Here is a 113,221-nt window from a genome sequence, read left to right as displayed (position 1 = left end):
TAACTACCATACCATATCCTTTTTAGGGTTCCGTAGCCAAATGGCAAAAAACGGAACTCTTATGGATTCGTCATGTCTGTCTGTCTATCTGTCCGTCTGTCTGTCCGTTCGTATGTCACAGCCACTTTATTCCGAAACTATAAGAACTATACTGTTGAAACTTGGTAAGTAGATGTATTCTGTGAACCCCATTAAGATTTTTACACAAAAATAGAAAAAAAAACAATACATTTTTGGGGTTCCCCATACTTAGAACTGAAACTCAAAAAAAAATTTTCATCAAACACTGCATCAAACCCATACGTGTGGGGTATCTATGGATAGGTCTTCAAAAATGATATTGAGGTTTCTATAATATCATTTTTTCTAAACTGAATAGTTTGCGCGAGAGACACTTCCAAAGTGGTAAAATGTGTCCCCCCCTGTAACTTCTAAAATAAGAGAATGATGAAAAAAAATATATGATGTACATTACCATGCAAACTTCCACCGAAAATTGGTTTGAACGAGATCTAGTAAGTAGTTTTTTTTAATACGTCATAAATCCCCTAAATACGGAACCCTTCATGGGCGAGTCCGACTCGCACTTGGCCGCTTTTTGTATAATTTCTTTTTACGTCCTGTGCCGTTTATCAAAAGCTTATAGTCCCTTTCTAACAAAAGCTGTCAAAAAGGGACTTCCACTTGTATTACAAGTTACAAGCTTTTGATATACAGGGCACTGGTATGACTGGTACCTACCTATATTATACATCAACATGTGTAGTTGTGTACTGTGTTTGTAGTGTGATATGGGTCTTTTTCTTATAGATTTTTATCATTTCCAAAAATATCTAGACTGCCATTCAAATCGGATTTTGGCATCAAGTAAATTTTACGTTCCAAATATAATACAACAACTACATTTGAGACATATCAATAATATAGGTAGGTAGTTAGGTACATTATTGACGGATATTTACTACGCAATTTTAATCCACTAATAATTGGCATTAAAATAAGGAAAATGAGAACAGCACATTGCATAGATTTGATATTTTTATTTTATAAAAACTCTAAGGCACACATTACATTTGTCTTATGATACAAAAAATATAAAATATAAATTTCATTACAATGGACGGACGACAAGTTACGCATAAGTCACATTTTCGTCTTAAAAAACATTTGAGACTATGTAAAATAATATGTATAAAAATTGTTAATAAAACAATGAATTTAGGTCAAATAATAAAATACCAATATAATGTAAAATAAATATATTTTTCTTGTTGCATGTAAATGAAATGTTATACTGCATGTAAAAAAAATGAGAAAAATAAAAGGCTTATTTATTTATTTATTTATTTATAATAAAATACCACCATTCTGTTCATATTTAGTTAAAGTAGAAATAATCAAAAATATATATTTACTTTCACTGTAATTGATACAATTTTAATGTTATAAAAAAAATATACAAAACAGTATTAAGCAAAAATATAATAAGGACAAACAGTACTGATATAAGTAGTTATTTTCGATAAGTGCGAAAAAGAGGAAATTCGAAACGAGTGGCGATAAATTAAAACACGACCGAAGGGAGTGTTTTAAATCGACACGAGTTGCGAATTACCTATTCGCACGTGTATCGAACAACGTTTTACAGTACATCGCACGAAAAGTGCTATTTTACGCACTAGTGCGGAAAAGTAGCCCCATATGTACTGTAAAAATATATTTTAAGAAAAAAAATCCTATGAAGATGAGTTACATGAATTCGACTATTTACTAAGATACTAAAAATGTTAATGGATAATTTTGGTCTACTTTCATTATTAAGGTAATAAAAGCTCGAGAATAAAATATACAAAAAATATAAGTCGTTTGTAAACTAAATTCAAAAAGTGGTAAGTGAAGGCAGATTAAAAATAAGAATTGTAAAATTCTTGTTGTCAGTCTTTCATGTACAATATTCTACGGCTATTTTATAGATAATTAATATACAAAATTAAAAAAATGCAAGTTTACACATTAAGAATACATCGCACAAATAAACATAAACCTTTAAAACTAAAAACAGATCTTTAGTTTAGTCTCGACATAAAAAAGCTTATTATTTACTCACAAGAACATATTTTAGACCCATTTCATGAAAGTTCTAGAGCTAATAGCGGTACACTAACGTTTACTTGCAAAATAACTGTTAAGGCACAATGTTTCATCGTTTAAATAAATCCTTCTTTTAATATTAGCATAGAAAACGAAATGAAAACACTGGCACATGTATAATTGTAAACATAAAACATATTCATGTTGTAAGCAGTTTCTTTTTATAAGTGCGTTATTAAAGCGCGGCGCGCTCATTCTTTCTTTCGTGGTTATTAATTAGGAAAACATCGTATATTAAATAAACGTTGGTATACTAGATTTATTAAAATATCAAAAGAAAGCTAGTTCTAGGGATTGCAGAACCGGTACTGTTTAAAAGAACCGGGATTTTCGGTACCAGGCAAAACTGAAACCGGGATTTCCCGGTATTTTCGGTACTTTCGGGACAGCCTTCAAAAAAGTTTTTGCCTCAATTTTCAGTAAAAAAAGCGTAAAACGACCATGAATCTTTCTCTAAACATTAATATAATATAAAAAGTACCATAGTCAGACCGGATCTAGGGTAGACCGAGTGGAGCGGCCGCTCTAGGCGCCGGATGGCAAGGGAGGCGCCAAAATGGCGTTTTAAAAGTTTTAAAGTAAAAGTAAAAAGTTTTAAAAGACGCGAGTGTGGCGAGGGGGGGGGGGGGGGGATTATGTAAAATACGCTTGAAAACTTCAACGAAGGGCGCCAAAACCAGATTTCGCTCTGCCCTGATCGGCCGGCACTGACCATAGTGACGGTACACACACTTCTTTTTTACGATAATTTGTGTCTTTAAGACATACAATCATTACCTACATTACCTGTACGGTTACCATCAGTTTGTCACTGACATAAACGCCGTCGAGAACGTAATTTACTTTCTATACATCTCGCTCGCACTCGCATATTCGTGTAAACGGAATGTATAGAAAGTAAATTACGTTCTCGACGGCGTTTATGTCAGTGACAAACTGATGGTAACCGTACTGTGATATGGACTGCCTCTGCGTACATACTACTAAATAATATAATTTGGTTTAATTTTAAATTACATTTTTACTATCTTTGTTAAAACACATCGGCAAAAACAGAATTGTGGCTCAGTAGTTTCATCATTTATTTTAAATATGTAAGGCTATAAGCTACTTAAAATTGTTAAAGATTCGCATCGAAATCTCACAGAAATCAAAATTCCAAAAGGTATTAGTATGGGACATTCAATACCGTTACATTTTATTTCACGATACTGTTTGGTATCTATGATGATGTGAAATTAAATAAAAGCTTGTAAAAATACCACAATTAATTATGTCCCGTTGTCTGTCTGTCGGTTTGTAATCAAATCTTGCAAGTTAAATTTGATCCACTTCCCGATTTCCGATTGAGCTGAAATTTTGCATATTTAAGTGTAAGTCGGGTGACAATGCAATATTATGGTTACTTGAGAAAATTCGCTAAATTACGCATTTTGGGACTGATGGTCGGAAGGTATAGGCCAATCCGCGTAACACCCGAAACAGCTACTTTTTAGTGATTATCTCGTTATTGCTCCTATATTTTAATTATGTGAGTTCAGGAAAAGAAAATACTATCAAAGTAGTAGATGAATCAATAGTTATAACCTCCTACTTCCTTTACAATATCGAATAAAACCTTATTTTACGAGTTCAACTGTAACACCCGAAACGGTGGAATGACCCATTAACAAAGACCAAAAAAAGATACAAATTACAAATTAAATTACAGCTTAAATAACATATTAAATATAAACATATATAATATTTTAGTCAATTACAAAAATAAATAATCTTATTAAAATGAACTAAAACTACAAATTAAAAATAATACTTAAATAAAAGAAACTTACCTATAAAATAAAAACCTAATCATAAAAAGCATACCCCATCCAGCAGGTCCGCCTGTGGCATGGTGCCCATTACGCTGGCGGCGTTTCCTCGCTGAACCGCCAGGGCGATTCGTTGCGAGAAATACGCGCCAGCCCTGGGGTCTCCCGTGGCGTCAATCAGCCGTGCCGACAGAGCCCTCACAAAGGCCTGCATGTCGGCTGACCAAGGGCCCAGTGTTTCTACTGCGAGCGCCGCAAACTCGTAGTCCTTAAGTAAGGACGAGTATTTGCGGCGCTTGAGAACCTGGGCCTGGTCAGCCGCACCGCCGGCCTGGTTGCGGGTCGCCTGGATATGGGACTGTGCGAAGGTATCTACGCACGTTGCGTCCCACACCTAGTTTCGTCCTACCTAGTTTCCACGGCACCAATGTGGCCCCGTCGGGGCGCTTGCCATCGTCTCTCGCCATGCCCGCGGGTTCGAGAATCGCAGGCACAGAGGCGGTGGCAAGCGAGCGACGGACCAAATCATTAATGGTCCCGTGGCGAAATAGGCGGCCGGCGCTTTTGGGGCATGAAAGGCCATGTCGGCCATTGTAAGTTAATTTATGAATTTAATTTAAATGTTGATTGTTGTGTAATATGTAATTATAAACGAGTATAAGTATGATACCTTTATTTGGAATGCCAAACCTATCGCACAAAGACTGCGCACTGTGTTTTTTAGCAGGTTTCCTCGCCCTGCTCCTCAAACTGATAACCGTCCTTCGTCATATTTTTGAGCTTCCTCCCAGACTTTCGTACCTTTTGCTTTTTGCAAAACTAAAAAATCTGAGAGGAAGTTCAACAGGTGTTCGTCCTCCTCGAACGAAAATATTTCTCCATGTTTAGCTGCAGCGGTCAGCGATTCGGTCGAGGAGGACGAAGGTCCTGGTACAGCCATGAAGGATGGATGCAGTATGGATGGGGATACAGGGCGATTCGCTATATATTTGCTAGAGATGCAACGGATAGTTGTTTGGCCGGATACCGGATATCCGGCCTGGACACTGGCCGAATATCCGGTATCCGGCCGCCGGATATTCGGCCGGCGGAACTATACCTATATTTTGAGTTTTGCAGGTGCGCTTCGTGCAGGTTTCGACCTCTTTCGTAGTGAACGTTCGCGCGGACACATTTCTAGGATCGTAACGAGTTTTATCATTTCATTACGTAGTAAGTTCGTTTATAGTTACAAGTGCGCGCGCGTATTTTTGTGTAAACAAATAAGTGTACTGTGTGACATTGGTTACGTATTCATTTCTATCTACTGTGTCGTTAGCATAGTTATGAAAAATGGCTACAAAAAGATCTCCGCTTTGGAATTATTATGAAGTGGACAAAGAAGATGCTAAATACGCGATTTGTTTACTCTGCAAACTAAACTGTTTTTTAGATTCCATTTTTTACCCCAAAATGTGTTAATTTTACTATCCGGTATCCGGCAGGATAGTAGGTCACTATCCGGTATCCGTCCGGATACTAAAATAACGGCCGGATAGGCCGGATGCCGGATAGTAACCGGATATCCGGTGCATATCTAATATTTGCCTATGCCGCTTTGCACGATACGTTTGGGCAACGGTTCAGGCGTATGCGTTGGCTATTTTGCTGCCAATGCTGAATGGAATCGGCGTTGGCGCACTCGCCGGCTTTAAAAATATATTTTTCGACAGTCGTATTGCCGACGAGTGCGCGATTTCTGCTGCGGGTAATGCATCCGCCGAAGGTGCAATTGCTGCAGTTTCTGCAACTTCTGCGGCTTCTGCAGCTGCTACAGCTTCGGCTTCTGCAGCAAGTTCTTGATATTTCATTACGACCGGATCCAATGGCTCCTCTTTTATCGCCTTTGGGATAACAGACGAATGACTGCGTACTGTGTATGTTTGTTTTGTGAGAGTGCTTGTTGTTTTGTGTTTTTCTGAAATTGTTTTAAATTTAGGGTTTTCGCAATTTCATGCGAAATGCATTGACGTATAATATCTAAGGACGGGCTAATGGGACACTAAACATCGTACTAGTTCAGCGGTGCTACCCACGAATTCCAGCCAATCGTGCAGTCTAACGCGACTAGTTGCGACCAATAGCGCGCGTAATGCGAACTCGTCAACCAATCGCGCGCGTGATGCGAACTCATCAACCAATCGCGTTGTAGCGATTTCACACCGCTGTACTGGCCCCTGTTATGCCTCATTATTATTGCCCGTACAGCCAGTCCCTAGATATCTATGTCAATGGCGAAATGATTTTATTACTGTCCAGTGCTTTTAAATCTTTCACTACTGTCACAAACTCAACCAGGCGAGTTTGTGACAGTAGTGAAAGATTTAGACAGATTTAGAAGAAGACAGACAGAAAGATTTAGAAGTGACAGTTGACAATTCTTCTCGACGAAGGATCGGGGAAAAATGTAGACGTTTTCCCCGATGTACTTCCTAATGTCCTCCTGTGTGCACGTATGAAACTGCACACACAGTTTTGCATTTCTAACTGCCAAACAACTCGGCTGCACAATGGCGTCAAGGACCTCTGACGTTGACACCTGGGATTTGATTGCTGCATTTTTATTTGGGAGCGTTCAAGTATTACGTAACGAATTTGGGGGGGGGGTCTTGTAAAACGTTACGATGCGTTACAGGGGCAGGAGGGGGGGTTTGAACTACGCGTTACGTAACAGGTATTTTAGCGACTTTCCGGTACTTTACGCCACATAATTGTGGCCTTTAGGTAAAAAAATGGTTACTTGGTGGTTACGTAACGTTTTACTAGGGGGAGGGGGGTACAGAAAAACGTTACGGCGCGTTACATGGGGGGGAGGGGGGGTCAAAAATGTTCAAAAATTGCGTTTTTGGAAGTTAAAAAAAACTTAAATTTTGAAACTTTCAGGTCCTGTAATTTTGTAATTTTTCAATATTTTATTTTAATGTCCACATTATTGTGATAAATTGCTCGTTTGTTATCTATTTTACTAGATTTTGTTATAAAATTCAACATGTGTCATCATCCCTATTGGGCCATCCATGTTTTGTTGTCTATGGCTAGTGTTTCGTCCACGTCCTGATAATGACGAAACAGCACGTCAGCGAAGATTGAATTGTTGTGTGTGTGACAAGGTATGATGGGCCGCGGTCTCATACGCCTGTAAATATTGCACTTTCGGAAACGCCGACGGCTTTTTGACCCCACTAAAAGTACCGTGTTCGGTCAAAAATTATTTTTTGTAAAACTTCACGGTCGAACCCGTCAACAGTTTTTTCGTTTCTGGTATATTTAATAGAACGATGTTTTGGGGAAGGACCGGGTCGACCGTGAGTCCAACATGCAATTGGAAAAACTCAAGGCCCCCCGCGTCAAAATCAATAGCGTTTTCTAAACGGCTAATTACTGTTTGCGGACGAGCCTTGAGTCCATGTTCACAAGAATAGAAATATACGTCCTGTATTTCTTGACTTGTGTACAGCAATAACGCGATTTTGTGTTTAATGTTTTGGCAGAAGGTGGCAATATCTGCCGCCATTATGGAATACCTTACATCCCGCAACTTACTTGGATTTATTATTAATTTGCCACAATTTTTCTGAGTCTGTGACCTCGGCGGCAGTTCTAAACCGCCGGGGTCACAACGTTCTCGAAAAAACTTTTCGAACGTTTATGGTCGATTCTTTGTCCACCATCACGAGGACCCGGACAAGCTCGGTGTCCATTTGAAAAAGCCTAAACTCCAAATACTTTCAAAGTTCACATTTTTATTTGCTAAAATGCACGTACATAATGGATGTTACACAAGATGCAGGTATCAGCGCATTTAGCCCGAAGGCATGCAAAGCAGAAGATAATTATATTAAGTATAAGACATATTTACATAATCATATTTATAAGACATATTTACAGTTTACAGATATAAAAATTACTTAGAATTGAAATTAAAATGAATACATGTCAAACTAAAACAAAAATACGAAAATGAAATTGTTAACAATAAGTAAATAAAAATAAAAATCTTTAATAAAAAACTTTGTTTCGCGAGTGTCGCATACATTCAGATTTCTCTCTGCAATAGCATCGAGTATCTTTATGTTACGACATTCGCTAAAAAAAGTATCGTTGGAAAATACTTGCCAACGGACACCGGGCTTAAACGGGTCAAGGGTCCTCGTGATAATAAATAATAACCACAAAAAAAACCATTAAACAATTTAAACTTTTAGCATTTACTCGTCTCAGATGCCGCACGTGTGTACCATACACGTGGTGCGTCCACATTAATGTACAAGTCACATGAATTATCTTCTGAGGTTGGCTGTCAGCAGGTGACCCTCTCGGGCCATAAATTTTTAGTTTGGCTATAAATCCAATTATTAAAAATTTAAAATCAAAATTCAATGTCTGGTACTTAGATGACGGAACCCTAGGAGGCGACGTGAATACTGTGCTCTCTGATTTGTCTTTTATTAAGAGTAGTTTCGAAAATATTGGTTTAGTACTGAATTTCAGAAAATGCGAACTCTTTATTCAAAAAAATTCTTGACTGATATATTCGGTTTGGAGGTTTAGGAATTCGCAAAATTTCCAGTGTGGCTTCCCCAGCCTTTTTGGCGTCCACTCATAGCACGTCTGGTCTAACAGGAAATATCTTAAGGGCTTTGCCCACAAACTGTGAGATTGCGGGCTTTGAGGACGAAAAAATGCTTTTAAAATTGCATGCCCAGGCAAACAATTTCCAGACAACCCAAATTCACAAAGGAGTTGGGATAATGTTTACTGTGATTTAGCTTACAATACTCTGCTAAACAACTGTACAGGTCCAGGTCGCGCGAGGCTTTTGCGGTCGGAACCCGGGAAGCCGGTTACTGGCTACATGCCCATCCTTCGCCCAATACTGGTACTTTCTTGGATCCGGCCTCCCTTAGACTGGCGACTGGTCTGCGACTTGGGGTTTCGGTGTGTACGCCACACATATGCTCTTGTGGCACGGGCGTGGACCGACTGGGACACCATGGATTATCTTGTCAAAAAAGTGCAGGCCGTTTTTCGAGACATGCCTCGCTTAATGACATAATCCGTCGGTCTCTTGCCACCATCAATGTGCCTGCTCTTCTTGAGCCGACTGGCATTTTCAGAGACGATGGCAAGAGGCCCGATGGGGTGTCCTTGGTTCCTTGGAGCTTGGGACGGATGTTAGTGTGGGATGCTACCTGCGTAGACACACTGGCACCGTCCCACCTCCAACGGACTAATGTAAAAGCGGGCGGGGCGGCGGAAAGCGCCGAAATTTTAAAACGTAACAAATATAAGAGCCTCGGTAGAGAGTACCATTTTGTACCGTTTGGAGTTGAAACTCTAGGTCCGTCCCAGCGCGCATAAGTTGTTCGCAGAAATCGCGAAGCGTCTGGTTGACGTAACTGGTGACCGAAGAGCTGGCGGCTACCTCGCACAACGTATCAGCATTGCGATACAGCGAGGAAATGTCGCCAGCATCCTTGGTACAATGCCTCAAGGGCCTATTTTACATTTAAGCTAGTTTTTAATTTCTCTTAGTAATACACTGTATATATCTTGTTAGTAAAGAAATGATTATATACTTTAAAATTATTTGTGTCAGAAACACTTATGCCCTTAAAGTTTCAAATTACGCAATTTTATACTGTCGGCATTGTCAAACCCATTGACTATTTTTGTTTTGATTTTAATATGTGCTCAGCCGTAAAAATCTTAGCATCAGCCTTATATTGATAAAATATATTTCTTTAAAAACATCATATTTCATGCTAAGTAACAGAAAATAGTCAAATATTGTACCGGAAATGCTAGTCCCGAAAATCCCGAAAGAACTGGGATTTTGATTTTTAAATTCCGGTTCTTTGCTTGGCTCTAAATCCCGGGAATTCCCGGTACTTTCGGTTCCGGTATTTCCCGGGAGCAAACCCTAGCTAGTTCAATATAAAAATCTAGAAAGGCAAAGATGTGGTCATTTCTTTAGGTTATTTTCTACGGTCGGTGGGTCTACTGCTATTACATACATACAATAAAAACAAATTGGCGTTTGTTATAAAATACACAATTCAAATTAAAATGGACGATAGTTCACAGGCACTTCAGCTTAAATAACATCATATAATATCAAAACATCATGGACGGAGTCGTAATAAGTGTATAAAAATATGTCTTAATGCTTATTTAGATTAAAATGCTTATTATTGCTATGGAAATGTATGTATATAAATGCTAGCTGATATATGAGGAGATTCATTAATTATTTATAAGCCATTTTTGTGTCGGTCTACTGAAAAGACCATTAGGTCTACTGAGTACTTTTCCTTTTAAAAGTTGATGTTTACATATAGTTTACAAGATTTCCAAGTACTATGGAATGGATAATCTATGGTCTTTTCAGTAGACCGGATGAGAAGACTTAAAATGACGTTTTAATTCATTTTAGGCATTTAATTTGAAGTATTTTTATAGGTCTTCTAAAAGCAAACTTGGTCTTTTGAGAATACCGTGTCAGTATCGTGATTTCCCTAAATCTAGAAGTCAAATTGATTTGCTATTTTCTTACTTGTACTAGTAGCTGGTATTGTCTACTCGATCATAATTTCAAAATGGACGATCCCCTGTCTTTCTTTCCTGTTATAGACAATGTTCTTCGCCCACGCTCGGCACTCGACGTTGATTACTATACCAGCTGAAAACATAATTAAAATGTAAAAGTTTACCAAACCTTGTTTTATGTTATGCCAAATACTAAAATGAGCAAATGACAGTTTGACGCCACCTTGTACAAAAGGATCTGTTATTTTATTAAAAATATTAGTTATTACGGGATATCGGATATAATCATACAAGGCACGATACTTATATTAATAAACATTACATAAGTTACACGATAAGGCGAGTATGCGTGAATAATTTCTAATTCAATGTCAAATAATACATACTTCTATTAGGTATTTTAGTCTCGGTTTCCAGATAATGTTTTTAGTAATAGGGTATTGTACTAACCGCTACTACTCGTTTGCTCATCTGCTACTCATGTTAGCTAAAGCTCTGATATTTTTTTGAGCATTGAAATCGTCAAAAATAGATGACGTAATTTATGAACAGCCCCTTTGTACTTCTTACAAGTTTTATGTTATTTTTTAATGTCTTTTTGTACAATAAAGAGTACTACAACTACTTTCACAATTTCCCCATACTATAATGCCGTAACGCAGAACTCACTCGACACAACCCTGATACGCATTCAAATTCAAACTAAGATTCTGTCAATCTGTAGTCAATCTACCGCCCCGGGGTGAGGTTATTTCTTTCTAGGCGGGATGCGTGGCCTATCTACATCAAATAAGTTATTATAATGTTTGTACTTACTTCGGTATCATCTTGGGTCGTCCCATTCGTTTTTCGTCAAGTTCTTAAATTAGTCCTATTCTGCTTTCGTCACTCGTCATTCTACATTGAAAGCCACCGACGATTGTGACGAATGTAGAATGAGTGACGAAAGCAGAATAGGACTAATTTAAGAGCCAACAGGAGCTGAGATTTAAATATTTTAGGTAAATATACCCGTCTCGCTAACGGAAGCGGCTCCTAAAACTAGTGCGATAAGGACAAGGCGAAAAATCCTGCGTAAAAATCTCAAATATCGAGGTTTCGTACTCGACTGTTTCCTCCTCCAAAACTTAACCAATCGTAACCAAATTTGGAAATCTAAATGATTATGAAATTATGTGTCGGACCGTTTTGCTTTTTTGGCTAATTGATATCAGTTTTGAATACCACGCCTCTCATTGCGGCATAGTCAATTAGGCCATTTTGGCCATTTTTGAAGGGCTCCAGCGCCTTAAAAAACAAAAATATAAAGCAAAACGGTCCGACACAGATATTGACAATATTAATCTGTGTTAAAAAAATCATTGCTCTAGCTTCAAAACCCACGGAGGAAACAGTCGAGTACGTTTGTATGGAGAAATGACTACTCCTGTTGGCTCTTAAGAACTTGACGAAAAACGAATGGGACGACCCAAGATGATGCCCTCCTTACTTCTAGGTCTCTTTAGATAGAGTGCGACCAGTGGACTGAGATAGCCCTCGGCGTTTTCGAACGGGTAGTAGTATCCGGGGAACCCGCGGTGCGGGAGGTACTGCACGGGCCCGATGTTTTCGCGGTCGGCGGGCGTCTCGCCCTGGCACGATATCCAAATCATGTTCGTCTAGAAATAACCGACGTTTTGTTAAATATGGTTTATAATAAATAAAATAAAAATAAAAATCATTTAATTCAGAAAACAGGTTCCATAATTTGGTTAGTAACTATTAACTATTAACTTAAGACCTATGTTAGAGATATAAAAATAATAAATAAAAAATACACACAAATCACAAAATTTTACAAATTAAAAAATTAAAACAAAAGATGCGACTCTCCCCCCCCCCCCCCCCTCTGCCGCCTCATGCATCCCATCCCATTTATGGTTTAAGATGTTTATTTCTCAAAAGATTACAAGAATAATCACTTCCTGAGAAATACATGTTTACACTAACATAATACTAAGGAGAGGATAATTAATCATTATACAAAAATTACACAATTCTAAACAACTAAGTATACAACTATCTAAAACTATGATATTACTTATTAAATATAAAGCGGGTAGATATAAGCAACGAGACATGCATGCGCTGCTACTAAGTAGCATTATAACAGGATCGGTTAAACAAGACTGGTATCTAGTGGTTAACCGTCGGTTACGATCGGTGGGTTAATTACATTAACATTATAGTTTACACAAACATAATATTTTTGTATATATTTATCATTGTTTTTATATGTTTTTTTAAATGTTATAGAGTTTTAGCGTTACCTATAATTATATTATATTTTATTTGAGTTTTACAAAGCTATAAATTAAAAATCAAGGTAAATGTTAAAAATATACTGTTTAAGCGCCTTTTTGAACATTTTCATGGATTTTGCGTCTTTAATATATCTGAGTTCAAACTGTGAAGAAGTAACATACAAACCCAAACCACAGAATAAATGAGGGGTACACGGAAAGAACATATCTAGTCACATTTTAAGTGATCGCGATTTTAAAATTTGGAACAATTTCAAAATGTATGTTAATTTCGTAACCAGGTTTTTTCAACTAAAAAAAGTTGTGATTATAGATATTGTACAGTGATAGCAAAAAATATAACTACAGTAGAAACCGCTTATTATGACATCGAAGTGAAGAGACAAACACGTCATACTAAGCGGATGTCATATAAAGCATAGTTGTACGACTTCTTATTTTTGTTAAGTTTTCCGAATTAATCTCAAAATTCTTTGTGAGAAATGAGATTTATTAAACTTGTAACAAATATCAACTTGTTACTGAGGATCAAAACTAAAATACCTTACACACCACGAACGCACCAATCGTCCTCGCAGGGAAAGCCGTGGTGACGGCCACGAAAACCAGCCAATGTGTCATTATAACCGGACATTATATCATGGAAATAGGATTTTTAGGTCATAGTAAGCGATTTGTCACTATAAGCGAAGTCATCTTATCCGAATTTGTCACAAAGAATTTTCTATGAAAACCAAACTTCGCACAGTAATTACGTCATAGTAAGCGGTTGGTCAGTATATTAGCGGTGTCATAATAAACGGATTCTACTGTACCATAAAATGCAAGTTTGGTTCATTTAAATACGAAAAACCTAGAAATTTAAGAGTGACTCAGGAGACCGTAACCATAGCAACGTGTAACAAGAAAAAGTTGATTAACCCACATATACATATGTATGTGAATACATACATGGTTGTTAGCACTGGATAGGCCCCTGATATGTTGCTGCAGATCCTCGGGCATGTCCGGAGGCAATTCGTGTGGCTCATAGAACACCGGCCTCCATCCGTATATTCTGGAATAATAAGCTCGGTAAGCTCATGAAGGCTTGTAAGGCATTTCTGGCATAAAATGTTTTTTTAGGGTTCCGTACCTCAAAAGGAAAAAAGCGGCCAAGTGCGAGTCGGACTCGCCCATGAAGGGTTCCGTATTTAGGCGATTTAAGACGTATAAAAAAAAAACTACTTACTAGATCTCGTTCAAACCAATTTTCGGTGGAAGTTTACATGGTAATGTACATCATATATTTTTTTTTGTTTTATCATTCTCTTATTTTAGAAGTTACAGGGGGAGGACACACATTTTACCACTTTGGAAGTGTCTCTCGCGCAAACTATTCAGTTTAGAAAAAAATGATATTAGAAACCTCAATATCATTTTTGAAGACCTATCCATAGATACCCCACACGTATGGGCTTGATGAAAAAAAAATTTTTGAGTTTCAGTTCGAAGTATGGGGAACCCCAAAAATTTATTGTTTTTTTTTTCTATTTTTGTGTGAAAATCTTAATGCGGTTCACAGAATACATCTACTTACCAAGTTTCAACAGTATAGTTCTTATAGTTTCGGAGAAAAGTGGCTGTGACATACGGACGGACAGACAGACGGACAGACAGACAGACAGACAGACATGACGAATCTATAAAGGTTCCGTTTTTTGCCATTTGGCTACGGAACCCTAAAAACGGAACCCTTATAGGAACACTTGTGCGTCTGTATGTCTGTCCGATCATTCCCTCCCCCCCTTTATCACCGAAACTACCGATTCTAACATTTTGAAAAATACACAAAATAGTTCTTTACCTATAGATGACAGGAAAACCTATCAGCGGTATCAGAAATGTGCAGTCCAGCGTGAGTCGGACTTAATACCATGCACCCAATACTGCCACTACTGCATGGACTCTTCCTTGTTTGCAATAAAGAATTTGAGTATTGAGTATTGAGTATTGAATGCACCCTTGGAACGCGAGTCCGACTCGCACTTGGCCGGTTTTTTTTGCTTTTAGCGTAGGGTATTTTTTTTTTAATTTAATAGTTATGGACTTACTTGTTAAGCTTCAAGAAGATGCAAGGCGAACTCTTGTGGAACGAGAAGTGGTTTTCCTCGGTGCAGGGCTCGTATCCACTGCGTATGTCTACGTCGCAGAACTTGCCGGGCGGAGGCGATCTATTCCAGTCACAGTCGAAGATGTTCTGACCGGCGCCGGCCGTTTGACCCTTGCGCTTGTAATCTGCAAAAAAATAAATGAGGTGAAATAATGGGTTTGGAGAAGTTTCAACCCACTTCAGGAGGTTCTCAATAAGTCATTAGGTCATTACCATTAGGATTTGTTCATTATTTATTTTAACTAGTGATGTACCGACTATTGATTTGGCCGACTAGCCGACTAGCCGACTAATCGGCGCTCGGATGGCCGATTAGTCGGCCGACTAGTCGGCTAGTCGGCCAGATCATTAGTTTGGTCTAAGTTCGGTCCAAATGCACTAAAAAACAATCGTTTTACCACTTTCGTCGCGCTATTTATCATAGGTTATAGGTTATAGGTATTCGCGGGCTTGGTTTCCGCAACTCGACGTCATATTATTGCGATTTATCATATAGTAACGCTAAAAATTAAATAAAAAAACCCTAAGGTTATATTTCATACGGCGACCGCACAATCGGACATAAAAAAGCGACCCAATTCGTAAGCACCCTAAATAAAAAAATGGGTAAAATCATAGAAGTATATGTAAAAATCTTATGAAAATATGTGCTGTTTATTTCTTTTTGCCCTGTTTTTCTGTCACTTATAAAGTGCCGACTAATCGGCCATTTTTACCGACTAGTCGCAGACTAATCGCCGACTAGGCGACTATAAATGAGGCCGGATAGTCGGCTTTCCCGACTAGTCGGCGACTAGTCGGTACATCCCTAATTTTAACCCTTTGAAGGCCACGCCATTAATTAATACCCGCCATCGTAAACCTTATTGGAATCTAATGGATTAGGGCGTCCGCTAGCTGGCGCGGGTGCGCGGAGCAAGTGAGCGGCTTGATGAAAAATAGATAAGATAAGATAAGATAAAGATAAAAGATAGTTTATTCAAGTAGGCATAATTACAATGCGCTTATGAACGTCAAATAAAGCTAGGTAGACCGGCTCCAACCCTACACCTCTGCCCCGAGAAGATTTAAATCCCCCCTCAATTGGAGGAGGGTATCCCAATATGGGACCGGCAACAAACTCGGCGGGACACATCTTTTCAAAAAAAAATTTACATCTTATAATTAACATGCATTACGAGAAAATAAGGAAAAAGAAATAGTATGAGCGTTGCTAACTGACGCGGCCGCATGCGGTGGATTTTACCTACAATGGCACCCGTGCGCCCGCTCCGTGCACCCGCACACGCTAGCGGACGCCCCATGTCTTTTATATTATCCTCATAAGACCCAGAGTCAGATTTGCAGTTTTGAATTTGGAACCTTCTTTTATTCCATTATAGTTCAAAATGTGATTTCAAATTGTCCTTTTAAAAGGAACTCGGGACTTAGGAGGATATGTTCCCCAATGTTACTAAGACGGTTGGACCGATTTTGAAAAGGGTGAAGGTTCACCAAAGATGTTCAGTCGTCAAATAAGCGTCAATATCTGTGATAGATGATATTCGATACATTGCTAACTATAGAGTATGTACCGCATCCGTACTAATGTATTTAACGAAAATTGCATGCAAATATTGAACCGTCTCAATGGGGCTTATTAAGAGCGTCAAATTTCTCCTCATTACCCTATTTTAATTTCTCACCGTATACACAGTGAGCAGCAAAAGTTGATAAGCGGGCGAGGTGTCAAAAATTACCTTGACGCACTCTTATTCTCTTAACAATAAAGTCGCGTGAAGATAATTTTGAACACCTCGGCCACTTAAATAGCAACTAATAATAATAAGCTGCTTGCTCACCTTTAAAAAACAATGCAAAATATTACTATTTAACAAACAGGCTGAAGCGGCGAACCTAAGATAAATAAAATAAGTATCTGGCTAAATCACCTGGTTAAAGTACTATATTTTCCACTCTTTCGTTCACTTTAATTTAGTTTAAGACATGTTGATGTTAAAACGCGGTTTACATATAATTGATTTGTGGAGGTGCGAAGGGAATTTGGTTCTGGCTGAAAAACAGCGCTGAAGTGTCACCCATGTGGGTGGGCATTTTCAGCATCATGCTGACGCCAAAACCGTTTGCCACATCATTTAGAAATAATTATAACTTATACTTAATATTATTAGAATAGTTAGTTTAAGTTAGTTAGTTTATATTTTGTACTTTTTTTGTGGCAATAAAGCATTTTCATTTCATTTCAACTATTGCTGCTAACTGTATTGTATTACCTGATAGGAATTTCTTGAGCGCGTCCTCCCAGTACTTGTAGCTATCGTAGCCGGTGCCCTTATACCAGATGAGGGTGCTCCGAACGTCCGGGGGCAGGGGCCGGAAGCCGAGCCCGGGGCTGGTGCCGATCACGCTGTACTCTTGCTGAAATTAAATTATTAAATCATTTCAGTTTGGTTATATCGGGCACAGACCACCTAACTACTAGAATGAGCACAAAAAAGTTGAGTGGAAATAACATAAAAAAATCAAAATTAAAAAGTGCGTTAGCATGGTCCCATTTTTATCGTCTTTCGTGTCATGAGTCACTTTCACACTCGCATACTTATCAGAACGTGACAGCCATGGTGACAAACGATAGAGGCAACCAACGCCGTATATGTGCATAAACCCAATAATATAGAGCTTTAAAGTTGTCTAGAAATCACTTGCAGTTTAATTTATTTTTGAGTAATCTATGAGAATACATTAAGAACCGGAGTTTGCTAGACTAAACTAGACCTTATACCTTCGCAATAAAGTTAATACAGGTGTAATTGCTGTCTATCCCTTTAGCGGGCATAAGGGTGTCAGACTTTATGCAAAATAGCAGGATTCGAAAGGATAATTATCAATGATATTTATCTTGATAATTATTGTGATTTTTATGCCTAATAATTATCGATTTGATAATAACCTCAGATTTAAAACCTAAAATATAAAAAAAGCCCCAAAATATTATTTTTATACTATCAAAGTATAATATCCGATATTTATCGGATAGTTATCAAAGACTATAATTATCAGGATAATTTCGAACCCTGTAAAATAGAGCCCTATCACTTTGCAATAAAGGTCAATACCAAAATGGGAAATATGTTCCGTCTGGCCACAGACAAGACATCCTCTAGACTGAGCATAGTAACGCTACCCCCCTCTGCCACTTATACGGTAGTTTTACTCCATCTTCGAGTCAATCCCGTGCCGTGATTGGTCCGTGTCTTTGAACGGACCAATCACGGCACGGGATTCGCTCACCTCGTCCCCCCCGCACCCCCGTATTTTTGGCAGCATCGGTTTCATGAAATAATTGCTCTAAACTCCGACTAGAGGATTCCTAGTCTATGTGTCTGGCTCATGAAGGGTTATGGTACCTGCAACCGCGGCACTCGGGGGTTGATGAACTGCTGCAGGAAGGTGGTCATGCAGATCGCGAACAACAGCACCAGAGACGAGTAGAAGACAAGGTAGAACAGCAGGAGTTTACCTGTGGACAAGTTCGTGTTTAGGAAAATAAATATACGCAATTAAAATTGTATTAAGCTCCCTCCACACTCGTGCGCGAATCGCAGCGCGAAGCCACGAACGCGAGTGTGGAGTCGAGTTCGCAGATCTGTGAAATCGATTCCACACTCGGGTTCGCGGCTTCGCGCCGCGATTCGCGCACGAGTGTGGAGGGGCTTTGTGGCTGCAAACTTCTAGCTTTGATAGGTATATGAAAAGTTCAATATTAAAACTATTTTGTATGTCCAGTCTGGTCTGCTTCATCAACAAAATATTTGTAAACTAAATGGCCAAGAGTTGATTATAAACTGAAATATGCTAAAGAAATATGACCAATCAAGAGTGAAGTATGTAGTGGAAAACACAAATCAAAATATTAGATAAAATAATTTGATTTTTTCCCTAAATTGTCAAGACTTCATGACCGTCATGTTTGTTGACAGATTCTGTAATAGCTGAAATTGTGTAAAAGTATATTTATCACAAGTAGAATCCATGTCTAGTACAATGTTTACATAAGCCCCCCTCCATTTGACCCCCTGTCTGGCCTCTGATTAATCAGCTTAAGAGGCTTCTTCTAATTGGATTCTTACACAAGTAAATCTTATTAATCCTATTTATTTATCATGGTTCATGTAACCCCAAGCGTTGAGAGCCTAGTGGTAAGGACCTCCAACCCCAAGGGGTCAACCACTTTCAACAATTAAGATTATGCATTTTTCCTGTGAACATGATAAAAGAAATGGACTTTATTATGGTGGAAATATTCACTATGTTGGGTATGGTCTTGGTAGCTCAGATGGCAGAGCACTGTACTAGTGCTCCAGTGGTCATGAGTTCAAGTGTTTCTAAGCTTAATGGCATTGTTCGCAGACTTTTCTACAAAATTAATTTATCCTTATATCCTCTACTTCTTAAAATTTGTATTAAAACCTAATATAATAAATGTATATTAAAACCTAATATACATTTTAAAGTAGGTACATATTGTTTTTTTTATCATAATAAGTACAAAAAAAAACCGAATTAATTAACAATGAAAGGAAACCTTCAACAAAACCATAGAACAGTTATGAACTAATTGAGAATAAAAGACGACCCATCTGGGTCATCAGCTAAATTGTTTACGAACGGTGTAACCTGACACAAAGTTTTTGTAAAGGTAAGCCACACCCTCATTGTTTTTTAACTAATTGACCATTAAACAACACATAAAGTATACTCCCCTGTTAAAACTAACTTAAGTACACGGTAGTAGTTGTATGTTAAAGTACTAAAATCAAAACTTACCCCAACCCTTCAGCGATCTTCCCTTGGATGCATTTTTATCGAGAAAATGTGAATGCTTTCGTGAAAAGAAATCGCTGCCACTACGCACCCCCTGGAATCTGGAGGGTTTTCTTTCAATTTCAAATTCTTCTAGCTTTGGATTTCGAGACATTGTTATGTTATTAACTTAATACACTATTTCATAAAAGGCCGGAATAAACAATAAAAATAATACGCCCAGCAGCGGCGTTGTCCCAACCGCTTTTCGTGGACGTGACAGAACCAAAGAGTATTAAAGCCCTTGCTACACGGTCACCGACAAGCCCCCAGACCGCGTGGCCTTGGTCCGTCCCGGACCGTGTAGACAGTTGTTTACAACAAAATTTGACCAAAACTGACCAAGGACAGACCAAGGTCAGACGGTTAGAAGGCTTGTCGGCGACCGTGTAGCAAGGGCTTAAATCACTACGTATTAAGAGTCGGCACTCTCGAACAAGCCTTAAACCGAATTAAGAACGTACATTGTGCCAACACACCAAATACATGTCAATACTGCCAACACAAAAAAAACAACGCTAGGGCTCGACACTTCCTACCTACCTACCTACCTACCCACCTACTACCTACCTACCTACCTACCTACCTACTGTTTATCGATATCGATAAATGTGCGATACGTGCTGTTGTACTGTACTACTGTAAAAGTAAATTTTGAAAATCAGGCGGATTAATAAAATAAATGCAAAATATAAAAATAATTTTATTTTACATAATAAAGATAAGATACAAATAGTTTTATATTTACGTAGGCATATTACAATACGCTTATGAACGTAACTAAAGCTACAATCTACTTTTAGAGCACTCCTGCAAACACTGAGTCTTGCCTGTGAAGGCTGTGAACTCCAACTTCCCACAAAGGGAAAAAGCTGTCAGGCTCATTCACTTGTAGATATTCAGAGGTTGGAGTTTCATTCAGCCTTTGTATAGGTAAATATTCCAAATCCTCATTACCTGTTACCTTTACCCATAGTCGATATCTGAAATAAAGGGATTATCGATAAGTTGTTCGCACACTATTCGTGTCTTAGGTTACCTAGTTTTTTACAAGAAGAATCTATTCACAGAATGTTTTCGTTTTAATCAAGGATTATAAACGATAAAAACTACTCCAAACTAATTAAATTAGTATCTGGTAATGACTCAAAATGAAAATATCGCACAAAAACATCAGTTTACCGACCTGTTCGAATCAAGGGGAAATCTTGCTAAAAATATATCAGAAGTAAGTTTCCTTACACGCCTGACCCCACAAACTTCACATTTTCTTAAAGATTTGTCCCCCATTTAAATAAAAGCTAAAGTTATTTGGTCTAAACACAAAAATAAACACGTAACATAACCGCTTTCACCACAATTTAGAATGACGGTAGACGTTTTACCGATCATACCAACCTAAAGAAAAGTAGGTATAATACGTCTATGTTTGAAAGCAAGTATGGTATGTGTTACCAAAATGCAACAGCAGTCATTTTAATACGATAAGATTATTTACTATGCCTCAACGTTGGTAACAAGTACGTTCCTAAGTTATCATAGTATGGGGTGTCGATGGGCTGGACAGAACTAGTGATGGACCAATGACCAATGCGGAATAAGTGTTACCGTTTTTTGACTAATTTAATTTAAATAATCCTGTCTGAAAAACGCACGGAAGAAAGAAAGAGCGCGCCGCGCTCGAAAAACGAGTCCCATATCATATTTATTAAATAATGAAATGCAAATTTAAACAGACATTTAAACCTAGGAAAACTCGTGATTGAAAGGATCATTATTATATAGTGCGTCAAGCAAATCTTGTCAGTAGCAATGTACTGCAAATTAAAGTAGGGTAACACCATGTAACACTCAAAGAGCAGAATTGCGCTAAGAAAAGCAGCAATGTACATCGACCCAAAACGTGTTTATTTTCCGCGCTTCGTACGTCAGTTCGAGTGAATTATCGTAACCTCAAATTTTAATAATGTTTACCGTCAACGAGCATGATTGTACATTGTTTGTAGGCACCTTAGCTTTGCTTGAGGTCATGCATAATCTTGGTATTTAATGGTGACAGCAGAAATTTCTCTTGAAATAGAAACGATTCAGAATGTAAACAACAAGATGATGGCTGTCATTCACGATCCACATTCCACAGATAACACACAGATGACACGCGATTTTGGAATTATTCGAACACAGTGTTGCTAACCCGCTTTTTTTCAAATTTGCCGCCTTTTACTACTGACAGGATTTGGTTGATCCAGTATATTTTCATTGATAGAATAAAAATCCAATGAAAGCAGACTAACTAAAAAAACAACTGTCAAACCATATTGTCTATTAAATTATTAAACTTCAACTCTGTCAATAAATTGAAGGAAATCGATGAAGTGATTATTATTTACTTATTTATCACGAATTCTTACTAGATTCAATCAAAAAATCATTCACAAAAATGTCATCGTCCTTCAATAAGATGATTATCATCGTTGGATTCATATCTCTATTCCATTCAGCGTTTTCTGCCGCACAACGTAAGATACCTATCACACTCAAGTTATTTTCATATTATATCCCTAAAAACCGCATACTCATTACTTGGATGTTTCAGATCGTTCATACCTAAGAATCACTGCACAAGAGTTCACCGGGCTACCTTTGGACGTAAGTATTTCAGAATTTAAAATTGTGTACCTTATCCACTAGTTAACTACCCAAAGAATGTCTTAAAATATCACTTCTTAGCTATAAGACCTCCTAAAGAACACAATAAAGACTTAAACTCTGACCACGCTAACTTTGCAGAAACTTGACAGTAAGAAGCCATAGATATCTTTATACTAACCTATATACCACATAAGTGCTTTGGTGTTATACTGTTAACTTATGTGTACAGTTTAATAAATAAAATAAGCTCGATACTTGACGTAGCCCTTGGCATGAAAACTTAGCATGGTCTACCATTATTAATTTTTTTTTAAAGTAAAAACAATGGTCTAAAGCAGCGGTCGGCAACCTTTTAGCAGCCAAGGGCCACATAGTAGTTAATGAAGTTGACGCGGGCCGCACTTTGTTAATATTTATGACTTTATCAGACATTGTTGTTTGTCAATATTACATACAAAATAGCCAGGGAGGTTCACGGGCCGTGGGTTGCCGACCGCTGGTCTAAAGAGTCCACAAAATGTTGTATTCTATTAAAATAAAAATAAAAATTTTTTTTTTACAGATTGTTGTACAAGCAGTAACCAGCCTGTTTGCAGTAATGTGGGGAGTCCTAAATGTGGCCGGAAATCTTCGTGAGATCCACGCTGCAGCGGAGCTCAATGCAATCAAATGGGACACCCAGCGCAACCTGCCCTCATTCTACATCTTTAACCACCGGGGCAAGGCCCTGTCTGCCGAGTATCTGCCTCCTAGTAGCAAGGCAGGATTAGAACATTTAGAATAATGTAGGTTTATTATTTATTGTAAGGGTAAATAAATTGGTTAATTTATAACATCCTGTGTTGTATCTCCCGCCTCACTATTGTTTATTTATTTTGTAGTCTGACCACTTGATAGTAACTACTGTTCACTGTGGTACAGTGTTAAGAGCCCATCAAGGTGCACACTAGCGCCACTGCTAAATAATCGTGATTATTTAAATTTAACGAAATATATTTAAAAAAAGGGGGCCGCTACGTACTGTATCTTGTATTAAAGTACCTTTTGAATACATCAAACTAGTTTCTATGTTGCTGCAAGGATTAGTCAATGTATAAACTCAAAACAAAAACGGCCGTTTTAACTTTGGACGCACAGATTGACGAATCCAGCAACATAGAAACTAGTTTGATGTATTCAAAAGGTACTTTAATTAATACAAGATACAGTACGTAGCAGCCCCCTTTTTTTAAATATCTTTCGTTAAATTTAAATAATCACGATTATTTGGCAGTGGCGCTAGTGTGCACGTTGATGGGCTCTTAATTGAATCCCATAGAAATATGGTTAAGTTATGATATGATTATTGCCACATCAAAAATGAACAGATAATATAATAAAAATACTTGTAATTGTTCAGACATTGATGCAATATTTATTATAACTCAAGAAAGGTTATTTGCATTGCAAAATTGAAGCGCTTGTGATAAATTGTACAAGTTGCCTTTAGTCATACCTGGGACCTGGGCAAGTAAGAAAAGAGACAAGCTCAGGGTAGTTCACTTATATTTTAGTTTTTTTTTTTCTAGTTTAACCCTTAAATGCATGATTTTTTCTGTTTGCCCGAAATTAATATATGTGTTACGTAATTGTTTGCTGATTATGGGAAAAATGGTAAAAAAAATATAACATCGATTTTCACTGCGAAATCAGTGTTAGAAGTTGCATAGGCTAAATCATATTTATGTAAATATATAATTTTCAGTAAGAGATATATGATAAATACTACTATCATCAGAAAGGTACACTATTTGTGATACACCTATGATAGAGTTTTTAAATATAAAATAATTACTAAACCCAAAAAAACATACAATATCACATACTAAAAATCATCAAATTATGAATTTTTTCAAATTTTCTGACATATCGTCTTAAAACGAATGTAATTTTTATAAATTAAAATATTGCGTAAATTTATATAAAAAATCGGAAACTGGATTAGTTTTTCTTATGATATCACTCATTGTCATTTATTTTGGATAGCTGCATATTGAGCCACGGACCATCAAATATACGATGCATATATACATCATTATGCATTTAAGGGTTAAAAATGGTTTAGGTTGTGTTAGGTATTGTAGTTAGTTGTAGTTTTTAATTTTTTAGATATATTACTTGTTTACTTATTTAATAAAAATTAAACGATATTTTAGTTCTCTTTGAGTATCTCTTTTCTTGTGGATCTCTATTTGATGAACATTACAGAAAATTACTGTTTCTACATCCATAATTAAATAAGGGGAAGGATTTTTTCACTAAAACTAAGACAAAAATGCAAGAATAATAACTTTATTCTTAACAGTATTGGTACTTAAAATTAAGACAATAATTGGCCCTCGCCACAAAGACAGTCTACATACACTTCTCAAAATTATACTTAACCTAAAAAGTAACTACCTAAAGCTTCAACTAGGTACAACATAAATCCACAATCACTGTATTAATACACATACACAATGTACAGTATTAAAGTTGACAAGTAGTAAAATATAATATTGTGAAGTCAAATTATATCTGACTACTTCGCCCTAAACATAGAATGTACAGACTTAACATTGTAAGTCCCCAATCTGAGCTTTGAACTCTAATACAAATAAAAGAAAGCACAAATTGCCCTGAATCATACGAGGTTAAGTAATCCAAATTGGAGGTTGCCTGTCCTTAAACTAAATAAGAGGCTATTACTTATACTTTTCTCATAGATATTTTTTAAAACAACTAAAAACACATAATCATAGAATGTTTTTCATTCAGCCCTTGTGGCGAGGGCCAACAGCTCACTCTCACAGTCAATATAGTCACAATACCACTAGCGCATGTAGACATACTATCTCCGGCCGCCCCTGAAGCCACCTCCGCGGCCACCGCCACCACGCCCGAAGCCTCCACCTCGTCCACCGCCTCCGAAGCCGCCGCCACCGCCTCCGAAGCCACCGCCACCACCTCGGCCGCCGAAACCGCCGCGGCCGCCGCCTCCTCGGCCGCCAAACCCGCCGCCTCGACCACCCCCTCTTGCCCCGAAACCACCCCCACCTCTTCCACCGCCGCCCCTACCCCCTCGCCCGCCACGCTTCGCACCAGGCGGCTGCGGAAGAAACCTCTTCAACGGCAACAACTTCGCCGGATCAATATAAAACTGCTGTCCATCCTTGAAACTCTTCGCTTTTATATTTTCACCTAGCTTAACTGAAACGTAGTAGTCTCGCAGATTGCCAAAGATCTCGTCAATTTTGCCGATTTGTTCCTTGTTTTCTAGAAAAATTGGCGCGTTGAAGTAAGGTACGTCCTCAATGTCGACTTTGCAGACCAGGTCGTCCTGCACTGTCCAGCCGTAGTGCCCCAGAGGCGTCACGCTTTCAGGGGGGCCCATATCTTGCTGTCTGAAACCTCCGCCGCCGCCGCGTCCTCGGCCTCCGCCGAAGCCGCCGCGGCCTCCCCGGCCTCCGCCGCCGCCACCACCGCCTCGGCCGCCGAAGCCGCGTCCGCCACCGCCACCACCTCTACCACGGAACGACATTTTCACTAATAAACACGAAACAAAATGAAGCTAACCTCAACAAAACGCCATGCGTCGGCGAATGTCATGCGAACGAGCGTGTTTACTTTGACATTGACATTTGACAGCGTCATCGAGTTACCAGTAAATAATGAACAAATCCCGTATTAACAATAAATGAAATTAAACTTAAAATATGAGTAAATAACTTTATTAGACATGTTTAGAGTCAGATCACGCTAACATAGCAGTGATTTTGACAGCACAGTCTGCGACTGTTCAAGTGTAATTATAAACGTTATAATTTCATAGAAGTTTGTAGTTTAAAATAACTCTTGCACAGTCTGTGCTATCAAAATCATGCTTGCTCTTACTTCTAATTGGGCATAAGAGATCCAGTAGACTTTTTTCTATAATAGGTAAATATAATATATTTTTTACTCATAATCAGAAGCTCTTTGTACGGCGGTTACAAAATGGAGAGTAAGTAAAATTACTGAATTTTCTTTTCTCCTAGATCTAAAGAGCTCGTTATTCTGAGTAGGAAAAATATTAGATTTACCTACCTTAGAAAAAAAAGTTGAATGGATCTCTTCTCGCGAAAATGCCCAATTCCCTTCTACAAACAAACAACGTCGTTTACACAAATTTTCTGAGAAAATCTTAAAATATCCTTATTTTAGACATGTATATTCAATACTGGCAATACTTCCATAGACAACATATTTTTGTACATTTTTACTTGATGTTACACGTTGTCGCATAGTGTAAACTTGTCTTTACAATATTTGACAATGATTTGACAGGGTTTTTGTCTACGGTTGATTCGATTATTGTCTAGTTGCTCTGTGTTTTTAATTGTCTATAGTCACAAGATAGTCACCTAATTTTCGTCGTTTTGAGTTTGATTTGTAGAAAGAACGAAAACATTTAAACATAATCAAAATAAAACACTTAATTTAGCAAGGATATTACTTTCCTTGTGTGTTGTAAATAAGTGTAACGTGTGGGTGTTTCTTTCTCGTTTAGGTAGTGTTCATGGCGGCTCAAGATGAAATTAAAAGTCTCATAGAGAAAAATAATGAATTGGTGCAAAAAGTTCAGTATTGGAAGATGACGGCAGCTCAGAGGGAAAATGAGAAATTGGAGCTAATGAAAGAGGTCAACGAGCTGAGGCTCAAAGTGATTGTAAGTGTTGCAGTGGCACAACGTCGTAGGAAACAGCTGTAGAGTTGACAGGTCAATGACCGTGAAAGTGCCCTTAATTTTTACCGTAAAAAGCTTTTATCAAACTTGCTGATTAATGAAAATTATGAATATTGTTTGGTAATATTGCGACTATATTAAACGACTGTGTAAGATGTGACTGTGTCCCTTATATTTATCTATATTTATTTTTAAAAGACAATAATTTCTTTTAAAAAAATGGCTCAACCTGACACATCATATCATTATCTTTTCCAGCGCCTTAAAAGCGGCGGTGCCGCAGACGCTCGCAAGCTAGATGCTGCACTCCAACAAGCTAGCGAGCAGGCTCTCTCCCACCTTGTGCAGGCCTCCAGTGCCGTCGCACGCACCATTGAGTTAGCCAAGACTTACATGAGAGACCGGGAAGGTAAATTTCTATGGCGTTATTCATAAACGTCTGCTAAGTTAATTAGCTGATGATCATTGTTTGTCCCTCTCTATGGTATAACAACAGATAGGGAAAAACGACGAACATAAACTGATTAAGTTAGCAGCCGTTTATGAATAACGCCACTACTCTATTAGAACAAATTAAATTGCTTTTAGAAAATATTTTAATTTGTTTTATTTCAAGTAGAAACACTACTAGTCTACTACAGTCGACTCTCGTCAATTCGAAACTCGAAAGACTTTTAAAATATTATGAATTATTGAGAGTTTGAAATATCAAATGGTTCGAATTTTTTGAGAGAAAAAATATTAATGTTGGAGTTATTGAGTAATAATCAATTATTATTTATGAACTGCAAAATTTTTAACAATATCAAAAGTACATAATGTGAATTAATTATTAGTCTTTCGGAAGAAGTCTGTAATATTAGTTTGCTAGTTTGCTTATCACTGGTTTGAATTAACGAGAGTCAACTGTATATCCATCTATATACAGGCGCAGACACAGTGTCCCCACGATGGAGCAACATCAGCAATTCTACTGAGAAGGTGCACCGGGTGCCTCCCATGATGATGGGCGGGCAGTCCATACAGCCCGTAGTTTCACTCAGCAGGGCTACTCTGAACATTAACACTAGTTCTAGTAAGTATGAGAATACATTTATAAGAATATATATTATATTATTATAACCATTTTTTCATTATTCGAGATTTAGATTTATGTATGTATACATATGTCAGTATTGTTTATGGTCAATAACAGATTTGTTAGATATAAGTCACATAAGTATTGAAGTGAATCAAACAGTAGTTTTTGGTATACGGGATAATAACATGGTTTATATTTAGTGTATAATTTAAATAAATTTATCAAAACTATTTTCTATTTTTTTCATTTTAAAGTGCTAATCGAAATATTTTATTTTCAGGACAAACAGCTAGGAGTCCGAACTCTAGTCGCAATGTTACCGTTAGAGCGTTACCAATGCACATGCTACAAGGTATGTATCTAGAGGTATGCTATTACTACTACTACTTTTTAAATCATGATGAGAGTTTTTAACTCTCGACGCAAAATAGGGGTATTATATGTTTGACGCCATTCTTTGTCCTTCTGTCTTTTTAACGTGAAAACGAGGTTACGAGTTACGGTGCGGTGGTTCTTAGTTATGTTTCATAGAACGAGTATCAGATCTTTTACAAAATGATGCTAGGAATTCTTGCATAAAATGGATTTTGTTGGCATATATGTAGTGTAATGGGTTTATATATTTTTTAATTTAATAGTTATTCTAGATTGTTGTTTTCAGATGTTTACATTCCGCTGACGAGGATAGACATGAGGGCCATTCCGAACTACAATGAGACTGAACAGGAGCCTGCCGATGACAGCGGGGACAACATCCCGTTTGACGGTGATTTTGTTACCAATTAGCTTCATGCATGACTTTTTTTATTTTTTTAAATTATTATTTATATCGTTTCAACACCGGAAAAAATAAAAATACTTTTATAAACCTTCCCATTATTTTATTAAAAAATATTTAAAATGTTGAAAATATTTGAGCGGTTGAAACGCTCATATTTTTTGGCGCGAATTCGACGCGCGTGATGACGTCACGCGGCTCTTTTGCATGCAACTGACGTATGCCGTTTGCTACTCAGATGCCATCCCTTTCACTCTTGGTTGGTCTTAACAATTTGTTGAAACGAGTGACGTCACGTGACGTTTTGACCAATGGCGTTGCGTTTCGCTCACTAGCTTCACGCGGGCAAATTTTTGTACTTTTTATTTATTATTTTAGGCATTTAAATGATAATTTAATAACGGAAATGCATTTGTAACATGACATAACGATAACAAACATCGCAATAAAAAATATTTCGTTAAAATGGGGCATTATCTATGAAAAGGGACCTTAATGTCGATGGCGCTTACGCCGCACAGCGTCGCGCGGCATTGTATTGATATCGGAGCATCGTTAATAATGGCGTAACCGCCATCGACAATAAGGTCCCTTTTCATAGATGACGTCACAAATTTAAACTTCATACATGAGGCCTATTCTTCTAACTAAAATAAATAGGCATCGGAGTATTCATCGCATGGTAGCATTATAGTGAGCTATGGAGTCGATATTGACATTAAAATTAAAGTCATACTCATCCTCATAGGTACTCATTCAGTAGTTTGCAAGTGTTGTTAAATATACTAAACTAAAAAAAAAAAAAAAAAAAAAAAAATTTATACGTCATAATTTCATAGAAGCTTGGCGTTTAAAAGACCTGCACAGTCTGCTGTCAAAATTGCTGCAGGCTTATCTTGGTCTAACAATTTTTTTTTCAGCAAGCATGGAGGAGGTGGCCGAGGAACCTCAAAACATGACTGCTGATGACGATTACGAATCATCGTAAGTGTTTTTTGCAATTACTACACTCACTACACTGATTATCCAGAATTAAAACTAAATAGCTCTAAAGTGGAGTCCAGACGAGACGATTTTTCGCCAATCTGATGACGCAAACGCCAATTTGATTGCCCGATCAAATCACCAGGTGCGGTCACAAAAATGCCAATTTTCGAAGTTAGTATCTATGGAATGCAAATTGGTGATTGTGTACGTGTGGACTCTAGATGAGATTGGCGCCAATTATTTTCACGATCAAATCGGTCGATTTGCCAGGGGGCCGATTTTTGAATTTCGAACGTTCGAATTTAAAAGCGAGTGGTCGAAAATACTCGTATACGAAAATTTGTCACGATTTTTTTCGCATGATCCTAATAATACCTATTTTTGAAAGTCACCATTCGACCGTGTAGTGATTGACTTTCGATGGTAAGCACTTCAAAAATATTTATATTTCAATCAAAAACTAGCTAATCTAATAAACACATAAAATCTAATAAATTAATTCCTTTAAGATATTTTTTTATTGGCGGCATATAATACAAATATGTGACTAAAATTGTGGATTCCTACTTTCTACTGATAGAATTGAATACGAGTGGTCAATACCACTCGATTCTCAAATTCTATCAGTAGAATTTCAAAAATAGCATTTCATCGTTTTTCACTGATTTTCGAGTGACGAAATCGAATGGTCGAGATTCAAAAATCGGCCCCCAGGTCGTCTGGACTCTACGTAAATAGCCGAGTTCATATAACCCGGCAGCCTTCAAATCAAGGGTGAACAGGCACCTTCTGGGCAGGCTCGCTCTATCGTAGGCCATGTCTTCGCCTCGGCTAGTCTGTAAGCCCATTTATAATAAAAAAAACAACGGGTTGCACTCCGGGAGTGCCGGCAGAAGTGAAAACTCAATGACATTGTAACAGTTTTTCGATCAGGTCACATGTCCGTCTTACGAATCTTACGGTCACGTGACCTGTCGCAAGTGTAACATTTTTTCCCCATCACAAAATGTGCACAGCGCCAGGCGTGTCTCACTCCGCGATTTCGTCGCTTTGCTACACGTAGCTAAAAGTACATCCGTTCGGCCCCAATTTTGGGGAAAGCCATAAGCCGCGCGTGGCGCTGTCGCCACCTAGCGGCCATATCTGTGCTGATCGTAACAGACGCGTTTTGTTAGAGAGTGAGTCTTCTGTACTTAGTACTATTATTTATTCTGTGACAGCGCCGCTAAAGAAGTTTTCACTTCAGAAAAAAAGTTAGAACAAAAGTGTCATCGTTTGAGGAGTGCAATCTATGGTGTTTGCTCTTACAGGCCCGGTATAAATTGTTATGTGTCCGCAGGCGAAGACTAGACATAGTAACGGAGGACGTTGAACCTGAGAGTGAAGAACAGACGCCACCTAGGTAATTACCAGGACCCGGAATAGGGTATTTGACTGTATTTAAAATAAAATATTTCACACCATGCATGAAAAGCACCAGATAATTATTAGAAAAACAAACTTAGCGGTTATTTTTAAACAAAAGTTTTATTTAATAAATCGGATAGATGTATATAAAGTAGGTAAGTTGACCGTGACGTTGTTGCGTAATGTTTCATATAAATTCCATATTATAATTCGTGTAAAAGTGCCCTTGTGGCCTATTTGCTGAATAAATGTTGAAGTTGAAGTAACTACGCAATATTGACGTGTCTTTTAATTGAAAAACGCTTTTTAAAAATCAGTAACTATTACTTATGAAAGCAGAAGAATGTAAATAATCGTATGTGATCCATAATTGTTACATATTTGCCGTGACTTATTTTTCAAAAGTGTTTTTCAATATAAAGACACGTCAAGATTGTTTACCTTTTTTCTAATGCTAAAAAAACCGAATTATAGCAAATTGTTTTGACCGTTCTAAAAAAGAAACTGATTTGACTAGAAGGAGAACTCCCTATTTTGGGTGCGGCTATTGACAGATTGATCTAATAATATCGATAAAAAGAGCAACGCGGAATGACTAAATGACATTATATATATATCATTTAGATGTGAAAGTGTGCGTCCGAATTGGCCTCAAAATTCACTGCCAAGCGTACGACGATGATTTAAATCTATAAATGTTCAACCAGTTTGTAATTTGTACTTTATTTCCATAGAGTTAGAGTGGACAATCCCCTGGAGGGTCCCAGCTGGTTACTGGACGCGCCGCGTGAGCCTGACTCCACTACTGAAGAGGCTCTTAACACACCTCACACTGACAGTCCTGAGGTAACATTATTTGAAGTCTATTCCTATAGTGCTAGGGTTAACAATCCCCTGGAGGGTCCCAGCTGGTTACTGGACGCGCCGCGCGAGCCTGACTCCACTACTGAAGAGGCTCTTAACACACCTCACACTGACAGTCCTGAGGTAACATTATTTGAAGTCTATTCCTATAGTGCTAGGGTTAACAATCCCCTGGAGGGTCCCAGCTGGTTACTGGACGCGCCGCGTGAGCCTGACTCCACTACTGAAGAGGCTCTTAACACACCTCACACTGACAGTCCTGAGGTAACATTATTTGAAGTCTATTCCTATAGTGCTAGGGTTAACAATCCCCTGGAGGGTCCCAGCTGGTTACTGGACGCGCCGCGTGAGCCTGACTCCACTACTGAAGAGGCTCTTAACACACCTCACACTGACAGTCCTGAGGTAACATTATTTGAAGTCTATTCCTATAGTGCTAGGGTTGACAATCCCCTGGAGGGTCCCAGCTGGTTACTGGACGCGCCGCGCGAGCCTGACTCCACTACTGAAGAGGCTCTTAATACACCTCACACTGATAGTCCTGAGGTAACATTATTTGAACTCTATTTCTATAGAACTAGAGTGGACAATCCCCTGGAGGGTCCCAGCTGGTTACTCGACCTGACTCCACTACTGAAGAGGCTCTTAACACACCTAACACAGACAGTCCTGAGGTAACGTTATTTGAACTCTATTTCTATAGAGCTAGGGTCTACATTCCCTTGGAGGGTCCCAGCTGGTGACTGGACCTGACTCCACTACTGAAGAGGCTCTTAACACACCTAACACAGACAGTCCTGAGGTAACGTTATTTGAACTCTATTTCTATAGAGCTAGGGTCTACATTCCCTTGGAGGGTCCCAGCTGGTGACTGGACCTGACTCCACTACTGAAGAGGCTCTTAACACACCTCACACTGACAGTCCTGAGGTAACATTATTTGAACTCTATTTCTATAGAGTTAGAGTAGACAATTCTCTGGAGGGAGGGTCCCAGCTGGTTACTGGTCGCTCCGCGTGAGCCTAATATACCTCACAGTGACAGTTACTAATAATGTAAAAAAAAACTCATTTGGAACAATTACTATTGTTAACTTTGAATAAATGTCATATACTAAGAATAGATACTTTTTCTTAGTATCTGACATTTATTCAAAGTTTATAATTTATAGTAGTGTGTCTACTTGAAATAAAAACAAATTAAAATATTTTCTGAAAATAATTTAATTTGTTCTAATACATTACTATATTGTTTATTACAATGATTATCTTAAAAATGTTGAAAAATGTACAGTATAATTTAGATTGTTCCTTTTGTATGATCAGCACGGCTAGCACATGATTACCCGCGGGATAGCTCGCGCCGCGAGAGACGGCAGTCGCCCGTCACAAATTTCTATCTCTATCTGTCAATTCCTCGATTTTGGCAGCACGAGTTCGCACATCGAGAAAAGAGTTCCACGAGAGAGAGCCATCCCGCGCGCGACTTAGCCAATGTGGCCATTTATACATGGAACAAACTTTTCATTCGTGGCAACACTGAATCGGTAAAATAATAATCGGATAAGTAATGAATAGTCAGCCTTAGAAACGGAGCGTCCCTAGTCACGATAACTTTGTCTCTTTCTCGCAGTATGAAGAATAAGAAATAGCAAATATTATTTTTAAGTCGAAAATGTCAGTGTCAATACTGTCAATCAAAATTTTATTCGCTTTGTCGTTACAAGTTGGGATATATTATTATAATTATCTAAAGATTACCTACCTAATCATTAAAATACAACTCCTTACGAATAATTGGCGTTTTGTTAAAAGTTTTGGCTAACAAAATACCATCTTTACGAAGAAGTCAAGTTGTAAGTACGTACACAATTCAATCTTCATAAAGCTCTTTTCCGTTGTCTTTTGCAAAAAAATTACATTCCTTTTAAATCTTATTTACAGACTAAATATCTTATGCTAATCCCCGACATATCTCCCTTATGGCTTCGAAGATAGATTGAATGATAATCATGCACAAGCCTGTCATCAAACACGGAGGTATTCTCTACACCTAAGCATGCTGCTGCTAACCGCAGCCCTCCTGCCATCACGGAGGACATAGAAGGGCTCAAGTTGGGAACCTACTCCGTGCAAGGACAGTCGAGTGTTGATAACACTTCTCAAATAATGTGACTTTTAAATAAATACTACCAAAAACTTTAAATGATTTTATTTACTTTGACCTTTTTGAGATAGGTACTCAGATTTAAGTACGATTCGTCGGAGTCGGAGCGCATTTCACATTTGTATGCCCAAAGCCGCTCGGATGGCTCCGGACGGATTCTATCGCTTCTGCCACACATTATGTAATAGGTACACTGAAAAAGCACTCCGGCGCGGCCCAACTCTAGCCGGTCGGTGGGAATCGTAACTTAAGGATTAGGCTAGTACCAACTCGTACACTACAAAGTAAGTATTACGGCTGTGGTCTTCTGTGAGGTGGAGGTTGAGTTGAGCTGCCAGATTCATTATTTGCATTCTTTGTGGAATGATGTTTCACAAAATTTCGTCTAAATCGGTTCGGCGGATTAAGCGTCAAGAGGTAGCATATAGTCAGCAGCAATAGTTGCTAAGCGGGCGAGGTGTTCAAAATTACCTTGACGCGCTCTTATTCTCTTAACAATAAAGTCGCGTCAAGATCATTTTGAACACCTCGCCCGCTTAGCAACTATTGCTGCTGACTGTACATAGGTACATATTTACTTTTGCATTTACTTATTATAAGTAAGGTTGATCGCAATATTCAGGTCGGGATTGTGTTGTTTATATCCCGCAATGAATGGAAACACCTAAGGAGCGACATAATATAGGTTGTCAACAATAATTGCATGTAAAAATACGCGTGTAAGTAAATATAACGGGTTAGCACTGATTGATAGCACGTAATTGTTTCGCGGATTAGCAATGTACTATTTTTGTATCAATTATTTATGTTTCTATTAATTATCCCCCAGTCAATTCGCCACCAAAGGTTTGCTTTGTTGATGAGGTCGTGGTCGTACAATCTTAGGCTTAGATTTTTTTCTGTCGGATTTTCGTTTAACTTAAGAGAATAAACAAGTCATTGTGAAAAAATATAATCATTTTGATATTAATGGCATGATCATGAAACTCAAGATTCAAATTATACTTAAACAAAAAAGTGTTGTAGTATGAAATAAATATAAAATATGGAAAATTATCTTTCTTTTAGAACAAAAGTCAACAAAACTTCGACCAAATGCGCTTGTCGCGACCCTCTAGCCTCGAAGACAATTTCTCTCATTTTGACGTTCAAACGCGGGACATTTTGTCTCCCATAGTACACTCGTGCTACGATTTTTGAGAGTATCCCGCGTGGAACTGTCAAACGACAAAATTATGTCGCTTTGACATTTGTCCGCGAGACAGCGGGTTGTCGCGCGGTTCTTATGCTACCGATTCGCGAGAGAGCTCTATGTCGCGGCATTTTCTCGCCTGTCGACTGTCGCGCCCATCATGTGCTAGCCGTGCTGCTGCGAATGTAACCTTTTGTTTAATCAAAGTACTTTATGTTGGTCAGGCCGGGCCGGAGCCGGAGCCGGAGCCGGAGCCGGAGCCCCCGCGCATGTTCACGCCCACCGTGCGCCGGCGCAGGCGCAGCTCCACGCCGCCACCGGCGAGGGACTCGCTCAATGGGTATGTATACCTAAATTACCAATTTATGGGTGAATCAACTTTTTCTTGTCACTCGTTGCCATGGTTACGTTCTCCTGGGTCACTCTTTAAAACCTGATTTTTAGGCATTTAAATTCACCAAAAACGCTTTTTTGTGATACTTATAAACCCTTTCCATTGAGAGTCGTCTACCAAGCGTGTCAGAAGAAGGTGGTGTACGTCTTCTAACAAACTATGCTACTATTGTCTCTTGGCTGACCGGACAGAATAACAACAAGAAATAGTTGATCCACCCATACTGAATTAATTGTTATTCGATTCGATTATACAAAGCAAGTGAAATAGGTCACATTTTAACTGTCTTCTTTTTTGATTGACAAGGAGTAATAGAAGATTGTGTCACAAGGCAGCATAATGATATAGTTACGGTGAGGGCGTATATTGAATCCTGAACGAAGCGAAGGGTTCTACGATATTAGAATCACGAGCGTAGCAAGGGATTCAAGTGTTAGCGCCCAAGGTGGAAATAATTTTGCTACCATGTGACACATACTGCTTTTCACACCACCTATTAAGAAATTATAACGCATACAAACAAAAAAAAATTACTTAAAATGCCAAAGGCGTGTATGCATAAAGGAAGGAATGGAAAGATTTGCGCGGTCCTGGTAGGCTTCCGTGGTTAAAAGCAACACACGGATTGTGGAGGATGCGGGTTCAAGTCCTGCCGGAAGCGTAACTTTTTCCATTTTTTCCTTAAATATAAAATTTAAAAAAAAAACTGTCTTAGAACAAAAAAGTACCACTTTGATCCCTCCTAGCAGGGAAGAAAAGTGTCACTTTGATCCCTCCTAGCCCCTTTCCGAATAAGTGATGTGCATAGATGATTTAATAAAAACCGGCCAAGTGCGAGTCGGACTCGCGCACGGAGGGTTCCGCACCATCAACAAAAAACAAGCAAAAAACGGTCACCCATCCAAGTACTGACCCCGCCCGACGTTGCTTAACTTCGGTCAAAAATCACGTTTGTTGTATGGGAGCCCCACTTAAATCTTTATTTTATTCCGATTTTAGTATTTGTTATAGCGGCAAGAGAAATACATCATCTGTGAAAATTTCAACTGTCTAGCTATCACGGTTCGTGAGATACAGCCTGGTGACAGACGGACGGACGGACGGACGGACAGCGGAGTCTTAGTAATAGGGTCCCGTTTTTACCCTTTGGGTACGGAACCCTAAAAAGGTGATTAACAGTATTTTAAAACGTTTGTTTCAGTTCGCTGTCCTGCTCTCGCGTCCTACAAGTGCTAGTGCCTAAACTACTAGTGGCTGACCCGGCTTCGCCCGCCCACAAGCGACCAAAGCCGCGCTTCGACGCGCCCAGCCCCAACGGAGCTACCGACTCTAGAGTCATCGTGTCGTGAGTACATTGACAATATTATACCTGCTGACGACCTATCTGGCCTTTTTAGGGTTCCGTAGCCAAAGGGTAAAAACGGGACCCTATTACTAAGACTCCGCTGTCCGTCCGTCCGTCTGTCACCAGGCTGTATCTCACGAACCGTGATAGTTAGACAGTTGAAATTTTCACAGATGATGTATTTCTGTTGCCGCTATAACAACAAATACTAAAAACAGAATAAAATAAAGATTTAAGTGGGGCTCCCATACAACAAACGTGATTTTTGACCGAAGTTAAGCAACGTCGGGCGGGGTCAGTACTTGGATGGGTGACCGTTTTTTTGCTTGTTTTGCTCTATTTTTTGTTGATGGTGCGGAACCCTCCGTGCGCGAGTCCGACTCGCACTTGGCCGGTTTTGCAGTCGCAGTCCCTAGCTGCGACCGTCCCGACCCCAAGGACCCCTTTTAGTCCCTTTTACGACAGGCAGGGGGTGCCGTAGCCGTATTCTTACGCCCGTGGGTAGTGACCCTGCCTAGGAAGCCGATGGTCCCGGGTTCGAATTCCATTAAGGGCATGATATGATATGATAAGATATTTATTTATTTCATAATATTACATTGCATTATAAATTATTATGTTATTATTATAAGAATTAATATTATGATCGTCAAGAGTACATTATCAAATACGGGATATTCTAACAAACAATACACAGTTTAAGATCTCATGAATTCGACCATACAATATAGTTGTATATCCCAGCAGTATTTGCTTTAGTTGGGACTACAGATGTGAAAGTTGGACTCGGAAATTTCATGAAACTTTCACTAGGAAATATGGGAAATTTAAATTTAAAATTGGAAAGTTTCAATTCTCATACAAAAATGTAAGAAATTTTCTGAATTTTTCCTACGTTACATTTCCGAAACATTTCGCAATTTTGGAAAGTTTCAGCACATCAGTAGTTGGGACTGAAATTCCGGCACACTGGCTATGTCTTGTATCATGTATTTGTGTGACAAGCAAAGCAACCCATACCTACGATTTGACGGTTCGTGGACTTTAGTTCGTTGGATTATTAATTCACGAACTGTCAGATCGTATGACAACACACTAATTAAAAAATAATAATAATCATTTAATTCAGCTACGACCCATATAAGTCATTATTAAATATTAGTCTAATACCATTCGAGGAATGGGACACAGGACCCATTTCTCGAACGATAGTCTAATAGTATTAGTGTGTTGTCATGACAACCCATACGATTTGACAGTGTGTGGACTTAGTCTAATATCACGTTGTCGTTGAAAGGTTTGGAATATAGTCGTTGAAAGGTTTGCGTGAGCAACAAGAGCGTATCTCCCTTCCACTACTCCGGCTTCTGTCATTTAGAGGCAGTTTTCGCTATGCTGCGTCTAAATGCCGGAACAATTTTCCGCCACCAATAGTTAACAGTAAGTCCCTGGCGGCTTTCAAACTACGTTATAAGGCTTATATTATCGCTTCTAATTATATATGTCACCGTAAAATTGTAAACACTCGTCAGTTTATAATCTCGCTAGTTAAATTATAAACTGACGGCAGGGAGATTATAAACTAACCTAACCTACGTTAGATTATAAACTAACGGGTTCACAATCTTACGGTATCATATATTTATTACAGGGAAGAATTAGAATCTCAAGCCAGGGAAATAGAGTCAGGCGAGCCTAGCCGCACGCCCACCAATATACGCAGCGACAGCAGGCGGGGGCCGCACCAACAGGACAGTTACAGGGACCAAGAGGGCCACGGGCCACAAGAGAGTTACAGGTACCTACCGATATTTAAGGTTTATTATTATTATTATTTATTATTCATATAACAATACAAGATTGTGTTCGAATATTAACATTAATGTACAATAAAATAACTAGAATTAGAATTAAATAGCAATAAAAATACATGTCAAAAAAAATAACTCATCTTAAATAATAATTATACAATACAATACACAGCATACATTAGCAATTATACAGCAGTAACATTGAATTTAAAAATATCTATTAGATAATCATAAAAAAAAAAATCGTATTATAAATAAGCTACTACATAAGTCCCTATAATCAAAATCTCTCATCCTTCATAAATTCTTCCACTGCATATGCACTGCATTCTTCCACTATATATATATTATTCCCAGTAGTTACCACCAAAATTTTGTTAGAGTTAAATACTAATAAAACAGTATAAAAAAAATATATATAGAGTGATTTAATAAATCATTATTAAGTCGATTAGTGTTTTAGTAAACTGCCTTAGAAGTGACGAAAAAATATTGAATCAGTTTAGCTGGTACTAGTACAAAAACTGTAATATATGCAAGGATTAATTTAATAATCCATTCAGATTATTTTTCAAGTGATTTTATTCGGTAATTCAAAATCACTCTATATTTATACTATACTATTTTATACTGTTTTTATTAGTATTTAACTCTAACAAAATTTTGGTGGTAACTACTGGGAATAAAAATTCCCACTAGTTACCACCAAACCGAGTTGGTGGGAAAAAAATTCCCTGTAGTTACTACTGGTAACAACTTGGTGGTAACTAGTGGGAATAACCCATATTTAATTATTGTAACTGTTTATATACATTTTATGTGTGTTTGTTTTACCCTTATAGGACCCTCTGTCTGTCTGTCCCGATCATTACCCCCCCTTACCCTTATCGAATAGGTTTTCCTGTCATCTATAGGTAAAGAACTATTTTATGTATTTTTTTTCAAAATTTTAGTCTGTAGTTTCGGAGATATAGGGGGTGGAACAGTCGAACAGACAGACAGACGCACGAGTGATTCTATAAGGGTTCCGTTTTTCCTTTTGAGGTACGGAACCCTAAAAAGCAATCAATGGAATGTTTCGCACGCTTTTGGTAAGTCTCGAGTCTCGACCAAAGCGGTGATTTTATTCATTTTTCCTTAGATACAGAAACTATAAACCGGTTATCTTGGTTATCTGCAGTATTGGTTACTTTCTGCACTTGTTGTACACATAAGTATTGTCCACAGGAGAGACAGCGGCGACAGCGATAGCGGAAGCGGAGCGGACAGAGTGAGCGAGGGCAGGACGCGGCGGAACCGGAAACCGGTCACTTATAAAGAGAAGCCTTTAAATAGGTATGTTGTTACATTTTTTATACCAAATCTTATATATGACGGGTTAAATTATATTACATATATATCACTTTGAAGTGGCGAGGGGTTATGTATAAATAAAGTCACACGAATTTCAAAAATGTTTGACCCCTCCCTCCTTTCTTGTCACACTTGGTTACATTTGGCAAACCCCTGGTGTGACGTCACATATCTGGGGGCCTACCGCGAAAAAAAAATTCACAAATTGCGGGGATCTTTCTCTTTTACTCCAATGAAGGCGTAATTAGAGTGACGGAGAAAGATGCCCGCAATTTGCGAACTTCGATTTTCGCGGTTATAGCCCCGGCAATTTTGCTTTTGACGAAATTTCGGCAATTCGAACTAGGTATTATTTTTAGAAAAAAAAATTTTTTTTACAAGCAACATTACAAAATTTATAACACGTAACCGATTAGGAATAAAAATTACATGAACAACGATTATTAAATAATTATCAAAACTACTAATAATTATCAATACGATGGATAACAATTATGCACTACATCTGTACTTACTGTACAGCGAATAAACAAAATCAAAACCATTATCGGTAACACATAGTGACGTCACAACGTTTTTGACTCCCCCCTCCCCCTTGTCACATTTCCTTAAGATCGGTTTTCCTAGGATAGCGGTGCCGTCATATAGCGGCCGTCTCCATACTAAATAATACCATAGAGAAATATAATAAGACAAGAGTGCTCACTCCATACATCATCCAAACTATTAATTTCAGTGTCTACATTTAGCATCGAGTAGCGGAACTATCAGTACTGCTACTTGACAATAGATGTAGCAGTACTGATAGTTCCGCTACTCGATGCTAGATGCTAATAGTCTTTTTGGTACTAAAACTGATCAATGGAGTGAGCAATCTATGTATTTTTTTCTCTATCATAATACGGCTAAATATGGATGTCGTAGTATTTGTATGGAGACGGCCGCTATATGACGGCACCGCTATCGGAGGAAACCAAAGCTTTAGCCCCCTTCCCCTGCGACGTAATTAATGGTTGGCCCCCGATAGCGATAGCGGAGCGGACAGAGCTCGCGAGGGCAGAACCCGACGCATCCGGAACCCGGTCACTTATAAAGAGAAGCCCTTGAATCGGTATGGTGATTATAGTATTTTATGCAACCGTTGTTTAAGAGAGGTCAAAAAAGGCGAGTGGCGTGAGTAACAATTTGAGGCGAAGCCGAAAATTGTTAATAAAGACGCCACGAGTATTTTTTGACTCGGTTAAACAACGTTGCATACAATACTGTTTCTACGACCAAGCACTTACTTTGAAATAGAATTGTAAATTTAACAATTATTTTTCATTCAAGAAGTAGCAAAGAATGGAGGGCACGGTGGGCGGGAAAAGAATGAATGAAATAAAAAAACATGTCTATGGTTCACTCATCTGTCAGAGATGACAATTAAAATTAGGTTGGGAACTATGTATTTCATTCATTTATTAAGTGGTGATTACACGAAAGTGCCAAAAAGATACTGCGTGTATGCACAAATACTTTTTTGGGGAATAAACTAAAGACTTGTCTTGATAACTATAAGATAAGGGTTTAAAGGTGTGTGCACGACCCTTTAAATGACAAATAAAAGTACGGGAGTAGAAAAAATACATTAAAAACGGGTCACTCAAGTATTTTTGCCGAGTCATAGGGCACGGAGGGTCCGCCAACGCGAGCTCCTGACGATACTCCTCGGTACGGAGTGAAACATGTCGAGCGTTTTTCGAGTTAAAATACGTGAGTGACCCGTCTGTTTCTCACGGTAGTTTTGTTATTATAACTCGGTAAAAATAAATTATTTATGTATGGTGGCTTCTGTCCATAACTTCGTCTCACAGTGTGTTGAAAACCCTCATTTTGTTTCTTTACAGTACACCTAGTACTCCATTACGACACCCTGTGCTATAATAAGCACATTACGTTACCGCGTCGAAAATTTAAAGGGCCATATGTACTGTAAAATGTATACACGTGCGAAAAATAGGAAAACCACACTCGTTGCAAATTTAGCACTTGTCTCGTAAATAAATATTATACAATCAATTAATTTTTGCTTGTACTTAACAATATCAGCATCAGCCGAATGATATTTTTATAGATGGCACAGAATAAGTAATAGCATAGAGAAAAAAATACATAGAGTGCTCACTCCATACATCAGTTTTAGTACCAAAAAGACTATTAGCATCTAGCATCGAGTAGCGGAACTATCAGTACTGCTACTTGACAATAGATGTAGCATCGACTGGAAAGTCTTATCTCAACAGCATAAGACTCCGTTACGTTCCGTACTCGATGCTAGATGTAGACACTGAAATTAATAGTCTGAACTGATGTATGCAGTGAGCACTCTTGTCTTACTATATTTCTCTATGGTAATAGTATTAGCATACAGAACGGCCACGCACCGCCCCGCCCCGACTCGGATTACCTCGCCCCGCGACATGAATCTGACGGACTTCTGGCATGCTCTCAGTAGAGCGACTTACGCACACATACACAATGACGCGTGTACAGACGTGCCGCGCACACATAAACGCAAATCATTTTTTATGTATGGCGTGTCCGCCCTGTGTATAGTTCGTTTTTTTTTTAGCATTAGAAATAAGGTAAACAATCTTGATGTGTCTTTTAATTGAAAAACACATTTTAAAAATAAGTTACGGCACTTACGGCAAATATGTAACAATTATGAATCTAATACGATCATTTATATTCTTCTGCTTTCATAAGTAATAGCATGTAATAGTTACTGATTTTTAAAAAGCGTTTTTCAATTAAAAGACATGTCAAGATCCCTTACCTTCTTTCAAGTTCTTTCTAATGCTAAAAAAACGAACTATAGATGGTCAAGCAAATCTTGTCAGTATTAGAAAAAGGCGGTAGATTTGAAAAATGTAGGCGCGAAGGGAATCGTCCCATAGAAAATTTGAATTTCGCGCCTTTTTCTACTGACAAGATTTGCTTGACCATCTACATGCATTTTTTCAGACATAATTTCCAAAATATTTTTTTTTTTCAGGAAACTCCGGAGATGATAACAGTCGTCGACTGTAGGCGAATTATTTATTGTTTTTATTACTATAGCGTCAGGTGACAAGCAAAAGTCACTAAGTACCACCACAAGTTCATAGCCATAGTGAACCATATTAGTACGAAAAAAAGCTTGATTTTTGTTTAAATATTTTATAGTAATTAGTGACTTGCTTGTCACCTGACGATAGTATCTCATGCATGAACCGTGATAGTTAGTCAGTTGACATTTTCACAGATGATGAATTTCTGTTGCCGCTATAACAACAATTAATATTCATATTTATAATAAGTATTCATATTTAGATTATTAGTGGTAACACGTTGTAAAAAATTAGTGCTAACCACCATTTGTTTGTTAATCTGTTGCTATTGGTGGGAACCTATTTGGCTTTCTGTTATTTACATATATATGACACCGTAAGATTGTGAACCCGTTAGTTTATAATCTAACGTAGGTTAGGTTAGTTTATAATCTCCCTACCGTCAGTTTATAATTTAACTAGCGAGATTATAATCTGACGAGTGTTTACAATTTTACGGTGACATATACAACTATTGTACAATTGATAGCTGTTGGTTCTCCGAATAATAAATAAATTACTAAAAAGTACGGAACTCTCGGTGTGCTAGTCCGACTCGCACTTGTCCGGTTTTTTCCATAGTAACATCTATATTTAACCATAGTTTGCAATAGACGGTAAATTATTACTGTAAGTACCTGTTTTCATTGCTTTTGAGTGCATTACGACTGTGGAAGAACCAGTATTTAGAAAACGAAGGAAATTGTTATAATCACTATTAACATTGTTTGTTTTAGTTTTATTTTTATAGTGAAAGTTAATTTGTATTGTTAGATTTGAGGCAAAAATAGTTATAATAAAAAAAAAACATTTATTCCTAACTAGACTTATGACTTCAAAATAAATAAACTAAAATTTATAGACTGACATTTATATATGTTTTAGATACATCATGTTAACCTCGTACCGCCCAATGTACATTACGATGTACACTCTGTGGCAATGGAATATTAACTTTCATAAAAACATAGTAGCATTTCTTTTCATTCTTTTGTCTCGTTAAATGTTCGAAATTTCTCTTGCTATAATTTTGAATGGTGGGCGGGACGAGGTTTAAACAAAACTTTGTTTTAACCCTTAAATGCATGATTTTTTGTATAATTAACTGATAAATTGAAATGATGGGTAATGTATAGATTGTGGGAAAAATAAAGAAATAAATCATAATATTTAAAAAATAATATATGCATATTGAGCCACGGGCCTACAAAATATACGATGTAGATCTACATCATTATGCATTTAAGGGTTAACTTTAGATATATAGCTGGTCAACCAAATCTTGTCAGTAAAAAAAGGCGCGAAATTCAAATTTTCTATGGGACGATATCACTTCGCGCCTACATTTTTCAAATTTGCCGCCTTTTTCTACTGTCAAGATCTGGTTGACCAAGTATAGTTAGGTATCTGATATTCTCAAAATCTTTATTATTTTTAATGTCGAGTGTTACAAATAAGTAGAAAACATTGTGTATGCCTCGCTTGCTTTTATCTATTTATCTAGACGTAGGCGTAAGATAAAAAGTGGAATCTTAAGCGTTGCGAGGGTTTCACAGCACGAGAGTAAACTGAAGAAACACTAGAAATATTTTTAAAATTCTGTAGCAATAAATTGACACAACATCTCTAGATTCAATAAACTATAGTGCCTTAGGATTTTACCAAAAATCATAGTTTAGATAACCTTATTTAAACATCTGTGTTAATATGTTACCGAGTGTTGTACAAATTTTGTTTACACATACAATTTATACAAACGATTACATACAATAGCCATTTTTTGTACAAAATTAATGTTATATATTCTGTCTGTCGTTTCCGTCAGAAGAAAAAAGCGGCAAAATTTAAAACAAAATAGGCGCGAAGGTTTGTCGTCCCATAGAAAATTTGTATTTCGCGCCTTTATCTACTGACAAAGTTGTTTGGCAGACTATATGAAACTTATTTATTATTTAAATAAATGATTAGTGGTATATGACATGTATTGTTGAATAATTAGAATGTAATTTATATATCAAAATTACCTTAATGTCACAAACCAGATCTCTAACATGATGTAACTTGGTATAGGTGAAAATCTTATAAATATCTAAGTTTTCTACCTGTTATTACTAGGCATGCTACTTAAATATAAAATATGTAAATGTGGCAAGCCGTATCCATATTAAAGTTATTCTTAATGTTACATATTTATATTGTCACATGTTAGTAAAACGTGGTACAGCGAAGTCGCTATCAGATGTATCGGAGCGGCCGTGGTGCTCAAAAATATCTGAACACGCATATATTTGGGTTGTTCCCACTTGAGTTCGTTTTTTTTAGCATTAGAAATAAGGTAAACAATCTTGATGTATCTTTTAATTGAAAAACACATTTTAAAAATAAGTTACTGCATATATGTAACAATTATTAATCTAATACGATCATTTATATTCTTCTGCTTTCATAAGTAATAGTTTTTTATGTTTAAAAAGCGTTTTTCAATTAAAAGACATGTCAAGATCGCTTACCTTATTGCAAGTTCTTTCTAATGCTAAAAAAAACGAACTATAGTTACCACCAAGTTGATACCAGTGGTAACTCATGGGAAAAATAAATCCCACCTTTACCAGTGGTATAACTACTGGGCAAAATACCAGTGTAAAAGGTGGGGAAAAATATTCCCAGTAGTTACCACTGGTAACAACTTGGTTTGGTGGTAATTAACTAAGTGGGAATAACCATATATTTGATGGCGACTGTCCAAGTACATACAACATTATCTTCTAACAAACTGTACCACTATTTTACTCAGAATAATGGGACATAATAATAATGATCCACCCATAAGTAAATCTTTTCTCAATCTTGTCGGTGGCAAAAATGAGCTACGGGTTTGGTGTTTTCCCATTTGTCCCCGCCCCACGTGACCGCCATTTACGAAATTATTTATATGAAAACACCTATTCCCATACCGGGCACAGGCCCAACGGGGACAAATGGGAATACACCGTGAATTTGTTTAGATATTATTGTAATTGTAGGCTTGCTAGCCCGGAAATGTTTCATGGACTGAAATATAATGTAATATTACCTATTCCTTTTGTTTCTTTTTTGCATAATGTCAAAACAGAGATTTGTGTGACTACTCACGGTTTTGCTGGGACGTCAGTTAGCTGCGACCACGACCAGTGAAATCTGTGTCGAAACGTCGGTAACTAAAGGTAACAAAGTAAATTCGCGATAGACGCGAAAGTTTTAAATGTTAGATTAGCATCTGGGCTAGGCACCCTGTGTTTGGTATAGGTACCTAATATTATAAAAGATTGGTCACAATGCAATGATGGATACTGAAGGTGAACATAGCCATTAGGTGATAGGTAAAACAAAGCAATCTCGTTGAGTTTTGCATCAAATCTTGTATCAAAATAGTGCGTTTGGTTAGGAATCGGAATATAACATTTGTAGGGCGGGAACAGTGGCTCAACCTCAACTTAATTTCAACACGAGGCTATTTTCTTCCCTGCTAAAACATAAGAAACATTCAGTAATCGAACAAATACAAATGGACAAGCAATGGTTATTCTAACCCGCGAGGGTGCTACTCTTCAGTATACAGGGTGGCCCATTTAGATCGGTCAGTATGGGAAAATCTGAAACTATAACACATACGACGATCTCTTTTTAGGAACCATGTCATCGATTTTAGTAACAAGAAAAACTGCATTCATACATTTAAATTTTTTTTATGTAAAATGTATTGAAAAAAAAATGGTGGCCATTTCGAAAACATACTAAAATAAATTAAAGGATATGAAAACAATGCATTTTATTTATTTCAGACATCATATTTCATAGTAACATTTACTGCTTAAGACCTACACAGTCGATATCTAAATAGAAATAATTTTAATTTTTTTTTTTCAAAACGTCCGGGTTCGATTCCCGAGCTGAGTACACATTTTTTTAAAATGTATGAATGCAGTTTTTCTTGTTACTAAAATCGATGACATGGTTCCTAAGAAGAGATCGTCGTATGTCTTATAGTTTCAGATTTTCCCATACTGACCGATCTAAATGGGCCACCCTGTATAGCGATATTTGGGCGACTGAGCCGCTGTTCCCCCCTTGACCCTAGTATTTTAAATAAAACCAAAACTGTATTCACATGTATTTATTACCAAGTAACTTAAATACAATGGAATATTAAGTAAACATCTCGCTTTTACAGATTAACTTAAATGTAACCTTAACAAAATTCTTAAACACCTATCGAGGAGTGCCATTGCAAAGTAGACTTCATTTTTATAGATTTAAAGTTTAGTATTTGTTTTAACAATCGGAAGTTGATAAGCGAAAATCGTCTTTAAGGCACTAATCAAATTTTAGGCAACAGACTAATATAGATAAGTTAAGAACAGATTAACAATAAAATTATGACGATATTTAGAGGTTATAACGTAAAAATATTATTGAGTTGTTTACAGTTTAGTTATACTTCAATACATGGAGATGGTATTTTGTTGAAATGCGGACAGATTTTAAACAAATTGTACATAATTAAAGATTTATTTCGACGTTCGTTAGTTAGATTTTTTTTTCTAAAAAGTTGGAACCAATGCAATCTACAGGTTTGTAATCAAATTGCGAAACAATTGTTACCAAATTAACCTTTTGGACGCCAACTAAGGATATATCCGAACCGCAGGTCCAACGCCGAAGACGGATCAATCCGTCACATAGCACAGAGTAATATAGACCTTCGCGCATATGCATAAAGTTCAATTTCAGTTTTAACACTTCGGCGACATGGCGTCCAAGTGACAGCTTTTGGGCAATTTAGGGATACAGATAGTGCATAATTGTTTTCCATCGTACCTATTTTCTCGGAAACGTACGTATTTGTCATGCTAGTTCAGTCAACCTCAGTACTTTTTGTACCGAGACCGACTGAAATAGCAAGACAAGTTCGTACGTATCCTTGAAGATACGATGGAAATTAATTATGCACTACATCTGTAAGGGCCACTTGCATCGTTCCCTAACCCGGGGTCAATAGGTTAAACATGGAGTTACCATGGTTACCAGTACAATTTGATACTGAGTTAACAGTTTGACGGGCTAACCCCGGGTTAGTGAACGGTGCAAGTGGCGCTAAAGGATGGATGGTTTAGCCTTTTCGCTAAACTACGTCCAATTTTGACAGTTCAAAACAAATTTCGCGTCAACTTTTATGTATGTACCTTATACATACAGTAAATGGTGATTTATTCGGGTTTTTCCTTGTTGTCGGGCGGCGCGGGCGCGGGGGCGGGCTGCAGCGTAATGGCGGCGGGTGCCTCTGGCGCCGCTCCGTCCTGTGTCACAACGTATAAGATATCAATTATATTTCAAAAACTTTAATGTCTAAACAACACATGTCAAAATTACAATAACATAAAAATAAAATCACAAAATATACAACTAACACTAAAATAGACACATTTCCAGAATAAAAATAGAACATAAACAACACTAAATTAAAAATATAACTAGTTCAAAATAATAATAATTAAGGACAATAAACAATCATATAAGATAATCACAAACGTCAATATTATGCAAATCATTTAACATTAAATTTACAGTAAAATTCTCTAATCGTAAAAAATGCCTTATCTAACAAATAGGCCTTCAACTTTTCAACAAACAGGTCATAAGAAGCCGCCTCTTTAATCTCACGGCTCAGGCTATTAAAGATTTTAATGCCAACAACCCCCAACGAGTTGGATGTTTTCGCAAGCCTGACAAAGACAGACTTAGTATCCCTATCAGTTTTCCTTTGTTCAGGTCGACGCATCACATATTCACTTTTGTGTTTATACATGTACTCCTTACTGAGTTTATCGGGCCTGTAAACCCTAGCGTTACGGCCTGGCCACGACATTGCGCGACTGGCTAAGGCAGATGGTGATCTGCCCTTCTAAGCCACAGAGCGCTATCTCAAAAGAAAATTCATTGCTAACTCATACCTACTTTAGTTTCTATTACCTACTGAGAATTCCATTTTTAAATTCGTTTGTTTTTGAGATTGCGCTATTCGGCTTATGAGGGCAGCATAGCGGAACGAAAGGTCCCGTCTCTGTCTCGCTCCAACCTATGGTTGTCGCCTTAGCCGAAGCTGTCGCGCAATGTCGTGGCCAGGTCATTAAACGTCGTAATATTTGAATTTTGACCTCGGTTAATCCTTTGAACGCCACGCCTGTCGCGCGCGGCGCGCCATCGTGAACCTTGTCGGAATGCCCGAAGGATATTGGTCATAGTCGCGGGCGTTAGTTAACTATTAATTATATTAATATAACAGTTAATTATGACTTAAAAGCGCTGGTGGCCTAGAGGTAAGAGCGTGCGACTTGCAATCCGGAGGTCGCGGGTTCAAACCCCGGCTCGAACCAATGAGTTTTTCGAAACTTAGTACGAAATATCAATTGATATTTACCAGTCGCTTTTCGGTGAAGGAAAACATCGTAAGGAAGCCGGACTAATCCCAATAAGCGCGTAGTTTACCCTCTGGGTTGGAAGGTCAGATGGCAGTCGCTTTCGTAAAAACTAGTGCCCACGCCAATTTCTGGGATTAGTTGCCAAGCGGACCCCAGGCTCCCATGAGCCGTGGCAAAATGCCGGGACAACGCGAGGAAGATGAGTTAATTATGACTTAAAACTTTATGGGAAACAAGGGGCCCCGTGTTACAAACCTGCTCGTCCGTCGTGACCGTGCCGCCGCCTGCTTGTTTGTGCCGTTTCTCGACGTGACCGAAGCAGTGCTCGCACTCGTCGTCACTGTCTTCCGAGTCTGACTCGCCGAACGCCTTCGGCTTCTCGTAGATACAGCAACCTGGAGCATTGGAATTGTTACATCTTGATTTGGATGCAGAGGTTTAAAGATGCGTCTAGAAATAACGAATGCGCCGTTAGCACATAACAAATAGTTATTTTCGATACAAGTGCGAAAAAGAGGAAATTCGAAACGAGTGGCGATAAATTAAAACACGACCGAAGGGAGTGTTTTAAATCGACACGAATTGCGTGTCCATTCGAGGCGCGTTGCCCGAATATGACGAACATTTTAAAAGAATTAAAGCAAATTTATTTTTGGATTCAATCAAATGCTAAATTGAAGTCACGAGCAGGCAACATTTGCCTGCGTTAGGTATTTATTTTGAGATATTTATATCTCATTATGTAACCTTTACAAAAACAACTTTTCACCTCATCTGTTGTGGTGAGAACATATTACAGAGAAAAATACACCATGAAAAAAAAGATCTAACTCTAAATAAGCACCCATATTAAAATAAAACCCACCGATAACACCCAACCCAAACCCAACCACCCATAAACGCACCCATATTAAATGAATTTATTTATATTAGGTAGGCCAAGGTGCTCAAAAATATCTGAACATGCACTCTAACGCCTTGACAATAGAGGCGTGTTCATATTTGAGTGCACCTCGGCCGCTCCGATATATCATGGTGACTATACGTCATTTTTTGGTTCAACCACTTGGGATTGGGTCACAAACACTCACACTTGGATTTCTTCTTGTTCATGTGCTCATTGTCGACGGTGTCGTCCGTCCACACCACCTTCTTCCGGGACTTGCGCGGCCGGAGAGTTATCACCGCCACCGGCTCTGCGGGCTGAGAGAACAAATTGCGAACTAAATTAGGAAATGTATACCTATATTTGCTGGGTGGACGTCGTGATAACGGACATGGAAGAGAACAATCACACACCTGAGGATGCCGAAGACCGGGCAAAGTGGAGAAAACTGAGCAGGAAAGCGGACCCTGCTAGGCTGGGAAAACGCTAATTCTTCAGAAGAGAAGATACCTATTTTTTTGTAAACTTCGGAGTTATGGGGGGGTGAGGGGGGGAGGGGTTATATATACATTTCCCACCATAAGAACTCAAGCTCTTTCATACGATATCGCCACTAATTGTACCTAATAAAGTGTTTGCCGGAAGACCCCTTTTCCCACTGGCGTAATATATGAGTTCCATACAAAATATTGATATTACCATGATTCCTTTTGATAGGTACAAAACGTAATAGCAAATACGTAACAAGCGTAATAGCGTATAGCAAAATTCATCGAAATCGTTAGAGCCGTTTCCGAGATATAAATAAACAAGAATTGCTCGTTTAAAGGTATAAGATTGAGAGAGGCCTTGATCTTTCTGAGGGACGTGTAGGTATATTATATAGACTGGTGATGATCATAATGATACTTACAGTGAACACGTTTCTGCCATAGGTAAGTAATAATACCTTAGACGACATAACTGTTAAATTAATGTATTTACTAAGCAAGGTCACGTGAGCAAGTCTGCTCACGACACCACAATGTGAAATGAATACAAATGAACTAAAGATTGTTTACATTGAAATGAATTTAGGTACCTACACTTTTATAGTTTCACAAATACACTAATTTTATTAGCATGGCCTCAATAATGAGAAATCTAGATATTTACCTATCCAAAACAAAATTCACTGAACTGTTGAATTGAATAGGTACTAACGAGAATAAATAAGGTGCATTGTTTTCTTATCAACATGTACTTAACGTAAGAAAGTCAAACGAAAACATTTACCTACAAATACGATTACATTTTATTTTTATGTGACAGTGGTTGTTTCTAATAATACGCCTTAAGTCTGTGTCCTTAAGGTTTAAATTTAAATGTATTTAAATATACGTTATCAAGACCCAAGTCTAGCTTATTTGAAAAGCTAATTCTTATTTACTTGGGTTATTTTTCACGTTTCGAGATAGTTGATCCTTGTGCCGCCCACCATACAAAATAATTGCTAGGGAAGTTTGAAGTTGTATTTTTAATTGGGTTGAATTTTATGTGACAAATGAAATGCTACTTTGTTTGTTTTTATGAAAGTTGATATTCCATTGAAACTGATTGTGCATAATCGTAATGTACAGTGACGCTGCGTGATTGTTACGCCATTTAGAGTTCTAGCTAAATTGGAAATTCCATAGCGAAAGTATGGAACACCCAATTTAGCTAGGACCCTAAATGGCGTAACAATCCCGTGTGCTGGTGACTGTACATTGGGTGGTACGAAGGATAAGTTCCAAAACATACTTTACATCAAGATATTTATTAGAACGCCAGTTTTTAAATACAAGGAAAGGCTAAGAAAATGATTAAAACACAAGTGTAATTGGAAAACGTATTTATAAAGAAATGTTTACTTTTGTAAATAATACAATTCAATCATCATCGCACAACTTTAGCGTTAAACAACCCACCTATCTTCCCATCATCATACCCAAGGAATTCCGACAATATTTCCTTAGTATGCTGTCCAAGCGTTGGTGGGGCTGTCCTCGCATAATTCCCACCTGCGCTATATACCGTCGGCGGCCCTACCACCTTCACCGCCCCTACTTCAGGGTGAGGTAGCTCTTTTACCAACCCTATAGCTATAACATGTTCATCATCGAAAACATCCTTCATCTTATTAACAGGACCGTTAGGAAACGAGGCGTTTTCGAATAATTTCGACCATTCTTTACTAGTTTTAGTTTTGATAACTTCACTTATAATCCTAATTATTTCATCTCTGTTCTTAACTCTGTCTGAATTATCTTTAAATCGCTCATCGTTAATCAATTCCTCTTTCTTAATGATTCTACAGAAATCTGCGAATTGAGCATTAGACCCTGTACCGATGACTAACTCTCCATCTTTAGTTTCAAACGCTTGGTAAGGTACTAGGTTAGCATGAGCAGTACCCCAGCGTTGGACCTCGATACCGCAGTTCAAATAAACGGTAGCTAAATTAATCATGCTTGAAATTTGTGTGGAAAGTAAATTGCAGTCGATTTTCTGTCCTTTTCCGGTTTTTTGTCTGTGGTAAAGGGCAGCCATGATGGCGCCGAAGGAGTGCAGGCCGGTGGTGAGGTCGGTGATGGCGATGCCGGGCTTGGCGGGGCGGCCGTTCCGTTCGCCGGTCGCGTTCAGTAGGCCGCCCATGGCTGCGGCTACCACGTCGTAACTGAAAGGTTATTAGTTAGCTGCGATAACATTTTAACCTTTTGAACGCCAAACGGCGCATCCATTTGCCGTGCCACTGACGCCACGGGGGTAAAATTTAGTTTTGTGAATAAATAATGCCAACCTAAAAGTGGGGTGTTTTTCAGTAGATTTTCATCAAAAAACGATCAACGGCAAATGCCGTCTTTGGCGTCGTTGTCACGATTTTGTGTTGACGTCAATTGCTGTCTGTGGCGTTCAAAAGGTTAAAAGGTTTACACAACTAGAATCGACCCAAGGTAACTCTGCATGGAAATTGCAATAACGAAGTATGGAAATGTCAGCATTAATATCAACTCTATATGAAATTATGACGTTTATAATGACACTCTTACACTTTGCTGTGTTCAATTCGGTGCAAGGTTTGCTTAGATGGACTCTAATTAACTTTTATTTGCAAGTTTTACAACAATCAAAAGTGGTGTATGCATTATTGTACACTTTTTGATTTCCATTCCACTCCTCCAAAACTACCAACAAATTTGGAGTTATGTACAAATCCAAGACTATAATTTTAGCATTTTTGAGTCCATTTGTTACAAAATAAATTAACTTCTATATCAACAATCTCTAGACAATTCACATTTCTATTCAGTTATGACGCATACACTCAATTCAACCAAAGTACCTATTTTTCATTATTTCCCTTTTAATGGGGTTGGCCGGTCGAAATATTTAGCAGATGGCGCCATCAAAGCTTGCCCTGTCAAATGTGTAAAATTTTTGTTTTTTTAATGCCCTGGAATCCCTGGATGCCTGCCATTTAAGCCAAATCTCATAGAAAAAGGAGCAAGCTATGATGGTGCCATCTATGCAAACCTTTGACAGTTGCCAACCCCATTGGGGCCTAATTCTTACCCTGGTCTGTTAGCATAAGGTCCCGTGGGTCCGAAGCCAGTGATAGCGCAGTATATCAGCTTGGGGTTGATTTGGCTGAGCCTCTCGTACCCGACCTGCATCTTATCCAACTTACCGGGCAAGAAGTTCTCCACCATCACATCACACTTCTTGGCTAAGTCATACATCACATTCTTCCCTGAAATTCAATTTACATTTCCTACAACACCAATATTTTAAATTCAAAAGTTAATGCAGATAACTTACAAATAAAACTGTAATAATAAAACTGTAACTGTAGTAATAATATAATAAAACTGTAACAGTAGTGTATAATTAATTCTATATGACTACCTAGATAGACTCCTTAACTCAAAAAATCTTTTTAATTTAAGATTAGTAGTTAAGTTTTGTAAATATGCATGCTTATTTTATGAAATAAACAGATTAATTTTTTTTTTTTACATTACAACAAAAAAGCATTGTGTCGCCGAAATAATTTTTAGCTTGTAAGATTTTTATTATTGTATGTATGTTAGTTTGTAGGGTATCTATGGGCCTTAGTTGCCTGATAATAAATGATATTTGATTTAATTTTTGATTAATGTTACTGGAATAAAAAGAGTTATATCCCACAAGTTACTAAAAAAAAACGGACTCTTATTTAAAAAAGATAAAAGTTTATTTTGAGAGTAATCATAGATGTTTTATCAAGGTTATGTAATCTTTGATAACGTTAATCATTCACTGTGTTCAATGTTTATACGATCTTTGATAAAAAAAGATGTTTACTGCACTTTTCATCATCAAATCAAACATAAAGGAAAGGAAAATAAATTGCTGGGACTCAAGTGCCTTATTGTAAAACTTTACTTTAACACTTGCGTGGTTGTCGCAAGAGTGAATGGGGCATTAAAAAGGACAACCATTTATGTGCACTGTGGCACTGGGGGAAACAGCCAAGTCTGCTGCAAACCTTTTTAACAAAACGATATGCAAATTTGGGATGTATGTATCTGACTCAGCAGGATTAATAGTTAATTTCTAGTTATTGATACAAACCTACTAATACCAGAAACAGCTTACCTTCCTGCGACTTCAAATCCAAACAAATACTCTTCTTATTCCTGTTCACTGATAAAAAGTAGAACGAATCCTTGTTGCTATCACCCTTCATGAAAGGAGGCCCCCATTTCCTACTCTCATCCCCATCCATACTCTCCACTTTTATCACGTTCGCCCCCAAGTCCCCAAGGGTCATAGTACAGAACGGACCAGCAACGATCCTGGTCAAATCCAACACGCTCACATCGCTCAAAAGTCCCGGTAACTTAGTCGAATAATCTGCCGTTGATAAGCAAAATAGCTTGGACGGAATAAGAATTCTTTTAAACATGGCCATAATAATTATCTTGTCACAATCGAATGCAAATGAGCACTTAAAAACTATACTACATATATTATACGATCTGTTATCTCGTCAGACACATGAGTAAACAATAGTAGACTAAGTAGACAAAGTACCTCTTGGATCTGAGATGGGACGGTCGCTATCGCCGTACTCGTGGTCGCCATTTCTTCAGGTCGCAGTCGCTCACCCATCAAAATAAGTTGCACGTAAACATTAAACAATTTTCTCACATTATAAGCTGGTAAATTTTAACTTGTTAGCATGTGACTGCCGTAAACCGAGATTGATTGAATTTCGGATTTTTATTCTCTTCAATCACATTGACAGTTGTGCTCTGAGCTGAGTGTGACAGTGACGGAAGCATGACGGAAGTTAAAACAGTTCACGTTCAGATACCTTTTTTTTGAGTTTATAGTATAACCATAGAAATAAAAATTTACCGAAAATTTTGCAAATTATAAAAATCCAAGCAAATTGAATTACAATTTTATCCATTTTATAAATTATATGTACAAAAGTATCGTAGTTTGGTACACTAATGTTTTTTTTTAAGATTGAATTTGTTAAATAGTTTCAGAACGTACACAAAAACGTCAGAGTGACATTTGTTTCTCGTATCGTGAATGTTTTTGTTCAATCATCACGTGTATTTATTGAGTTTGATACTCAGGCTTAATAGCAAAATTAACTAACGCCATGGAGAAGGAATTAGACAGAGTAATCGAAGAGATAATGGCCACGCCGAACGTGAACGGTTGCCTAGTCGCGGACCACCAAGGCCTCTGCTTGGCGTCGAAGGGTGCCGCGCACGTCGATTCAGCGGGCGTAGTCGTGGCGATATCGGAGCAGGCCTGCAAGATACAGCCCAACCTGAAGCCGCCGACCGTCTGCCTGGAGACCGACACTAAGCAGTGCCTCATACAGCGGCACGGGACCATCACGGGAGCCATTTTCAAGCAGAAAGCTTAGTAAGTCTACTGATCTTATTCCTTTGTAAAACTGTTTTGAAAAGAGTTAGCCATGTACTTGCTTAACGTTACCCACCATGCCACTCATTTCCTGGCTTGAAAAAACGATGATTCCCTGCCAAACAGCTGTCTATACCTTATTTTTATAATGGGAGAGTCACTTGACTAATAGGCATGATAAAATGCTAAACAAGTTTACAGTATCATAAAAGACATGAGTGACATTGGAATTCTAATATCTTGTATGTTTATTGTTGCAGGTACCCATAGACAAGACCAATTAATGTAAATTTGATTGATACTTTATTATAATCAACATCTAATTCAAGGAGCTCCATAATATGCGGCAGTTGGCTGTAAAGGAATACTGTGATTGTGAGATCAGCATTGCCAAGTTATCCATGTCTGGATTTTAACAGTATAGTCAGGCGTGGCTCACTCCGCGATTTCGTCGCTTTGCTACAGGTAGCTAAAAGTACATCCGTTCGGCCCCAATTTTGGGGAAAGCTATAAGCCGCGCGTGGCGCTGTCGCCACCTAGCGGCCATATCTGTGCTGATCGTAACAGACGCGTTTTGTTAGAGAGTGAGTCTTCTGTACTTAGTACTATTATTTATTCTGTGGTCCAGTCTGATCCAATTTTTATGTGTCCTGCGTGTGCATCTTATGTGAACATCTTGTGTTTCTTGTCTTAAAATCTAAAAAGCAGTGTCCGAGGAAACAATATATTTTATGCTCTAGTTATCTAGTTTCGGCCGAAGCTGTAGAAACATATTCCGAAACTGAACACTACCAAAAATATACCAGTTTTGGTGCAGCAGAAAAGGTCAGTTCTTTGGCAGAAACTGAACCTTTGGGCGAAACATAGTTTTTATGCTGAAACCTGCCAAAACCAAAATTCTGTTAGACACTACTAAAAAGGAAACACGGTAATTCTGATTTGTTGGTACATACCTATTCTTTTAAATGTCCCTCTTTTAACATAGGGCGTAGCAACCTTAACTAAAGTTTATTTTGACTATAAATTTTACATTTTTCAAATGTTTTAATTTATATTTCTGTAAAAAAATTATAATCATTGTTATATTTCTGTAAAAATTCCAATAGATTATTTATAAGGTTGAATATAAAAAGTAATTTTGAATTTAAGAAAATGTATAATTTAGCTTAATATTTGTAATATAATCTATTGTAAGTTTACTACAATGTTTTTTTTACCAAGCATTCTTTGAGTATATAGCCTAGCATAGAATCACTTTCTCAGTAAGAACTCTGCTATACCGTGAAAATCGAAGTTCGTAAATTTCGACCTACTATTTCTGTCACTCTAATTACGCGATCATTGGAGTAAAAGAGAAAGATGCCCGAAGTTTGCGAACTCCGGTGTTCGCGGTATGCCCTCCGGTTAGTACCTATGAAAATGGTAAGCAGTGACCTAGCATATGGATCTACTTCAGCAGTGCCATATGCATAATTCCATACTTTCAACCAGCGTGGACGATAGTAAAGTCATGAAAAAAATAATGACGGCTAAAATGACCAAATATATCGCAACACATTCTCATTCCTATGGTAACAAAAGAGTGTTTGCAGTATTAAGCCTAGAAACAAATTAAAAGTGGAAAATTCACTGTCTTGGGTGGGACTCGAACCCATGATCACCAGTGCTCTACCATCTGTGCTACCAAGACCTTGATGATTAAAACGTTATTCATAAACTTCTGCTAAGTTAATCAGCTGATCGTCATTTGTCCCTCTCTATGGCATAACGACAGATAGGGACAAACGACGATCATCAACTGATTAAGTTAGCAGCCGTTTATGAATGACGCCATAAAACTTAATTAGTTCCTAGGCTTAATAGCATCGTTCACAGATGTCCAAGATGGAAGGACGTAGTGCTAAAAGATATTATTGAGTGCAAAGTATCCGAAAGCATAGAGAAATATAGTAAGACAAGAGTGCTCACTCCATACATCAGTTAGACTATTAATTTCAGTCTACATCTAGCATCGAGTAGCGGAACTATCAGTACTGCTACTTGACAATAGATGTAGCACCGTCCGGAAAGTCTTATGCTGTTGAGATAAGATTTTCCGGTCGGTGCTACATCTATTGTCAAGTAGCAGTACTGATACTTCCGCTACTCGATGCTAGATGCTAATAGTCTTTTTGGTACTAAAACTGATGTATGGAGTGAGCAATCTATGTATTTTTTTCTCTATGCCGAAAGCGACGTCGAGGATAGGGCGAAGTGGAAGCGAAAGACACGGAAAGCTGACCCCATCACCATGTGGGACATATAGCTTGGAAGAGAGAGAGAGAGACAGACGTATCTGCTTGATCCAAAATTATTTTCGTAAGGCAATAATATTTGACCACTTCGTCTGTCACTATCTACTTCATGCCGACTACTTATTCCTAGATATTTTAAAACAATTGTGAGACTATTCCTCTGATGTAAAATTTACATTAAACATGATTCATTACCGCGGTTTGGCAAGGAGGCGGCGGAAGACGAAATATAATTTATTGCCGCAATATTATTTACGACGAGCATTTCGAAAAACTCAGATCTGTAGTGCTTACAGAATTATCGTGAATTATAAAAAATAATGCTCTGAATTGATTACATACCCACTCTTTATTATCAAATTTTGACTAGACGTACGTAGGTGTTAACGCGAAATTACGTTTATCAAAAATATATTTTTTTAGAATGTCACAGTTTCTTCACTACATAATAGTATAGGTAAAACAAAGTATATGTATGCTTAGATCTTTAAAACTACGCAACGGATTTTGATGCTGTTTTTTTAATAGATAGAGTGATTCAAGAGGAAGGTTTATGTATAATTTGTTAACCCGTGCGAAGCCGGGGCGGGTCGCTAGTACATTATAACATTATATGTATCATTATGATAATCTAACCACGTAATGACCTGACCTGATGTGTACTTGTGTCTTGTGTCCCGTTTCTTCTTCAATACCTACCTTTAAGTATAAGTACCTATGAGCAGGCGTAGCTCACTCCGCGATTTCGTCGCGTCGCTACAAGTACATGCGGCCCACACCAATTTTGGTATCTAGCCATAGTAGTTCCGCGCACCGCTACGGAACGGACGCTTGCTCGCTCTTGCGCCACCTTGCGGTCATATCTGTCGTTAGAGAGTGGATCTTCTGTACCTACTTAGTACTATTATTTATTTTGTGCGTGTTATGAGTTATGAAATTAAATTAGGGAAGCCGTTGGGAATCGAGTTATATGGACGCTCCATCCGTACCCTTGAAGGTGTAGTCAACATGTGTAAAATCTAAGAACAAAACATCATCATCTCTCGAGTATATACTTATAGGTACTTGAAGTCGCGCAAGATGTATCCAAGTCTCGCGCGAGAACGCAACTCATGATAGCAGGTCAAATGTACTGTAAATCACTACATAGTATAAAACAAAGTCGCTTCCCGCTGTCTGTCCCTATGTATGCTTAGATCTTTAAAACTACGCAACGGATTTTTATGCGGTTTTTATAATAAGAGTGATTCAAGAGGAAGGTTTATGTATAATTTGTTAACCCGTGCGAAGCCGGGGCGGGTCGCTAGTATCTTATAACTGTAAACGAGCAATTCTTGTATATTTATTTAATATGTATATATATTTCGGGGATCTCGGAAACGGCTTTAACGATTTCGATGAAATTTGCTATATGGGGGTTTTCGGGGGCGAAACATCGATCTAGCTTGGTCTTATCTCTGGGAAAACGCGCATTTTCGAGTTTTTATATGTCGTCCGAGTTTTGCTCTGTCTCCCAGATATTAATATAGAATAATACAACAAGCATAAAACGGTCCACTGATCCTGACTCCTCTGATCCGCTGCCAAATTACACAATGTCTACACTTTTAGCGAAGTGATCCTTGTTTACTTTTGCGGCATCATTAACGTCAACAGCTGTTGGTGCTTAAAAATACGTTTAATACGTGGGGCGATACCAAAACTGTAGTTGTTATAGACGTTTTAATCAAGGGCAAATGCCACGAAGAAAATTGCACGGAAATTAGATTAAAACCTTAAGGTTTTCATCGATTTTTGACAAGTTTTGAATGGTATCTCCTACTTTTGCACCACAGATAGAATTATAAGACAAACGGCTATCAGTTCTTCAATCTTTTATCTGCATTTTTGGCGTGGGCGTGGGGGATCCCCTTAAAATATTAAAGTCGGCTCGATAGAAAAAAAAAAACATGTTGATCATCAATCATTTTTCACATCACCAATTCGAAAAAGGGCTTTTTCTTGCCTGCCAGGAGGGATCAAACTGGCACTTTTCTTCCCTGCTAGGAGGGATCAAAGTAACATTTTTCGGTTCTAGTAGGTACCTGGTCTACACTATTTTTAATTTTTTTTGCACATTATTTTTATTAGCTTAAATAATATTTTTAAACATCATAATTACCTCATAGGTGATGTGAAAAGCAGTATGTGTCACATGGTAGCAAAGTTATTTCCATACTGGGCGTAAAACATTTGAATCCCTCAGTATGCTCAGGATTTTACTCTTTTATAGAATCCTTCGCTTCGTTTTATTCGCTCGCTTGGATTCAATAAGGCCGTATCAAAATGAAAACCAAGGTATTAAAATCTAAAATCAGAATCGGTTCCATGCTGAAACACTGTGTATTGAAATTAGGCGTGGCACTATTTCCAAATGGGAATTGTTTTCAGTCAATTTACAAATATGAGAATACCTTGTGAGTCTAGCAAACACAACTTGTCAGTCAGTAAGATCCAAAAAACTACTCATCCCTTTCTTTTGGGTGATGCTAGAACTAGCGTAAGACAAAGTCAGTATGATTCTCTCTATCTGATCTATGTTTGAAATCAGACAGTCCAGTAGGGATTCCAGGGGTCGGTTTCTCAAAAGCTTGTAACTTGTAATACAAGTAGAAGTCCCTTTGTTTTTGTCAAAAAGTGACATCCGCTTGTATTACAAGTTACAAGTTTTTGAGAAACGGGCCCCAGGGCCAAACTATAAATGAGATTTTGGACTAAATATTTCTCTACTAGTCTAGGTATTCTTCTGTCCATTACTGACATACAAACCTAAGAATAACCCCCTCAATAACACGAGTTTCATTCAGTCCTCCATCAATGTAATCAGTTGGCTGCCGGCCAACTGGGCTATTTCCGATGTTCCAGCAGATCAGCGGATTTCACTTTAAATTAAACAGATGTACCATTACCAGTTATGATTAAGTCCATCTACCTACCTATTATCTTGGTAGGGACAAACAGCAACACTGCCCGTCGGCAGGCGCGGACAAGTACATGCGGCCCACACCAATTTTGGTGTCTAGCCATAGTAGTTTCCGCGCACCACTATGTAACGGACGCCTGCTCGCGCTTGCGCCACCTAGCGGTCATATCTGTCGTAACTCGTAATAGGTAGACGCGTTTTGTTAGAGAGTGAATCTTCTGTACCTAGTACTATTATTTATCCCGTGCCATCAGTGGACCTATATTATGCCATTTGTAATAAGGCCAAGGTTTACTACCTGTCAGTTAATAGCGTGGGCGATGGTGCAACTGTGCTACCTACCGTCTCCTTTGAGGCAGTGCCGTGCCAGTCAGTGGCGTCGCTAAAAGCTAAGATGAAAAAGCTATGGCTCTCAAACGAACGATTAATGGGTTGGCAACTGTCGAAGGTTTTTACAGATGGCGCCAGCATAGGTTTTACCTACCTGTGTCTAGTTTTGGGCTATGAGGTTTGACTTAAAGGGCTATCCAGGCCATACAATTTCATAAACAAGCACTACTCTTAGGATTGACAGGTAAAACCTAGTGTCAGGCCCGAGTGGACGCTCGGAGCGGAGCGTTCGGCGGGGCGTGCAGTTTGGCGTCGGGCTCACAAGTGATTTGAGCAGCGTGCACTAAGGCCGCTCCTATACGTTTGCATTTGTTTGACATGCACGCCGCACGCCCCGCCCCGCTGCACGCCCAACATGAGAGTCCACTCAGGCCTTACACCTATGCTGGCGCCATCTGTAAAATACTTCGAGCGGCCTAGCTACCCCATTTCTTCTTTTGTTCTAGGTGCCATCGATCATCGTTCGGGCTTGCTGCTTGCATCTCCTGTCCAAATCAGTTAGAAATTCTAAATGGTGCTGCCATCTACTTTATGCAACTAAGTACCAATTAAATCAAACTAGAGAAAATCTTTACTGGGGGCCTACCAAGTCAAGATGACAACTGCTGATAGAAAATGTCACTCGAAGATACTATAATGTAATAATGTAAGGTCAATCTAGCTAATTCCGTCATAGGGACTATTCCGTCCATTAGTGTTTTTCTCGAACAACGAACAAAATTGATATATTCATCGACAAAGCAGCGATTGCTTTTAGTTTCAGCAATTAAAAGCAAATTGATTTTTTTCCTACGATTGAAAATCAAAGAAATATATACTCGCGGACGGAATAGTCCCTATGACGGAATTAGCCACATGACATTTCGAAACATTAGTCATTTCGATACATTTTTTTTTACTTTTTGTTTGGATTGTGAGTGGTCATCTTGGCTACTTAGGCAAACATGAAAAAAACAAACAAAATTCACATTTGTTAAAAAAAAACTTTATTACAAATCTCTTGCCTAACAAAATCGGAGTTTTCTTTCTCTAGAGTTGTGATGTCTTTCTCTCTTCACGTATTATTTGGAATGCCCTGCACTTCTCTCCTGTTGGTGCCATCCCTCTGTTCTTCCTTCTTAATTGTTCTTTCTAAATGCTTACATTGCTTAACTTAACTTATTAAGATTACGGTTTCTTAAAGTTAGCCGCCCCTCGTCTTGCTTGTGAGCCGAACATCTGTAAAGATGGAAAAGTAATGTTAAGTAAAATATTCTGAAGTAGGTACCTATGATAAGAGAAATGAGAATCATACTATATTTGTCTTACATTAGAGGTACAAGACCCCAAAAGAAAAGGATGAGTATAGTTTTTTTTTTGTTCTTATTTACTGACAAATTTTCAAACTGTGCTTTTCTTAGAAACCGGCGGTCATCATCATGTCAGCGCGTGAACACGCACGATTTGACGCACTTATAAATACTTGCGTATTTCCGTCTGAAATGTGTATTATATGAACAACCCTCACGTTTTAGACAAATCACCACCTGTCGGTCTGTCATTTGGTCTGTCATTCTCATAACTCATTGGAGTTCTAGATCGTTCACTTTTGACTCTTTCCATTAACCTTTTCGACACCGTGTCAAACACAAAAGCTGTCACTCAGACGCCATGTCACCGAAGTGTCAAAACTGAAATTGAACTTTATGCATATGCACCTAGGTCTATGTTGCTCTGTGGTCTATGACCGATTAATACGTCTTTGGCGTTGGACCTGCGGTGCGTATATCGGTCATTGGCGTCCCGAGTCCCGCGTCCAAAATGTTAAGTACGTATCTAACAAGTGAGTAAATTTATATCTATTTTTTCCCCGAAATTGTCTATGTACCGGAATTTTGGGACTTTCTTGTTTCTTTTTATAATACTAGGTATGTATATCTTCAAAATCTGCAAATTATTTTTTCTGACCACTTATTGTCGGTATCCGATTGAATCGATGCACTTGGTAAATATGTTTGTGGCATTTTGAGTTGATTTCACCTTTTAGAGGTTACCAGATAAAATTAACGCTGTATATTTCAGGCACATAAAGTAGTTAGGTAATTAGTTACATTACATTATAATTTCCCTGCTAATTACCGCCATTTAGAATCCCATTAGTCATCCGTATTAATTATACAGCGGCATCCGAATTGCGAAAGATCAGACAAAGTGCCAAGTTTCCTGCGATGCTCATTTGTCTCTCCGCGGCGCTAGAGGCAGATATAGTTTGTCAAAGGACTGTCTCATTTCAAGACAGAGAGAATCATACTATCTTTGTCTTACACTAGTACTAGCACCCAAAAGAAAAGGATGAGTATAGTTTTCCTGGTTCTTACTGACTGACAAATTGGTTTGACCAACTTTATGTTCTGAATGGACATCGCATCGCGACTTGCATAACCTAATGTGACCGTTACAGCCTGATATATCCCTTCAAACAAAAACATCACTTTTGACACTGACAGATCCAATCAATATCGTATCGAGATAATTTTTTTGACGTTTATTAAAATTAGAATCAGGCCGTTACTCTTGATAAATGTGATAGAGAGAAGACTGACAACCCTCTTAAGGCTTCGTCACACAGGCGCGTTTACCAGGCGGGGCGTGAGCGGGGCGCGCCGCTTTTACATATAAAACGCTCACGCCCCGCTCGGAAAACACGCGCCTGTGTGACGGAACCTTTACAGTCGAGTTCAAAAATATGTACCTATATATTTCTTCATCTTAATCCATTGCAATAAGGTGAAAAACTGTATAGGTCATAGGTACCTACATATAGTTCATATAACTGCATAGGAACTAGATATATTGTACAGTCGAATGTAAAAATATGGGTGCATTGTAAAATTTGTAAATTACTCAAAAATGTGTCCCATAGTTCTTAATTCGCTGACATAAGAGGTATGGGACATATTTTTTAGTATGATCTGGACCAGGGATGTTGCGAACAGCCGCATCCGCATCCGCAATCGCGGAACTTCCGCATTATTTTCAACATCTGCATCCGCATCCGCATAAAATCGATGCGGAGCTTATGCGGATGCGGATGTCTAACAAGTCGATACAGGAACGTCTTAGCGGCGGCGTAAATGCTAGGTAATTTCATCATTAGGTACCTATAACGAAATCGTCTAGATCTAGAAAAGTCGGCGAAGTTACTGTTTATTAAATATAACGCACCTATATTCCTGCTCAAATACTAAAGGTTTCGTTAGGATCTTAGGAAACGTGTTCAACAAAGCAGCCATTATCGTATTTGTTCAAATATATGGCTTATATACGAGTAGGTATACGTTTTGGGTGATTAACTAAAAAAAGTCGGCCAGTATGCGACTTATTAGTAAACCAACGTGACAACGATGATTTTTAATCGGTGATCAGGAACATTTTTTTGTAACTCAGTAATTGATATAGATCACGTTGAAGTCGTAATTACATGGAAACAAACTTGTTTTTTTTATCATAATTTTAATTTTGAGATTAATTTTATCCTATGCATAGATCCGTCAAATTTCCCTCCATATCGATGGCACTTGACGTATCGTAGTTACTTCATGTAGGATAACCATGTATTTAGTGGTTATTACTTATTAGTTTTAATTATGTTTTAACCTTTAATTAATTAAACAATGAGATAATTGCGTGAGACCTAGCCTAATAAGTTTAATTTGGGCTAGATTTTAATATTTTTACACTCCTGATCACCGATTAAAAATCATGTCGCTCCTGAAAGTTAAAATACACATACAAGAACTTTTAATACAGACATATTATGATATCACGTTAGAGTCTGGGTAATGAAAGTTGAGCCTGAGATTTATTTAAAACTTTTTATATGGCAACTTTTTTTCGTATCAAATAAGCTGTCAGTTTGAAGCTGTCATTTAATTTCATAGTAATTTTATTGCCAGGTGCGGTTTTTATTGAAATTCCCGCGTTATCTCAGGCTCAACTTTCATTAGCCAGACTCTATTAACGCATCAAAAATAACGGGAACACGTAAATAACGTATATCGTGACATTTAAATTGAAGTATAAAAATGTTTGAAGCGTTCTCTGCGTCAAAGTGTAGGCAGCAAAAATAGTTTTCTATGTTATTATAGTTATTTTTGTGACATTTTAGTGCGTCTAGTCTTCACTCTTCAATAGCATTACATTTCTAGTTTATTTTATAATTCGTTTGCTTGCACGTTTTTTTGCTACCAATTTTACTAAAGAGTTATTGCAATAAAATTCTATTATTTATTATTAGTAGAATCATACACAATGTACAAAAAAATGTATATGCACCATAGCAGAAGTGAAAAAAAAAATTGACACCTAATTGTTTCGCATTTCGGATTAACGTCTCCATATTGCGAAAACTCGAGATCTCGTCGCGGCTATCATCTGAATGTCTACGCAGAGTCCTTGAATACTTCGGACATATAGCATTGGAAAGACGGTGGCATTCGAAAAGCTTTTTGTGACCGGCTAAGTGGATGGGAAAAGGCCTGGACGTGGACGCAGTCCAATACGTTGGTCTGACCAGATAGGCACCGCTCTTGACTCCACAGTTCACATTGCTCTCCACACCGCCAAAGACAGAAACAGATGGAGAAAGATCGTAAGAGAGAAAGTGATGCAAAAGTGAGGTCACGACCCTCAATATTGAGGAATACGACGCAAGGAGGAGGAATTGTTTCGAAGTACGTAACATCGAAAGTCGATATTTCGTTATCAGCCCTTTTATAGCCTGAATATGTAAGTGTAAAACGCGTTAGAGAGCTCCCTAAAACAACAAAATTAAGTTTATGAGCAAAAAAAAATTATCACCCCTCTTAAGAACTAATAGAGTCTGTGCGAAAAGAGAAGAGTCGTGTAATGTATGGAGCACAATACATTCCACGACTCTTCTCTTTCCGCACAGCCTCTACCTATAATACCTACATAACTCAATGGAAAGTCAAGAGTGAAAGCCAATGACAGTCGGACTGACAGGCAGTGATTAGTCAAAAGTGTCAAAACGTAAAGGTGTGCATGTGGATACTTGAATTTCGGACGGAAATACCCGGTGTATTTATACATGCGTGAAATCGTGCGTGAACTCACGCATTCCTGAACTGTGCGCAATTCAAAACAAAATGGGACAGTAAAAAAAAATTGAGATCACAGATAGATATTCCATAAGTTAATGTGACGATGTCTGTCGCTTTCGTAAAAGTCCGTCTGCCAATTCTTACGATTAGGGTGCGAAAAGGACTCCACAGACGAATAAAATCAAAGCGATGGTAAAATTGTAGTAGAGTCAAAATAGTTATTTGTTTTACAAGGGGAAAAGTTGTTTTTTCTACTCGTCGACTGCAATGCTTGAATTAAGACTTCGTATACCAAAGTGAAATAGCATACTTTTTTCACTATGGGACCCCAACTCAACTATAATATTCATTTCGATACAGTTTAGTCAACTATAATGATATTAACCAAAAAAAAGCACAGAGCAAGTACCAGGGCCTCATGAGTTACGAGAAGGTGTCGTTGACCAACCGGCCGGGGGCGCGGGGCGCGGGAGCCGGGCCGCGTACGAGTATGAAGGTATCGCGGCTGCTCGCACATCTTAGCTGTATACTTTTGGTTTTTTACCTACATATATGATTCTTCTACTAGTTTTAAGTATTTTTTTTGTTGACTCGTAGAAAAAGTATTGTCTACAATAGTGATAAAAATCAAGCTTTTCAATCTCGTACCTTACTTAGGCAACTCAGCAAGCTTCGTTGTCTAAACACGGTACTCGACTGAAAAGCTCTCCATTATATCACGATTGTATAAAATACTAGTTTAACTGATCGTGCTAATATTGATACCCGTGCAAGCGAAAGATTCCAAAATTGAACGTAAGAAAACAACTCAAAATTTGCATTTGATTATTTTGCCTAACATGTGAATAAAATGCAACTTTGCTATCAGTGTTTAAACAATCAAGAGAGCCTTTACCAGTTGGTGTGGTGAAAAATAATTTAATTTAATTTATTTATTCAAAAGACAACCACATGTGACCCATAATGGTAAGTAACATTTACGATGAATGTTTTTTTTTTGTAATTTAAAACTAAACGTTAGTAGAACAAAAACGTTTTACAACAAAAACAAAGATAAAATAAACAGTGATTATTTTTCATACTCTTCAAATGGTTGCAATAAAACATGAAACATTTTTCACTAGTTATTATTGGATCTCTGTCAGATGTAGCACAGTCGAGTGCGAATTGCATAACAATAACAAATGCATCCCATTATATCGTAATTCGTGAAAACACTCCTGCCAACACGTTTCATAATACCCGTCATAGTGTATGATAACTTCATTTGCATGATGAAATTGTTTTGAAAGGTTTTTTATATATTTCGCAGGTTTCGAAATCTACGTTATTATTTTACGAAACCTGCCGTCAACATTTTCCCAGTCAGTTAAACATGTGATGTGTAGAGGTGTACCAAAAGCAAAGAAGTGCATGCACTTCTCTGAGGTGCGGAAACATTTTGTTCGAGATGTCGTCTCTTGTTATATACCTCAATGTACTATACTAACTAAATCGTTTTTTCCACAAACGAATCGTCGTTCGTCTCGTTCAATCCCGTTTAACAGGTTTTTGATCTTTTCAACAATAAAAAAAAAACACATTGTACCCAGTTCAAAGCGGCCCATACACCTAGTCAATAATCACTAGCAATTTTCCATTTTGAACTGTCATTTTAGCTTTATTGTTTGAATGAGTGATACCTAGATTGGCATGTTTACCGAACTGAAGTTTGGCACGGGCGCAACAATTCGCTAAAAAAAACATTGTTAATTGGTCTCGGTTTTTAATATTTTATTAGGCGTTCGGTGAAAAGCGTGTGTTTGTAGACCTTGTAGTGGCTTGTGGTGTAGAAGATCAACTATATATTGTATGTAGAGTCAAAAACTAGATGGCGCACCTATCTTTAAGATTGCGAGTTTCTAAACGATGCCTACCCATAGCATGCTGATTAAACATTGCCTGATTATTGTTAATCTAATCTATCTAATCTAATACCTTTAAACAAGCAATTCTTGTTTATTTATTTATTTATATATATATATATATATATATATATATATATACATATATATATATATATATATCGGGGATCTCGGAAACGGCTCCAACGATTTCGATGAAATTTGCTATACGGGGGTTTTCGGGGGCGAAAAATCGATCTAGCTAGGTCTTATCTCTGGGAAAACGCGCATTTTCGAGTTTTTATATTTTTTCCGAGCGAAGCTCGGTCACCCAGATATTCTAGCATATTATACTAGATAAACCTCAGATCATAGAAGTAAGGAGATTTATAACGAAGCATAATTTCAACGAGACTCGGTGTCTCCAACTGTGCCCCACCACATCATTGAGGGCGTGGCCAGACAACCAACTCACGCGCTGTGATTGGCCGAACCGCGCGGGGTAAAGGACAAGAGCGGCGACGCTAGAGAGTAGGACAAGTCGATAAATTTACAACAGCTATCGATATTTTGTATTATGTTCTAAACATGACTTTATTGTTTTGGCATTAAAATGTTTTACGTAATAATTGCCATTGACTTAATTTATATACCTTTAAACATTTGACCTTAGGGGTCATCCATTAATTACGTCACACGAATTTCTAGGTTTTTTGACCCCTCCCCCCCTCGTCACACTTGGTCACATTTGGCAAACCCGTCCCCCCTAGTGTGACGTCACATTTTTTCTACGAAATCGCCAAATCGAATTAAGTAAGTACCTAAGTATGTATTATTCATATTTTATCAAAATATTTTTGACGATATAAATATTAGTAATTTTATAACCCAAAACTGCTTAGGAAAGAAAATTAAACGAATAAAAACGATTATCGTTTTAAAAACTTGTTATTTAAATGTACAGCGAATAAAATAATTTAAATAAATTTTCAGTTACTGATGAAGTTAAAGTGACGTCACAAAGTTTGTGTCTCCCCCCTCCCCCATGTCACAATATGTCACATTTTCTTGACCCCCTCCCTCCCCCTAAACGTGTGATGTAATTAATGGATGACCCCTTATTTGCGAGCTAAGATTTTTAATGTACGATTAAGGTAAGTACCTATATTATTTGATCCATAAAGTTCTGTCACAAAGGTTTCTACTGATAGAATGTAAGCTTTTAATAAAAAAATAGCAATGATCCGAAAGCTTGTTATATGTTTATCGAAACGTACCTAACATAATTGGTATAACATTTAGTAACGATTTTATTTACTGTTTGTTTATATTGTTTACTTTGGGATTGTCGTTAGACGCGATATTTTATCGATAACGCTTAAACCTCAATTATGCACGAGCGCCACTCTAGTTCCTTGCGGAAAGAAGGGAACCGGTTAGCGTACCAAGAAACAATAATGCCGTTGTGGATATCGTTAGCGGCTTAACCCATTCAGGGCCAGCGACTCAGCGTATGGGTCATGCTCAAACAGTTCCGCAGGGCCAGTGACTCACATGTGAGTCCTGAATAAATTCTGATTTAAACTTAAACGAAACGTAATTTGATGTAATAACGTAAGTAACATATAAGGTAACAATCATTTCTATAAGGCATATTAGGATAAAAATTATAAACACGTTTTTTTTAATGAAAACAGGGTCTCGAATATTCAAGTTTGGTTTACTATCAGTGCAATATAGTAAATATACTGAAATTCTAGATACATAATGCGATGCAAGCAAACAGAAAAATCTATATTGAAAAAATACAAAAAATATATATATTTCAGAAGTTATTGACAGGGCTCAAGGTATGGGTCACCGTGGCCTGGCGCTACTTGTAAAAACTGCTAATGTTTCCGTAGCAGGCTAAAATAAACTTTATTGGCTGGTTTTAAAGCTTATTTCATGTTGAAGCTGTTTGATATTGTACCATTTTACAACTGATTACTGTTTGGATGATGGTAAGCAACAATTTGTAGGAACCAAGCCGTAGTATAATAATATTTTGTTTTGTATGAGGGGTAAGGCAACGAGGATTTTTTCCCACTGTACTTTTATGTCATAATATTTGGTGATCGTTGTATTGTATCTTAGGCAATTACCTACTAACAATGATGTTAAAGTTAATTTTTTTTCGTTTCAATATAGAACAAGGCGGTTGAAACAGTCACCACTAACTAATATGTATTGTATAACAAATAGTTTGTGACAAATATTTACAAGTTTTTTCAAACATCGTGGTTTCTACGGCAGATTAGAAAGTAAGTACTATAATACATTTTAAGTTCTCTATTGTTACTAATACAATAATGGCGTTTACCAAAACAAAGATAATGACCGACCAGGTGTAAGCTTATCGGACACACTTGGACAATAAACAAGGAATGCATCCGAACGGCGGCGGCGGTATTATCTTTCATGTGGTATTTGTCACAAGAGTTCAAGATGTGATTCATCCCATCCCCCCTATTAGAGATGTATTTTGGAGTAACATGGAAAATATTATTTAGTCACGATTTATTCGTTGGCGAAATGTTTTTGTATATCCGGATGTTCTCCTCTGCAGGTCGCATTTATCTTATAATGTCTTATAATGTCTATATTTTTACAACAAAATACCCAGTCACAACAGAATTACCATACTGTCAATTTAAAAGAGTTGTAAAAATCAATTTAACTAAGAAAACCTACTATAAAATATCAGATTATTTAACTGATAAAAATGTTTGGAATGATTGTGACATTGTAACGCAAAGAGTAAATACTAAGTCTGTTATAAGTGTTAATTATTACTACTACTAATAATACAAACTCATACGTAACAATAATATAATGTACACGACGGACACAAGTGTATCTTGTATACCTATGTAGGAAATAAATAAATATATAAGCATTGTTCGAATCGGGCCGTTATAATTACTATAGTTTGTCAAAGGACTGTATATCTAATTTTAAACATAGACAGAGATAATCATACTATCTTTGTCTTACACTAAGTACTAACACCCAAAAGAAAAGGATGAGTAGGTACCTATAGTTTTTCTGGTTCTAACTGACTGACAAATTGGTTTGACCAAAGTAACTATACTTTGACGTGACAATTTCACGTGACAAAGCAAACCTCATCATAAACCTGCTCTATCTGCTGGGCTTTTTCTAAAATAAATATCGAAAACCCGATTCTTTCAAATCTGGACATTCTTGGGCTCATTCTACTCAGAATCACTAGCATATTCAATCCTGATGATAAAAAAAATTGTCCCAAAATGTTGTATGAAAATTGTACAAACTCAAACTCAAACTCAAAATATACTTTTCACCTCAGCAGCTCGAACAAGGGTACTTTGCTACTTAAAAACAGTGAGCAAAATCGCATTTTGCTCACTGAGTGAGACAAAATGACATTCAAGTGACCTTAATATTCAAATGTCATTTCAACATGCGGGGTCTAATACAAGTTCGAAATACTTGGATTTTATTATCTCTGTCCCTTTCACGTCGTTAGCAAAAAGAAAGAGACAAAAAATTTTCAAACGACATTCAACGGTATATTGACGGTTTATAATAGACCCCCGAAAAACGTCAGAACGCATCGTTCCAAAACACATACAAGTATGAATTCTTAATATGTAATTAATGAAAATAAAGTTTCAGATTTGATAAAAACACTATATTTTACGTAATTTATTGTACGATTAAAATAATGAACTCAAAAAATACACAGTATATCACGTAAAATAAATAATTATACTTTTAAGAATCTCTACAATAGTTTACAAATACAGTATCCGTAATTCGGACCGTATCTTACAATGTTTTTTTTTACAAAAAAAAGTTGCCGATTCATATGTCAATCAATTGATGGTCGTTGTTTTCATATATTACCTATTTTACTGAAATTTACTACGTTTGTTTGTTTGTTTTTGTGTTTGATTGTGGTAATTATACTTAATTGTAAGTATATCTTAAGAAACGTGACTAAATAGGTAAGTGATGAAGAAGGATTACATGTTTTCGGGTTGTCTAAATGTTCTCACTGCTGAGGTGAAAAATTTTATGAACTACACGAGATCAAAGTTATTTACATCTCGTGCGCTTTTGAGTCCCTTACTACGCTCAAGATCTTAGAATCTTTCGCTTGCACGGGACTCAAAATAAGCACTCGAAGAAATATCAAACTTTGATCTCTTGTTGTACAAATAACTATTATTCATGTAGGCCTAGCAACAAGCACTTATGAATCGTTAACATAAATATTATCTTTAAGCTAATTATCAGACCAATTTATTGATGTTATTATTCCATAATAATATTGGATTATTATACAAATCAAATTTAACACAAATTTAAGAATTTCACAAAAGGATCGTCAAATATGAAAAAAATTGTATAAAAAAATACTAGTCTAGAATGTTTCTAGAATAAAATCTAAATGTCAAATAAATAAAAAAAAGCAAAAGAAGTACGTACATCGGAATATCAATTTCCTCATCATTAATCAAATACACCTAATAAATAAATAAAAATTTCGAATAACAATTAATCCCACGTTGTTTTATCATTCATGTAGTCTTGTGTGGTATAATAAGCTTTAGAAATAAGTTTACGCATTAAATAATTCTTAAATTTATTAATAGATTATTCAGTAATATGGTTTGGAAGTTTATTATAAAATCTTACACAATTACCCATGAATGATTTTTTTATTTTATGGAGCCGAGTGAAGGGCACTGCGAGCTTATGTTTATTTCTAGTATTAATATTATGAATTTCACAATTTTTTCTAAAATTTACAATATTTTTATGTACATACAGAATATTTTCATAAATGTATTGACAGTGCACTGTCATTATGTCAATTTCCTTAAATTTATCTCTAAGTGAGTCTCTATGGTTCATTTTGTATATTGCTCGAATAACCCTCTTCTGCAGAACAAAAATGGTATTTATCTCTGAAGCACCACCCCACAGTAAAATACCATATGCCATAATGCTATGGAAGTAACTAAAATATACTAATCGAGCTGTTTTCACATCAGTTAACTGACGGATTTTGCTCACTGCAAAAGCTGCAGAACTCAGTCTATTCGAAAGAGTAGCAATACATTCCACTACGTCACGTTACATACAAGTGAAAAAATTTCTCATACTAAAAACGTGACGTAATGGAATGGACATTTTGGGACATCTTTTTTTAATGGTAGGATGGAGAGTGCTGTCGATTCTGAGTAGAATGAGCCCAAGAATGTCCAGATTTGAAAGAATCGGGTTTTCGATATTTATTTTAGAAAAAGCCCTGCTACGCGCTACGGCGTAGCGCTACGCAAAGAGCCACGCAGTTAGTTCGGGGTCTACGTAACGCGGGTCACTTTGTATGGAAATGTATTTGCCTATTAAGAGGAAAGGGGACGGCCGCTTCTCCATACAAACGTAGTCCTCCATTTTCCTCTCTGGATATTGACAATATGGAAAATATTTTTTCACCACACCAACTGGTAAAGGCTCTCTTGATTGTTCAAAAACTGATAGCAATTCCAAGTTCATTTCCAACAAGTTCCATTTTATTCACATGTGAGGCAAAGTAATCAAATGAAAATGATGAGTTGTTTTCTTATGTTTGCTGGTAGAATTGACTTTTAAATGATGATTTTGAATGATAAATATTGATGGTAGTGTGGTGAAAATATATTTAGATAATTTGATGTATATTAACCAAAGCTATGCGCATACCTAGGGGACGTTTGACTTTTATCGATTATTGTAATAATTAGGACCGAATAACAGATTTAGTGAGATCGTTTTTGTATTTTTTTTTTCAAAACGGCAGAGCCAATTAAGGGCTTTCGCGCGGTCTACGGCTTATAGAATCACTATTTGTGTGTTTTGTTTATCGCATGTTTACAAGATGTAATTACCATTGTGACGACATTATGGCGCACAGAAACACCGAAGCATTCTGGCAAAGATTCCGCTTCACGCCAGTGCCAAAGAGGTGTGTCAAAATAATTAGAAACCTGGCCCATCCCAACATTATGTTTACACAGCCGCAAAACTTACTGACGTAAGGAGCTAATGACCGGGAAATGTGACGGCTAGGTGGAATCTGGGGGCACGGTATTGCCCCCGCCAAGACGAGCAAAGCGAAGCGCAGGGCACTACCTACCTTTTCTCGAAGCGCTTCGTCGTTTTTTTGAACCCTCATAACTTGGGTTGGGATAACTATTTCTCGTTGTTATTCGGTCCCGTCAGCCAGGGGACAATATAAGGACAGTTTGTTAGAACTGTTGAACCATGTTTAACGAAGTATAACTGGAAGATGATCAAATATGGGAAGGGCTAATAGGTAACTATCACAATTACCTAAATCTCCTACCTAACCTATTCTATTACCTAAATTAAAAAAATTAGAAACCCCCACCCTATATGCCAAAAAATCCATTGTATGCCAAAAATGCCTAACATGAGTACTTATTAGGTTAGTTTTTAAACAACTTACTCGTAAGTATACCGGTTTTTAACAGCTACTCAAGAAAACGTTGACGTTGAATGTCGAAGAAGCTAATACCCCTGCCACACACTTGCAGAAGTTGCAGAGTGGCATGGGAAATAGCGAGGAAAGTAGCCAGAGGGGCTACCGCGAAAACCGAAATTCGCAAATTGCGGGGATCTTTCTCTTTTTCTCCAATGAAGGTGTAAGAAAAATGCCCGCAATTTGCGAACTTCGACTTTTGCGGTTATAGCCGAGACGATCGAGACAAGACTTTATTGTTAAAGGAATAAGAGCGTGTCAAGGTAATTTTGAACACCTCGCCCGCTTAGCAACTTCTGCTGCTGACTGTACATAGGCTAAAATAACATTGGTGTTTATGAAAAACTAAAAAGGCAGTCAAAAGGTAAAATAATTCTGTGAATTTTATGTCACTTCGTCCTACATTCGTACAGAAATCATCTATTTATTGACTCTGTCTTTGATCAATACAATTTTTGTGTTATTTTGAATAGATGCCAGCTTTCTGATGTTTACGACGATGTCCGACCTCGGAGCAATCTGACTTGTTTATGCGGCCGTTATGTATTCATTTATTTTGTTTAATACCCTGATTTAAAGCTTTTTGACAAATAAAAATAATATTTAACTCTCCCAGTTTTTAAAGAGATTAGAAATAAAATAAACTCAAGCGTTATAAACCTTACAACACCTGTTTAAAACTTTAATTTTGAGTCGAGTAATAAAAACCAATATAATCGAATATGGAGTATGTTTATAATACCTAGGCGAATAGACAGCAAGATAGAATGTATATAACTAAATTGGGAATTAAACCAAGCGGGGCGAGGTGAGTCAGGCAGAACCTAGTTCTAGCACCCAAAAGAAAAAGATGAGTATAGTATTCCTGATTCTTAGTGACTGACAAATTGGTTTGACCAACTATATTTCCAAATCGATAGCGTAAGTAATTCTCGAGAATCTCGATATATTTAGCCACGTGGCAGATCAACAGAGTAGCTCCATAACCAAATTACTTATTACCCTTTTGGCACGGAGCTCTCAAAATGGTAAGAACAAAAATTTAATAGCATCGGTCGTAGACATTTCTGCTAGCACATATTCGGGTAGCACATATTAGTAACGGGTGAATTTCCAATATGACTTGGAATTCCGGTAGCCGTTTAAGAAGTATATAACGCTCTTACGGTAGGTGTTACTATTAGGGTCCCGTAGACCCATATCATGGTGGAAAGATTTGCTCGCTATGGATGAGGCCTTGGTTGCTCAGATGGCAGAGCGCTGGAGTATCGATCCAGAGGCCGTGAGTCCAAGACAGTAATTTTTCCACTTTTAAATTTATTCTAAGCTTAATTTACTTACAGTTTTAGAATAATCCAGAGTACAATAGCCATAGGCTTGCTAACAGCAGCACGAGGATGAGGTACGTGGCGATCAGGTTGGTGGTCTCCGCGTTAGGCATGGCGACGGTCAACTGGACTGATTGGGCAACTGATCGCTGGACTAATCCACTGGACACTGGACTATACGCCGCGCCGCCCACGACCAAGTTATAAATACGGAAGGACATACGTTATTTTCATTTTGATGCGATTGGGTTAAGTTAGGATTTAAATTATACGAATACAAATAAGTAGTTTGTTAACAAAAAATAATATTAGAGTATTTACATTTTATTCTACACTAGGCAAAGCCTGGCCCGTGAGGGAAAGCATAGGTACGATTTACTTAAAGATTAAAGATTTACTTAAATTGAAGTTCAAAATTTTGGTTAATAAAAAACATATTGGGTAGAAAAATATGTGTTTAACGTTTCTCAAAATAGATCGACGAAGAAAAGAAATGGCACAAAAATCAATGCGTAAATTTATTTTACGTTGTTCATATATATGAAAGTGCGCGGTAAACCCGAATTTTTTTTCATTCATTTTTGACATTCGGAAAACTTTCAGGTAAGAACCTACTAAGTACTTATTTAAATAACGACCAAATCCCGAAGTATATAAGCTCAATCCTTATTGAGCTTATATACTTCGGGATTTGGAACATTGATCCTTATCAATGTTGTGATAGGTACTTTTACCGGGTTTTAAACTTAGGACCACCGGCCTAGGCAGTGTCCCTACCGACTTGGCTATAGTAAATTTAATTTTCAACACGTTTCTAAACAGTTAATCGAAATCGAACATGCATGTGAAAATATTAATAGAAAGAAATATAAGTAGAGAACGTACCTACGTTGCATATGGTATGGTGCCTCACTATACAATCTTACGCAAATTGACCTAGTCCGAAATTAACGCATGTAACATTTACTATAATTAGAGATCAGAGATAGGATCCAAAGTATCCAAACTAGATAGATACTAGCCATACTAGGTAAGTAAATAGTTTTTCACCAGACCTGTTTGCTACGGCTTTCATTCTTTGAAATCAGTACCTAGCCAAAGTTGCATTTTGCACTCAAGAGTGCAAAGTCACTTGATGCAAAATTGAAGTTGTTTCCTTTAGGTTAGTTAGCTCATATGACAGACTTTTTAACCGATTTCTATATGTCAAAAGTAGGTACCTACTCATATCGGTTTTTATTAAAAGTTTGTGCCCCAGAATTCCAAATTAAGTATTTGCATTCAAAAAAGTGTCATGTGATGAAGTGGAATTGCTGATAAAGACCAGAATGGAACTCCTCAACGACCCGTATTTCACGTTTGGCGATTTGTCTTAAGTTTTTTAAGCAAGTGAGCGTTTTCCAAAAAAAGTGTACATTTCATTCATGTCTTCAAAATATTGACTTCTTGGGCTCATTTTACTCAGAATCATTTGTACATTCACGCCTCATACATGAAAAAATGTGTCCCAAAATTTTGTATGAAAATTTTTTTTCCGGTGCGTCACGTTCATACAAAACAAAAAATGTTTCATACAAGAATGTGACGATCTGGAAAGGAAATCTTTGGACACATTTTTTATGTATGAGGCGTGAATGTACAAATGATTCTGAGTAAAATGAGCCCAAGAAGTCAATATTTTGAAGACATGAATGAAATGTACACTTTTTTTGGAAAACGCTCAAGTACGGTTTTACAAGTAGGTACCTACTACTAGAGTTCTGATGATGAGTTCATGAGGAATTTTATTGAGAGAACGCCTAACTTCTTATAAGCATATATGTACGTACTTATAGTGATTTTCGTATTTTCATCTACAAATCACGCATTTGCATTTAAACGGTGCTCTTTGGTAAAATGGAACTGATGAATCTTATCGACATTGTTTTACATCTTTGTACAAATTTTAATTGTTAGACTATGCACTGTGGTCGTAAATAATTATAATGACATTTCAAAATTTTGTTAAATATTATAAGGGATGATTTTGAACGATAAATATTTAATATGTACAATTAATTTAGATTAAATTTCCAATATTTTACACGTACATACTGTATAATTGTACATAGTAAGTATTTGCTTGCATTGGTGTGACGAAAACTTTTGTGTGAGTAAAAAGAAAAAAAAGAAAGAGACAAAAATAACTACAACAAACCGCAATCAAGTAAACATCAAACTCAAACTCAAAATATACTTTATTCATGTAGGCCTAGCAACAAGCACTTATGAATCGTTAACACAAATATTATCGTAAGCTAATTATCAGAGCAATTTATTGATGTTATTATTCCATAATAATATTGGATTATTATACAAATCAAATTTAACACTAATTTAAGTATTTCACAAAAGGATCGTCAAACATGAAAAAAATTGTATAAAAAAATACTAGTCTAGACTGTTTCTAGAATAAAATCTAAATGTCAAATAAATAAAAAAAAACAAAAGCATCTAAACTCACATCAAAACACAGTAGGTTCGCTGTCTCCGCGTTGACAATGCATTATGTAATTTTGTTTTACTTTAATAGCTTTGTATCCCTTAAGGCCCTTACTGGACCAGGCAATATTGGCATTAAGTCCGCCTTTTGTACGATAAGTTTTCTTTTGTGCAATAAAGTTTAAATAAATAAATAAATAGTGGTAGCCTTCAGTGCCCGCGATAACCTGTGATAATCACTACACTTTATAAAACAAAGTCACCCGCCGCGTCTGTCTATTTGTATGTTTGTTCGCGATAAACTCAAAAACTACTGAACGGATTTTCTTGCAGTTTTCACCTATCAATAGAGTGATTCTTAAGGAAGGTTTAGGTGTGTAATTTGTTAATGTTTTGTGTGCACGAAGCCGGGGCGGATCGCTAGTAATACAATATAGATATGTTACAAGTAGGTACTGGAAAATTCGGTGCACCACAGGGCCTAACTTAGGTATTGTTTTTGCATAGGTACTGCTAATCAATTGTCAGTTAAACATCTAAACTCACATCAAAACATAGTGGAGTAGACAAGTGGCCGCAAGGTTCGCTGTCTCCGCGTTGACTTGCATTATATATATAATGTAACTTATTTGTTTCACTTTAATAGCTTTGTATCCCTTAAGGCCCTTACTGGAGCAGGCAATAGTAAAAACTATAGCAACTGGTATCTTGCAGTGCCCGCGATGAACTGTGGTGTCTGTGGTATACATACGTTACAAATAGGTACCTACTGGAAAATTTGGCGTGGCTCAGGTCCTGACTTGGGCACGTAAATATAAAACAGCAAATTGCTGGTTAAACAGCTAAACTCACGTCAAAGCACGGTAGAGTAGATAAGCCACAAGCAGAACAGTAGGATCAGTAGGATCATGTAGGTGGCCGCGAGGTTCACTGTCTCGGCGTTGACTTGCATTGTAACAGCCGTAACCACTAGTGCCCGCGATGGAGCATTCAATGGACTGGTGGTATATTAGTTACTGGAATCGGCATAGCGCAGGGCCTGACTTGGGCATAGTTTTAACACACAAATATAAAACTAACCGCGAAAACTAACCACGTAAACTCACATCAGAACACCGTAGAGTAGAAAAGCCACAGGAAGAAGAGTAGGATCACAAGGATCATGTAGGTGGCCGCGAGGTTCACAGTTTCCTGCTGCATGTCGGTAATCTCTACAGCTCGCGATGGACTGTGGTTTACGATCGTTGCTGGAGCTTTCCGTGGAGCACAGGGCCTCACTTGGGTATTTAAATTATGAATTACTAGCGCCCCGCCCCGGCTTCGCACGGGTTAACAAATTATACATAAACCTTCCTCTTGAATTGCATCAAAATCCGTTGCGTAGTTTTAAAGATTTAAGCAGCTACGTAGGGACAGACAGACAGCGGCGCGGGAAACGACTTTGTTTTATATTATGTAGAGATGATACTTAGTCCTTTAATAAGTATACGGTCTACGTGATTGGTAACTTGACTCGTAGGTATTATAAGGATTTACTATTTTGGAAGGTTATGGACTAAAACATGAGTTAATTGAACCTATTAAATAGAAAATAGTTTATTCTTCGGTGTCATGGTTCGGTGGTATGCGTCACAAGAAGTAAAAAATGTTGATTATTTTCTTCTCAATAAATACTAAGTACTCGCTCATTACAGAAAATAGTTAAACATACAAATGGCACCCCAATATTCTCCACCGCTGCAGATACTATCTATTTTTTTATTCGGTAGACTGAAATGACAGTTCATAGTATGAACATAAAATGTCATTTCATACTAAGAAATGTCATTTTAGTCTACCGAATTAAAAAATAGACTTTAATTACGTAGGTATCAATTTAATATCGGTTTATCAATGTTCTTTATTAATTTTTTTTTTAACTAGCGACCCGCCCCGGCTTCGCACGGGTTAACAAATTATACATAAACCTTCCTCTTGATTCACTCTATTTAAAAAAACCGCATCAAAATCCGTTGCGTATTTTTAAAGATCTAAGCATACAGACAGACAGACAGACAGCGGGAAGCAACTTTGTTTTATATGTACTATGTAGTGATGATGTATCTACTTAAGCGAGGGAATTAAAAATGATCTATTGTAAGAGAAACAAATACGCGTTGCGGTACAAAAAACGCCGCCGACACATACCTACGTACGCAAAGCTCAATAAAAGTTTTAAGATAATTCCTAGAAAAATAGACAAACTAACAATAGAGATGTGACTCCACTCACAGAGGTCAAGACCGAAGTCATCTATAAATATCAGACACTTAATCTTCCTGGATCTAGAGTGTTGTTTAAATAAGGGCTTGTTTATTCTAGTAAGTAGTCGGCCAAAAATGTGGTCTTCCACCCTACGGTTGAGGTTCGTTTGAACGGCATGAGACAACAAGGTCGAGTTAATATTATGTCAGTGACAATTGTCAACCTTAGCGATCGTCAGATCTCGCAAAAACTTTTGTCAAAACTGGTAGACCACTTTCTTGGCCCACTGTACCTCACACTTCGTAATTGTCTATCACAGGAGGTACTAGAGAGCTTGAGAGAGGCACGGCTCTTAGAAATTCCGTAGATTGTGTTCCAGTATAAAATTTAAAGAGGAACCCGAAAACCCGAAATCACGGTGAACGTAAAAGCACGCATAGTTAATCCCTGAAGGAGTTTTTTTTTATAAAAGCCTAAAATAATACAAAAATAATAATAATTTGAGCCTATATACGTCCCACTGCTCGGCACAGGCCTCCTCTCATGCGCGAGAGGGAAAATAATACAACACCGTCTATAAAGACGGGTTTAGGTAACCACCATATTTGTTTATAAAACGGTGGCAGAGCACTATTAACAACTTGAATGAAAGACGAGACAGTCGCAAAACTTGATCTGAGAAAGATCCCACTACGACCAGCAAAGCACGCCCCCATTCAACTACTTATTCTCTAAGATCTTCTCTAGGGCATAATACGATCTCGATAGACTATAAGGCACATTTAGGCAGTTCAAATTAGTTTGACCCTTAATGGACTGTTCTTAAAAATCGAAAAACATTTGCCTCTCTATCGCTTGAATATAAAAGAGCGAAAGGAAGAAAATAAAAGTAGTCGGCAATTGTCTCTCAACTGGTATATGAATTCTCCTCCCGTCTACCTGAGCCTTACGTGGTCAAATGGCTCACAATCAAGCTCTCCAGCTTTATAGACGCAACGCTTCACAAATCTGATCTGATGCGTACCGTATTTAGTCTCGAGTAGCAAAATGTATTTTTACTCACATGTGGGTGTTAGAACGCCGAATACATGAGCCACAAGGATACCAGCAGCAGGAGCAAAATGCAATAGGTCGCAACCAGGTTGGTGCCTTCCGAGGAGTTCAGCATTTTGGGGATGTAAGGTTAGAAGTAGTCACAGACGCGAAACGATAGCAACTGAAAAGATTTTCAACTGTCTTCTGATATTGTTTGTATAATTGTGAGACGGCACTCGCTTTTTGTCTCCCAACGTCATCAATTATTCCTGGCGGGGGCGTTCACCAAGAGTTCGCAGTACGTTCTTGTTTACGTTAAATTTTGCCGATTTCTGAATTTTTTCGCTGCCAACTTCGAATGCGCATTTTATTTTTCGACTCGGCCTGGCTCCAAAAACTATTTGTGTCTATGAATGTATAAATAGTTGGTTTCTGATTTCCTTATAGTGGCGTTATTTTTATGTCTAAACCTACTGGAAGTCTCGTGATTATGACGCCAATTAGACATTTCCGGCTTAGTCTTGTGTTTGGGTAATTGCGGATAAAATTTCACATGTTATTTGCAAATTAGCTAAATTGGCCCAAAACCTACAAGTACTTGAAGGACGTGTCACTTTTTTATGGTACTGCTGTAGATTTTCTATGTCTATATAACTGGCGAGGTGGCGAGGTATCACCAAGTTTCCAATTAATTCAAAAACTTGTTACGGGTGTTATTTAAGGACTGAGGATGTAGAACTCTCTTTAAATAATTATTATCTGTATTGATAATAAAAATCGATCTTTTCTCTAAAAAAATGCTGGAGATCTCTAGCAGCGCCGAGTCCGGTCCTGTGCGCGTTTATGGCAAGATCTATTTGCGCATACTCCGGCAATGCAGGTACCGGCGTCTGCGCACATCCTCGGATGTCCGGGCCACGCCTCATGCGAACATAGATTTTAGTTAGCGCTCTATAAACGTACCAATTTATCACGAAAATCGAAAGAGACGTTTATGGTCCATTTTACGCTTTTTAGATTTGAGATTTTTTTCGATCGCAATAGGAAAAAAAATTCCATACATATTTCTTTCCTTCCACTCCGTTACTGTCATTAAAAGTCTATGAAAATGGGTAAAGGAATTGAGATAAAAATCTTGGGACACTTTGTTCCTATTATGATTAAAAGACCTACAGTCCTACACCACAAGAAACTGAGTGGAAATAACATAAAAAAAACCGGCCAAGTGCGAGTCGGACTCGCGCACGGAGGGTTCCGCACCATCAACAAAAAATAGAGCAAAACAAGCAAAAACACGGTCACCCATCCAAGTACTGACCCCGCCCGACGTTGCTTAACTTCGGTCAAAAATCACGTTTGTTTTATGGGAGCCCCACTTAAATCTTTATTTTATTCTGCTTTTAGTATTTGTTGTTATAGCGGCAACAGAAATACATCATCTGTGAAAATTTCAACTGTCTAGCTATCACGGTTCGTGAGATACAGCCTGGTGACAGACGGACGGACGGACGGACGGACGGACGGACGGACGGACTGACGGACGGACGGACGGACGGACGGACAGTGGAGTCTTAGTAATAGGGTCCCGTTTTTACCCTTTGGGTACGGAACCCTAAAAAAACAAATTAAACAAAGTGTAGTGTAGATAAAAGTTTAAATTTTATACACCAAACAATTGAGAACGTACTTAGCATTAACTCATTATCATTCATTTAATTACAATAGGAAGTAACCTATAAACAATACCTTGATGCCAATTGCATTTCTGGCGGGTCACAGTTCAATTTCTCTGACCGAATTTTCCTTGACCAATATCTAGAAATAATCACAACTTAATACGAGTAAATAAGTTTTGTGGTACTCATTTAAATCAATTAAACATTGTAACGAATATTAACAACTGTTTACAGTGCTAATGAGTCTAATGACCTTTGGAAATAATTTTGTTTTTTCAATTAGGCGGACAAAACTGCTAAAATACATTTGGCACAAATCTTGTTCTTTTTAAATGAAGATTTGTTCAGTTAATCTCTCGAATGTACTCGTTTGTAAATGCAACAAAAGAAAACATTCCTACACAGTCATTACCTACACATTTATTTATCGAAACTAGCGTCTCTGTCCAGCGATTCTTTTTACACGACTGCCCAAAAAAAAGAGTGTATTGTTTTCAGCGTTCATGTTTGTATGTATATATGTATGTGAGTTTCTTTATTCCACGATAACTTCAGAATGCCTTAACCGATTTAGATGTATGATATATCATTAGAATCCTTACGTCATCCCGGGTGACATAGGCTATGTGACATCATTACAAAATCAATATGGCGGACTTAATACGCCATATTACGCAACCTTAAGAAAAAAATATCTTGCAAACCCATCGAGTGGGGCATCAAAATGAAGCGCTTTGAAAGACGATCAATAATATATATACAGTATGAGGGATTAAGTCCAATTTTAAAAAAGTAAGAATTTTCAAAATATATTAAGAAATGCTAATCTCATAAAACCAAATATTATCCTATTGTTGGGATATTAAAAGGAAGTGGTCTGACCGCTGATCATAAAAAAAAATATTATACATTGGTATTATATTAATCATATTTTACTTGTTTTGAAACCAAGCCAATATGTTCTAAATTGCGCTAAGGGAATAGAAAAGTGTAAATAAGTTCTTTGTAGAGAGTCTGAGATTGTAGAGTCCGTCTTCAGATACAACTCTACACCGACGGAACAAAGTGTGAAAGTGTCATTATAACCGTATATTTTTATACGTATTTTTTATATAAAGCCCGAGATACACTTGTAAGTTTTACTTACGTAAGTAGGGACAAAGCTATTTGTTAGAATGAGATAATGATATTCATCTGTCATTCTGTAGTAGCTATAGCTGTGTCCGTACGTAGTACGTACGTAAGTAAAACTTAAGACAGATATGGGCTCTTCCTGCAACTTCCCTGAGTATTTTAATTACGAAGGCCGAGGGCCGAACTCCGCATAGGGCCGACGGTCCGAAGCGTAAGGCAGGTGCGTGCTTCCTGTCACTTCCCCAAGTATCCTAATTGCGAAGGCCGAAGGCCGAGCTTCGCGTAGGGCCGAAGGCCCGGTGCGTAAGAAACGTGCACGCTTTCTGCAGCTTCCCCAAGTATCTTAATTGCGAAGGCCGAAGGCCGAGGTTCGCGTAGGGCCGAAGGCCCGGACCGTAAGAAAGGTGCACGCTCTCTGAAGCTTCCTCAAGTTTCTTAATTACGAAAGCCGAAGGCCGAGCTTCGCGTAGGGCCAAAGCCCCGGAGCGTAAGAAAGCTGCACGCTTTCTGCATGCAGCTTCCCCAAAGTATCTTAATTGCGAAGGCCGAAGGCCAAGCTTCGCGTAGGGCTGAAGGCTCGGAGCGTAAGAAAGGTGCACGCTTTCTGCAGCTTCCCTAAATTTCTTAATTGCGAAGGCCGAAGGCCGAGCTTCGCGTAGGGCCGAAGGCCCGGGGCGTAAGAAAGGTGCACGCTTTCTGCAGCTTCCCCAAGTATCTTAATTGCGAAGGGCGAAGGCCGAGCTTCGCGTAGGGCCGAAGGCCCGGAGCGTAAGAAAGCTGCACGCTTTCTGCAGCTTCCCCAAGTATCTTAATTTCGAAGGCCGAAGGCCGAGCTTCGCGTAGGGCCGAAGGCCTGGAGCGTAAGAAAGATGCACGCTTTCTGCAGCTTCCCCAAGTATCTTAATTGCGAAGGCCGAAGGCCGAACTTCGCGCAGAAAGGTGCACGCTTTCTGCAGCTTCCCCAAGTATCTTAATTGTGAAGGCCCAAGGCCGAGCTTCGCGTAGGGCCGAAGGCCTGGAGCGTAAGAAAGATGCACGCTTTCTGCAGCTTCCCCAAGTATCTTAATTGCGAAGGCCGAAGGCCGAACTTCGCGCAGAAATGTGCACGCTTTCTGCAGCTTCCCCAAGTATCTTAATTGCGAAGGCCGAAGGCCGAGTTTCACGTAGGGCCGAAGACCTGGAGCGTAAGAAAGATGCACGCTTTCTGCAGCTTTCCCAAGTATCTTAATTGCGAAGGCCGAAGGCCGAACTTCGCGTAGGGCCGAAGGCCCGGACCGTAAGAAAGGTGCACGCTCTCTGAAGCTTCCTCAAGTTTCTTAATTACGAAAGCCGAAGGCCGAGCTTCGCGTAGGGCCAAAGGCCCGGAGCGTAAGAAAGCTGCACGCTTTCTGCATGCAGCTTCCCCAAAGTATCTTAATTGCGAAGGCCGAAGGCCAAGCTTCGCGTAGGGCTGAAGGCTCGGAGCGTAAGAAAGGTGCACGCTTTCTGCAGCTTCCCCAAATTTCTTAATTGCGAAGGCCGAAGGCCGAGCTTCGCGTAGGGCCGAAGGCCCGGGGCGTAAGAAAGGTGCACGCTTTCTGCAGCTTCCCCAAGTATCTTAATTGCGAAGGCCGAAGGCCGAACTTCGCGCAGAAATGTGCACGCTTTCTGCAGCTTCCCCAAGTATCTTAATTGCGAAGGCCGAAGGCCGAGTTTCACGTAGGGCCGAAGACCTGGAGCGTAAGAAAGATGCACGCTTTCTGCAGCTTTCCCAAGTATCTTAATTGCGAAGGCCGAAGGCCGAGCTTCGCGTAGGGCCGAAGGCCGAGCTTCGCGTAGGGCCGAAGGTCTGGAGCGTAAGAAAGGTGCATGCTTTCTTTAGCTTCCCCAAGTAACTTAATTGCGAAGGCCGAAGGCCGAGCTTCGCGTAGGGCGGGAGGCCCGAAGCGTAAGAAAGGTGCACGCATTCTGCAGCTTCCCCAAATTTCTTAATTGCGAAGGCCGAAGGCCGAGCTGTGCGTAGGGCCGAAAGCCCGGGGCGTAAGAAAGGTGCACGCATTCTGCAGCGTCCCCAAGTATCTTAATTGCGAAGGGCTAAGGCCGAGCTTCGCGTAGGGCCGAAGGCCCGGAGCGTAAGAAAGCTGCACGCTTTCTGCAGCTTCCCCAAGTATCTTAATTGCGAAGGCCGAAGGACAAGCTTCGCATAGGGCCGAAGGCCTGGAGCGTAAGAAAGATGCACGCTTTCTGCAGCTTCCCCAAGTATCTTAATTGCGAAGGCCGAAGGCCAAACTTCGCGTAGGGCCGAAGACCTGGAGCGTAAGAAAGATGCACGCTTTCTGCAGCTTCCCCAAGTATCTTAATTGCGAAGGCCGAAGGCCGAGCTTCGCGTAGGGCCGAAGGCCTGGAGCGTAAGAAAGGTGCATGCTTTCTTTATCTTCCCCAAGTATCTTAATTGCGAAGGCCGAAGGCCGAGCTTCGCGTAGGGCGGGAGGCCCGAAGCGTAAGAAAGGTGCACGCATTCTGCAGCTTCCCCAAATTTCTTAATTGCGAAAGCCGAAGGCCGAGCTTCGCGCGTAAGGCCGAAGGCCCGGGGCGTAAGAAAGGTGCACACATTCTGCAGCTTCCCCAAGTATCTTAATTGCGAAGGGCGAAGGCCGAGCTTCGCGTAGGGTCGAAGGCCCGGAGCGTAAGAAAGCTGCACGCTTTCTGCAGCTTCCCCAAGTATCTTAATTGCGAAGGCCGAAGGCCGAACTTCGCGCAGAAAGGTGCACGCTTTCTGCAGCTTCCCCAAGTATCTTAATTGCGAAGGCCGAAGGTCGAGCTTCGCGTAGGGCCGAAGGCCTGGAGCGTAAGAAAGATGCACTCTTTCTGCAGCTTCCCCAAGTATCTTAATTGCGAAGGCCGAAGGCCGAACTTCGCGTAGGGCCGAAGGCCCGGAGCGTAAGAAAGATGCACGCTTTCTGCAGCTTCCCCAAGTATCTTAATTGCGAAGGCCGAAAGCCAACTAATAGGAAATAATTATGTAGTTGCAGAGATATTAAGCCATATAGCACTTTTCAATACGTCTGGTTTTTGGGTCAGACCTAGTTAGGTTTTTAAGCACGTTTTATGCTAACATATCAAAGATCAACGTGATAAAATCTCCTTGAAGCAACTAAATTGTCTTAAATCATAAAAAATGTGGTTTGTTTAAATGGTCACTAAAATGTATAAAATAAAATAAATTAATTAAAAATTAAAAAACACGACTGCAGTTTAAAAGCGAACTGAAAAGCTAGAAATAATTTTTAGTTATGTTAGGTACTCAACTTAATGAATGTAAAATAGAATATAAGTGTTCAGTCAGGGTCATAAACAGCAATAGGAAAAGTTTAGGCCCATTTAGGATCGTGACTGTACCTGCATATTTTATTTCGATTGCAGTCGGGGACCTTGATATGTTGAAATTTTCCCATTCACAGGTCCCCGACTGCAATCGAAATAAAATATGCAGGTACAGTCACGATCCTAAAGGAGCCTAAACTTTTCCGATTGCTGTTTATGACCCTGACTGAACACTTATATTCTATTTTACATTCATTAAGTTGAGTACCTAACATAACTAAAAATTATTTCTAGCTTTTCAGTTCGCTTTTAAACTGCAGTCGTGTTTTTTAATTTTTAATTAATTTTTATTAAAGTTACGAGTATATCATGGGAACAAATTTGCCTGACGAATAAGCTATCAGTTTTTGTAGAGTCTGTGCGGAAAGAGAAGAGTCGTGAAATGTATGGGATCCAATACATTCTACGACTCTTTTCTTTCCGCACAGATTCTAACCTTCTTTATTGCCAGGTGAGGCAGGCGCGAGATGTCTCTTTTCCGAGACCATTGGGGACAATGCTGTCCTCAAAATCTCACAGGTAACTTTGAAACTTAATTATAGGTACGCGCTTAAGTCCCGTTTTCGTAAATAATAAAGAAAATGTTGAATTACGTAAAAGATACTAAAAGCTTGCTATACTGGGTCAACCAAATCTTGTCAGTAAATAGGAACAAAAAAAACTATACTCATCCTTTTCTTTTGGGTGCTAGTACTAGTGTAAGACAAAGATAGTATGTTATCTCTGTCGATGTTTGAAATCAAACAGACCTTTTATATTTTTGTCGATAAGTGTCGACACGGGTAGGGCAGTGACATGGCCTGCTGGTAATGTCGGCTGTAGGAGTGATGTGATGACACACCCGCTTGAGATGTGTCAGCTGAGTACGGGCAAGGGGGTTATTACGTCTATGCTATGCTCACACACATACGAAAGATTGAACGATATTGAAAGCTTGCTATTTTTGTAGATAAGTGCCGGCATCACGGATTTGTCGGCACTCGGTAGTGACATGGCGTGCTGAGAATGTCGGCTGTAGGCGTGATGACAGACCCGCTTGAGATGTGTCAGCTGGGCACAGTGGCGCCAATCCAAGCAGTTTATTAAGTGAAATGAAATGAAAGTTTATTCACGAAAACACATGGTACAGTAGATGTTATTAAGTGTACATATTGACCCATGATATGTTCGGCCTTATGGCATGTGAAAATTATTTGTATTGATATAGTTCATGCATGTCAAAAGAAAATACGTTACAAAATGTCGCGTTTACTAAAATATTATCAAAAATTAAATTATTAAATACAAACATCAAGTTTCAAGCCTCAATCTACAGTCAGTTAGTCATTCATATTCAGCGCATAAGTTCATCAAACTATTATAGTTAAATCTAATTTCCTTACTTAGTGACTTCAAGATTCGAAGTTTCTGAATCATCCGTACCTATTTCGCATCGCCGTTGCTACGGCGGGTAATTTCATCTGCAATAAATGAATTTTATTTCATTTCGCAGACGCCGTACAGCCTAAATTATAAACGCGAAATAACGTAAAAAAAATATCTACAACTAGCTTTTGCCTGCGACGTCGTTCGCGCAGAACTGCGACTTCTTCCCTTTTTCGTAGGTACAGTAAGATACGTGTCAAAAATTAATATTAGAAAAAAACTAGACTGAACATGTGGAATAACATACCTACATACATTTAATTTATAGTTTAAATACAAGACAGGACGAATTGTAGTAGTTTATGCGACTTCTACATAATAAATGACATTAAAATACGAGTGTGGGTTTATGAAACGAACGATGTGAGTGTCATAAATAAATAGATCACACGAGTATTTTAATGCCTAATTATTTACAGTTACATACACAATTTTATCTACCCACATGTTATAAGCTCTCTATGGTGGATTCACTATTAGCCACATGTTAAACACTTCGGCGCCCCAGATACTTCAGCTGTATGCCAGGGAGGAGCAGCTACAATTCTACCCCTCTTTTCACCCCCTTAAGGGATGATTTCCGTAATAAAAACTATCCTATATCCTTTCCCGAGACTCAAACCATCTATTCCAACTAGCGACCCGCCCCCGCTTCGCACGGGTTACACAAAATCTTAACTAATTGTATCCCTAAACCTTCCTCAATAATCACTCTAATGATAGGCGAAAACCGCATGAAAATCCGTTCAGTAGTTTTTGAGTTTATCGCGAACATACAAACAGACAGACGCTGCCGGGGACTTTGTTTTATATAATACTAGCGACCCGCCCCGGCTTCGCACGGGTTAACAAATTAAACACAAACCTTCCTCTTGAATCACTTTATTTATTATAAAAAACCGCATCAAAATTCGTTGCGTAGTTTTAAAGATCTAAGCATACATACAGACAGCGGGAAGCGACTTTGTTTTATATACTACTAGCGACCCGCCCCGGCTACGCACGGGTTAACAAATTATACATAAACCTTCATCTTAAATCACTCTATCTATTTAAAAAAAACGCATCAAAATCCGTTGCGTAGTTTTAAAGATCTAAGCATACAGACAGACAGACAGACAGCGGGAAGCGACTTTATTTTATACTATGTAGTGATGTAGTGATAGACAGTTACTTTTACATTAATAATATTAGTAGGGATTTAAAACATACACATTTCTGTTCGTTTTCGACCGGTAATGATTCTCCTTGACGTTTTGCTGGAGATTTTATTACTGTTTTACGATCTCACATTTGCCGAATATTTTATATTCGAGCAGATTGGGACTATTTTGGAGTATTAATTTCCGTTCCGTCCTTGTCTCGTAGTTCGTTTGTTTTAATTTGTTTACGTTGGCTACGCTCTTGAGCGGGAAATGGCATTACTATTACATTCATTACAAATATTCATTGATTATATAGGTGTGTAAAGTTTAAAACAAATTCGCGCTTCGAATACAATGAGAGAATCATAAGTATACTTAATGAGCGTTTCTTTAATTTTTTGCCATTTTCCTCACTCGCTTGTAATGTGTAGGCATTCCTGTTAGTAAGTGTTTCTGTGACGCTACTTAGTAGGGCATGCTTTATTCTGGGGTCGGTTACGATTACGACGTACCAGCTACTCGTACGTCCACGGGGTACGTCTGTGAGCGATACGAATACGGTACATTTACTACAAATTATAATTACATACATGTTTTGTGATCGTCACGAATAAATATCTTTTATCTTATATCCTATCTTTATCTTCTGGCTTCTTAATGTATTTTTTTACACCACGTCGGTGAACAACCAGCATACGGCCTGCCTGATGGTATGCAGTTACCGTAGATTATGGACGCCTGCAACTACAGGGGTGTTACAGTATGCGCGTTGCCGAATCTTTAAAAACTTTGTACACTCCTATTTCCTCATAACCAAAGAGTTATTCAATGTAATAGAGGGGTAGAAGTCTGTGCAGAAAGAGAAGAGTCGTGGCAGAAACGGAAACTAACATTTTCAATTATATGTGGTAACTAGCTGTTGCCCGCGACTTCGTACGCGTGGATTTGTATATTGGTGGATTTGTATATTCTAATTGCATTTTGCTTGAATAAATTGAAATTGAATTCTACATTAGCTTAGAACATTATGCAGCAAGAGATTGCGGTAGGACGGTTAATCATTTCTTAATTATTAATATTATACAACGCATGAGACTTGTCTTTCACAACCTACGAAGGTTCAAGCCCCTAACTGAATAAAATTGTCCTCGATGTAATCCCTCTAAACCCCCTTAGAAGATTTTCATGTCCTCTATTCAATAAAACCTACTACCTAACTACCTATTTACGAAGTTTAAAGTTCCTAGCTTTAAATAAAATTTGAACCCTATACAAACTTTCAAACCCTTTTTAACCATTTTAGGGGATGAATTTTTTAAAAGCTGAAATTATTTTTCTTGTATTCTAATAATATGCCTTTATACAACGATTCAAGTCCCGCACTCAAAAAAATGTTTGGCCTCCATACAAATTTTCAACCCCTTTTTCACCACCTCGGGGGATGAATTATCAAAATCTCTGAAATTAGTTTTCTTCTCTTTTGATAAAATACATTTTTACGAAGTTTCAAGTTTGTAGCTTTAAATAAAATTTTAACCCTATACAAACTTTCAACCCCCTTTCGACCCTTTAAGAGACGAATTTTTATAAACGCTGAATATACCATTTTACAAATATTCAGTTTTTGTATCTTTGTGTTTTTTTTTCAATACTATTGTTATTGCGTTTTTTGTAATTCGACATTTAGAGGCTTTATACATCTCTATGTTAGTTTGATTTGATATTTACGGCTTAGTTGTATTTTTTTTTTGCTGTATGTAAATTCCATATTGACGTGTAAAAGTGCCCTTGTGGCCTATTTGCTGAATAAATGTTGATATTTGATATTTGATATTCAAGCCTCGCACTTACAAAAAATGTTTGATCTCCATACAAAATTTTAACCCATTTTCACCACCTTGAGGGATGAATTTTCAAAAACACTGAATTAGTTTTCTTCTCTTTTAATAAAATACCTTTTTGTGAAGTCTCGAGTTCCTAGCTTAAAATAAAATTTGAACCCCATACAAATTTTCAACCCCGTTTTTACCCTTTTAAAGGATGAATTTTTAAAAACGCTGAAATTAATTTATTGCCCGTTTAAAATAACACCTTTTTACGAAGTTTCAAGTTCCTAGCTTAAAATAAAATTGGAACCCCATACACACTTACAACCCCTTTTTAACCCTGTTAGGGGATGAATTTTACAAAACGCTGAAATCACTTTTCTTGTATTCTTATAATATGCCCTTATACAAAGATTCAAGTCGCGCGTTCGAAAAAATGTTTGATATCCATACAAACTTTCAACCCTTTTTCACCACCTTAGGGGATGAATTTTCAAAAACGCTGAAATTCGTTTTCTTGTATCTTAATTTAATACCTTTTTGCAAAGTTTCAAGTTTGCACCCTAAGACGAACTTTCATCCCCTTTTAACCCCCTTAGGGGTTGAATTTCCAAAAACGTTGCAATTACTTTTTTTTGTAATCGTCTATTGTGCCTTTCTAAGAAGTTTCAAAGCATTTGTAATGGATTCAAACTTTCAACCCCTTTTTAACCCTGTTAGGGGATGAATTTTACAAAACGCTGAAATTACTTTTCCTGTATTTTAATAATATCCCGAAATACAAAGATTCTTCGAAAAAATGTTTGATATCCATACAAACTTTCAACCCCTTTTTCACCACCTTATGGGATGAATATTCAAAAACGCTGAAATTAGTTTTCCTGTATTTTAATAATATCCCGAAATACAAAGATTCAAGTCCCGCGTTCGAAAAAATGTTTGATATCCATACAAACTTTCAACCCCTTTTTCACCACCTTATGGGATGAATATTCAAAAACGCTGAAATTAGTTTTCTTGTATTTTAATAACATATATCTTTACGAAGTTTCAAAGTCCTAGTTTAAAATAAAATTTGCACCCCAGGACATAGTTTCGTCCCCTTTTTTACCCCCTTAGGGGTTGAATTACCTAAAACGTCCCAAATTACTTTTTTTTGTTTTCGGCTGTTATGCCTTTCTAAGAAGTTTCAAAGCATTTGTAATGGATTCAAACTTTCAACCCCTTTTTAACCCTGTTAGGGGATGAATTTTCAAAAACACTGAAATTACTTTTCCCGTCTTATAATAATATCCCCATACACAAAGTTTCAAGTCCAACACTCACAAAAATATTTGATCTCCATACAAACTTTCAACCCCTTTTTCACCACCTTGGGGGATGAATTTTCGAAAACGCAGAAATTAGTTTTCTTGTTTTTTAATATAGTACATTTTTACAAAGTTTCAAATTCCTAGCTTAAAATAAAACTTGCACCCCATACAACCTTTCATCCCCTTTTTAACCCCCTTAGGGGTTGAATTTTTCAAAATCGCTTCTTATCTCTTGTACACTTTATAAATTCAACCTAGTGTGCAAATTTCAACTTTCTAGCTTTTGTAGTTTCGGCTCTGCGTTGATGAATCAGTCTGTCAGTCAGTCAGTCAGGACACTTGCATTTATATATATAGATTAAACCATTGAGACCTATCTTGTAAAAAGTAAACAAACTTCTGTCATTGTATATTTTAAATAATCGGCCAAGAGCATGTCGGGCCATGCTCAGTGTAGGGTTTCGTAATAAAAATGTCAAAATAGGCTAAATGGGAGCTACTAAATAGTAAAGTATCATGTAAGTACATTACAAGCATAAAGGAGTACCTTTGCAGCGCTTTGTACGTCCTTTTACTATAAAATGAATATTTTTGAAATAACTCAAAAACTACTGGACCGATTATGTTCGCTATAAGTAGTTTTCATTGAAAGTATTTATTAAGATTTTGTTTCACGATTTTTTTTTCATATTTTTGGACCGATGGTTCAAAAGTTAGAGGGGGGACACATATTTTGGATGGCGCCAGCATAGGTTTTACGTGTCACCAGTTTGATTTTATGAGATTTAGCTGAAAATTGCATCCAGGCCATATAACCCCCAAAAAACACAAGAATTTGACACTTTTCTTAGGACTGACAGGTAAAATGCATACTGGCGCCATCTGTAAAATACTTCGACCGGTCAACCCCATTCAACTGTTTCTTTTATGTTTGTTACCTCAGAACCTTAAAACCTCTTTAAAAATATTTAAAAATCCAATAATTTCTCACAATCCAGTTCTGTTCTGATAATGGGAATCGAGGGAGCTACTCACATCTTGTAGCCTTTTTTTCTATTAAAAAATATTAATTTTGTAAATTATAGAAAGTGCTGATGTAATACCAATTTAACATGCTATCATTTTAAGGTATTTAGGTACAGCGTAGTATATGTTTTGAAACAGCTCTTTTTAGAGCTCCGTACAAAACTTTGTTCACGGAGCTCTTATTTCATAAAGAATCTTGTTTTTCCAGAAGATTTAAGGTTAAGCACACTCGTTATTGTCAATTGTCTTGAATTTGACTTGAATCTTTTGCTGTAGGTATGCCATTGAGCCGGTGAACTGCTTGCCTCAATTAGAAAATTTTACTATGGACGGCGTGAAACTAGTTTTGAAGAATAAGGATATAATGGCAGATGTTATACGACAGGTCGCTCTCTTAAAGGTGGGTGTTTATTGCAACGTTTGAAATTGCTCACCAGTATTAACACTTTTGTATTGTAACATAACTAATATAATTATAGGATTAAACGAACTTACCTGAAGTGAAGTTCAATCCTGATTATATGAAGTATTTATTTCTGGATAATTAACAATGTAGTACATCTCGCTCGCTTGCCAATGTACGCGAATTTAGAGCCGCCATAAAAGAAAAAATCACCAACTGTCACGATGACACTTCATATAGTTTAGAGTATTCATACACTAATTGGGAAGTAACCATGGATCCATGGTTACTCGAGGAGGGTGGGGATATCCCTTATCCAGAAATAAATACTTCATATAATCAGGATTGAACTTCACTTCAGGTAAGTTCGTTTAATCCTATAATTATATTCGTATTTATTTCTGGATAATTAACAATGTAGATGTTTAGAGAAGAGAATTAAATAATTTGTAAAAACCAAATATCTCAAAAATCTACCCAAAAACAAGCACTTGTCTTTTTGGTAAGAATATACATATATATCTATATATCTATAATGGATACCTATCTCTATATATCATCAAAGGTAAACTAAACATAAGTTGCTATGAGACATCTTAAAGTAGATCAATGTTAAAATAAAAATTCTCCTTCCTATGACATGGGAATTATCAACAATAAAATTAGAGTCTGCTATTTTAATAGGTAAATACTTTGAGAATCAAAGATTTACTGTATACAAAATTTTGAACATGTAAATATATCTAATAAATAAGTATCTAACAAATGTAGCAGACTAGTTATCTGAAGCATCCCTCCATTATATTAAAACATTAAATTCACTGGTGAGACCTGCCCTTATGATCTTTACCTTATCCAATGTGAGACATGATAATTGTCATATGTAAAGAAAATATAGAAATATTATTACCCCCTCTTTTAGTACTAAATAGCATCTAAGTAATGTATGATATATAAATATAAAGCCTCCATAAAAGAAAGAAGACATGTGAATGGCTACTAAAATACCTTGTACTTTCTTGTTACTTGTCTAAGATACGTAAGACAAGGTTTTAAGACATTATGATGCCATATTTTTCTCTTATATTGTATTCGTTTATTCCAATAAATACATAATTTCATTTTATTAAAATTGTGTCAATAGTCATAGGTTCTGGGCATCACCCAGTAAGTAAAATCTTGACACTATTAATTTTTCTTAGCTAAGGTCTTCAAAGAGTTTTGCTATGCTAAGTAAACATAAAAATAAATGTACTAGCTATTTGTTGAAACATGAAGTAACTAACCCTGTAATCTTAGTTTCAAATTCTCAAGTTGATTTATTATTCGTGTCATACACCCTTAAATATACTCGCATTGCTTCTCATGCATGCAATTAAGCGTAATTGATTGCATGTCCATATTCTAATCCGAATAAACTCTTCTTTCCCCGTTTGGAGAATCTTGAGACATGTTTGGAGCTGTTTAAACTAAATATAGTAAATTTGTTACTACATGGTGACTTAACACCAGATAGTTTACGTTAGAAGGGATTAAGTACCCTTATTTAAAATATTGTTAAGTACTTAACTAAGCTAAGTAAGTATTCACTTGCTTACTTGCTAATTATGCTAAACGGGGTATTACCAATTATATAGCCTACACTTAAAATACGATAAATTGCTTTCCTAGCTACAACAAGTTTCACTTTGTATTATATTTTAATAATTTATTTCCTCATCATCATCATCCTATCAGCCATAGGACGTCCACTGCTGGACATGGGCATAGGGAATATTTTATTTAAGTACTTATTATAAATATCTAGAGGTACTTATATAAAAAGATGATCCTGTTGGGTAACATTCTTTCAATTATTTGTTCTAGTATTTCTCACCACTACAGAATCTAACAAAATAAGCAGTTTAAACCAAAACAACATGTAATTAGGTAAAATAATGTAAAACATTTATTTAGGGACTGTGTGAATTATAAAACCACACATATGTATGTGGATCGGTCTGTGACGTTTCGTGTATTATCCCATAATAAAAACCGCAAATCACTTGTAAGTGACATATGTTCGTACTTCGTATGTTGTACATATGCATACACCTCGAGAATTCTAAATAGGTACTAAGAAAAACAGAAAATGACTATTTATATAACATAGTCATGAGTTATTATGTTTGTCTATAATGCTCTGTTAAGTGCCCAAAAATATCTTCATAGATCAGCTTGAACAGTCGTAAGACTGCTGAGAGGTGTAACTATCTATCCACTTTCTGTTGGATCTTTCTGATCATATTCGTACAGAGAGTATAAAGAAAAGCATATAAATGCAACAAAATGATCTGTTGTACATTTTATTATACTTTTGAAATTGTTTCAATTCACCACTGATTATTTATACATTTATAATTGATTAATTAGATCATTAGAGATAAAAGAAAAATATCTATTGCTCATTATGGCATAAAATGGGCATAAAGCATAATTTTACTTTCGGAATCCAATCCTTCTTTCATTTCAGCTCTACTATTGATAATTGTCTCCGATGGACCTGACCCATTATCATTAGCCCCCCAACCGTTCAAAGTAAATTTACAGTACCAAGAGGTATCAAACATTCTAACACAAATATAAATAAATACGTAAGTAATTATATTATCTTCATTTTATGTTTTGGGCTTAATTTGGCTAAGCCCGTTACTGTTTTAAAAAGTCAAGGATTCTGCTATAGAGATTTGTTACTACACTACTGTTCAAAAGTTGGGAAATGTAATATAGCTATTACATATTTACCTATAAACCTAACTAATTATCTACCTACCTACCTACTTATATTATATTACATACCAACCTAACCATTTCTCTTTCTTATCACAAATGTATTCAAGTCTGCCATTTAATGGGCATGAACTTGTGCTAAACTGAACCCTATCATTTTGTAAAAGGGTTCCAAAAAATAAATAAATGTTACCACTGGCTTATAAAGGTCTGAAAGTTTGATAAATAAATGAGTTTGAAGCGTTGGGCTATAATTTAATTGATATTAAATATCCATCCAATGGCTGACTGATTAAGATTTCATATGTAGGTATAGTTTCGGTATTGTATCCTTGTTCACCTACAGTCTTGTATTTTATACAACATACTTCTCATTATCTTACATTTGAAAGTAATAATAAACTCACTTAATTCAGTATATAATATCTTTATATATCTTTTGAACATTTTCACCGAAGGCAATTGGGCTTCAAGAACTTAAAATTCCCATGCTCAACTGACTGAGCTATCCGGGGACATTTCATAATTTTGTTCACACTATAATTGTGACATTTTGGCTAAAATAAATTAGTAGCCCTTGAAGGGTTATGTTATGATGTTATGATATTAGAATTTTTTAGTAAACTTGTATGGCAATTTACCAAACTGCCTGAAAAGGGAACAAGTTATCCATATTCACACAATATGATATATTATTATGAAACACGCTCAAGCTATAGTAAACTTGTAAGAGTGAAAAAAGTATAAGCCATTAACCCCAGGATATGACCTTCACAATAAGGCAGTGGTTTGGATCTTTATAAAGGCTGTTAAATAGCATTCTTTTGTACACTAGTATGTGTGTGCTGTACACTGCCACGGCACTTATTTATTTTATTGTATTAGTGCAGGTTACAGAAGTTTTGATTAGCAAAGAAATAATAAAAATGGTAGGCCATTATTAAGCCTTAAAAGGGTTCAGCATATATTATAAATGCTTAGCATATACATTAATCCAGAGGCATTATTCCAACAGCATCCAGAATATTGTTATTATTTGTAAACAGTAAGTAGATGCTTAATTAGCATACAATTTGTTTAATGCCGCTAGCGGGCTTGCTAATGACAGAATATCATCTATATCAGAATATGCTTGTAAATGATACAGGATCACATCCATGAGTGTGACGAAATTCATGCACTGAATTTCAAGTGCTAATGTCATTATAAGAAATTATTAGGTAATACAAAACAATTCACAAATGTAACGCTGCAAGTGTGATTGGGGCCTTTGGACCCGGCATGGCTCAGAACAGGTTTTAGTTCTTAAGTTTTGTATGTACGTATTTATATTATTGAAATAAAAAACTTTTCCCATTCACAAATTATCATCCCACGGATGAGGTGTTTCTTCACATTTAATCCATTTTATTATTGAATAGTGATACTCGTGCTCGTCCCACGGACGAAGGGCTCCTTGCTATGCAATAAGCATTATATTATAGTCAAAGTGAGTTGAAAAAGATCTGACCTTCGTTCCACGAACAAAGCACAATGTTGCCACGCAACATGTGGATATTTTCAAGCCAACATTTCAAACAATGTCCCACGGACCTAAGTCTATGTTCTCTATAGAACGAAGCACAAAATGTCGCTACGCGATATGTGAATACCTCCAACAATGTCCCACGGACATAGACAAGCTCGTCACACGAGAATGTATAAAAACTTTGTATAGGTACTCTATAATAAAGTGAGGTTAAGTATGTAAATATCTTTAAGCCAACACCTCGAACAATGTCCCACGGACATAGACAAACTCGTCACACGAGAATGTATAAAAACTTTGTATAGGTACTCTATAATAAAGTGAGGTTAAGTACATGACTTGTATCAGAAGTCCAAGTTTCCCCACGGGAGCACTCTTAGCACCTTCTAGCTGCAAGAATTTAGAAAATGAAAACTACTTTTGTTTACTAGCTGACAAATGCTGTCCGTAAAGATGTACAAGGCTGTACAATGTACTTACCACAGTCCGTGGTACTTACGTTGCGATATTTACAAATTTCATTTTCCATGTACACATTGCACTGTATATAGACCTTTTAGGTATAACTGCATGGAAAAAACTAGTAATTACTCGATAAAACTTATTTTTTAATAACTATGCGACAGATGCGTTACGGCGCGCGCAAAATATATGAAGTGTCATCGTGACAGTTGGTGATTATTTCTTTTATGGCGGCTCTAAATTCGCGTACATTGGCAAGCGAGCGAGATGTACTACATTGTTAATTATCCAGAAATAAATACGAATATAATTGTTTTTGCACTGCGAACGTGAACACGCGCGTAAATATAAGTAGGTACTTAGTCTTTGTACTCGTGACATCATGTTAAATAAGTTTTTGGCAAAAATTTCATTTCTGGTACACGCTTTTATCGCTGACTGTACTTTTCTTACGACAGACAACTAATACTCATCGAGGTAATTCTAAAAATCCCTAACACAATTAGATTGCGTTGTTTCATCACAGATTTCCTATGGCCACCTCCTGTCTCCATCATCAGATCAGCTCGATGGTACCATGATATTGCATTGTCACCCGACTTACATGTGTATGCAAAATTTCAGCTCAATCGGAAACCGGGAAGTGGATCAAATTTAACTTGCAAGATTCCATTACATGTTAGTTACATACGTCGACCTAATAAAAGCGTGTTAAAAACATTGTCTACGAGACATCCATCGGGCGGGATAATAAAGTATTGTTTTAGATATAATTTCCGCGCATTTGTTAGAGAAAATCACAAACGTTAAAAGTGTGCGTCTCGATATAAACAAGTCTGTCTCTGATTGTGTGTATGTATGTATGTTCGCGATAAACTCAAAAACTACTGAACGGATTTTCATGTGGTTTTCACATATCAATAGAGTGATTCTTGAGGAAGGTTTCATGTATAATCTGTTATATGGTTTTGTGTAACCCGTTCGAAGCCGTTAAAATTTGAATTTTTTTAGATACCTAAATGTATTTTAAAGAATAAATTTAAATTAGTATTGATTTGATCTTACAGCATAAATTTGAACTTTTGTTAATTGGTTTCAATATCATTCGTGTTAAAATTTATAAACGAGAGTAAGGTCCACAGCCACACAAACCTACATAAATAAATCACGTATAGATGGTCAAGCACATCTTATTGTCAGTAGAAAAAGGCGGCAAATTTGAAAAATGTAGGCGCGAAGGGATATCGTCCTATAGAAAATTAGAATTTCGCGCCTTTTTTTACTGACAAGATTTGCCTGATCAGCTTTACCTATGTTTTTTTTTTTGTATTTTTTTAATAAAAAAATTACATCTCAACATAGTTAAAACCCGCGACGCGCCTCATTTATCGATATATTTACACATTAAAACTGTAGCTGCATCCCTATTGTATGGCGCCATTTTCAATTTTGACGTTTTATAGTTTTCTTCTCAGACAGTTTCAGCGTTGTTTCCGTTTCCGTCAGCGACAGGTTCCTCTTTCAGTGTGTTTATCCCTTTCAGCTTATTCCGTAGCGTTGCCAATGACACTGGAATTAAGAAATTATAGAATATTTTGCTAATTATTTTTACACGATACAACCAAACCAATACAATCTGAGTCATAATAATACTCGTCAAGCTCGCTTTGCCTATTATACCTACATGATCAATCTGACATCATCAAGCTCCAAACAGATATTGATAGCGTTTACCAATGGGGTTTACGTAACAGTTTACATTTAAATACAAGCAAATGTGCAGTCATGACCTACTCAAGGACGCCACACACCATGGATCGCTCTTATTTATACGAGTACATTGAATGGCGAAAACCTGCAAAGTGTCAAATGTATGCGTGATCTCGGTACGTCTTTTGATTCAGAAATATCATTCAGTCAACATATCATTCAAATTTGCAAAAGATCGAGAAAAGCCCTTGGCTTTGTTGTGCGCCAGTCAAAATAGGTACTTAGTAATTATTAGAGATGCCCCGAATAGTGGTTTTGGCCGAATACCGAATATTCGGCCACACTCTCGGCCGAATACCGAATATTCGGCGACCGAATATTCGGCATGAGATGCGAACATTGCGAGTTGCGAGTCACAATTATTATGAAAACTGTTCGCCAACAAAGCACAACGTTTGGTAAGATATATTTATAGGCAACATTCGGCCGAATACCGAATATTCGGCAAAGTAGCCGAATAGGCCGAATACCGAATAGTTGCTGAATATTCGTGGCATCTCTAGTAATTATCATGTCATTACCTTATTATATAATGCATTTGTACGTAGCCTACTAGAAACTAACTGTATTGTATGGAACCCGCACGAAAAAAATACATTCTTCTTCTTGAAAAAATTCAAAGTCATTTATTAGATATCCCTATTGGAAAACACACGGGTACTATCCCTACGTGTATCCCACGCCATTTGTGTTGGGAATGGTCTCATATCAAAGTCTTGAAGTACGTAGGCAGCTTGCAACAGTAAAATACTATAGGCTAATACGTGGTTCAATATTTATTCCGTTGCCACTAGAATATGTTTATTTTAAGGTACCATCACCATTTGTTAGAACTACTCTCAGACCTCGCATTTCACCCCTGTTCGTAATTCCCAAGACCAGCACAATTACACTAGTCACTAGTCCTCTATATGTCGCACTTAACCATATTACATATACATATGTATGTTAGTCTGTAAGGTATTTGTAATATGGGCCTTGTTGCCTGAATTAAATTTCTAAATAAATATTAATAACATTATTTTACATAATCCCCCTCTTGACATATTCTCACGAACAGAACCGAAATTCCTAGCCACAGCAGCCCGCTATCTAGAGTCCATATCTACGCCCACGACTATTAATATTAATTAATTTTAGTGATAAGCATATATTATTATTAGTTTTAAGTACATACGTTTGTAACCCATAACTTGCATGTTTGGTTTAACTGTCAATGTAAAGTTGGTTAATAATAAATAATTTGAATATCCTATCAAAAAAAAAACATAATCTGCGCCGGCGTCGGCCAAGGTTAATACACAACTAAATACAAGCAAACACATTACTTGACAGGTTTAGAGTCAACAAGGAAATGTAATCTGTCTATAGATATCCAAAAATGGATCGTGATTTTTTGTCTGTATACGGCTACGGCTACCATTTTCGGTACAAAAATGTAAATTTTTCAATAACAAAAGAAAGAAATTTCCGAAATGAATTCGTATGTACCTATTGAACTTTATATAGTCGGTTAGAAAAAATGTTGGTACAGTCAGCATCAAAAATATCTACACATTTGACGCGATTACAATGACTTTTCATGCGGAAACATTCTTAAACAAAATCCAATAAATTAAAAATAGTTACGTACCACATCGCAAAAACTTATTTCGGTCGTTTTTATTCCTACACAAGTAAACCAGTTCCATCGATGAGATTGCTGCTACCGCTGCTAATAACACACAAGCAATTACGGCCACTAACATAATCTTCAAATTTTAAAATATGTAGGTAAAATATGTAAAATACGTCTCGACAACACGTTCTCACTCGCGGCTGTGTTTGAAAGAGCATTCATGAATATTGACAGAATCATGGACCTATAATTTTATGGACGTAGTTTCGCTTACAACACAACTGTGATTCCATCATCCACCAGTTTCATATAGTTGGGGAGCCGACGATGCTAAATGTGTACTTACTCGAGCGTCATACAGACCTATTAGAATCGAAATATTAGATGATAAGAAAAAAAAAAGTTATATAAAGTTTTTTTTTCCAGCGAGCCGGAAAATTCGGGAGGTTGGTGGAGGGTTAAAAAATCGTTAAGTAGTTTGTGGGTTTGGTCGTTTTATCCACGTTAATGCTATATTTTTTCTGTAACTTAATATAACACTTATTTGTAGGCATTTTCTTCATCTGACGAACATAAGTTTAACGCTTAATTTTTACATTGTAACCGTCAGATCAAGTTCAAATACCTTAGTTATGATTTGTATGCGATTAGTAGTAAACTCTTTATTGTACAAAAATACCTAATACAAATAATAAAAAAAATGTAAAGGTGACAGTCCATTTCCAACCGCAGCTGCACTACTGTTCATTTTACTATGGAAATTGACAGTAACAGCGACGCGTTCAGTACCAGTAATGCAGCTGCGGTCAGAAATGGAATGTTACCCTAAGAAGTACAACGTCGTCGAACGTCGAGGCGGGCTAAGGGGGAGAGGGATTATCGTATTTGTTTATCTATATTTGCTGTTACTATCTAGCTATAGATCACTGTAAGTAAGTAAACCTACATATTCTAAATTCTAAATCATCGCTTATAGATATTTCCTGCTCAGCGAAGGTCAGTCACTTCAAGCAAAACAAACTACCTACCTAAGTCGTAAATTAAGAGTACATATATCAATAGTGAGGTATGGGTTTATTTTTAAACAGGAGTTTTGAATAGGTACTTTTTTAAGGTAAAAGGAAATTGCCATATAATTATGGTGTACCTGTTGGAGCTGTTCCGATAGGGGTTTGGCCGATTGGAGATTGTTGACAGTACCTACTGTGATTGGTCTCGAAAGTTCCAAGTTACGAATTTCCTCTTAATAGGTACTGATAATGTTGTTGTTATTCCCACCTGTTCCTACCAATTTGTTTCTACTGATAACAGATCAATCAGCACCCCTAGCACATGACTGGCACGACAGTATCTATCTATCTAATAAAAGAGGGACGGGTAGTCTATCTCACCGAGAGATACTCTCGCGCCAATCATGTGCTAGCCCGGCTGTTGCAGTCAGTTGCTCATAAAATAAATCGTGAGTAAAGTACCTACCTAAACGTAAACCCTACCTAGGTACATAAATATTAGGTAAAATAAATAAATATTGGGGGACATCTTACACAGATCAACCTAGCCCCAAACTAAGCAAAGCTTGTACTATGGGTGCTAGGCGACGATATACATACGTATATAGATAAATACATACTTATATACATAGAAAACATCCATGACTCCGGAACAAATATTAGTGTTCATCACACAAATAAATGTCCTTACCGGGATTCGAACCCAGGACCATCGGCTTAGCAGGCAGGGTCACTACCCACTAGGCCAGACCGGTCGTCTCATATGTCAATAAGGCACAGTTTACCCTATAAATTTATCAAAACCAGTGCCTGTGTCAATTCTTGGGGCTAGATTGGCAAAAGCCGATCCCAGGCTCTTTAAAATGTAATCGGGAAAGCCCTATGTTGAGCATTCAGACATAACTGGAGATAATGCATTAGCAAAGACGCATGGGTACTAAAAAGCATGAATATACATGTAGGCGTTTCCACGGCGTTACATTTTATATGAACGAACGAACGAAAGTAATCAAATCATTCATTCACTTCACAAGTCAGCTGTCAGCAACAATCAGTTTACATCCATTCGTGATGCGACCTCGACGCTCTCGCTAGCCGTCTTTACAAACAAACCACAACAAATACATTCCAATTTCGAACATTTTCAAACTTCAAATCATTATACTTAGTCTCCGGCGCATTTATATAACGATTTTTTAACCTGTATAAAATTGTATTAACAAAATAAGTCATGTTAATAACGATTCTCGCGATTTTTGGGGCGGTGGTATTATTTTTCTCTTTACTCAACTTTCTGTGGACACCATTGGAATTAATATCGTCCTATTTGATGCCCTTTTTTCTGCCATCGGAAGTGGAGCCGTTGTCAAAGCGATTTGGACCTTGGGCGGGTGAGTTAAGGCTCGATTTATGTTTAGTTATTGTTGTTAGGTTAGGTCAGGTTCGGAACCTGTTGCTGACCTAGCCGGTGTATTTTTATATGTTTAATATGCGTTATGAAGTACTTACTTAGGCACCTATTTAAATTAAGCTAACTAGTAAATATATATTCGTTATTGTACCAATAACAATAGATTTTTCATGTAAAACTAAAAATATAACTACCTATTTATCTACCTAGCAACAGGCGGTTGTATTGCTAAAAAGCGATCTCGTCCAAACAACCTTTGGGTAGCGGGAAATAGGTATTAGGTAACTCATATAAAAGTCAACAGGTAGTGTACCTACGCGTCTACGTTATTTGCTTTATCAACTAAACGGCAAATGGCCACATTTTTCCGTTTTGAATTATAAAGTCAAAAGTAAGTAAATAGGTAATGTAAAACGTGACAACAAACAAAGACCACACGTTGGGGAATCAGTAGGACAACAATATGAATTATACTGTTTTATCACTACATACATAGTATAAAACAAAGTCGCTTCCCGCTGTCTGTCTGTCCCTATGTACGCTTAGATCTTTAAAACTACGCAACGGATTTTTATGCGGTTTTTTTATTAGACAGAGTGATTCAAGAGGAAGGTTTATGTATAATTTCTTAACCGTGTAAAGCCGGGGCGGGTCGCTAGTACAGAAATAAATTGGTTTATTAGAAAACACAGTTCCCGCAATGAGGGCGCTACGGGGCCGATTTTTGAATCGAAAATCGATCGAAATTTAAAAATCACGCCCCTGCCGGACGATGGCCTACACATTCGTGACTGCCAAGAACGCAAGAATGGGTGTTCATCTTGTATTGGCACTGAAAGTGTTAAGTTGTTTGTGTATTTGTAAGTTACTAAAGTAATGTATTGATGTATTTATTTCATGTTTGAGCGGTGCTGTGTCCAATGCTCCAAATAAACAAAACCCATTGTAATTGTTTCTTGATTTAATTTGATGAGTATTTGCATGACAATCGAAGTAAAGGTCAGGCAATTAGAATAAGACAGGTATTTAAGAGCGTTCTTGTTCCTTAGCTACTTACTCGAGACAAGGTCATTGGATTAAATGAAAAAACCGGCCAAGTTCGAGTCGACCCGCGTTCCAAGGGTTTCGTACATTAAATCCGACTCGCGCTTGACTGCGCATTTCTAATAGGTTTTCTTGACATCTATAGGTAAAGAACTATATTTGTATTTTTTTTTCAAAATTTTAAACCCAGTAGTAGTTTCGAAGATGAAGGGGAGGGGATGGTCGGACAGACAGGCAGACAGACAGACGCACGAGTGATCCTATAAGGGTTCAGTTTTTTTTGCCTTTCGGTACGGAACCCTAAAAAATAAAAAAAACTGACCAAGAGTAGGTATGTCGGACCAAGCTCAGTGTTGGGTTCCGTAGTAACCGTCACAATAGGCTAAACGGGAGCTATTTCATCATCATCATAAGTCTTAAGAGTCTGGCTCTTGTCGGTGGAGTAATCGCCATTCTGTTCTTCTCTCTGCCGCTGTTTTGAGCTCCTGATAAGTACCTACGTCACTACGTTGATTTTCTCTGTGGCATGTTCAAAAAGTCATCGCGGCAAGCGGGACGTTTTGAAAACTTAAAATGAGACCCATAAAAATGAGACTTACGCAAACGCGTACGTCACGTCGTGCTATCGAATGGAATTTACACTAGGGGTTCCTCCACCATGCACCTCGCACATTATGCGATGTGCCAATCTAAGTATGTACCGTCAGCTGCAGAGAGGTGACCACCCTGGCATAGAAATTTGTTTGCATCATCTCTCTTTGCAGCTGACTGTACATACTTAGATTGGCACATCGCAGCATCATACACTTTATAATATTCAAGTTTAGTTTTTTATCAATCCACTTAAAATGTAAGTATACCTACCTATGCAATTTTATAATGCCTGGTACTCCAAAGGCCTCCTACAAGCATGGTTTACGTAGTTAGAATTAATTATGTAATTATTTTATAATTACTTACAAGGAACTTAGTTGAGTCGCCAAGGAAAATTATTTTATAATGACGTTTCGAATTGGACATAGACATAGATATTTAGGGTTCCGTATCCAAATGGTAAAAACGGGACCCTATTACTAAGACTCCTCTGTACGTCTGTCAGTCTATCTGTCACCAGGCTGTATCTCATGAACCGTGATTTCTGTTGCCGCTATACAGTGCCGGATTAAGGTGTTTTGGTGCCCTAAGCATTTTTAGACCATGGTGCCCCCTGAGGTGGTGCCCCCCTAGGGTCATCAACATTACATTTTCTTGGTAAATTGAGTGACGGTCATTTTCAATCCGTCACATCATTTTATCAAGGAAATTGACAGTGCTGCAGCAGTAACTTTGCAACAGGAATGCTGCTGCAGTCGCCATCCGAATGTCACCCCTCCCTCTCAAAGCTAGCACTACATATTAGTATAAAACAAAATAGGAGGAGGATTTTGATGGAGGGAGACAAGAGGAAGGTTTATGTATATTTGTTAACTCGTGCGAATCCGGGGCGGGTCGCTAGTAACCTTTAAAATGATATTGAAAACGCGAGCGTAGCGAGCGCGAAATTTTTTCGATAGAAAAAACTCAATTCGATAGACAATTGTACATTTCTACTGGACGAGGCCGAAGGCCTAGCTCCGCATAAGGCTGGACGTCCCGAGCGTCCGACCGCGGCACGTTATCATACTTACAACCAATGGCGAAGTGTGAGCAAGGCAGAAAGCCCAGCTGCTAGAGAGGAAAGCTTAGATTTGGATCAAGCCCAAGTGTAATTGAGGCAGAAAATCGACTTTGACGTGAGGTGGAAGGCCTCGCATAAGACATAACGCCGAACTGCAAAAGAGTGGCTTGAAAACGAATCTATAATCTATGTAATCACGACTCTCCTAGTGCGCGACTTGATAGGATAGTTTTCGGCTTCGGCGGGGCCCCTTTTATAACACTTTGACAATTATTAGGTCGTAGGATCGCGGCTATGCAGCAACTTGGCCTGGCCGACAAATCTGGCGTGCAAGAGAGCAAAATACGCTATATAATCGGTAATCTATGTCGAAAAAATCTGCAAGATTTTTTTTTTGGCCATGAGCTTGAGGGCCTCCGTGTATGGTCAAATCAAATGCCTACGATGAAGACGTTCTTACGTGCTCTCACTCTCTTACTCCTACGACCTTTCGTTATTAGATGGGTACTTCTACAAAAAGCTTCATATTGTAGGTAGGTACATACTCCACTAAGACTGCAATGCTAATGCAGCCTGTGCGTTTTTTTTTTGCCTACGTTTTTGGTGCCCCCGTAGATGTGGTGCCCTAAGCACGTGCTTGTTTTGCTTATTGGTTAATCCGGCACTGCCGCTATAACAACAAACACCTACTAAAAAGCACGGAACCCTCGGTGGAGTCCGACTAGCACCTACTTGTCCTTTTTTTCTCACCACAATTACCACAAACATCACATTAGACACATTGATAGAGGAAATTCTGGTCTGAATTATAAATGGATTATTTACGGAGCTGCGTCATTCCTTAGCCTTATTTACTTACACTGCGTTTTGCTTGGGTCAAAAAATTGCGCAGTATATAAAAAATGCGGCTCGATGCTGATAGATGTGATTCCACCCTAAATGACATACAAATAATTTGTATAATTTGTAACAAATTATACAAAATGACTTGGAGCCCGATTCAGATTTACAAACTTGTTATGGGGTTGAACTGGTTTTGACACGACCTTGACGATCGTCTTAGTGATTGGAAATCATTCGCGCGCATTCACTTTACTCGTAATTCGCATGCTCCAATCAGCGAGCAATTTTCATGGTTGTAACAAAATATGATTAGTTAACCAGTAGGTACCTAACAAGCTGTCAAAATTTAACAATTTACGGCGTTATTCATAAACGTCTGCTAAGTTAACCAGCTGATGATCGTCGTTTGTCCCTCTCTATGGCATAACGACAGATAGGGACAAACGACGATCATCAACTGATTAAGTTAGCAGTCGTTTATGAATAGGTAATAACGCCATTTATCTGTATCTCCTGACTCCAGGAATCCTAAACACTTGCCCATTGTCAATAGCTTCGGCTGAGTAGGTTATTCTTATAATTAGATTAGTGAATATAACCCAACTTAACTGGTTGTATTTTTAATGCCTAACTAATTACCTTTGTATATTAAATGTTATTATGTAATATGTATAGGTACTTTAGTTCTTAGCTCTTAAGTGTATTGCAATACCCTCACAGGGTTTGTTGAGACATGTAATGATTTACATATAAGACCTTTTGTACACACACTAAGCAAGGAATAAATGAAAATGAAATCGCTGGCAAAGGACTTGAACGGAGCCAAGTTCAAACCTTGGCCTTATTATACGACTAAATGCATTATTTACGCTACGTCATTCCTTTGACAGCCGTGTCTAACTGCATTGGGTTAGAATACTAGTTTATCTGCGCGACTTGGTTTGCTTAGATTCTACGCCGTAGAATGGTGATGATCCTCAAATTATATAGCTGGTCAACCAAATCTTGTCAGTAAAACAAGGCGCGAAATTCAAATTTTCTATAAAACGATATCCCTACGCGCCTACATTTTTCAAATTTGCCGCCTTTTTCTACTGTCAAGATCTGGTTGACCACTTGGTCAACTTATATCTTATCTTATCTTATATATACTTATATCTCCATACCAAATTTCATCTAAGCAGCGTGAATCCACAGATCTCTCACAGATCCACTATTTAACATGACAGATGCATACGATATGAAATTATGCAGACCTCAAAGGTCGACTGCTTTTACTATAGCGTCTAACTACCTACCTATGTATAAAGATGCATCATTGTAGGGCAGGAGGCCAATTCTGAGTTAACAAACTGTTAAGGGTTTGATTTTGTTTTGATACTTACGTACGACATTGGCAATCGATCACATTAATTGGTGCGCGTGGCGCGTGATACATTGTGATGGAATGTCTTAACAAGATCAAAACTTTAACAAAATTAATCAGAATCAGTCTTCTGCTCGCGGAAGTCGCAGCTTGTTTGCGTATGATCACTATTTATTTACGTCTGATCAATATTTAATATCGTGATTAGTCTAGTCTTTGTTGATAAGACGACTACAAGGCAAGGATAAAAAATCCTGACAAGTGACAAGTAACTCGCCCACCGAGGATTCCGTACTTTTTAGTATTTGTTGTTATAGCGGCAATAGAAATACATCTGTGAAAATTTCTACTGTCTAGCTATCACGGTTCAAGAGATACAGCGTGGTGACAGACAAAGACAGACAGACAAACGGACAGTAGTATTAGTAATAGGGTCCCGTTTTTACGGGTACGGAACCCTAAAAACCGACCAAAGCAAGTGCGAATCAACACCAAAGAATCATGTACTTAAACGTATAAAGTGCCATTCAATAGAACTTGCTAATTAGCAAGTTCTGTTAACTATGTAAACAAAAGTTACTAGTAATTTGACATTCAGTGTCAATTTTAGTATGGCGGTTTGTTTACATAGTTAGCAAGTTCTATTGAATGACACTACGTTCCAGCCATCAGTATCCGACAATTCTATTTTTTTATCCAAGAAAATAAGGGTAGGAAGCCGATTTCTTAATGTGGCAACACTGTGCAATGCCTAAAGTGGACTCCAGACGAGACAATTTTTCGCCAATCTGATGAAATAGTCCGATCAAATCAGGACGTGCGGACGCAAACGCCAATTTGATTCCGCGATCAAATCAGCAGGTGCGGACACAAATATGCCAATTTTCGAAGTTAATAGTATCTATGGAATGCAAATGCTGATTAAATTGTGTACGTGTGGACGCTAGATGAGATTGGCGCCAATTATTTTCCTGATCAAATCGGTCCATTTGCCCAGCTCGTCTGGACTCTGCTTTACTTTAACAAAATTTGATGGACTTTACACATCTCACGTAGGAGTAATAGGTACC

General features: G+C 37.7%; 8 protein-coding genes and 1 long non-coding RNA gene across 9 annotated transcripts in view; 4 read left to right on the top strand and 5 right to left on the bottom strand.

Annotated features, from left to right (window-relative positions):
- Positions 1-10,330: 10,330 nt before the first annotated feature.
- LOC134648358 (sodium/potassium-transporting ATPase subunit beta-2-like) lies at positions 10,331-20,083 on the bottom strand. Its single transcript, XM_063502876.1, has 7 exons — positions 19,833-20,083; positions 18,413-18,525; positions 17,279-17,423; positions 14,947-15,130; positions 13,805-13,910; positions 12,040-12,208; positions 10,331-10,683 (listed from the first exon to the last, which is right to left on the bottom strand). Exons 1-7 carry the CDS (start codon positions 19,981-19,983, stop codon positions 10,580-10,582), a joined length of 972 nt encoding a protein of 323 aa, XP_063358946.1. The 5' UTR covers positions 19,984-20,083; the 3' UTR covers positions 10,331-10,579.
- Positions 20,084-22,219: 2,136 nt separating this feature from the next.
- LOC134648529 (ER membrane protein complex subunit 5) lies at positions 22,220-23,351 on the top strand. Its single transcript, XM_063503051.1, has 3 exons — positions 22,220-22,387; positions 22,465-22,517; positions 23,083-23,351. Exons 1-3 carry the CDS (start codon positions 22,309-22,311, stop codon positions 23,302-23,304), a joined length of 354 nt encoding a protein of 117 aa, XP_063359121.1. The 5' UTR covers positions 22,220-22,308; the 3' UTR covers positions 23,305-23,351.
- Positions 23,352-25,278: 1,927 nt separating this feature from the next.
- On the bottom strand, positions 25,279-26,208 carry LOC134648528 (probable H/ACA ribonucleoprotein complex subunit 1). Its single transcript, XM_063503050.1, has one exon. The coding sequence runs from the start codon at positions 26,077-26,079 to the stop codon at positions 25,390-25,392; it is 690 nt and encodes a 229-aa protein (XP_063359120.1). The 5' UTR covers positions 26,080-26,208; the 3' UTR covers positions 25,279-25,389.
- Positions 26,209-26,939: 731 nt separating this feature from the next.
- Positions 26,940-43,742, top strand: LOC134648284 (uncharacterized). Its single transcript, XM_063502774.1, has 13 exons — positions 26,940-27,246; positions 27,523-27,673; positions 28,193-28,333; positions 28,626-28,697; positions 29,007-29,111; positions 30,044-30,107; positions 31,450-31,512; positions 32,252-32,927; positions 35,964-36,079; positions 37,335-37,478; positions 39,130-39,276; positions 40,517-40,624; positions 43,680-43,742. Exons 1-13 carry the CDS (start codon positions 27,097-27,099, stop codon positions 43,693-43,695), a joined length of 1,953 nt encoding a protein of 650 aa, XP_063358844.1. The 5' UTR covers positions 26,940-27,096; the 3' UTR covers positions 43,696-43,742.
- A 5,277-nt stretch (positions 43,743-49,019) lies between these two features.
- LOC134648283 (E3 ubiquitin-protein ligase PPP1R11-like) lies at positions 49,020-56,411 on the bottom strand. Its single transcript, XM_063502773.1, has 4 exons — positions 56,215-56,411; positions 51,323-51,434; positions 50,487-50,626; positions 49,020-49,109 (listed from the first exon to the last, which is right to left on the bottom strand). The coding sequence occupies exons 1-4, from the start codon at positions 56,290-56,292 to the stop codon at positions 49,020-49,022; spliced, it is 420 nt and encodes a 139-aa protein (XP_063358843.1). The 5' UTR covers positions 56,293-56,411.
- Positions 53,021-56,128, bottom strand: LOC134648342 (succinate--hydroxymethylglutarate CoA-transferase). Its single transcript, XM_063502854.1, has 3 exons — positions 55,777-56,128; positions 54,712-54,889; positions 53,021-53,815 (listed from the first exon to the last, which is right to left on the bottom strand). The coding sequence occupies exons 1-3, from the start codon at positions 56,090-56,092 to the stop codon at positions 53,035-53,037; spliced, it is 1,275 nt and encodes a 424-aa protein (XP_063358924.1). The 5' UTR covers positions 56,093-56,128; the 3' UTR covers positions 53,021-53,034.
- A 293-nt stretch (positions 56,412-56,704) lies between the features above and the next one.
- Positions 56,705-57,070, top strand: LOC134648527 (ragulator complex protein LAMTOR5). Its single transcript, XM_063503049.1, has one exon. It carries the CDS (start codon positions 56,798-56,800, stop codon positions 57,068-57,070), a length of 273 nt encoding a protein of 90 aa, XP_063359119.1. The 5' UTR covers positions 56,705-56,797.
- A 6,618-nt stretch (positions 57,071-63,688) lies between these two features.
- Positions 63,689-77,855, bottom strand: LOC134648393 (uncharacterized). The gene is made up of 2 exons (XR_010096879.1): positions 77,616-77,855; positions 63,689-63,933 (listed from the first exon to the last, which is right to left on the bottom strand). It is a non-coding gene; the product is annotated as an uncharacterized LOC134648393 (long non-coding RNA).
- A 29,162-nt stretch (positions 77,856-107,017) lies between these two features.
- The window catches only part of LOC134648359 (inactive hydroxysteroid dehydrogenase-like protein 1), a 17,211-nt gene continuing 11,007 nt past the window's right edge, over positions 107,018-113,221 (top strand). The window contains exon 1 of the mRNA XM_063502877.1: positions 107,018-107,221. Coding sequence (XP_063358947.1) covers positions 107,062-107,221 — 160 coding nt within the window. The 5' untranslated portion in view covers positions 107,018-107,061. The remainder of the gene's footprint in view (positions 107,222-113,221) is intronic.

This window comes from Cydia amplana, chromosome 5, assembly GCF_948474715.1.
Source record: "Cydia amplana chromosome 5, ilCydAmpl1.1, whole genome shotgun sequence".
NCBI lineage: Eukaryota > Metazoa > Arthropoda > Insecta > Lepidoptera > Tortricidae > Cydia > Cydia amplana.
Note: the sequence above shows the minus strand (reverse complement) of the source record. Positions and strands in the feature narration are given on the sequence as shown.

Bases quoted from the DNA above. Each gene is read 5' to 3' on its own strand.
- LOC134648358 (XM_063502876.1), bottom strand. From the start codon at position 19,983: ATGTCTCGAAATCCAAAGCTAGAAGAATTTGAAATTGAAAGAAAACCC. The intron at 18,526-19,832 runs GTAAGTTTTGAT...ACTTGTCCACAG, and splicing joins AAGATCGCTGAAGGGTTGGG to GTAAACTCCTGCTGTTCTAC. The intron at 17,424-18,412 runs GTACCATAACCC...ATTTAATTTCAG, and splicing joins CCCGAGTGCCGCGGTTGCAG to CAAGAGTACAGCGTGATCGG.
- LOC134648529 (XM_063503051.1), top strand. From the start codon at position 22,309: ATGTCATCGTCCTTCAATAAGATGATTATCATCGTTGGATTCATATCT. The intron at 22,388-22,464 runs GTAAGATACCTA...TGGATGTTTCAG, and splicing joins AGCGTTTTCTGCCGCACAAC to ATCGTTCATACCTAAGAATC. The intron at 22,518-23,082 runs GTAAGTATTTCA...TTTTTTTTACAG, and splicing joins TCACCGGGCTACCTTTGGAC to ATTGTTGTACAAGCAGTAAC.
- LOC134648528 (XM_063503050.1), bottom strand. From the start codon at position 26,079: ATGTCGTTCCGTGGTAGAGGTGGTGGCGGTGGCGGACGCGGCTTCGGC.
- LOC134648284 (XM_063502774.1), top strand. From the start codon at position 27,097: ATGGCGGCTCAAGATGAAATTAAAAGTCTCATAGAGAAAAATAATGAA. The intron at 31,513-32,251 runs GTAATTACCAGG...TTATTTCCATAG, and splicing joins GAAGAACAGACGCCACCTAG to AGTTAGAGTGGACAATCCCC. The intron at 36,080-37,334 runs GTATGTATACCT...CGTTTGTTTCAG, and splicing joins GCGAGGGACTCGCTCAATGG to TTCGCTGTCCTGCTCTCGCG.
- LOC134648342 (XM_063502854.1), bottom strand. From the start codon at position 56,092: ATGGCCATGTTTAAAAGAATTCTTATTCCGTCCAAGCTATTTTGCTTA. The intron at 54,890-55,776 runs GTAAGCTGTTTC...ATTGAATTTCAG, and splicing joins GGATTTGAAGTCGCAGGAAG to GGAAGAATGTGATGTATGAC. The intron at 53,816-54,711 runs GTAAGAATTAGG...ATAACCTTTCAG, and splicing joins CCTTATGCTAACAGACCAGG to TTACGACGTGGTAGCCGCAG.
- LOC134648283 (XM_063502773.1), bottom strand. From the start codon at position 56,292: ATGGGTGAGCGACTGCGACCTGAAGAAATGGCGACCACGAGTACGGCG. The intron at 51,435-56,214 runs GTACTTTGTCTA...TTGTTCTCTCAG, and splicing joins TCCCATCTCAGATCCAAGAG to CCCGCAGAGCCGGTGGCGGT. The intron at 49,110-50,486 runs GTTTGTAACACG...GTTGTGACACAG, and splicing joins CGGTCACGACGGACGAGCAG to GACGGAGCGGCGCCAGAGGC.
- LOC134648527 (XM_063503049.1), top strand. From the start codon at position 56,798: ATGGAGAAGGAATTAGACAGAGTAATCGAAGAGATAATGGCCACGCCG.